The 144,179-nt window shown below is 41.6% G+C and overlaps 1 protein-coding gene and 2 non-coding genes across 3 annotated transcripts; all 3 read right to left on the reverse strand.

Annotated features, from left to right (window-relative positions):
• Positions 1-441: 441 nt before the first annotated feature.
• Positions 442-76,301, reverse strand: MAOA (monoamine oxidase A). Its single transcript, XM_060001670.1, has 15 exons — positions 76,213-76,301; positions 57,980-58,074; positions 48,164-48,301; positions 28,919-29,023; positions 28,135-28,226; positions 20,323-20,464; positions 17,203-17,352; positions 16,615-16,774; positions 15,656-15,752; positions 11,977-12,030; positions 8,119-8,176; positions 6,522-6,619; positions 4,017-4,128; positions 3,749-3,811; positions 442-3,562 (listed from the first exon to the last, which is right to left on the reverse strand). Exons 1-15 carry the CDS (start codon positions 76,283-76,285, stop codon positions 3,416-3,418), a joined length of 1,584 nt encoding a protein of 527 aa, XP_059857653.1. The 5' UTR covers positions 76,286-76,301; the 3' UTR covers positions 442-3,415.
• On the reverse strand, positions 34,356-34,432 carry TRNAK-CUU (transfer RNA lysine (anticodon CUU)). Its single transcript has one exon. It is a non-coding gene; the product is annotated as a tRNA-Lys (tRNA).
• Positions 76,302-142,456: 66,155 nt separating the features above from the next.
• Positions 142,457-142,529, reverse strand: TRNAA-UGC (transfer RNA alanine (anticodon UGC)). Its single transcript has one exon. It is a non-coding gene; the product is annotated as a tRNA-Ala (tRNA).
• Between the last annotated feature and the right edge of the window lie 1,650 nt (positions 142,530-144,179).

Below are 144,179 nucleotides of genomic sequence, written 5' to 3' on the forward strand. Positions count from 1 at the left end.
GCTGAGTGACTTGCCCCTGCCGTACTGATAGGCAAAGATAGATAGAATTCTGGCAACAAATGCATAAATCACATAATGTTGCTGTGAAAAGAATCCTTGGAAGCTATCAAAGGCAATCCACCCTTTTCCAGACAGGGAGACTGAGGCAGAGAACCAAAGCATTTGTTCAAGGAATCATAAGCTAATTAGGTGAGAAAGCTCTGATCAAACTCCACATTTTCTGTGGCCCAGTCAGGCAGACAATATTCTAGCATTTAATCAGCTCCCAGGAAACCTTGAAAAAAATAAAAGTCAAACTGAACTTTGAGAATTTGGAGTCAATACCAGGTGGCTTTTTAAGCCCATCCTCCACGGACAACGTCTTATTGTGACCTCCTGCTATATGAAGCCATTTAACCTTCAAACCATCACCTAAATAGAGGAGCCAGGTCTGAATCAGAAGTGATAGTGTACTTTATTAACAAACAAAACAGTACCACACAGGCAAAATCGTACTTCAATGGCAACACATACACACATGTGTACTCCCACGTGTAGCACTGGGGCACGTTTCAGACAGAACATTAGGCGCCAAGTTCACAAACTAAACACAGTTCACAATCGTTCGATATTTTGTCTTCAGGCTAATATAAGTCCTTATTTAACAGCTGTGACAAAAAGGTTAGCTTTTCAAATCTCATTCTCAACCTTACTATGGAGTGAGGCTGACTCAGCCTTCAGAACTGTGAAGCGGCTGACTTAACAGGGCCAGGTTCGATCAGCTGCTTAAACTGACTTGAGTATCTCTGGGTGGAAGAGAAGACCTATGGCATCTTGGTGCTGGACCACCTCATGTATGTTGGGAGTCCTCAGCTCCAATTTCATGCCTAGGCACACCTGGGCTGGCCTTTATTTTTGATAATCTGTAGTTTAATGGGGCTGATCTAATTAGGATGAATTAATTGATTTGCTAAAAAGTTTGAGGAGAGGGTAAATCACATACTCTGGAGTCCTTCAACATTTGAGACTTAGATATGTTAACAAGCTGATGACTGTTAAAACCATTGCCAGTTAAGTTGAAGTCAGCATTTCCCAAAAGGTGTGTCAGAACCGAGTTATTCAGTAAGCAAACAGAAACAACTGAAATAGATCAGGGATGTGATTTCTCAAAGCAGTTTGGTATAAAATGCAGCAAGTCCTTATGTATTGGAGCATATCCAAGACAATACCATAACTCCCAAGTTAGCTAAAACACTTTTCAATTGCAAGGTAAAGAGTGGCAGAAAAATCCTGCTCTTTGCTTTGAGGATGTAATATTGGATTTACAATAAGATTAATTATGTAATAAACTTGGGTTGGCTCCTCTGGCAATGTTTAATTCCCATTCGATAAAAAATAGACAGCGGATTAGATTGCGTTATGGGGAGATAATGGAGATAAAAAGGATATGAAACGAAATACTGAATATGGGAGAAGGTAGAGGCAGCAGACTCACCAGCTATAAAACAACTGGGTGACATTTAGTACAGGGGCAAAGACAAGGGTATCACTATTAAAAATGTCATCATTCTACTATAAACGGTATACTCTGATAAAAGTATAAAATAATCCAGATGCAGAATGATTTACCTGATTAATTTTAAAAAAGGAATTTAATCTAGCTTATATAATAAATGTGTGGAAGTAGGTCCATCAAAATTTTAATTGATTTAAAAATTTTGGCACATAAAGAATAAGCTTCAGCTAGCTAGAAACTTCATTTAAAATGAAAGGCCTCATTCATCAATGATGCAGGATAAGGTATTACTGGGTATCTACCACCTGGGTAGCTGAGTCCACAGAATCTTCTCAACGGCTTTATTTGATCACATCTGTGTTGATTTTTCCCAGATATTTATATTAAAAAAAAGATACTTTATGGCTGAAACCTTTGGAAGGGGTTTTTAAAAATCTGACAGTCTTTTTTTTTTTGGCTGTACCTCAGGGCTTGCGGGATCTTAGTTCCCTGACCAGGGATCGAACCCAGGGCCCCCGGCAGTGAAAGCACCGAGTCCTAAGCACGGGACTGCCAGGGAACTCCCCTGACAGTTTTTAAAATGGGAGAGATAAGAGGTGAGCACTGTTCTGAGCCCACATTTCTCCTAAGACAGAGAACTTAGTCTTCATTTATAAAATCACTCAATTTCATGTCTTTTATAAATCTTAATAACTAAGGCAAGTGGGGTTATAGTAAGAGCCCTCATTTCCTTTCAGTATTTGATAGTCTTGAGAAATAACACTCTCAGCGCCCCCTTGATGCTCTTAGCTGAGTGTCCCACGGAGCCCAAAGCATTTACTTGGAAAAAATTAGTGTTCAAAGCAGGCCCCCCCCCAAAAAAGAAAGAAAGAAATAACAATCAGAAATTTGTCATGTATTTCAGTACTTATTTGAGAGAAATTGGCATGATGGTATTTACTCAAAGGTAACCATGTTGAAGACATGTTTAAGTTAACAAATCTGCCTAATTTTACTATGGCTGTAGAAAAAAAAATATGCCACTAGGGCAGAAGGCCTACCTGAAAAAAGGAAACTACAGTTTCCCTGGAATTGGCAGAGAATGTTATGGACAACAAGCCAAGTCTAGCCACCTTCCAGGAGGACGAGAAGAAGCCTATTGCAGTCGGTCTCATGCAGAGCGAGTCAGGGAGGCCTCCTGGGGGACACTCTTGCCACTATCTGAGTCTGCTCACCTGGGGAGCTACAGACAAGTCACAGCAAGTCAATTTATGCATTCTACCTTGGTAAACACTGTCCTCTTTAAGAAGAAGAAGAGGACAAATACAAACAAACCAGCACGAAGCCTAGATGTCTAGAAACTTCATAGGAATTAGAAGTGGTCAGGAGATTCCTGAGGCAGCTGCCCACAAGATGTTGTCCCCTCACTGGTCTGAGGGCCTGAATCCTACCTCCACTGCTTTCCCTCATCCAAAGTGGGAGCTGCTCACCTCAGGAAGCTGTGAGTCTCTGGGGTCTGGGCCTACACTTCACCCTTTGTTAAGGACTTCAAAGGACAGTCACAGGCTGGGCCTTAACCTACTCGGCCTCTACAGGGAGAAAGTTAAATGCTTCACTTCTGCGTTCATCAGACGTTTTGTGTTAAAGGGGAGAAAAACAGGACACAGAAATTGTTTCTTATGAGCATGTCAACTTTAACTTCTTGAAATTAAGAAATTGATCACAAGGTTATCTTCTACCAATCAATATGAGCTGGTCTATAGACAAATCACAAGATGGAGTTTGATCTTACGGAAATTAAGGAGGTGATACACTGAGATTAAACTGAGGGGTTAAATCAGTGCGCTTAAAAATGATCCGATGACACAGCCTTTCAATTTGTCAACATTTTGCTTTTGACGATGCTGGGAAAGAGTAAGCAGAAAGCATGAAGCTGAAACTTCAGCATCGGGTCAGCAGCCTGAATTTGCACGCCGCAAACCACAGGGCAGTTATCGATGTGGAAAATCCGACGATCTTCAGCAGGCCTGTCACGGAAGGCAGGTTCCTCTCCCAGAAGGTGTGGGTGATTTCTACAGCTGGAACATCCTGGATGAATGAACATAGATCTTTAGCAGAAAACTCTTACATGGACAAGGAGGGGCAAAACATATCTGTAAAATCAGTGCATGGATCTGCCCTGGAGAGTGGCATCTACAATGACATCAGAGGCTAGAAGATGAGAGATTTTTACGTGCAATTCCTGGTCTATGCAGACGGAGCTGCCAAACTTACCTCTGATTCAGGTTCTTGGACCCATATGTCTTTCTTTGCCACCTTCCCCAAAGCGTTCAAGACCTGAAAGAAAGTGGCCATGGTATTATGAAATGAGGTTCTGTAGCTTCGACAGATTCAAGGCCCTGGTGGCCACAGATGAGCCTCGTGCGTGGAGTGAGGGGCAGAGAAGTGGACATATAGACCATCAGTGGTAAGATCTGGAAAGACCAGATGCCAACTATGTTGCTGGACTCGGGAGGGAGGGTGACTAGGTTTCCTGTCTTACCTCTCTAGCTGCCCGTTCTCCGGCCTCTACTGCTCCTTCCATGTAACCGCTCCACTGTGTGGCCGTCTCCGTGCCAGCAAAGTAAATCCTGCCCACGGGCTGGCGGATCACCCTTCAAGGGAACAGAGAGGTCACACAGAGTTACCTGGGAAGGTGCTGAGGATCAATGAGCCAATCACTGCCCTCATCTACCCCGCAGAAGACAAGGAAACTCTCAGATTGTTTCCAAAACTCTCATGCAACTCAGCCAAAGGTAAAAGGTTCCTCCTTGTTTCCTGGGCCTGCACCGAAGGATCTGAACTTTCAAGCCAGAGACAATCAGGCCGTCAGTTCGTCAATCACTAAAGGTGATGATGACCTTTTTCTAGCCAGCCAGAATTAGAAATATAAGAATGTGCATTAAGATCACACTCAGATCTATGTGCTGCATGTTTCCTGTTTGCAGCCCGTTCTGCTACCTACAGTAAGGGGTGAGTTCTTCATGAGATCACATCTGACTGCAGACCCCAGCCATGCAGATACTCCCAGGGTGCCGGGAGGAACCATGGTGGTGAGTGGGAAGACAGGGAGAGAAACTGATTTCTAGCAAAGGAAAGACCCGAAGGATTATATGTCTATCTCCTTAAAAAACAACCTCTAGTGGGCTTCCCTGGTGGCGCAGTGGTTGAGAGTCCGCCTGCCAATGCAGGGGACACGGGTTCGTGCCCCGGTCCGGGAAGATCCCACATGCCGCGGAGCGGCTGGGCCCGTGGGCCATGGCCGCTGAGCCTGCGCGTCCGGAGCCTGTGCTCTGCAACGGGAGAGGCCACAGAAGTGAGAGGCCCGCGCACCACAAAAAAAAAAGAAAAAGAAAAAAAAAAGAACAACCTCTGGGAGTTTGGGGTTAGTAGATACAAACTATTACATATAGAATGGATGGACAACAAGGTCCTACTGTATAGCACAGGGAACAACAGTATATTCAATGTCCTGGGATAAATCATAATGGAAAAGAATATAAAAAAGAATGCATATAAGTGCATAACTGAGTCACTTTGCTATACAGCAGAAATTAACACAACACTGTAAATCAACTATACTTCAATTAAAAAAAAAAACTTCTGTACAGTTAGTTTCTATGGATCTATCTAGAGACTGCCTGAGAGTAGCAAAATGGGCCTTCTCTTATGAAGAGGTCCTAGTGAAGAGACCCACGGAAAGGTTGGGCTGAATGAGCAACTGTCACCTCCTACCTTGTCAGCTTTGACTCCTGCCACGTCTGCAGCCACTTTCATGAAACCTCCTAAACCGTTACCTCCGCCCCAAAGGCCTTCACCTCAACCCACTGTCACGCCTTTTTCCAACTCAGAAATCCTTAGCTTCAGCTATTCATGATCCTCATCCCATCTTCTAGACTCCAGAAGCACTCCAGTTCATCAATACAGTTATCCCTAACAAAGGCTATTCATTCTCAGCTTGAGATCTGACACAAATAGCCAATACTAACTGTCCTTTGGAAAAGGAATCGTAAAAAGCACCCAAGACCTAAGTAGATTTTCCCATGAATCATTTAATCTTTCATCAGATATTGATGACTTTCACTGAAATACTGCACAAGTCTAAAATGATTGATTCTGGCATAAACCTAAAATTGAACTAAAATCATTGCTTATTTAATAATTCAATCAAGAAAAAACAAACAAAAAGTTCATGTAAGGTAAGGGTTAACAAACCCTTCTTCCTTCTCTGTGGACACACGTGACCTTGAGTTAACCTTCTAGTTCTGTTCCTCTAGAAACCTGATGAAGGTATAATGCCATATATGTTGCCAGGCAGCACTGCCTGTGGTAAAAATGGCTCTCTTGCATCCCCACATTGGTAAATTGTATCTGGGATGGGAAACTGTCATGAATTGTAAAGATCTGGGACGAGTCTATAACTTTGGGCTTTCTTGAGTGTGGTACATCTTGTAACTGGGCATGTCCCTTGCGGGGACCCTGGACACTGCCTATGAGGCTGTTATAAGAGACCATGGCTCCTGTGACGCATGGGGCTTCTAAGCTAAGGTGAACTCTCCCATCTTGCACGCGTGTCAACTCCCCGTGAGCGAGGATGCTTCCCCGTGAAGAGGAATGTCTGATGCTGCTCTGCCGGCAAGACATGTTTAGCCCATGTCCTTCTATGTAGACTGCTGTCCAGGAGCCTAGAGTACCTGTGCGAGACTAAATGTTCAGTTGAGCTCGAGAAGGCCCCTTGGAGGACACTGCAGCTTGCAGAATTCTCACACGTAGCGCCAACATCTGAAATCCTCACCAGTGCTCTATGATTATTTTATGTGCTGTCAGCTACTGTCCTATGTACGGACATACTTCTTTTCCTATGGACATCCAGAAATATACAAACTATCTGGGACATTAGAAATAAGAATGCTGATTGCTATTTTTTTAAATTCCCATTGAGCTCTGCTTCTCTATTTCTAAGTTTGGCTCACGCCTTGTATCAACCGGTATAGCGTCTGGGTAGTACCTTCCGTACTGAGTCATGATACCCGGGGGGAAGTAGGCCGTGTAGCAGCCCCCGGAGTACTGCTCCTCACACCAGTTCTTCTCTTCATAGTGCACCGGCTGCAGTTAAATGGGGAGAAAATTTCAAAGGGAAGACAAAGCTGAAAGGCCACCAGTCAACAATAAAGGCTCTTATGTACTTTGCTTTAACAGAAAGTTTACATGAAAAAAAAAGCAGCACTGCTCCTGGGCTCTGCGACCACGTGTACTAGAATATTTAGTCGCCTTCTCACGGCCACCTCTTCCTGTCTCTCATTTACAGATTCAAGGCATGTGTATGTCTCCTTGTTAGAATCTGCACTGCTTAGGAATCTTGAGAGATGAATCTTCTCTACCTCCAGAAAGAGGGACTTTAAATGTGGGAAGTTAATAAAATATAAGGAAAGTATTCAAAGATGTTGGATAGCTACAGATGATTAAAATCCATGAGGATGAAGATTTTAAGTGTTCTGTGAGAAATAAAATTATAGTCTGTACCAAAAAAAAAACAGCACCGTTTTTCTAACTTAAGGGGAAACACGACAGTACCAAGTAATGGCCTTTTGTGAGGTACCAACTGACAAAACGTGTATACTTTGACTTTCTCAACCTCTTGCCCAGGAGAGACGTGAAGTATTCCAATATCTGGAAGACAGGGCATCTCCATGCAGATTCTGAAGTCTTTAGAACCCCATCAACAATCAGGTTCTGGAAAGGTCTGCTCCAATCTCCGCATTCTCTAAATAGCAGACTTTACTTCCCCATCTACCAAGGCATTACTGCCGGAAAAAAAGGGTGGGAGGGAGAAGGTAGAAGAAAAGCACAGTGTCTAAGAAAAAGGCTTTTTTCAGAACCCCTTCTTCAGCTGGAAACGTGAATGATGGGAATCCTGCTAAAAAGGGAACAATTAAAGATGAAAAATGTTTCCCAAGGGACATGAGAGAACCTTCTCTGATTTCTCTAACACATTCTGCAAGTTTATTCTTTGAACAGTTCAGAGATAATCCCCTGAAAGAGCCCCCAGCTATCTGGTAGGGCCTTTAAAAAGAATTTCCTTCTCATAATTGCTTTCAGTGGTGGATTGAAAGCACTGAAATTTCTAAATGAAGTGTGAATAGAGTCTTCAGATAGAAAAACAAATTAGTATGACTTTGACCTGGGCAGAGAGTCCAGATTCAGTCTATCTTATCAAGTATACACTACTGTGTCTTCACCAACAAATGACGATACAGCTGGGATTTTATTTTGCAGCAGTCATTTGACATTGAAAAGAGGGCAGGGCCTCTGCTCTGGGAACTGATCTCAATCACCCTGGAGATAATACCTGTAGCTCCCGCCTCTCATTACAACTGGCTGCCAGTTATCCAGTGAACATTTAAACAGCCCAGGAAACTGCTGCATCAGAAATTGCATGCACTGACAGCAGCTTTTAATGGTGTTTTGTGATTGCTGAAGTTAAACCTCCAGTAAGCATATTCCTTCTCTTCATAACACTGTCAGGAAACCAGAATCCGCTTTGCTTTACCACTTAGAGCAAACAGAGCAGAACCTGCTAGGGATTAAAGCTGGGGATTTCTTACTTGTAAAGCTTCTTGGGATCCTAGTACTTTGGCGTACAGCTCACAGATTTTCCTCTTCCTATAAAAAAGAACCAAAAAATGTTAAGGAAGTAATGACTGATGAGTACAGAATAAACACAATGAGTTCCAGGGCTCTTGCCAATGAACTAGATTTATTAAGGGAAAAATGAAAATCAATGGCCTTCTTTATGAACAGTTCCATAAATCTCTGCACTCAGATTAACTCTTTTCCTGAATACAGTCATGTGCTTTGAAGATGCAACAGAATTTTTCTTCTCTTTTACATTTTTGCCTCTTTCACTACCTAATACCATATCTATTCAGTTAAAATGGGGAAAATGAGATGAAATTCAGTTTTAGGAGTTGATTCTAAGTCACTTTTCTGGAATATGTAAAATTCTAAAATAATCTCTTTTACAAGTCTATAGTAAGTATGATGGTGTCTTTTAACTATCCTATATTTATGTTTTAAAGATCTATGAACATATAAAGCTCATTTTTTTTTTTTTTTTTTGCGGCACCGCATGGCATGTGGGATCTTAGTTCCCCAACCAGGGATCGAACTGCACCCCCTGCCGTGGAAGTGCAGAGTCTTAACCACTGGACTGCCAGGGAAGTCCCCATTTAATCTTTTTTTTTTTTTTTTTTTTTTTTTGTGGTACGTGGGTCTCTCACTGTTGTGGCCTCTCCCGTTGCCGAGCACAGGCTCCGGACGCGCAGGCCCAGCGGCCATGGCTCACGGGCCTAGCTGCTCCGCGGCATGTGGGATCTTCCCGGACCAGGGCACGAACCTGTGTCCCCTGCATCGGCTGGCAGACTCTCAACCACTGTGCCACCAGGGAAGCCCCCAATAAAACTTTTTAAAATAGTGCTCCAAAATATTTTTTACAGGCTAATAAGCAACTGTAAAAAAATATGGCAAAGGGTTTAATTCAAATCTGTAAGACAAGCATTAGAAGCTAAAGAGACAAAAGGCAAAACAATGTTGAGCTGGGAAGAAAGGGGGGAAGGGAAGGTTATAGTTATTAGTAATAAACAGATTTTAAAAGACGCCAATTTTGGAATTCCCTGGAGGTCCAGTGGTTAGGACTCTGCACTTTCACTGCAGGGGGCCCGGGTTTGATCCCTGGTCGGGGAACTAAGATCCCGCAAGCCGTGCAGCACATCCAAAAAAAAAGATGCCAATTTAACGTTGCCAAGTTATATTAGAAAATATTTTTTAAATGTGTCCCCAATCTCTCTGAATAATGTGAGACAAAATGTAACTTTATAAATTTATCCAAATGCTCACACTTACACCATTTATACAGCTCCTTCAAGGAGCTGTTCATACTACAGATCAATAATGATAAAGGAAAGGCAGAACTGGAAGAAGTCTCAAGACTACTGTCCACCTGACTGTCTCTCTCTGTCTAATCCAAGCCCCTCATTTCAGACATGAGGAGGCTGAGGCTCAGTGCACGGAAGAGACTGGCTCAACATCACTCAGCTAATTAATGGCAGGTCGAGGGTCTACTCTCCTGAGCATCCCTCCTATAGTAAGTGCTCAATAAAAACTTACTGAATCAAAATCCATCTTCAGCCAAGTATGGTACCATCTTTCCTATGCTATGATAAGATAGGTGACTGATTCTTACCTACTTCACATGAGTGTTACAAGAAATAATTCTGACATTTTGAGTCAGTTAGAAAAGAAAAGTATTGACAATCATTATTCTGAAAAACTTAATAATGCTTCACTTATTTTCAGTATATAAAAAATAATAAAATCTTTGTTAAAACAGAGTGAACCTTAAAATCTAATCAACCTACTTCGTAGGCAATTTTTCATTCATGAACAATAAACTAGTAATAATAGAAATATAAGTCATTATTTACTATACTTCACATTATTAAATGAGTCAAGGATTAGCTCATACAAACACATCAGGAAATTATCTTCTCCATCCCTTCCTCCCATTAATATAAAAATTTTTTAGAAAAGTTATATAAGATAAGGATGTTGGAGCAATGCACTGATTGATTAGCTGGACTCTAAAAATAACACAACATACGTTACTATTTTTTTTAAATTAATTAATTAATTAATTAATTATTGGCTGCGTTGGGTCTTCATTGCTGCGCGAGGGCTTTCTCTAGTCGCAGAGAGCGGGGGCTACTCTTTGTTGCAGTGCACGGGCTTCTCATTGCGGTGGCTTCTCTTGTCGCAGAGCACAGGCTCCAGGCGCACAGGCTTCAGTAGTTGCAGCACGTGGGCTCAGTAGCTGTGACTTGTGGGCTCTAGAGCGCAGGCTCAGTAGTTGTGGCGCACGGGCTTAGTTGCTCCGCGGCGTGTGGGATCTTCCCAGACCAGGGCTTGAACCCGTGTCCCCTGCATTGGCAGGCACATTCTTAACCACTGCGCCACCAGGGAAGTCCCAACAGAGCGTACTTTAAATGATGGCCAAAAGAGGTCATTGTGCAAGTTGAATTTACCCACTGGTTTCTAAATCTGGCTGCTCATCATAATCACTGAAAAAGCTTGTTACAAAATACAAGTACTCGGGCCCCACCCCTAACCTACCAAATCATAATCTACCAGCCTCAGAAAAATTTTCCAAACATTCTTTGGGAAATGTTGATGCGGTTGGTCCTGAGAACCATTACTTTAGTCAATGACATTCGGAGTTCTAAGGGTTTTTGCCTTATAAAAATTTTGAGAAGTTTAGCCACTATGTGGAATCATAACCAAATGTCTACATCCAGGCTGGTATTTATTTTACTATTAATAAGGAGGGAATGCAGGAAATCCAAAAGAAAATGTCAAGCTTAGTGTGACGTAATGAAAAAAGCACACATTCGATGCTATTTTTGACTTTGTCAGAAGCTAGCGGTGGAGCCTTGAACAAATCATTCCCCATCACTGGACCCCCAAATTCTTCCTCTATTGAGTGAGTAGGCGAACAACAAAAGGGTTCCCCCTTCCTGACATCACATCTCACGGCTGCTCAAATAAACAAATCCGTGTGCAAACGTGGGAACTTCTGCGGCCTTTCTCTGACTTGCAAAGTCATCAAAGTAGCTCTCAAAGCAAGGGCTGCTAGTGGATTTGCTGCTTAATTTTTAAATCAAATGCAGAGAGAAGTATACATTTGCCTGCGTATTGGCCTTCTTCAAAAGCTAACAAAGGATTTAGGGTTACCCTAAAGAAGGGAAGCCCAGAAATGTCCAGAGGCAGCCCCCCAACAGCCTAATGAGTGTTTCCAGGTAAGAGTTCCAGGTAAGATTTTACTTGAACAAAGGATTCCAGTGCAAAACAAAGCAAAACGAATACAACAAAACAGAAAGAGAGAAAGGGAGAAAAAAAGAAAAAAGCCATTGTCCTAAAATAATTGTTTTCTACTGGGAAGCTCTTGGGAGAAGGGAACATCAGAGCTGTACCCCAGATAATCAAAGGAGCATACTTTTATGTATACAAGTTGGAATAGGTTGGAAGACCTATGTATAGATTTGCTTTTCAGAAAAAGTACATGTCAGAGAAACTTGGAGAAAGACTAATGGTCTGGCAAGGTGATTGGGACTTGTCCTTTTAAGCTTTATTCACAGCTAACTTTTTAAAATGATTTTTCTCCATCCATTTACTGGGAAAGCCTACCTCTCAACCACTGTAAAATGAACACAAAGATGTGACACTAAATTGATACAGGCATATGGGCAAGGACTGAGTCAAGGGGGCGTAGTGAAATACAAAAAGGTTGATTTGTTGAGATTTTGAGATTAATGAATTATTGCATTTTTCGTAATGCTGTTATCCTGTTGTTAGTGCAACAAGCACAATATAAAGCTAACCTTTTATACGTTTCAGGTGTAAATACTTACCTTAGTTCTTTATGGACTTTAGCAAGGCGGTCAGCTTTTCGAGCAAGGATGAAGCTGGAGAGAGAGGTTACATTTGAACGATTAGGCGACAGTGGTTTATCTTAAGAGTTGTCTCTTTAAAGTGTTCTTGCCTCCACCTACTCAGCATTAATAAACTCTCCCACACCCTCCCATTATTTCCCTCTACTAGAGCAAATGCCAGACTGTCTTCATCTGCCTCTCTGTCCTCCCTGCTAGGCTGTGGGATCCTAAACAACAGGTCACCTCCTACTCAATATTTTACCCCCAAAGTTTAGCACAGTCCTTGGCATACAGTAGGAAATGAACTGTCAGATGAATTAATGTTGCTTTAAATGATTATCCTGGTAATGACTGTTGCTGTCTGCCAAGTACTTGATAAAAGCTGGAAAAACAAATATCAATAAGTGCTTGTTGGGAATTCCCTGGCAGTCCAGTGGTGAGGACTCTGTGCCTCCACTGCAGGGGGCATGGGTTCGATCCTTGGTCGGGGAGCAATGAGATCCCGTATGCCACGAGGTGTGGCCAAAAAAAAAAAAGTGCCTGTAGTGGCTGCCATGGTGGGCCACCCAGATCCCTCTTCAGGACCAAATGCTCATTACCCTCAGCTCACAACCAAACCCCTCCCTAGCAATTGCACTCTGTAGCAGAGAACTGCCTGGTGCAAGGTCCCATCCCTTCCCAGAATGACTGGCTCCGGAGTGTGGTGGGTACCAAAGCCCACCCCCTCGTCTCAGTGCAGACACCTCTGGAGGGCCATCCCCGCTCCAGAGTTTCCCAAGGGATGGCTTTGGCCTCTGTTGGGGCAACACCGGAGCCCAGCCTCTCCCTCTGCTCAATCCTGATTCCTGCCCTTCCCCCCAGGTAGCGGTCCCCATAGCAGTTCCTGAAGAACCTCCTGCACCCAAATCTCCATCTCGGAGTTGGCTTCCTGGAAAACTGGCCTAGCACAGTCCTCAAATTCAGTGGCTCAGTAAAACTCAGTTATAATCTCTCTGCTTCCCTTTAATCAAATAGATTCTATTTATTATACTGATATTACTAATTGCATGTATATTTTAAAGAATTGAATTGTGACAAGAAATCCTTAGTTATGCTATTATTAGAAAGCTTTCAAAAAATCCAAATGAGCTAAAGGACAATGAAATTATTTCTCCATTTAAAAAAAGTTTTAAAATTGTATTTTTTTGTTCTAGACCGAAAAGACAAGTAGATCAAGACTGAAAATGTGAGGGCTGAAAACAGGCATTTCATCCTCTCCCTCAAGCCCCCCTCCCAATTAAACTGTTCTTCAATTTGATTGGCAATTCCTTTAGAGTTGTTATTCGAGATCATTCTGCGAAGCAAAGATACAAAGCTGTGGACTGTTTAAGAAATTTGAACCATTGAACTTCTGGGGACATAGTCATGATTTTGGTTGATTTAACTAACACTTTATGTTGTGGCTTGCTGGTAACGATTTTAGTTAAATTTTAGGTTTCTGCAAGAATCAATCATTTTAGACTTATGCAGTATTTCAGTGAAAATCACCAACATCTGATAAAAGATTAAATGATTTATCTGAAAACCCTTTTAGATCTTGGGTGCTTTTTACAATTCCCTTTTCTAGTGGGAAGCAGCCGCATAGCACAGGGAGATCAGCTCAGTGCTTTGTGACCACCTGGAGGGGTGGGATAGGGAGGGTGGGAGGGAGGGAGACACAAGAGGGAAGAGATATGGGAAAATATGTATATGTATAACTGATTCACATTGTTATAAAGCAGAAACTAACACACCATTGTAAAGCAATTATACCCCAATAAAGATGTTAAAAAAAAATAAAGGGCAGTTAGGTTTGGCTATATCTGTCAAATCTCAAGTCATGAATGAAATAACCTCTTTGATCTAATTGTAACAACGGACAACTATCATTGAACTTCCTTTGGTGTTTTATTGGAGAAATTAAACATCCTGGCTTTGGGTTGGGAACATTTCACAGCTCTAAAGTACAAGGTCCTTTCTAGTTTCCAAAAGGCACTAGTTATCACAAACAGTGCTGGGCAATTATACCACCCCTTGTCTTCAAGGCTTTCATTGCCTAGAGCAAAGAGCAGGGTAGAGGCAATATAGCTTCAAGGCAAGAACAGGGTGGAAGCGATTGTCCAGATAAAACAGATCAGAGTATCACTTTCTAGGAGCTGCCTAAATAAGCCCATTACCATCTAGAAGGCTTCTGCAATACGTGTCCTTGTTAAAAAACGTAAAGAAATGCCGGAAGAGCAGATGCCGCAATATTTAATACCCAGGGCAAGAAGAACATCAATATTCTTTCATCTACAGTTGGATTGATCTTGACCGACAAGTCTCCTGAAACCTCTACCTCAACCTCCTGCATTTTTTTGGCACAAAGAAGGCGACGGCAAACTGCCCAAACAACCTATGTATTTTCTTGCCCAGGGGGGTCAGAGATGAACAGGGTGCAATGTTCCTATAGTCTTTACATTGTGAGCACCTGCCCTTACCAGGGAGGCTGGTGCCATTTCTTATATTTTACAGCCAGAGAAGTGGTTATAAAATGTCTTGTTGGCAGTCCAGTAGCATAGCCTTTTCTAAGTCCCTAGGGTCATGGGTCTGCTCCTTTTGATTTTGTAATTTCCCTTCGGTGATGCAATGCACATGAGCTCAACTCTCCTCGGGGTGAAGGGGAAAACCACTGGTTTCTAAAGTCACTGACTGCTATAGAAGCTGTGCTCTTTTATTGCAATGTGGTAGAATAAATAGCCCTTTTGTTTGTATTGCTTTGAGGAGGACTAAAAGACATGGCAACTGGGAGGCTACGGCACTCCTTAGAAATCTCTTTGTGGGAGCTCCGATTCCCTCTCTGGACCCCTAGTCTCCAGAGGGCAGAGCAGCTGTGTGAGGGGATGGTAGGAGAGAAAAAGAGCTCTCCTCTTCCAGACACAGAACCTTGCCCTGGACCATCCCTGGCGAAGTAGCCATAGAGTGACCTACTGGAAAAAGTGCCCTACGCTCAAGGCCTGGTTCTCCTTTGAACTGCACTTCCTCATTAGTCATCCATCTTATCTCCCAGGGTAATAATTAACATATTTTTCTTCACTTTCTTTTTTTTTTTTCTTTGGGCTGTGCCACACAGCTTGTGGGATCTTAGTTCCTCGACCAGGGATCGAATCCGGGCCCTCGGCGGCAAAAGCGCGGAGTCCTAACCACTGGACCACCAGGGAATTCCAACAATTAACATATTGACACTTGCTAGGTAGTGATGTCTAGAATGGAGAAAGGAATAAAGCCCAGAAAACATAACTTTGGAAGGTTTTACAGGATAAAACAGTTCTCATTCCAGAATGGTTGTCAACATCCTGTAGGCAAGGTGGTCTACCATCCCGCCTGTCTAGCTGCGTTTTTTTCTCTGTCCTCCACATGTAAGTTTATGGGGGAAAGAAACATATGGGCACAAGTTCAAAGTGGTGTTAATTTTAGTAAAGTTTCTCAGTGTTCTTGTGCCACATACTCTAATATTTTCATACATGGAAACATGACATAAATTGTCTGTAGGGTTATTTAGCATTGCTTGAGCTCTAGTGCAAAACAACATGTTCTGCCAGCACACACACCGATACATCAACAGAGCTTGAAAAATGCAGAACACCCAGCTCTAACTTACCCCATGATGGCGGGCAGCGATCCATCTGGCTTGGTGTCATCCAGGGTTATTGAAATCGGAGCTTCCTCGTCTTCGATGATCATACAGCCACAGTAATCTTAACCAGAAGAAAATCAATAGGAGATTGAGTAACCTCACCAGAGATTTAAGAGGGATATATATATATATATAACTCTTTTGCTAAGAGGAAGGCAAATCTTAAACTATTGGTCTTTGCCCCAACTCTAGAAGTTATTTACTATTAAATACACACACTGACTATACAAGGATGTTTGGTTGGTCACCCAGACACATTAGAAAATGACCCATCTCGGTGACCTTTCCATAAAGGTCAGGTATGATCAGTGCATGAGTAAAATGAAGATGGCCCTGGAGTCCTGGAATACATGGGAAAGAGGGGGGTGTGTTAGAGGGAATCACCCCTGTGAAACCATGGAAGAAGTGGCAGGAAGGAATCCTTTGAGTGTGAGCTGAAGGCTTAGCAACGACACCATATCTGCCCAGACTCTGCCTCATTTTATCCTCACAACACCCCAACAGCAGGTCTCATTACCATTTTACACAGAGGCTGAGGCTGAGAGAGGTGAAGTGTCATTTGAGGCCTCACAGCTAGTAAGCAAGTGGAGCCCAGGGATGTGTAACTTCAAAGGAGTGCTGTTTCCGTGGTGCTCCTTTGTCTCTGCTCGTGAAGAGTAAGTGGTGAGACATATGCCAGGGGTCTGGGCAATGTGGTCCCGCGACCAGAGGGACCTCTTCCTTCCCCCCACTGCCAGCAAGCGCTCTTGCGGTCATTTTGTGTTGCCCGGGGCTCTGAGGAGTGGACAGACTGAGATTTCTGATCCTTTCTCTACCAGCTGGAAACACTTATCTTTTTTTCTGTTCAGTGTGTAGCATAAAATGTTCCTAAAAGAGCATGGTCTTTGCTTAATACAATTTAAGCATGAATAAGTGCAACCTACCCTTTTTCTTCCAAAAGGCCTCCTTGTAATACATCATGCACTTAATGATAGCCCCCATTGGAAGACGCTGAATTAACTGGTTTCTCTCTGAAGGAAGCTCTGGTCTGAAGTGTATCTTGGCAGTCAAAGTTGGAGGGATGGCACTAATTACGTATCGGCACTAAAACACACAGACGCAAGATACCATCTCAAACCTGAGTCGCAGTCTTTGCAGGGAGCGTGAAACATCACATTTACCATTTCGAATGACAGTAAGCGGTAACAATGTACAGTATGAGGCCACTGTGAGGCAACAAAACAGAATAAGGCAGTCGACCAAGTCTGGTAATTTGGAAGACCGAGTCAGAAATACGCCAGCATTAATTACGCCACTGCTTGGATTATATTTAGTTAGAAGCTACAGAAGACAGGAGACCTATTTAATATAAGTTTCTCTTTTTTTTCGGCCTTGATGTGCGGCATGCAGGATCTTAGTTCCCCCACCAGGGATCGAACCTGTGCCCCCTGCTGTGCAAGCGGGGAGTCCTAACTAATGGACCACCAGGGAAGTCCCATAATATACGCTCTTTTTTGACGAAACTGAATTACCTCATAAAGTTGATGATTCAATGTCTCTATCATGATGTTGTCACCTGACTGGTCAACATAGGTGACAGGACACCTCAGTTTCACTCTGTCCCCGAGGAGGTGCATTATCCGCTCGCTTACTTGACCAGATCCACCTACAAACTTCCGTTCCTACAGGAGAAGGCAGGCAGGAAAGGAAATGTTATAAAAGCCCAAGGAAGGAAGATCATATTTACCACTGATCAGAAACCTCCAGAAAGTCACAGGCCATACCTCCACCCTCTGCACCCTTAACTATTGGAAGAACTCATTAGGACAGAGGCAGTCTACCAAGATACCTCAACCATCATGCTCTACACAGCGTCTGGTGACGAAAAGCTGTTACCAGCTTATAAAATCACAGAATGGTGGGGGAGGGATAAATTGGGAGATAGGGATTGACACATACACACTACTATATAAAAAATAGATAACTAATAAGGGCCTACTGTATAGCACAGGGAACTCTACTCAATACTCTGTAATGGCCTATGTGGGAAAAGAACCTAAAAAAGAGTGGACATATGCATATGTATAACTGATTCACTTTGCTGTACACCTGAAACTAACACAACATTGCAAGTCAACTATACCCCAATAAAAATTTAAAATAAAATCACAGAATCAGAAGGAAGGTTCCCCTATACCACTGGCACCTTGACCGAATGCAAATAACAGCAAGTGCGTGGGCTTCAAGTGCCCAAGAGTGCAGTGCATGGAGGGAACCCTGGGACCGGGAGGATGCTGCACTTCTCCCAGGGGATGCGGTTTCTTTCTTTCTTTTTTTTTTAATGATATTTTAAATAATTTAATAGTGAAAAAGTAAAATATATAAACCACTTATATGGTATAATCTTAATGAGGAAATACATTAAAATGTTAACAGTAGACGGGGTGAGATTATGTGTGAAGCTTTTGTCTTTACTCTTTATGTTCCAAGTATAAACACAAACTATAATGACCTTCTCTTTGCTAAAAACTGTTCAACTCAAGACAAGAACCCTTCATTGATCTCCTTCAATGGGCAAGGCCCTGGCATTAGGCTCATTAGAAGACACAAACAATATAGCAGACATGAAGTTGCGTGATTTTTGGAACCAAAAAGGCCCACATGTGACCCAGCAGCCGATGGGTAGGGGGGCCTTGGCTTCATAGCCTGTATGGGAATCTAAACTTTCAGAAGATTTCTTTTTTTTTAATTAATTATTTTTTTCTAGTTTCACTGAGATGGGGATGCGGTTTCTAACTCCCCTCGGTTTCTTAAAGTCCCAGCCCAGGGTTGTCTAGGCAGAACAGGCTCATGGTGCTCTCAAGGATCACCTGGTCATCACCCAATGATGTTCTAAGAATCCAAACCTCAGCTCTTGAGAAATTTTTGCCAAAATGCCTGGAAGTTTCACTGCGGGGGCCGAAGGGTGAAGACTAAGCATCTGCCTATTCCTCCAGACATTGTGAAATAGTTCCCCTGAGCAGCTCTGTAAGACCACAAGTGCTCTGCCCTACTGCCATCTGCTACACTCACCATGGTCATGCTTCCAGCTTAATCTAAGGTCAGTCCTTAATACAGTGCATTTTGTAAGAACCAGGGGGAATGTTTTTAGCCTGCTGTAGAAGATTCTTTGAATGGTTACAAATACATGTAGGTAGACTGGAGAACAGCCCAACATTTGACAATCACCTTCCAGAAAGCCTGTGTCAGCAGCCACAGAATGATTCTTACACTTGAATAACTGGCTATTGTTCTAATGACACGACCACAGTTCTTTATAAAAATATTCCCAAAGCAGTTTAGCCCTAAATTCATGATCCATCCTTCCTCACAAAACTGGGACCATTTAATTTATAATGTGACTTCTGTTTTCCAAGAGTTACTTTGAATGTTAGTATAGTGGAAAGACCATGAACTATTTCCATTTGTGTTCACTATCCACTCCTTCGCGTCTAGTATTTCTGGAACTAAACTATTAAAGGATAAGTCTAAGTTCTTTGTAAAGATACTGTGATAATGGTCTGAGATTCATAATGTGAACTGTGCCCTCCAAAAGGTCATGTGGAGTTTGCCTAGAAGTATCTTGGCTCCCCTGAATGAGGGATGTAAATATACAATACGAGCCACGATATCTCAGAAAGTAAAATATAGGTTAAAAAGAGTAATGTGGGATTTCTAAGCGTAAAGACACTTAAAAAAATGCAACTGCCTTAAGTTTGCTAAAGCTAAGGGTCAAATGGGCAATAACTCTTGGGACCACAAGAACAACTTGGGGACTTCTGGAGATCTCCCAAGGAGAGGAACATTTCACTCAGTTGACAAGGACTCTACACCTCACACTATGAAACAGAACATAAGTTAGAAGTAAACTGATCCTAATTAAACCTTAGCCCATCGAGGCATAACATTCCTAGAAAAGAGATATCCATTTTCTTCCGATAAAGGATAGCCTTGAAACAAAGAATCTCAGAATCTGGAAAATCAGGGAATTAAGATTCTGGTTTCACCACTGGTTTGCTGTGTGTCCAGCCAGTGAGTCAAATGAGTTCATTCATCAGTAATGGAAGTAGTATGGAAGCTGGGCAAATGCTAGTGGGCAGCAAAAATTTAGAAGCCAAAATGTAGAATTTACTATTGAAAGAGTAACCAATAAATCACTTGAATTAGAAGAAAGAATAGTCACTTCCATTCTATAACAGTTAACATAAAATAATAACTCCGAGACACAGAATGGGACAAAAAAGCCTCATGTCTGGAACAGAGATGACTTGAAGTACAATTTTACAAGTACTAGAAATTTTTGGAAATAAGTTGATTTTAGTAATTTAGCTCCTCCTACAGAAATAGTCTAATTTTACCTACTTCCAAAAGAAAGGAACTGAATTCCTCAAACCTAATTCAAAATGAAACATTCTTTAGTTGTGAACTTATTTTCAGGAACAAGAAAAGGAAATGAGAAATTTTGTTTTCAGAAAAGTTTTTTGGAGATCGTTTCAAAAATCCATGTTTCAAATTCACTCATGTTTCAAAATATAGAAGCAAGTATTAAGGTACTGCACTCGATGAGGGCAAAATCACAAATGAAGTTTAGTGTGAGAATGGACACTCCATACCTGGCCCCCATTGGTAATGGAGAATATCCGAGTGGTGCCTCCACACTGCTTCACATACCACAAGAACCACAGGGCGGACACCTCGTGGGGTTCAGAGGTCACATTGATATTCACAAAGAGAGATGCAAACTGCCTAGCAGTCCTGGTCACAGAACAAGAGCGGAAGTCAGGAGTAAATACGTACATGCTTCACAGGACACTACCTTTTTAAAACACAATTTAGCATGGCTGGAAAACAGTTCTATTGCTTTTGAAAAAAACAACTCATGGACTCAATTTCTGAAGGAATGCAGATTTTAACTCTTGGGGAAAATAAACTTTTCCCTTACTTTTAGGAAATTATGGGTTAGTCCAAACATGCTAATCCCAATGCAATCTAAAGGGTTAATATGCTTGTCAGAGTTCATTAAGGATATTGTCTGCATTTATTTGAACAAACTTTCTCTCCTTAACACCTCCCCTGCTCCCACCCTGGTCCAGGCTACCACTGTCCCTCACCTGGCTTAAAACAATGGCGGCTGCTCCTGGGCCCTCATGATCCTTCTCTACATTACAGCCAATTAAGTCTTTTAACAGTCCAAAACTTAAAAAACAAACAAACAAATAAAACCCCACTCTGCTTAAAATCCTTCAGTGACATTCACAGCAAAAGTCAAAAGTCTTGAATATGGCCAATATATCTTGCACCATCAGCCTGTCAACGAGTTCTCCAAACTCTCATTCCATCACTTCCTCATGGCATCTTTATGATCCAGGTATACTCTCCATTCATTGCTAAAACGTGTCAATCTCCCCATCTCAGGGCCTTCAGAAGCTGTTCCCTGTTCCCTATACTGGGGTGGGGGAGCATTTCCCACACTATCCAACCTTCACATTTCCCGCCATTATCTGTGGCTAATAACTGGAAAATACCATGCCTCAACCATTTATCCTTCCATCCATCCCATCATTCAGGATTCATTCCTGAAAGAAACCATCCCTCCCCTTCCTTATTTTTCCCCATCTACTAAGGCTCGCTACTGGAACATCATCCCCGCCAGTAACCCTATCTCCTGTCTCCTCCATCCACTATGGCTTATTCCTGAAAGATACCATTCACTACATCATCCATCTTTCCTGTCTTCCCCCATCACTGTGGCTCACCCCTGTGAGACACCAACACCCCACACCATCTATTGGTCCTGTTTTATCCAATTCATTATGACTCATTTCTGGAACATATATCCTCCCCATACCCACATGTCTGATCTCCACTCATCCACTGTGCTCATTTGTGGAAGATATATGATCCCCCAACACCATCCATCCTTCAGTCCTGTATCCCTCATCAATTGGCTCATTCCTTTAAGATACCATTCACTCTTCCTGTCTCTCTCAATAACTGATACATCATTGGAGGAAAGCATCCCCCTCACCATTTATCCTTCCTGACAGTCCCCCACCATTAATTGCAGGTCATTCCTGGAAGATACCATCCTCCTACATCATCCATCTTTCCTGTATCCCCCATACACTGTGATTCATTCCTGGAAGATACCATTCTTCACACCCAGCATGCACCAACCTGTCCCCCACCCCCATCCACAGTGGCTCATTCCTGAAAGATACCATCCCCCACATCACTCATCTATCATGTGTACAGCCCACCCAGTATGGCTCATCCCTTCCTGATACCTCGCACCCAGAACATTCACCCTACCTGTCTCCTCTCACAATCACTGTGGTTCATGCCTCATGATACCACCCTTTCACACCATCCACTCTTCCTGTAGCATTCCCCCACCAAGCGCTGTGGTTCCTTACTGGAAGATGCCATCACTCCAATGGCTTCCTGTCTCCTCCTAACCACTGTATCTCATCTTGGAAGATACCAGTTCCCTCACTATATTACTCCTGCTATATCCCCCATCATTGTGGCTCATTCCTGGAAGATACCATCTCCTCACACAACCATACCATCTAATCTTCCTGTAGACACCCCCCCACACACATAACATGCATTCCTGGAAGATGCCACCCTTCCCCCACAAACACACACCACTCGTCATTCCTGTCTCCCCTCATGCACTGTGGTTAATTCCTGGGAGATACCATATCCTCACTCCATCCACTATTCCTGTCTCTCCCATCAACTAGCTCATTCTTGAAAGATATCATCTCAACATATAATCAACCCTTCTGTTTCCCCCCATTTTACTATGGTTCATTCCTGGACCACACCATCTCGTCACACCATCACTCTTCCAGTCTCCCCCCCACATACTATGGTTCATTCCAGGCACATACCATCCAAACATCATCCATCTTTCCTGTCTTCCCCATCTACAGTCACTGATTCCTGGGAGATACCATCCCCCCATGCCATCCACTCTTCCTATCCTTTCCATACACTATGGTTTAATCCTAGGCATACCATCCCCCCACATCATCCATCCTTCCCCTCTTCCCCTACCCACTGTGGCTCATTCCTGGAAGATGTGGTGAATGGTATCTTCCTGGAGTGAGCCACAGTGATGGGGGGGGGGGGAAGGAAGAGGGGATGGTGTGGTCCAGGAATGAATCACAGTAGAAAGGGGGGAGACAGGAGCGTTCATTGTATGTTAGTATGGTATCTTCCAGGAATGAGCCAGTTGATGGGGGAGAAAGGAATAGTGGATGGTGTGAGGACGGAATGAGCCAGTTGATGGGGGAGAAAGGAACAGTGGATGGTGTGAGGATGTGGTATCTTCCTGGAATTAGTCACAGCAGGTAGGGGGAGACAGAAAGGTGGATGGGTGGGGGGAATGGTATCTTCCAGGAATGAGCCATAGTAGATGGGGGAAGACAGGAAGAGTATGAGGAGATGGTATCATCCAGGAATGAGCTACAGTGACTGTGAGGGGAGACAAGCAGGGTGGAAGATGTGGGGACATGGTATCTTGCCCCCCCATCACTGTGGCTCTCTCCTAGAAGATACCAACATCCTATACCATCCATTCTTCCTCTTTCACCCCATACACTGTAACTCATTCCTGGAACATATAATTCACCCCACAACTACATGTCCTGTCTCCACCCATCAACTGGCTCATTCCAGTAGATACCATCTACTCTGCCTCTCCCAACAGTGGTTTATCACTGGCAGAAAACATTCACCTCACCATCCATCCTTCCTGACTCCCTCCGATTAACCGATATTCCTGGAAGATACCATTCCCCCACACCATCCATCTTTCCTGTCTCCCCGTCCACAGTGACTCATTCCTGGAAGATACTATCACATCCTGTAACCACACCATCTAACTTTCCTGTTGACACTCTCACTTTCCCATTACCCTGATTCATTCTTGGAAGATACCATTCTCCCCACCCACCATGCACCCACCTGTCTACCGTCAATCACTGCAGTTCATTCCTGGATGGTACCTGGTTCATTCCTAGAAGATACCATCCCCCCACCCATCCACCCTTCCCATCTCACCCTACCTACTTGGTGCATTCGAGGAAAATATCATTCCCTTATTATATTTACTCTTCCTATCCCCATCAACTGCTGTTGATATCCCCATCAACTGCTGTATTCCTGCAAGATAATATTCCCATCTTTCCTGTTTCCCCCATCCACAGTAGCTCATACCTGGAAGATACCATATTTCCACATCATCCACCCTTTTTGTCTCCTCCCTACAACTATGGTTGACTCCTAGAACATACCATTCCCCTATACCATGCACCCTTCCTGTATCCCTCCCCCCCAATCCACCATGGCTCATTCCTGGAAATTCCGATCCAACCACACACATCCTATCTCCCCCACTCACTGTGGTTCATTCCTGGAAGATACTATCCTCCCACACCATGCACTTTTTCCTGTCTACTGCCATCTACTGTGACTCATTCCTGGAAGATGGCATCTCACACCATCCATCATTCCTGTCTTCCCCCATCACCTGTCTCATTCCTGGAAGATACCATGCTCCCACATCATCCACCCTTCCTCTCCCCCGACCCCAGTCACTGTCGCTTATTCCTGGATGACACCATCCACTTACAGCATTCACTTTTCCTGTCTTTCCCATTCACAATGGCTCATACCTGGAAGATACCATGTTCTCACACCATCCACCTTTTTGTGCCCCCCATCAACTATGGCTGACTCCTGGAACATACCATCCTCCCACACCATCCATCTTTTCTGTTTCCCACAACCACAGTCGGACATTCCTGGTAGATACCATCTTCCCACACCATCCATCCTTCCTGTAACCCACCATCCACTATGGTTTAATCCTGGCATATACCATCTCCTCACACCATCTACCCCCTTACTGTCTTCCCCTATCCACTGTCGTTCATTCCTGGAAGATACCATCCTCCCACACCATATATTTTCCCATAGAACCACAATCCACTGTGGCTCATTCTTGGAAGGTGGAGTCTCTCACACCACGCCTCATTCCTATCTCCCCCAATACTTGTCTCAGTTCTAGAAGATACCTTGCCCCCACCTCATCCACCCTTCCTGTTTCCCCCTACAGTCACTGTAGCTCATTCCTGAAAGATACCCCCCCCCAAACCATCTAGCTTTCCTGTCGGCCCCTGCCCCCACCCCTCCCAACTCACTCTCCTTCATTGCTAGAAGATACCATGGAAACTTCTAGTCTCTCCCCAAAACTGACTCATTACTGGAAGACAACATCTTCCCACACCATCTACCCTTGCTGTCTGCTCCCATTAATTGCATCTCATTCCAGGAACATAAATCCCCCTATCTCATCCATCCTTACCATCTCCCCCTACACTCTGTGGCTCATTCCTGGAATATACCATTCCTCCACACCATGCACCCTTCCTCCCCAACCCCCATCCTCTATGTCTCACTCCTAGAACAACCATCCTCCCACACCATCCATCTTTTCTGTCTCCCACATCCACAGTGGCTCATTCTTGATAGATACCATACACTCATCCTGTCCCCACCATCAACTATGGGTTAATCCTGGAATGTAATGTAACAGGGTAGAGCTAAATCGGACTCTACGTTGGACCTGTTTCGTTGACTTTAACCTTTGCTTTTCGTTGCTTTTGTTATTCTAATCATACATAATGGCCTGCCTCAGGGAACCCTGCCCCTTTGCTGTTCAGCTCACAGGGAGGCCATCTGACCCCGCCCACCTGTGAATGGCTGCAAGAAAGAAGAAACTAACACATCCCCTCACAGAGGCTGGTCATTCCAGGAGATGTTTTGCAAGACTGATGGCCCTTTTACTTTACTTCCTCACCGCCTCTCCCTCCCTGATTCTATAAAAGAAACTGGCATCTAGGCTCTGAGAAGATGGTTTTTCAGAGACACTAGTCTGCCATCTTCTCGGTCTGCCGGCTTTCTGAATAAAGTCATATTCCTTGCCTCAACATCTCGTCTGCGATTCATTGGCCTGTCGTGTGGCAAGCAAAGAGAGCTTGGACTTGGTATCAATAACATCCCCCACAGGATCCATCCTTCCTGTCTCTCCCCTTGCACTATGGCTCTTTCCTGGAAGGTATCATTCCACCAAACCATCCATCTTTCATGTCTCCCTCCATGCACTGTGGCTTATTCCTGGAAGACACCATCCTCTCACACCACCCACTCCTCCTTTCTCTCCCATCAACTGGCTCATTCCTGGAAGATACCATACCACCACACTGTCCATCCTTTCCCTTTCCCCCATGCACTGTGGTTCATTCCTGGTGACACCATCCCACCAAATAAACCATCCTTACTGTCTCCCTTATGCACTATGGCTTATTTCTGGAAGATACCATCCTGTCACATCATCCACCTTTCTCCATCTATGCCCATCCACTGTGGCTCATTCCAGAAAGATATCATCATTCACATCATCCATCCTTACTTTCTCCACCATCCACTGTTGCTCATTCCTTGATGATACCATCCCCTCACACCATACTCTTCCTGTCTCACCCATCAGCTGACTTTATTCGTGGAAGATATCATCTCCCCACAGCATCCACTCTTCCTGTCTCCTCCATCAACTGACTTATTCTTGGAAGATACCATCTACACATACCATCCCTCTTTCCTCTCTCCCCCCATCCTCTGTGACTCATTCCTGAAAGATACCATCATCTCACATAATATATCTCTTATATCCTCCACCAACTGGTACATTCCCCAAAGATACTATCCCCACACCACACACCCTCCCCCATCTACTGTGGCTTATCCTGGAAGACACCATCCCACCACACCATCTATCCTTCCTGTCTCTACCCATGCACTATGGCTCATTCCTGGCACATACCATCTTCCCACACCATCCATCTTTCCTGTTTCCCCTGTCAACAGTGGCTCACTCTCAGAAGAAACCATTCTGCCACATCATCCACTGTTCCTGACACCTGCATACAATATGGTTTATTCCTGAATGTACCAACCCCACACACTATCCACCCTTCCTGTCCCCCTCCATGGTTAATGGCTCATTCCTGGAAGATATCATCCTACTGCACTATACATCCTTTCTGTCTCCCCTCATGCACTATAGCTCATTCCTGGAAGATACAATCCGACCCGTCTACCCTCCTATCTCCCCATCCACTGTTGCTCATTCCTGAAGATTCCATCACCTCACACCATCCACTCTTCCTTTCTTTCCCATCAACTGGCTCATTCTTGGAAGATACCATTTGCACACACCATCCATCTTTCCTGTCTCCTTCCATCCACTGTGGCTCATTCCTGAAAGATACCATCCCCTCACAACATCCATTTTCTTGTTTCCCTCAACTACTAGATCATTCCTGGCATATACCACCTCTGCACACTATCCACTCTTCCTAACTCCCCCATCCACTGTTACTCATCCTGCAAGATAACACTTCCCCACACTAAACACCCTTCCTGTCTTCCCCCATCCACTATGGCACCTGCCATGAAGATTCTTAATTCCCATAGCATCCACCCTTCCTGTCTCCCCCCATCTATTATGGCTCATTCATGGAAGATACCATCCTCTCACACCATCTATCTTTCCTGTTTTCCACATCCATTAGGGCGCATTCCTGGAAGATTCCTTGCCCTGACACCATCCATCCTTCCCTGTCCCTTCCCATCCTCTGTGGCTCATTCTTAGTTGATGTGCTAACTCCTTGGTTTCTGTTTAAAGATTGCTTCAACAAGGAATCTCTCCTTTGCCATCAGACAGGTCAGGTTCCCAGTTTCAGTCTCTCCTAGAATTATGTAATATGTGTATAATGACAGTCTCTCCTGCTAAAAGTATATCAACTCCGTGAGGTTAGGGGCCATGCCTAACAAGTTCACCACCATTCCTCAGTGATTCATACTGTGCTTTCACATAGCAGCCCCAAAATGCTGGCTGAATGATCCGTAAGTAACTCAGCTAATAACACAGATTCTCAGTGAAAACATATCGTTTATATTTTTCATTAATATAGACTAGCTTCCCTCCAGTTCTTCTATATTTATATTAAATTACTTTAATATCTTTCCAAATTGCTTCTGTAGCTGACCTCTATATTATCTGAAAACACAATTACTTCTTTTATTGCAAAGCACACAACCGTTTCATTAAAAAAAAAAAAGTTCAGCTTCCTTCACCTACTTTTCTTCTTATGTTTTAGATTCATTTTATGTTCAATCCTGCTCTGAGTGTCTAAAGGGCCCCCAAAGTTGCTACTGATGGAAAGGTCATTAAGTTTCCTCTTAACTTTTTTCCTGTAACTTATGAAGAAAAACACTGCAGTTCAAGATAGGATAGGAACGATCTGAAGGGAAGATTAAAAAGAACTGTTTTAAATAGTCAAGGTTACTTTGTCCAGCAGATTTTTTCGATGAGATCTTTCATGGTCATCTTATCCCATTCCTCTGCATGTGGTGCCTCCCACGGTGCATCAGCTGGAATCTGCAGAGAAAGAAGGGCCCATATTTAGGTCTGATGGTTACTGCCCACTGCCCTGCCAAGAGGCCCTCAGGAAAACCTCTGAAAACTGGTTTCTCTGTCTATGTTGGACTGTGTGATTGGCATAGAATTCTATGTATAGATAGTGGTGGGTTTGGGATGGATAGCTCTTTGGATTCTATACCTTAATGCTGTTGCCAGAATAATAATAATAATACATATATATATATGTATAAATTAATATGTAATTATGATGGTCAACATCATAATTATTATTGAAAGCTAACACCCATTTTAAAACTTTGGGGAAACGAATCCTTCTCTCCTTTACTATCTCAAGTGGCATAACATATGGATAAGATCACTATAAGTAGGACTCCCGGCAAAAATATGTCACATAAATTCCCAGTGGCATAGGTTGAAAACACAGGCACACACATTAGTATCAGAGACATGTGGGTTTGAATCCTGTCCCTTGTTGTGTGGTCTTGGGGAAATTATGTAACCCCTTGGCACTGATTTTCTTCATTTGTAAAGCAGAAATACTACCAGCTTGGCAGAGTTGTTGGGTACACTGGAAACGATATGCATCACCGTCCAGAGCAATGTTCCCTGCACTGCGGAAGGATGGATACTAAACATTTGCTGTTGATATTTCAGTAACAGGTCATGTGCAAGCTGCACACACACTTTACCTCCTTTCCCATGTTATCCATTGTCCGCCACAGATTGTTGTAATCCAGATAGGCAATGGGATTCCACACTGGAGGGAAGGCACCCCGAAATGGATAAGTTCTCCCCTGTAACATTTAAAAGCAAAGGATAATACCTTAAATTAGGATGACATTCAAAAAATCCCAAACCAACCAGCCTACGAGCCATTTTCAAGGAAACAGGATCCTCTACTGTGTCAAAAACATCACCTTTGACGGACAGTAAATATATTTGACCTATACAGGCCCCAAATTTCAATTAGATTAGCAAGATTTCCCTGGTGTTATATTACCCGTTTTTAACTTACAGGAAATAATAGCCTTGAACTTGTTTCTACTTACATAGAATAAACAAACAAACAAACAAATAAATAAATAAAGGTAGCTCATCCCGGTATCTCACATTGATGCCACAATATTCTCAGCTCCTGAGTTCCTATCTAATCTCTTTGAAAGGATGTTCCCACTCAGATGAGAGCAGGATGATGACATGGAGGACTGTCTTTGGACCACATACAGGACTGGAATAACAAAGTGAAATATCTCAAACTATGTCTTAAGGTTCACACAGGCTAAATAAAGACTGACTAGACTATGGACCATGCCCAAAGTCAAGAATCAAAATATTAGAAATGTGGAATAATGGGCATTTGCCATTTTGGGTTGTCCAGCATCTGTTCCCCTTTCCTAGTAAGCACTTTGGTTTCTTCTTGGGAAACTGAATCTTCTCCTCTGTGAATAGATGTGTAGAAAGGACAGTCCTGGGTACCATCTCCCATTCCAGAAGGCGATGGATTAGATTCTTTCTATCGCCTCGGCCAGGCTGTGGGTCTGTGATATGAGTTTGGCCAATCACACACTCTCAGAGGACTCTGACCCTTCAGTGGGTCACCCAAGCACAGAAGAAAGTTGACTCTGGGTTCTCCTTCCCCATGGCAGCACGCTGAGCAGATAGATGCTTCCTGCTCTAAAGACCATGGTTGTGGTTCCTGCCCCTAAATTGCTAGAGTTTCCCTGGTCTCTGCCCATTCTCAAGTGTGGCCCTTTAGCCTCCCATTGATTTTGTGGGCCCTCTGATATCCTTTCAGTAAATCCTCTCTCGTGAGCCTGAGTTGGTTTCTATTGCTTGGTACCAAAACCTCCAACACAAAGACAGCTAATTATTAGCTGCCATTTACTTCATTTCAGTTGTGTGACAGGCACTGTGCTACTGTGAGGGGAGGGTGAATCCTTAGGAAAAGAGAGCATGTCTAGATAGTTTCTAAGACTTTATTTCCTTTTTTTTGTTTTTGGTCGCACTGCACAGCTTGCAGGATCTTAGCTCTCCGACCAGGGAATGAACCTGTGCCCTCTGCAGTGGAAGCACAGAGTCCTAACCACTGGACTGCTAGGGAATTCCCTTTATTTCCTAATTTAATTCCTTTTTCTTTAAAACATCTTGTAAACCTTCATAAGGTGAAAACATTGTCTATTAATACAATTTTGCACAAGATTTTGACTTTATCAAATAGAAACATATTCAATATTTGTAGAAAGGCTATTGTGTGCACTGAACAATATTAAGAGCTGGATTTTAAGAAAAGGGCTAAAACAAAACTCCTGACCATCAAGGCAGGGACACGAGACATAAGAGCATTTGCATTCATGTGCGCACATTCATACACACACACTCCAACTGAGTAAGGATATATGGCAGATATTAAGTGACAAAGAAGTAATTTTCCCTTCCACAGTAGCAAATTCAAATAACCTTGGCAGATTATGTGACCTGATTTCTTATCTGAAAATGCTATGCTGCAGTGCTCCAATATAACTTTTTAAGACTCCAAATCCTTTATCATCATCACTACCACCATCACCGCCATTATTACTAACATTTATTGAGATCTTTTTCTATGCCTGCTACTGGCCTAAGCTCTTCATGTGCGTTATCTCATGTAATGCTCACCCCAACCCTCTGGAGGCAAGAGCTATTAATATTCCCATTTTATAAATGAGGAAACTAAAGCCCAGGGATATTAGCTAGAAAACAGTAGGACAGAAATTTCCTGCTCCCAAAACCCTTGTTTATAAATCTTGAGATTTCTAGCTTCCTATATGGTTGATGGAATGTTGAGATAGTTTTGTCCTAGAGACATCTTAAACTTCCTGATTAAAAGAAAGAGAACTTTGAAATATGAAACTTATCAGCCTTCCACACATCTTTTATGTTTCTAAGGAATAAACAAGGAAACTAAGAAGCTCTGGGGTAACAGGGTCAACTTTGGAAAATGCAGAAGTATGTTCTGAGAGAAACAGGCAGACACAAAAATAACTATGGAGAGGAGAGAGACTGGGTTAAGCAATAGATCACGGGCAGCCTTCAGAACAGTTGGTTCTTGTTATAATTCTTCCCTTAATCGAAATGGGGAAAAATCTTTATGTTCAAGTAATAGTCTCATACCAAACTGATCTTTGCTTTGAAAAAATTTGTTTAAAAAAACCCTTCAATATGCTTAATCATCTGGGGACATTAAGTACTATAAATAAAATTCAACAAAATGTGTCCCACATTCCCAATGAACTTCTTCACGGGATGATACCAACCAGAATATGATTTCACACAAGGTCCTAAAGACCCCATGATCTGAGCTTTGATAAACAAAGAGAGGTGGCAGGAGAGGTGAAGAGTTCAGGGAAAGAGAAGGTCTAGACTGGCAATCTTTTATAGAAATGGGAGCCATGGAATATTTTAAAAGAAGATCATAAAGGCCCACCATGACGTTAATTTTTATCCTGTTGACAGAGGCACCAAGTTGATAAAAGGACTTCATGAGTGTTTCACTCTTAGCAGTTTTTGGTTTTTCTACTCTTTTTTTTGGGCTACGTTGGGTCTTTGTTGCTGCGTGGGCTTTCTCTAGTTGCGGCGAGCGGGGGCTACTCTTCGTTGAGGTGCGTGGGCTTCTCACTTTGGTGGCTTCTCTTGTTGAGGAGCACGGGCTCTAGGCGAACCAGCTCAGTAGTTGTGGCTTGCAGGCTCTAGAGCGCAGGCTCAGTAGTTGTGGCGCACGGGCTTAGCTGCTCCGCGGCATGTGGGATCTTCCCGGAACAGGGCTCAAGCCCGTGTACCCTGCATTGGCAGGCAGATTCTTAACCACTGCACTACCAGGGAAGCCCTGGCTTCTCTACTTTTATTCCACAGAAAAATCTAAATTTGCTAAAGAAATGCATGTATGTGGGAACAGGCACGTACCTCTTCCTTTCTCACAAGCCCCTGGAAGGCTTATTTCCTCCATGCCCTGCGTCTAAACTAAACAACTCAAGACTACTTTTTGCATGTGTAAATCTCTAAAGTAGGGCAATGGGAGGGCCCGGAGACGGCTCTTGGTTGGGTGAGAACTGCTTCCAAACAGACCTTCTCAGTATCTTAAATGTGATTCTATAGTTTTGTCACAGAAGTGTCAGCTGTTTTGCAATCCTAAACCACTTCTCAGCAAGAAATGCCTTTAAGACCTAAGAGTGTGAGGCAGGATCTCCTGGAATACTTCTACATGGCTACTGCTCTTTAAAAATAAAAATTAAAAAAAATCTTGGGTAAAAGTCAAGTTCCATTTTGTGCCTATACTATGAAACCTTCCTACCCTTACTAAGCGGCCTTTAATCTCTAAAATGTCTTTGACACAGCAGAAGTTGATGTCGAGTAGAATACAGTGTCCCTGGAATTGTGCCCCAAATACTTAAGTTCCTTTGAGAAACCACACCTTCAATCTACCAGTGTTCATAATAAAGGGAGACTATTGCCAGGAGAGGACAGTTTTTTTTTTTAATTTAATTTTTTTTATTTCTTGGATGCCCGCCCAATTAGGGCAGGGGGAGGGCGTTCTTAACACACTGATGCTACTGAGCAAGCTATTTTATGTTATTAACATTTTATTATAAAATATGCCATATATGATAAAAATAGACAGCTTAAAGAGGAATAATAGAAATGAACAACCATGTGCACACCATCCAATTTGAGAAGCGTGATATCACCAAAAATTTAGAAGTACACCATGTACTTCTCCCCATCACGTCCAGCTCCCTCTGCACAAGAGGGAGCCACTGTAGTGAATTTTGTGTTTACCATTCCTTTCCTTTTCTTCCATCTGCCCTGTATACATACGTAGATGATACACTGTTTTGTTTTGCCTATTTTTGAGCTTTATATAAACGGACTAAGACACACACTAATGTCCATTATGGAGCGGTGAAAATGAATAAACTGTGAACAACACCAATCAACATGGATGTATTGATATGTTTAAAATATGTTGGTGCGGGAATTCCCTGGCAGTCCAGTGGTTAGGACTCAGTGCTGTCACTACCGGGGCCCCGGGTTCAATCCCTGGTTGGGGACTAAGATCCCACAAGCTGTGCAGCGTGGCAAAAAAAAAAAAATGTTGGTGAAAGAAGCAAGTCAAAGGATACATGTAGTATGAGTCCATTTATATAAAGCTCAAAAATAAAGAGAGGACAGTTTGTGGCTCCCACATCATTCTTTATTGTTGGTCCTATAAGATAAGCCAGCAAGTAGCATTCACCGATTGGCATGTTGGAGAATTTCAGCTCTCTGTACTTTTATAGTTTAGTTAAATGAAAGGAAATGAGTGTTGGGACTTCCCTGGTGGAGCAGTGGTTAATAATCCACCTGCCAATGCAGGGGGCACAGGTTCGAGCCCTGGTCCGGGAAGACCCCACATGCCGCGGAGCAACGAAGCCCATGCGCCACAGCTACTGAGCCTGCACTCTAGAGCCTGCGAGCCACAACTACTGAAGCCCGTGCGCCTAGAACCCGTGCTCCACAACAAGAGAAGCCACCGCAATGAGAAGACCGAGCACCGCAACGAAAAGTAGCCCCCGCTCGCCGCAACTAGAAAAAGCCCGCGTCCAGCAACGAAGATCCAACGCAGCCAAAAATAAATAAATAAATTTATTAAAAAAAAAAAGGAAATGAGTGGTATTAAAGAATATCATAGGCCACGGAGGAAAGCTGCCAAATATTTTTCTTTAATCATCTTGAAAATAAACAGTTATGTTCTGCATTGATTTAGGAACATGTCTGCCCAACCCATACGAATCCCTTGGCACCCTTCTAGTCCCACTGTTTTGTGACAGGCCTGTAAGAGAAATCTTTTGGTGGCTTATTTTCTATAGTTCATAACAACGCTTTAAATAAAGAAATCATCCAAAAAGAGACCCATTAAATAATATCGTATTGTATTAGTAGTTAAAAAAATCATCTTCTTCCTCTTTCTCTATGCAGGTAGACAAACTCTTTTCAAACATTATACATAGTGCTACTTTACCCAGAAAAAGCCATCATAATCGACATGGAAACATCTATCCTACCTTTTTTTCTTTTTTTTTTGGCCATGTCACGAGGCTTGTGGGATCTTAGTTCCCCAGGGACCAGGGATTGAACCTGGGCCCTCCACAGTAAGAGTGCCGGAGTCCTAACCACTGGACTACCAGGGAATTCCCATATCCTATCTTAATGTATTGGTTCTCCCAAGTGGCCGTCTGGTTCCTCTGCTCTTCTTTGCAAGACCCTTTCTTCTCTCATCTACTGACTCCCCTGGGGTCTGATCCTCAGCCTTCCTTGGCCCATCCATTTCCCTGGGGAACTCATCCATCGTCTGGATTTATTATTATTATATTTGCACAGTCTCATGGTTTGCATTTTTCATGCCTCTGCTCCCTCTACCTCTCACACAACTTCAAGGGCTAGCAGCACATTCCTAAGTTCATGACCTGATTTTCATCTTATGCTCAGTCCCCTCTCTTAGGACTTGTACAGCTAAAACAATGGGCACTTGAGTTGTGCAATCTCATCCCTGGAAAAAGAGAGTCATTACACTCAGGTGTAAATAATGCCATAACATCAAGAATAAAAGGTTTCAAATGCATTGTTATGCCATCTTTCCCAAGGGACTCTAGGTATATATGGACATTACAAACCAACCATTTAATAGAGAAATAATATGAGTTCTTCTGGATGCTCTTGGGTAAGTAAAGATAACTGAGAGGGCATTGAAAAAAAATATTTTTCCTCTTTCACAAATGCCATTAACTCAGGAGAACTAGGCAGTTAGAAAAAAGATGAAAATATTACACTGTGAGGATGAGCGGCTGTTTTTCTTTAACAGCTTTATTAAGATATCATTCACATACTCTATAATCCATCCATTTGAAGTGTACAATGCAATGCTTTTTAGTATATTCACAGAGTTGTGAAACCATCACCACAGCTAATTTTAGAACATTTTCATCACCCCAAGAAGGAACCCTTACTCGTTAAAAGTCACTCTCCATTCTCTCCTACCCCATTTTGAAGAACTGCCAAACTATTTTGCAAAGCAGCTGCCACCCTTTTACATTCCCACCAGCAATGTATGAAGGTTCCAATATCTCCATATCCTTGTCGATTCCAGTCATCCTGGTGGATGCAAAGTGGTATATAATTGTGGTTTGGACTTGCATTTCCCTGATGACTAATGATAGCCAAAAGTCAAATCTGGCTTGGTGAGTGGAAGGTCCTATTGTTGAGCCCATACATTGTCTCCGTCCTTGATGCCATGGCCACTTTGTATGTGGGCCCACTGAGCAAGTGATAGTGGAAACAGATGGTGTGATGGCTTTGTACTGTGTCAACTTGTTCAGGCTGAACTGGATTTCCCAGAGTTTTCTTTCCTATATATTTCTGGTTAGGGTCACAAGAGAGATTCTTATGGGAAATTTAGAGAGTAAAAGTGAAGGAGCCACTCATTTTGTAGTTCACACACATTATTGCTGATTTTCATGGCATGAGATAGCGTCTGGGCCTGCAACTACTCCACCCTTCTGGGATCCTCCTTCAGCTTCTACAACTTCTAGGCCTGGTATATGTATTTAGCACTATGATGAAGGGTCCTGGCTTCTGCAAGACATCCACAGTGTCAAGATCAGAGGCAACAAAGACTGACCTGGACTCCAGCTCACGCTTGTGGGTTGCAGGTTGTTCTTGCTTTCCTCCATCATACATCTATCTTCCCTTCCTGACTGCCTGCCCTTCAAGCTCCAGCATCAGATGCAAAGACAAGAGCCTTACAAAGCCTCCCACAATTAGGTAAGGCCAAATCCCTATAATAAATCCTTTAATAGTTTTGCTTATCTCACTGGACTTTGATTATCCTAAGGATGGATCATCTCGCACCTGATTATTAAAGCTTACTCTGCAGCAGATGCCCAACGGTCAGCATTCAACATGGGACACAAGGGCAATCCCAGCCAGTGAGGGACAAGGATAAATTATCTCAGCTTCTCTGTTCTTCATGGGGCAATTCTTTGGCACATTCCACACAGTTCCTCAGGGAGAACTAGGGGGAATTGAGCCTCAGTTGCCCACAGCTGTAACAACTCATTAACCCTTTATTGGCATTTATTCCCTTCCCTCCTATAACACTGTCTTCAGGCTCCATATCTGGAGGTTGGTAAAGTGCTATATTGAGATCCCTTGGATATTCTGAGTGATATACACTCCTATAGAGAGTCTGGGGGGAAATATGTCTTATACCGAAGTCTACATAAGTTGGTATTGGTGTTTGATGTGTATAGTACTTGAGTGGAATAGCTGAGACATTAGAGCGTAGGTGGACAGACCATTTTGAGAACTTTTTCTTTGGGGACCTAGAGTTTTTAGGGAAAGGTACTCTTCACTGTTACCAGATTTGATCTAGAAAGATCAGTATCACTCTCTAGTGAGAATGAAGGGGCTTTGGTCCCGGTAGAGTAGTGGTTCTCAACCAGGAGTGATTTTGCGCCCCAGGTTATATTTGGCAATGTCTGGAGAAAGTTTGCGTTGTCACAACTGGGTGAGGGATGCTGCTAGATATCCTACAATGCACAGGACAGTCCCATTACAACAAAGAATTGTCCAGTTCCAAAAGTCAATAGTGCCCTGGTTGAGAAACCCTGCTGTAGAGTAACATATAAATGTGAGTGAGTATCACTAACTTTTCTGGAATCCTACCCTTTCCATTTGCAAGATTCCTGGATTTGTAGCAGAAGTTGCCTCAAAATAACTCAGGGTGCAGGGTATGGGGATCCTGCCGTCAGGCCTACTAAATTAGGGGTGTGTGGCCAGGCTATCTATGTTTTTAACAAATCCCAGGTAATCCTAATGTTCACTAAAGCTTGGGTCTTATCACATTATAGTGTTTGTATAAAATTCCTCTTATTCATTTAGCTATGCATGTTGTCAAATTATTTGAATGAAGAAAAGTAAAAATAAAAATACCTACACCATTTCTTTTTAGTCCTTATCTCTATTAAACTTCAAAAAAGACTAAAGGAAATGGGGACTTCCCTGACAGTCCAGTGGTTAAGACACTGCACTCCCAATGCAGGGGGCCCGGGTTCAGTCCCTGGTCAGGGAACTACAGTCTGCATGCTGCAACTAACAGAGCCCACATGCCGCAACTAAAGGAGCCCACATGCCGCAACTAAGACACAGCGCAGCCAAATAAATAAATAAAATTTTTTTTAAAACTTAAAAAAAAAGACTAAAGGAAATGATGATTTCTGTTATGGTTGTCCATTTTCTTCATTAATATTTATTTCCTCTTAAATCTTTTTCTTAAAAAATCTTTTAGTTACTTTACTCTTCTTCCTTACATTTTTGATTTTACTATGTCTGGATTCCATGTCTGATTTCTCTTGCTTTTCACTGCTCCAAGGTAAAATCTTGTGATCATAATAAGTGAGATGCATCACAGGGCGGTACATTTGGACAGCTTTTGATAAATTTAGCAAGTTCACTATGTCTTTGAAGATATTCAGAGGTCCACATTATATATGTATTAAGTTTTTAATATATATGTAGATGTACAGTAGGCATATCTTTGTTTTATTATGCTTCACTTCACTGCACTTCACAGATGCTGTGTATTTTTTTTTTTTTTTACAAATTGAAGGTTTATGGCAATCCTGTGTTGTCAGATGATGGTTAGCACTTTTTAGCAAAAAAAATTTTTAAATTAAAGTACGTACTTTTTTTTATACATAATGCTCTTGCACACTTAATAGACTACAGTATAGTGTAAACATAACTCTCATATGCACTGGGAAACAAATTTGTGTGGCTCACTTTATTGTGATATTCACTTTATTGCAGTGGTCTAGAACCGAACCCGCAATATCTCCGAGGTATGCCTGTGTGTGTGTGTGTGTGTGTGTGTGTGTGTGTGTGTGTGTGTGTAATTTGTTTAAACCCAGCTGGTACCTGGCAGAGGCAGAGTTCATGTCTCCATGCTTTTGGTTCAGGCTCCCCCGGCCCCTACCTCTGTGCCTCAGTCTCCATGTTAGAAAGATTGGACCTGCAATGCCACTGAGCTGGATCCTCCATCGAGAGCCTATTAGGATGTGCTTCTAGGCCTGGAGGTTGTAGGCATGAGTGAATATTGATATGAGAGAGACATGGTCCCAAAGATCTCACCTAGCTGCCTAGGTCGGAAACCACTTCAGCTTCCTCTGATGCACTAGAGCACTTTGTTCATTGCCCATGGCACTTTGCCATTTTCTACAATGTATTAAACGAAATTAAGTACATGTCTTACCTTCTGGACTAGTCTCAACACACCTGAGAAGGACTATGCCTCATTTCCTACATTGCCTTGTAAATACCAAGGTTCTAAGAAACGCTTATTAAATGAAGGAATAAAAAGAAGGGTGGAATTCTTGCTTTTTTATAGCCCATCTCATATCACATCTAGTTCCCCCAGGCCCCAGAAAGGGTCCGCTCTCTTTCTACACAAATGACCCCCTCTTTTCCCGCCTCAGACAAGACCTTCGAATGAATGCCAATTTTGCACTGATTTTTCCATATCAATTCACAGGCATACCTTTTCTAAAATAGTCATAATCAATATTACCATCAAATTTACTAGAATGCACTATGTGTAAGGTGTGAAGGGAAGAGAAAGATGGGAGACTCACTTTCTTAGGGAACCTAAATCCCTAAAACCATTTTCTATGTTTGCATTTCTCACTCTGATCTTTCTGGGTGCTATATGAAGATGAGTTCCATGGTCATAAATCTGGGGAATCCTGGTTTATAGTTCAACAGCTTTTGTTTTTTAAATTGCTGGTCCTCATAAGACTCCTAATTTGCTAATGGACATCTTGGCTCTCAAAGATAGGATTAGAATATGGAGCACTTCCAAAATTTATCTGACCAACAAACCTCCTCTTTCGCAAAGCACTTTTGGGATTAATATTGCTTGGAAAATATTCCCTTAGGCATGCTTTCTTCATATTCTGGCTAGCACTGGTAGGGGCCTGAGAGAACACAGGAAAACATAGGCTAGAAAGAAGACCTACAATAACCAGAATATTTTCCAAATGCTACAAATGGGAATAAATTCTCACACATACCTCTCCTGCACAAAAGGGTACATCATCCCACAATACTGAGTCAAATAGGAGAAATCAAATGAAGTTGTTAGGGGAACCATTGACCGAAACCGCCTGCCCTGGCCAGGCACCATAGTAACCACTTGCTTGAGTTATCTTACAGCAGGAGGTCCTAGTAAGGAAGGCAGAACTAACAAGCTACCACCAACTAGAAGAATTCGGGAAAGGTCAAAAGGAGAGAGGAAATGCCAGTCCACATGGCCTACCATCTTCCCAGAATTCTTCTCGCTGGAATCCATCTTGGCTGAGCGATGCACGCGCCACCAGGAAGGACCCTGAGTCAGAATGAGTGGCCAGAGACAACCGGAAACTAACCCCATCACCATAAAACCCCAGACTGCGAGCCACGTGACAGAGCAGTTCTTCTGGGTTCCATTACCCTGCTGCTCTCCACCCAGGCACCCCTTCCCAATAAAGTCTCTTGCTTTGCCAGCATGTGTGTCTCCTTGGACAATTCATTTCCGAGTGTTAGACAAGAGCTCACTCTCGGGCCCTGGAAGGAGTCCCCCTTCCTGCAACAAAATCACTTGTACATCTAGCTAAAACTGCAAGTGCTTTGTGCTGAGTCTCAGGTCTGGGCTCTGCCCCCTTGGAACAGGGCAGTATAGAGGAAAAATACATCAGAGCAGGTGGAGAGGGTCCAGGGCAAAGCAAACTTCTTGCCAGAGAGGCTGTTAACTGAGAGTATTCACTTTGTGTATCCCAGTGACTGGGTAGATGCAGCCCTGCCCCTCTACTGGATGGAGTTACCTCAGTGATGGCTCATGTGATCACAATAGTAGAGATGTGATAAGGGCTTGCACCGGGAGAGAGGGTGGACCAGCAGCCATAAGATTCTTAGCACAATCTTCCCAACATTTGGACATCAGAAAAGTATTTTTTAATACACTACAGATTGGGGGAAAGTCACAGATACTCAGGACTTCTTGGGTGTGTGCCCAAATAATTATGTAGATTAGCAAGTGACTGCACCCATGTCTGTGTCTCAGGGTTTCCTTTTATCACCTGCTGCTGGTCAGGAAGTGTGAGCCAGTAGTGATTGCCTCCCACGTCTCTAAAGCCTGACGCTTTTTTCAGAGACATTTATCTGTTGGGTATGGCTATGGAAACTAGGACACTGGGTACTTTGGCAAACACACAAAATTAAATCTCAGCCTGAGGTTCACTGTGTATCGTTTGAGTCTGACAAATTACATGAGAGCTATGGGAATGAAAGCAAATGGACTAATAGTTCGGTAATTATTTTCTTTGTGTGAAAAACCTGATATGAGTAAAGTCTTTTAAATGAAAAGGACCCAGTTCAGCAGCTTTTGGGATCAAAGTGTTGATTACATTTAACTATAATTAACACTCAAATTTTCTGTGATTCCACCTAGAATTTTCTTCTTCTAGTTGCACTAAACCCAAGCACAAGGCAAAAAAAAAAAATGAAGTGCTATGAAAACAATACTGCGCTGTTCAGATATAAAGTATCAACATTATTTCCATTATTTGTCTCTCTTCAGTTCCAAGTTCTGTGTCTGCTAAGGTTAATTATCAACTAGGCTTTCACATCTGTCTGTCGTCTGTCTGTCTGTCTCTGTCTCTTTCTCACTCACTTCTGTAGGACCTTGAACCAAATACTTGCATTCTTACAACTTTCTCCTATCTCTAAAGTAAGAATAACTGTCCCTAAAACTCTGAGATCCACTAGGTTTTCAAAAGGTATTCGTTCATTGAATTTGACACAAGTGAAAAAGCTTGGAGTCCACACCTGAGACAGAAGGCTATATAGTAGCATCGATCTTGTGAAGTGGCAGGACAGGGCAATGACAGGAAAGACTTTCTGGCAGGGTCAGTGGGACAAGACAACTTCCCTTCTTCAGGAGGCCCAGAATGGACAAGATATGGGATTTGAAACTGAGTAGGACCCTGTGGGGGTCCTCCCTGTAACAAATCCTTTCCATGGCCCCATTTCTACTTCGTAGGAAATAGGCTTCATTCAGCCTCCTAGACCTTCCCTAAGTTCCAAAGGGCAGATTCAAAGAGTTGCTAATTAGGGGAGGAAGGGGGATGCAGAAACAAAGGAGGAGCAGTCAAGAAACAATAGTGCATACTGAGCCTGCGCTCTAGAGCCCAAGAGCCACAACTACTGAGCCTGTGTGCCACAACTACTGAAGCCTGTGCACCTAGAGCCCATGCTCTGCAACAAGAGAAGCCACCACAATGAGAAGACTGCACACCACAACGAAGAGTAGCCCCTGCATGCTGCAACTAGAGAAAGCCCGCATGCAGCAACAAAGACCCAGCACAGCCAAAAATAAAATAAATGAATAAATAAATTATATATATGTTAAAAAAAAGAAACAATAGTGCAGCGATGAAAGCAGGGTCCTGGTTCCTGCTCAAGGAATATACACAACAATATCTTTGAGTGCTTCTGCAGGAACTAAGGTCCCCACCCAGGTGGAGGATGGTAACTTCAGGCTGAGCACAGAGATTCCTGGAGCACCGCCCTGTTACCTCACCACCCACCAATCAGCAGAAAGTCACACACCCTGCAGCCCTCACTCTAAATTTTGCCTATAAAAGCTTCTATCCGAAAACCACTGGGGAGTTCAGGATTTTTGAGAATGAGCCACCATTCTCCTTCTTTGGCCCTGCCATCAATCTTTCTCTGCCCCAAACTCCGACGTTTCAGTTTGTTTGGCCTCACTGTGCATTGGGCCCTGGAACTTGCGTTTGGTAACAGATTCATAGGGCATTAGGGGTTTTTTAAAGGTTTCAACTATTAGAAGGCTACTCTGCAAAAGTTTATGATTAAGGCTTTTGGTTGGGGTATTTGGGTGTGTGCTCTGAGGTGGGAATAGGGGCTACAGAGGGAGGAAGTAGAAAGCAAGGATGGGGGAGCCTGGGGGCGATATGAACCTCAAACTGGCAACTACATTCTAATCTGAAAGGTCAGAACCTCTAGGAGTTGCGTAATCACAGAGACTAGAGCAGTTTCTCTTGAGGAAGCTGCTTTTATGTTTCATTCTATTCACAGGGTTCTTTTTGCCATTAACCAAAATGCCAGGGCCCCACTTGAGGAGGTGATCGAAAAGTTCCACAGCCTCAGTGAGAGAAATGCTTTGTGTCTGACCTAATCCCCTTTCTATGCTGCCAGTGAAGGCCACTCCAAGGCAGGAGGGTGACTTTAGACTAGTCCTCAATGAATGGCTAGAAAATGCCTTCTGTAGTGAATTACTTCCTATTAAAAATGAATGAAAGGAAGATGAAAAGCATTCTGTGGATGGTAGCACAACAATATGAATGTACTTAATGTCGCTGAATTGTCCACTAAGTATGGTTAAGATGGTAACTTTTATGTCTATTTTATCACAATTTAAAAAAAAATAAATGAAAGGGGAAAATTGAATCATTAACCTGACTTTGCTATATAGTGGGCTGTCACTTCAACTGAGTAGAAACTTCATTCTCTAGAAACTAAATCTGAGATTTACTCCTGAAAGTTTAGAGGAAAAAGAAAGGAGCCTTTGAGAGAAAATGGCTAATGCCGACCTAGCTTTCTAAACAGTACAAGGCTTTAAGAGTAATTTCTGTCATTAAGCTTTCCTATGATCCACAGGAAGTAAATGAAGTCTTTTAAAAATGGAGAGAAAAAAAGAATGGAAGTTACTAGCAACTGTTTTTTACAAGCTATGTCTATATATCTTTATACTGAATACTTGATAGATTAGAGTGAAAATATATAAACATTTTGAGTCTCTCTGCTTTTAAAATCCTACGTATAATTATAGTTTAGAGAAAAAAAATCCCTTTTGTATTACTTCATTTCTATGATCAACAAAGAATTTTTTATCATGAACACAGGCCCATTACCACTTGGCTGTCCTTACCTAATTGTCTTTCTTCATCTTCTACTCTGACTTATACAAATTACTTTAAATCCTCTTTTTTTCTTTTTTAAACCAGGCAGAGTATAATGGCATAAAGTAAAATACTCTTATCTAGATCATACTTTGATTATTAAGTTTACATAAGTCACTTATGAAAAAGAATATACAGCCAACAATTCCAAGCCATGCCCCAGACCTCTAGCCTTAGTATTTAAACACAATAATAGAATCCGTCTTCTTCAGCCTGCTGAGCCTAACTGGGCTGGCCTCAGGGTTTCTCAGGAGTCAAGCGCTCACTGAAGGCCAGAGGGGGACCAGATCTATGGCTCAGGATACAAGAGAAGAGGCCACACTAGTGAACAGTACCACGTATGACTCCTAGGCACACCCACTCCCCTCCAACCGCTGGAGTCCACAGGAGCCCTTACAGCTAAAGTAGCATCTTAGGACTCCAAAGCCTGTTGGGGTAAGGTGATTTTTGTCATATCTTGGAGCAGTTTATTAAAGGGGTTCACAAGTCAACTCTGCTCACAGAATAAGGAACGATGTGATATAACTCACAGAAACTGGGCTCAAGAGATGGAAAGCCTCACTTTGGCTCCTAATCTCTCTGAGCCTCAGTTTTCTCATTTGTAAGATGGGAGAAATAATGCTTATTACCTCAAAGGATCATTGGGAAGCTCAAATGTAACACAGGTATAGGCACATTACAGATGGAAGGCAACACCAATGCACAAAGCCAGGAGGGATGGATCTAGGTGATTAAAAGAAAGACACGAGGGCTTCCCTGGTGGCGCAGTGGTTGAGAGTCCACCTGCTTGATGCAGGGGACACGGGATCGTGCCCCGGTTCGGGAAGATCCCACATGCCGTGGAGCGGCTGGGCCCGTGAGCCATGGCCGCTGAGCCTGCGCATCCGGAGCCTGTGCTCCGCAACCGGAGAGGCCACAACAGTGAGAGGCCCGCGTACCGCAAAAAAAAAAAAAAAAAAAGACACGACAATCAACATCCCTACAAGAGCCTAACACCTTTGGCTTCTTGAGTTTCCTACTGAGAGGGGTTGAAAGTGAAAGTATAATTTTCTTTGACAAAAGAAAAGAGTTCTATGAGTTGGTATGGAAAGGTGTTAAAAGCAGCTTAAAAATATATCGTCCCGAATCCAAAGGAAACACCCTATTAGAAGCAAGAGGTCAAAGACGCAGTTATATCTGGAAGCATTAAGACAAACTGATAAAAAGTACATCCTCTGCTTTCAATACAGCCTACTGGCTAAAACAAAGTTCACCTCTTAGCAACAACAAAAAAAATTACTTAGTATTCCAGAACACGCACGTTCTGAAAAGCCTGTGATTTCAGTCGTTGGCATAGAAACATGGAGTAAATGGCTGTGGGAAGAACAGAACGAATACTCGGAAAAATTGCTTGCTGAGCTGTTACTATCAGGAAAGCCTATGTTGTTTTAAATAAATCTTTATCACACCATTCTCTAAAAACAAATGTGTGGTCTATATTTATAGTCTTGATTTTTATTTAGAGAGGATGTGAAAAGCAGGGAGAAAGTGAGAATGCATGAAAATGTCAATGTCTCCTTTAAAGTAGTTCCTGCAAAATGCCTTGCTCCATCTCTGGCAGTGTTCTCCCTCTTGACACCCTACCTGCATTATTATGATCTGGAGGAACCCATGGAAAGAAAGAAAAAAAAGAGGAATCAAGTATTTCTTTCTTCTTCTCCAAGACCTGGCACTGCTAAACTTAAGTCTCCACAACTCAATGAAACTAACTCATAAAACGATCGTAATGATGGTGCATCTTCTTTACTAATGCAAGTAATCAATCAATCGATGCAAGAGGCATTCAAGTCCACCTGCTTCCTTTTTTTTTTTTCTGGTAATTATTATACCTGCTTCCTTTACACCTTCCAAAAGAAAAGAATCCATAGAGAACACTTTAAACATATCTAGCTGACACCACTTCAAAGCCACCTTTTAGGTTAAAGACATGATTAATTTATATTAACTTCACAAATCAGATGTAGTCTCCGAAATAAAGCCATATTGAATTCACAACATTCATAAAACCTGCTCACTGTAGGAACCAGTCAAGAACCCTATTACATGAGAATCAGGATCTACTAAACCAGAATTAGAATAGAGATTCTATTCACAAGATCCATGAAGGATAAAGGCAGAAATGTTAGCGAATATTATTTATTTACTGATCTCCTCCCTTGAGATGGCAAGCTCCATGTGAGCAGAAACTTGGATCATGTATCCACCACTGTATTTCCAGCCTACAACAATATCTGGTACAGAGTTGATGGTCCAGTAACGACTTACTGAAACAGTGAATGAATTTAGCACAACCATATGAACCTTCTAAGAATGAAGCAGATAGACTTAGTCTCTGGGGGAAGGGACAGGTTGGAAAACACCACCTAACATCGGTCCCCAGTGCTTCTGAGGCTCAGGCTTGGAACGTCACATAGTCATGTCAAAACTTGCACTGTAAACACGATCTAGCAAAGGTCAAGAATAGTTCTCTGGTGAACACTAAAAATCATCCTAGAGTAGGTTGAAACTGGATGCACTACAGCCTGCTGACAGAAGAAACAATGGAAGCATTCTTTAAGGCTGCACATCAGGAAAATTTAAGACCTGAAGCAATCTGGATCATAAAGAATATGGCTTGGTTTAACTAGACAGTGGCAATCTTCCAGTGATTCACCCACTTCATTTCAGTGTTATTTACAGAAAAGAATACACTGTATTAGATTACAGAAGCTGGGGTTGTCACGAGAGCTGATGCAGAAAGTGTCACAAAAACAATTTGCACTATTAACCCAATCCACTATCATGCCAGGGGGAAAATGCCTTTTCTTCCCTAGAAGCGAACAGAACAGTGAGAGTTGAGATATTCTTAAGTAAGTGGAATTATTTTTTGCTATATAGTTTATCATCAGTCTTACCTGGAATAGTTAGATGAATATCTTTCTGCTTTTTCCCTAATCTGGCCTCCTCACTTTCTAGTTTCCTGGTCATTATAAAAACATCCACTACCCTGAGTATTTCTCATTGCAGAAATGATATGATTTATTAGAAACACTAAAAGAAAGGCACTTATTCAGATAAAATAAATTAATCTCTAACTGATGCACTAGTTTTTTACCTTAACTTTGCTGTCTACCTTGGGTGAAAATATGTGTTCCTTGGCAGGGTAAAGTATGTGAGAGGACGGTTTAATGGTAAGTATTTATTTATTTGCTGCACTGCGCGGCTTGCGGGATCTTACTTCTGCAACCAGGGATCAAACCTGGGCCACGGCAGTGAAACCACCAAGTCCTAACCACTGGACCGCCAGGGAATTCCCTAAAAGTATTTCTATTCTTCATCTTTTTATTAGATGAGATTGTCTTAAATGAAAAGAACAGTGTTTAGCATCTTAAATATGTGTGCTTATTTGTAAGTAAATCCTAAAATTCATGAAGAGCGTATGCTCAGGGGGTAGGCAGACCATTACTAGTTTTATACCTTTGTTCAAGTCACTTTACCTCACTGAACCTCAGTTTTCTCCTCTGTAAAGTAGAGCATAAGTTTGCTCAGATTCCAGGATAATCATCAGACTCATATGCTTCCCAGTTGGACTAGACAGTGAATTTATATGACTGTTTAATTAGCAGTTGAGTGCAAAGGATTTGGTTTCTCTCCCTACATTAAATATGATAATACAGGTAAAAGTGCTCCATAAAGGTTAGTTGCTATTACTCTTACCTTCGTTATCACTTACTAGTCTGGGTAAACAACATGCCGTGCAGAGATGACAAAGTGGGGAAGCAAAGGAGTTTTTCCTTTTTGATCATGGCCTGTTGAAGCCAGCATTCATAAACACTTTGTATAATTCTTTTGTAGTTTCTTCTTTTCTCCCTTGACCTCTGAACCTAGTTTTTCTAAAGGCTATTGGTTTGTTTTTTCATGTGTCTCACTGCCAGACTTTCCCAAGCATCCCAAACCAACCCAGATCAGCTATCAGAGTTTCCCAAGATTCCTGATCTCCCTGATTGCACATCGGTGTGCATATACTTCAAGTATCTTTCACTCCCTGCTCTGAAAGGCCCTGAAGATGCCAGACCCACATGATTGCTGCGGTGGAGTGGAGGCTTAAATGTGTCTGTTGAGAAGTGATGTGGTTACTGGTGTGGGAATCCTGGCATTAGAATGAGTAAATAAGCCCTGTCCTGATGACTCTAGTTCCAGGAAATGGGCTACAATGTCAGATCGGAAACTTGATTTCTCAAGGCACATTTCCAGACTCCAGCTGCTCCATGTTTGGCTTCAGTAAGAAAGAATAACATGGGCAACAGCTGCTGTTTCTTGAGTGGATATCAGCACTTAGAGTTTAAACAATCTCTTGTTTAAACAGTAGGAAACTGCATAACTGAGCTAGACTTCCCAAGAGTCATGGCTAGGTGCAGAGAAAATGATCAAAGTGTGCAAAGAAATGTCAGGTAAGGATGAGGATGAATGACCCATTCAAAGTCTTAGGTGCCTCAGGGGCTGCCTGGGCTCTGTGTGTGTGTGTGTGTGTGTGGTCTATTTCTGGTGTCTCCCCCACCTCCAGAGGGAGGGGAAGGAAGGAGTGTAGCCTTCAAGGGCCACAGTGGGTGAGGTGGAGGAGAACCAAGCTGAAGCATGACCACTTGCAGTGATTCCAGGAGTCCGCAGGGATTTTTTAAAAAGAAGAAGAAAAGAAAGGCAGAGTACTACTTTAAAGCTGAGAACCCACTTTTATGATTACTTTGAGAAAAAACAACTAAAAGCAAAACCAAATGCTTCCCCAAATAAAATGCTCCCCTATTGGTCAGTTGAGTAAAACATCAGGCTTACCTTGACATATTGAACAAGACGCTCATTTACGTTCACTTTGTAAGTTTCTAAACCCAGTTCCTTAGATAACCGTAAGATCCTGTTCTGGGTTGGTCCCACATAAGCCCCGCCAACGTCTACGTAATCAACATGTTGGTTCTGTAGAAACAGAAAAAGTGTCCAGAAGACTTCAGTTAGAACTCTAAAACATGTTTCTATGCCTTATAAAAAATAACCCTGTTTACTTTTTACAATTTAAATGTGCCTTACATCTCTCTTATAAAGTGCCACTGAAAATAGCAAATCTTTCTACTCTACTCCAACCCTATAGTACAATCATCATTAAGCAATCCCATTTGTTGAGTTATTGGTGAGGCTGATTCAGCAATAACACGCATAAACAATAAAGAACACTGTAGTACGCCCTGCCGATCTAGATCCTTTTCAAAGCATTTAGCTTTATTTTCTATGCTTTTCTTTGGGGTTGTTGCTGGAGGGGTCACCCAGAGTTTTATTAGACCTAATTCTCTGATTTCCAGCAGATGAAATCTTCAATCAGCCCACACTGGTGGGCTCCTGATTCTATTTTAAAACACTTGCAGGGAAGAATGCATCATAGGAAAAGAGTACCAAAAAGTATGAAAAGATTCATACACCTATAAAATATTTTATAAATATGCAAACCTTCCTCCATAAACCAAAATTTACTTTCCTCTTCTTAAGTGCACTTTTCCATTTTCCCCAGCTTTTTTAGTAACACATTTCCCCATGGTTTAATCAATAAATTGTAAAAAAATTAATAAATAAAATAAAATTGTGCATTGGTGAGTAATAATTCCTCCATGTGTTTGTAATAACTTCTTATGGGTCTGTTTCTATTTTGTTGTTTATACCAGTTCTAATTCGCGTTGCCGTTTCTCCTTGTTTGCCTGATTATTTTTTATTGTGTCCCACTGACTGAATTTGAGAAAATATAGAAATTATCTGAATCCTGGGAGGATTATATCTTTCTCAGAGAGGATTTATGTCTGCTTCTGCCCAGCATCTGGGGACACTAACAATACTAGATAACTTTATTGCATTTTGTGTGCCTGAGACAATTTGAAGGCAGGTTGAAATGCAACGTGGCCTAGTCCTTTTGCTGTTCACCCTTAGTGCTAGGACGCAGTCCAACCCAAAGCACAAGGAGTTTACCAACACATCCCTCCATATACACATACTTTGGTGGGCTCTGGACTTGACCTTCAGTTGCCCTAGCTTTGTAAGACTTTTGAAAAGTACTTCTCAGTCTCTCACTTGCTTCTTCAGTGGTCAGCAAACTCTCACCTCTCCACCCCCAGGGGAAAAAGCAAGTCAATGTTTTCTGGACGTTGGTCTAGTGATTCTTCACTATCTTGTTAGCTCTCTGATGCTTTGAAGGTGTGTGTGTGTGTGTGTGTGTGTGTGTGTGTGTGTGTGTGTGTACACAGTGCAATTTGTCTAGTCTCCTTATATGTAGTGGAAGGGTTGGGATAATTTACCTAATCTGTTATTTCCAGAAAATCGATTGTCTAGAATTATGCAACCTTGCCTTCCTGGGGTAATATAACCTGATATTATCTTTCCATTGCAAGATATGCTTTGCTAACATTTTGTTTCGAATTTTTATATCTGTGTTTATAAGTGAGACTGAGATTGCCCCATGATTCTCCTTTCTTCTCCAGCCCTTGTCTGTTTTCTTGTATTACAGTACTGTTAATCTCATGAGTTAGAAATCATACTTCCTTCTATTCTCTAGAAGGCGTTAGTATATAAATAGAATAATCTCTTCTTTGAACATTAGGTAGAACACACCTGTAGAGCTATCTAGGCTTAGTGTTTTCATTGTGGGAAAAATTTAAATTACAGGTTCAATTTATTTTGTGGTTAAAGCACTACTCACGTTTTCTATTTCTTAAATTTCTTTCTATTCTTAAATTATATTTTCTCATCATATATACCTTTCATATGTTTCAAAACTATTGCTTTAAAGTTCATGACCTCTTCTTTTCATTTATTTATTGTTTATTGTATCAGTAGTTATATCTTCATTTTCATCCCTTTTATTGTTTAGAGATGTCTCTTTTTCCTTTTCCTTGAAAAATCTTATCAGACACTTGTCTAGTTTTAATAGGACTCTTCAAAGAATCAACCTTTGTTTCATTGATCATCTTTATTGAGTATTTTCTATACCATTGATTTATGCTCTTTTTTCCTCTTTTTTGGATTTTTTATACTCTTAATTTTCTAATTCCTTGCATGCTTAGCTTATTCATATTGAGCCTTTTGTTCTTTTCTAATACAAAAATTTAGGCTATAAATCTTCCTCTAATATGGTTTTAGCTACATCCACAACTTTATTTTAGTATTTCCATTATTGTGCAGTTTTAAGTATTTTCAAATTTCCATTACAATTTCTGTCTAGATCCATGTTTCTAAAAGTTTTGTCATGTTTTAATTTCTACAACTGGAATTTCTTTAGTTATCTTTCTGTCATAACTGCATTGTGGTCAAAGAATATGGATTATATGATATCAATCCTTGAGGCTTACTTTATGACCTAGCACATGGTCGATTTTCAAAGATTTTCCATTTCTGCATGAAAAGAACATAGTCTTCTGTTAAGTAATATGCATGTTTTATACATGTCCATTAGAAAAAGATTAATTGTGCTCAGCCTTTGTTTGCTTCATTTATTATTGACTTAGAAAAGTATGTTAAAAATCCCCTACACTGTTGGGCATTTATCTTTGATTCCTGTCAATTTTTGCTTTATATTTTGAGGCTACATTATTCAGTATATACAAGTTTAGAATTGTTTGGTCTTCTGGGTCTTTTATCACTATGTATTGAAACTTAATTCAATGAAACATTTTTTTTGTTTAAACCTTATTTTGTCTGATATTAATATAGGTAAAATAGCTTAGATTAGTATTTGTATACTATCTCTTTTTCTATCCTTCGGTTAGAGTTTTCTTTATTCTGACATTTCCCCCCTTTTAACTGAGAAGTTTAGCCCATTTATATTATTATTTCTTTTAAAATGTCTTAACTTTACTTATTTTATTATGGCTTTCCATTTGTCCCACTTTAACAGTTTTATGCCTGATTTCTTCTTTTGGATTAAGGGTTTTCTTCCTTTTGTTTTAAGTTTTTCTTCTACTTGTTTGGAAGTTATACTGTCAGGCCTATTTTTTTTCTAGCTATATTAACATGCATACTTAATATATTCTAAAGTTTATCAATATATTATCTTTCTATTGAAAAATACAAAACCTTCATGCATCAACTGTGATCAACCTTCTTCTAATCTGTAAACCATAAAAGTACCTTACTTCAGGTTTATTTGTCTCCCAACAAATTTGACGTTATTTTGTTTTATTCTGTTGATGTTGCTGAATTTTATTTAAATATTTACCAGTATCTTTGCTCATTGTCTCCTCTTAAATTTCACACCTTTAATTTGTTATCATTTTCCTTCTTCTTAAAACACAGCCTTTATAATTTCCTCTAATCTGGGTCCTAAACTCTCTATTTTTGTCAGTCTGATAAAAAGATAGTTCTAGCAAGTAACAAATTCTGGTTATTTTCTCTTTCACTCTCAGAACAGTGAAGATATTGTTTATCTTCTGGCATCTATTTTTGCTGTTGATGGGTCACTCAACAGCAATCAATAAGTCTAATTATTGATTTTTTTCAGAGTATGCGTAATTTGTCTTTCTCTTTTTTTAAAAAAATTACTTTTAGACTTAAAGGAATTTTTTTAAGATCTCTTTTCTTTGGTATACTGCAGCTTCTGTGTGCGGGTGAGAATTTCTTTTCCTTTTTCATGCTGTGGACTTGTTAGGTTTCCTGGTATCTTCCAACAATGCTGGAAAATCCTCAGCCATTGTTTTTTCATACCATCATAACACTATCTTTCATGTCTTAGTTGCTCCTGCCCTTGCCCCACATAACGTATGTTCCAATCTTTATCTCTGAACTGCATTATAGATAATTCCTTCTGATCTAGTTCACTCATTCACTTCAGCTATGTCTAATACACTGTTTAATCTGTCCCTGAGTTTTTTCATTTTAATCAGTACATTTTCATTTCTAGAAACTATTTTTAAACTACTTGATCTTTTTTTTAAGTTTCTTTTCCCTGCTGCTAATTTTAAGCACGTCTTTTCTTTAAAACATGCTACAGTAATTTTTTATTCTGTGTATACTTCAACTATTGCAAAATCTTTCTGGATCATTTTTTCTATTTATTCTCCTTTAGTGCCTTGTTTCCTTGTATGCTGTCACTTTTGACTATGAGTTGCTGATTTTCCTTAGAACTTTTTCTGTGTAAGTTATTTGAGGCCTGGGTGGAAATGATTTAAGTCTATTTCTGCCAGCCACCTTGGCACTTTAAATATTCTGTCCAAGGTTTTTCACACCATATAGGTAGTGTAAATTTAGATTGAAGCCATGGATGAAGGCAAGCTTTATTTTCCTCCCTTTTAGAAGGGTAAGGTTTATTTCTCTTTCACTTTCATGTACAGAGTATAGCACAGGGGATTCCAATTTGGAGTGTTTCCTATTAAATTCCCAGGTTCTGGATTTTATTTCCTGTTCCCTGCATGCCATACAGCCATCACAGTGGAATTGCAGAGTCTTCAGGGTTCAGCAGACATTCAAGGTGAAAGTCAAATTTTGAGCTCATTTAATCCCTAGGCTTCATGTTTTTACTTTGCTTTGGGGATTCATTAGTTCATTCAACAACTATATCTTGAGTGCCTACAAGGTGCCAGGTACTGTTCAAGAAACTTCTGTTACATCAGTGAACAAAATAAAAATCCCTGCTCTCAAGGGGTTTTCGTTTAGTAGGAAGAGACAGAAAATGAACCACAAACATAATAAATAAGTATCTTAGAAGTTGATAACAACAGTGAAAAAGAAAAAAAAACAACTAGAGAAGGACAGGGCAGATTGAAACTGCAGAGGAGAGAAGGAAAGATTTCAGCTTCAAATACAAGGGACATGTAGGCCTCTGAGAAAAGGTGATATTCGCGTAAAAGACTTGAAGGAGGTGTGGGAGTTATCCATGTGCATATTTGGGACAAGAGCGTTTCTGGCAGAAGAAAGAGCCACTGCAAAGATTCTAAGGGAGAAATCTGCCTGGTGTGTTCAAAGAACACAGGCCAATGTGTCTGGAACAGAGTGAGCAGGGAAAAGAGAACTGGAGATGAGAGTAGAGAAGTTGCAGGGCGGGGGTGGGGGGGGAAGGAGGAAGATCATGGTACGTGTCACAAGACATTGAAAGGACACTGGCTTTTACTCTGAGTGAGAAGGGCAGCCTTTGAAAGGTTTTGAGCACAGAAGTGCCAAGATCTGACTTAAGTTTGAAAGGCTCATTCTGGCTGTCGCACTAAGGCTAGATTATAAGGGACAAGGGTAAAAAGCAGGGAAATTATTTAAGAGGTTGTTGCAATAATCTGCCCTAGAGATCATGGTGGCTCCCACAGCTGGGCGCCACGGAAGTGGAGGGAAGGGTTGAATTCTGGGTATATTTTGAAGGCAGAGCCAAAAGAATTTCCTGACAGAATGAATGTGGGGTCTCACAGTGTTGAACATGACTCCGAGTTTTTTTGGGAGTTGCCATCCTCCTTTACCGGGAAGGCTGCTGGAATAGTGTTCTTTTTTTTTTTTAATCAGTTTATTGGATTTGTTTGTTTCTTTTTTTAAATATAAATTTATTTGTTTATTTTTGGCTGTGTTGGGTCTTCTTTGCTGCACACGGGCTTTCTCTAGTTGCGGTGGGAGGGGGCTACTCTTCGTTGTGGTGCACGGGCTTCTCACTGTGGTGGCTTCTCTTGTTGCAGAACACAGGCTCTAGGCACGCAGGCTCAGTAGTTGTGGCTCGTGGGCTCTAGAGCGCAGGCTCAGTAGTTGTGGCACACAGGCATAGTTGCTCTGCACGGCATGTGGGATCTTCCTGGGCCAGGGCTCGAACCCATGTTCCCTGCATTGGCAGGCAGATTCTTAACCACTGCGCCACCAGGGAAGCCCCTGTTTCTTTTGTTTTATTTTGCTATTGAGTTGTATGAGTTCCTTATAATTTGTTATTAACCCCTTATCAGATAGATGGTTTCCAAATATTATCTACCATACTGGTTGGCTGCCTTTCATTTTGTTCATGGTTTCTTGTGTGGGGGATAAGCTTTTAATTTTAATTTAATTTAATTTATTTATTTAGGCCATGCCACACGGCATGTGGGATCTTAGTTCCCCTACCAGGGATCAAACCCGTGCCCCCTGCAGTGGAAGTGCAGAGTCTTAACCACGGGACCACCAGGGAAGTCCCTAGAATAGTGTTCTTGATGAAGAAGAAAAGAAATTCAGTTTGGATGTGTGAAGTTTGAGATGTCTGTTCAACATCCAGGAGATCTGCAAACTTCTAACTTCAGGGCAGCACAGTATATTTTATTCAGCATTTTATTTTAAGAGGGAGAGTCAATCAGGCTTCCACTCTGCCATAATACCAGAAGTGACCTGTTCCTTTGACTTCTTTCATCTGTCCCTCATATAATCCTAACTTTCCCTTTTACTAACTATTGGTGTTGTGCTCTAAACCTTCTCTAGTCTCCAACATCCTTTTTAAGACAGGAAGCGCAAAACTGAAGTCAGTATTCCAATAAAATTTAACAAAGACAGTAACCGAATTCTTGGGAGTTTCCAAAAAAGATGTCTTTAGAACACAGACACTATTTAAAGTAAATAATCCTAAGTGAAGTAGTAAAAAGCATGAGGCGTTTTACAGAATGCTTCTTTACAAAGTCGAAACATTTGAAAGGAGGTGCCCCAGATTCAGCATGAAGATACTGGAACTGTAATACCATATTCTGCTATGTTGCCCCTCAGTCTTTAGGATCTTGCATTTGATCTCATTATTCAGCCTTTGAAGAGGCCACAAACACGCAACTATATTAGGAAACAAATACACCAACCCTGTGGTAGCCTTGCAGGCATTTCAACTTAATTAATTTGGTCCTGAAAAATTATGGGGGAATCACACTAGGAAAAACTGGGAAGTTCTGAACAAATAGAAGATCTATCTGAACAGTTGCCAGGTGACAATATCAAATTTGGCATTTTGATACTTAAAGATCCAGAGTAATTTTTATGGCATCTCCTCCCTAAATCCTAATTGATTGTGCTAGTAGAAGCAACTGTAAGAATATTAAATTCAGTTTCTGATTAAATACCATTTCTGTCCCTGCTTTGTAAAGCCCCCCCTTTTTCCCTTCTATTTATTTGAAATCTTATAGATGTCAAGTCCTACCTTCTAAGCATTTCAGAGTTCCTCTCTCACATACCTAAAGGGAATTTTAATATGATGCCTAATACGCAATAGTTCCTGTATGGTGCTGACATATATAAATGATGTAGCATGAAAAAGCAGCCTGGGACAATAACATAGATGGGGATAAGCATGTTGGAATTCTCATTTCCCTTGTACAAAGAAACTTGTTCTTAACTGAAAAATCCGTAACACGACAGATGCTCCTATTTAATAACCAAAAGGTTTTAGAGATAAGAAAAGTAGGGCAAAGGGACAACTTAATACCTATCTCCAAAATAAAGGAATGTTTTTCAGAAAATGACAGGAGAATCATATGTAACAAGCTGGTACAGGCAGAATATGCAATCTTTCTTTTGCTCTACAACACATTGCCTTCAATTAGAACTTGAAGTTGGAGGGAGCTTCAAGTACATTTAGATTATATCTCACTGCCCAGATGAGAAAAGTGACATGTAAAGTGCTAATAGTACTTACCCAAGGTATGACAGTGTGTCGGGCCAGTACAGGGGCCAGAATCCCAGTCTCCTCACTCCCAGACCAATAACCTCTCAGAGGACTATATCTGAGGAGGTACTCAAATTCTCCAAATGCAATTAATCTGGATTCACATTAATTTAAAGCAAGCGAGCATACACCAAAGAGCAGCACTTCTGTAGCAACCCCTACGGATCTTATCAAAATGCAGAGTCAGATTCAGCAGGTCTGGGACAGGACCTGAGATTCTGCATTTCTATCAAGTTCCAGGGTGATTCCGAGGCTGCTGGCCCACAGGTTACTTTGAGTAGCAAGGCTGTAGGGTACTCTTAGAGCTGAGCAAGGTAAAAATAGGCTTATGATACATCCCTGTACATCTAAAAAGGCAGAAAGTGAATGACAGAAGGGGAGCTTGGCTTGGTGTGACTGAAACGGCTGGTACAATATCCTAGTTCAGATGTTGGTTGGCTATTTCATATCCATTTATATTCCCCCTTTCCCATGCCTGCTTCTATTATGCAGCCTGGAAATGTTAAAGACTTGCTTTCCCAGGCTCCCTAGCAGCTCAGGGTAGCTGTGTGCCCCGAACCTAGCCAATGAGACTATAAAGCAAATGTCTGCTGGGGTCTTCTGGTAAAGGAAAGGCTTTGTTGCAGATAAGACTGGGGCCGCCTCTTCACGCTCTTTCCTGCCTTGAATGAGAACTTGATGCTGACAGATGCTGCAGCCATCTGGTTACCATTAGGCAATAAGCCAACAGGAAAAGAATGGCTGAGCAGAAAGACAGAAAGAGCCTAAAGATTCGATGACAAAGCTGAACCCCGGCCCCAGGCTGGACTACCTACCACCAGACTTCTTCTTATGTAAAATAACTGAATGTTTGTATTGCTTAACCCATTGTTATTATCACTGCATAAGCCATTCTGTTATAAATCTGACACATCTCCTAATTAGATAGAGGCTTCCTCTCCTTCCAGTCACTTCAACAGTCTGGTTTTGTCCTTACTGCCAATCTCCAGCCTTTAGCGCTCTGTTTCTGTGCTCTAGCAAGGGGGCTCATTAGTGACCTTCTAAATGCCAAACACAAGGGCCCCTACTCAGCCTTCATCCTGTGTCAAATGCGCCTGGCATCTGATTCGATGTATCACCCCTTCTCTTTCCTCTGCTGATTTTCATGGCACTGCCCTAATCTGGTCTTCCTCCCCAGCCTCCACTGCTTCTCTCTGGCTCCTCTGCCTCTGCACCCCCTTTAAATCTGCATGTTTCCAAAACTTCCATCTTTGTCCGTACTTCCTTTCTACCTTACCTCCTTCCCTGTGTACTTTCATCAGTTCCAGATTTCAACATCCTGCAACCATTTCTTCAAATAGTAGTAAACACCAGTTGGCATGCATTTTTCCAAAACGGTGATGTAAGCCCAAGTATAAAAAGGCAGTGATGTAGCAAGAACTGGGCTTCCTTATGTCTAGCTGACCCCACCGGAGCAGCACACCTCTTAGGGAACAAGGACTAAGGAAAAAGCAACACAGAAATATGCTACATTTGCCTCTGCTTACTGTGGTCACACTTCTTTTAAGTTGTGTATTCTTGGATAAATAAATAAGGAACCTATACTGTGTGTGTATGTCTGTGTGTGTGTGTGTGTGTGTGTGTGTGTGTGTGTGTGTGTGTATGGTGAACGTACAGTCACTTCAAGTCCAGCCCAACCGTAACCTCACCTGAGACGCTATATACTCTAGGTCTCTAGTATGCAAATGATGACGCTGTATTGAAGTTATTTGTTCACGTTTGTTTTCTTCACTAGAATGTAAGCTACTGAAGGTCAGAAGCTGTCACTCTTTGGTGGGTGCTTGTTGAAAAGAACAGATACTTATTTAATGCAGTAGTTTAGGGTTATGGAGGACCAACGGCTTAACTGCATAAACTCTTGAGATTTCCTCCAGCTCTGTGACTTCCAGTGACCCCCATCTCTAGTTTGTGTGAGATTTTATACGTTAAGTATTAAAATCATTTACCCTCACTGTGTATGTTCTTCCTCCAACTCTGTCCCGGGCTTCTAAAACCAAAACATTAACTTCATGTTCTGCTAAGAGTTTGGCGGCAGATAATCCTAAAAGGAAAAAAAAGGAAAACAAAGTCGAGGAACATATTAACACCTACACGTGAAACATTCAACATTTAAACAGGTCTACATATAATATAAATGCAGGTATCAGACACAATTCATTGACTGTGCTATCTAATAAATTCTGAGCACACTGTGATGAACTGAGCCACCAATTTTATAATCTAGCATATATTACATTATCTATCATAAGCTAATTTTATTATCTATCATAAGGTTGGTTGAAAAAATGTAATAATTTAAAATATATATTTTGGGGGTTTTGGTGATAATCATATGTAAGGGAATTTGTTGAACCCCTAAATCAACCCTTATCACGCCACTCTTCTAGAAATCCTGATTGTATAAACAGAAGTATGTTTTCCTGGAAATTCCCCCTGGCTTACACCAGTCCCCAGTATCTCTGTGCTTTTCTCAATTTAAACCCCCCCTATAATGACCTCCTATCATTTATACCTGGGTTACATGCTTGCTGTATCATGTTTTCCCCGCTAGATTAAAAGTTACCAAAGGCAGGAACCATGTTTCATACTTTATTTATTGGCTCAAAGCTGAGTACAGGCTTTCACTCATAAACAAAAACCTTCATAAAAGATAGATTTTTAAACCCAGTATAGTAAGGGAATCCCCTGGCAGTCCAGTGGTTAGGACTTGGTTCTTTCACTGCCGTGGCCCTGGTTCAATCCCTGGTCAGGGAACTAAGATCCCGCAAGCCACACAGTACAGCCCAAAAAAGGCAAAACACAAGCAAACAAAAGTATAGTAATACCAGAAAAGTAGAGGAAAGTGTTGTGGATTAACATTATATCAAGGGTGCATGCTATCAACATGACTTATCACTGATGTTAATCTTGTTCGCCTGGCTAAGGTAATGTTTGCCAGGTTTCTCCACTGTAAAGTTATTCTTTTTTTCCCCTTCCATGCTATACTCTTTGGAAGGAAGTCTATGTACAGCCTGCGCTTAAGAAGTAGGGAGGTATGTCCTACTTCCTTGAGGGTAGAGTATTGACATAAATGATTTGAAATTCATCTGCACAGGAGATTTGCCTCTTCTCTCCCATTTATTTATTTACTTAACCACTGACATATTCTTATGGAGTCATACATAGTTGTTTTATACTTTGGGTTATAGTCCAATACTATGTTATTTATTTTGTTGCTCAAATTGTTTCGGCTTTGGTCACTGGGAAGCTCTTGTGTCCCTCGGATGTACTTGCATCATTATGTGTGTATGCGTGTGTTTGAGCACTTCCTTACTTTCTGGCATTAAGAGATGTTCCAGGCTCATCTTGTCTTTCTCTGCCCAGCCCTACAATCAGCTATTTCTTCAGTGAGCCTTGGTTCCTTTTATTGGAGAACAGTATTAGAAATCAAGATCTGGGCTCTAGGTGTGCCCATCACTACTGGGCTATCATTGCTTCTGGGACTTCTCAGCTCACAGAGTAAGGAAATAAATGTCTGTATACACATTTTTAAATCTATCAATACATTTTTGCACTTCAAATGCTATCTTATACCTAGTTATCTTTATCCTCCTATTACAAAAAATACGAAGCAGACTACACAGATAAACATACTTCAAGGAGAAAAAAAATGTTAGAATATTAGGGTGAAAGAGAAATAAGAATGACACCAGGGATAAGTTTAGTAAAATGATACAAATGATACCTAAATATGTATACCAGTGGTTGAGGAGAGGAACTATTCTTAGTGATTTTAAAACTCAGTAACTTGACAGCTCTAATGGTATATATCCTAAAGACAAAAAAGAGCTGCAAACATTTTGTTCAGTAATCATTTTGTGGGTGCTAGGATTAGAACTATTATTTTGAGGCCATTATGTATGTAATGTAGAATAAAGCAAATGAGTAATCAGGCTGCTGTCACTGAGATCCAGGGTTTTGGGCCAGGAGATCAGGAAATTTAGATGAAAGAACAATGAAATTAAGTGCAAATTTAGGGCAGGAAATGTACAAGATGGGTCTGGAACCTCAAGTCACCAGAAAGCAAGGAGGCTAACAGAGACCACGAGGAGTGTGACAAAAAGGCTCAGAAACCTACCTAGGTGAACTCCCACTGGCTAGAGATGGAACAATTTGAGTATCAAGTAAAAGTAACAGGGACTTCCCTGGTGGCACAGTGGTTAAGAATCCACCTACCAATGCAGGGGACTCGGGTTTGAGCCCTGGTCCGGGAAGATCCCACATGTCGCGGAGCAACTAAGCCTGTGTGCCACAACTACTGAGCCTGCACTCTAGAGCCCGTGAGCCACAACTACAGAGCCCGCGTGCCACAGCTACTGAAGCCCGTGTGCCTAGAGTCCGTGCTCCGCAACAAGAGAAGCCACCGCAATGAGAATCCCACGCACCGCAACAAAGAGTAGCCCCCACTGGCTGCAACTAGAGAAAGCCCACGTGCAGCAAGGAAGAGCAAACACATAAAAATAAATAATAACAAAGGCAATGGCTTAAATCCACTCATAATAATACTAAACAAACAAACAAAACCTCTCATTGGTCACCTTTGGAGAATGCTAAGGAACAAACTTATCATTTAAAAAAACAAAAAAGGGTTTTCCCTGGTGGCGCAGTGGTTGAGAGTCCACCTGCCATGCAGGGGACGCTGGTTCGTGTCCCGGGCCGGAAGGATCCCACATGCCGTGGAGCGGCTGGGCCCGTGAGCCATGGCCGCTGAGCCTGCGCGTCCAGAGCCTCTGCTCCGCAACGGGAGAGGCCACAACAGTGAGAGGCCCGCGTACTGCAAAAGAACAAAAAAACCCCCCAAAACAAAAAGGAATTTGGCATTCATTCTACCCTCCTTATTTGCACCAAACCTCAAGGCAACCAAATAGCTAACAAAGGGAGGTTTCGCTGTATAAAAGCATGCTAGCTAATAAGTGAAGACAGGAATAATTAGAACATCAGCATTTTGCAACCCCTAATGAATTAATAGATCTGGTGCAATGATTGTCAACAGCTGCTAACATGACAAAAAAAAAGAGATAACCAGATGTTACTTGCCTCTTAATGGAAGCACATACCACCATGTATGAAGTAGTTAGAAAGAAGGAAGGAAGGAAGGAAGGGAGGGAGGGTGGGGAGAAAGGGAAGGAGCAAACAATCTAAATTCTAATGTGATCCAGCCTCTAGATCTGATACTTAGGGGCCAGAAAAACATGTTAAATAATACCACTGGGATGCAATCAACAAAATCTAGATTATAGGATTTATACAGGAGTACCCTGGGTTTTTCTGTTTATTTGTTTTTTAAAACAACTCGCCCCCTCCTGCTCTCTTTCTCCTTTCTTCACCAGTTTTTCCTACAATAAACCTCTTACATGGCTAGTTATGTCTTGATGTCTGCTCTCAGAGAAGCCAGACTGACAACAGTAGTTTGTTCATACACAGAATGGTATGAAATATACATAGCCAGAGTCAAGGATGAGTTTGGGTCTGTAAGATCTAAAATGCAGGGAGGCTAAACCGTAATATCCAGCACTGCTGTCTGCTAATGTTTGTATGTATTTTTGACTCCTTCAAGTACAGTGTACCCTTACACTGCTGACATCCACCCAAGATTTAGGTGTGCAACGAATATTTGGAATCTGCTCACAAAGAAAGGCACCCCGTGACAGTTTAAATAAATGCAAACTAATGTCCCCAAGCCTTGGTGCAATGTGCTTTCTGGGACACTGCCAAAGGCTTCTTCTGCTGACCATCACAAAAAAAAGGATGAAGGTGTAATGAAAAACATGTTTATGCATAAATCTTTGTTGTTATATCTGACTATTTCTGTAGGATTAAGTCTTAGAACAGAGATTACTAGGTCAAAAGATTTTAATAATTTTTAGGCTCAAAGCACCACTCTGTATTTAAAAGCAGAGAAACTCAAGATGCAAAAAGTTGAATTTCTTCCCCGTTCCCCTTAGTCAATCTAATCATAAACCAATTAGATAGATAAAAACACCCTTGGGTTTGCTAGAATTACTCGAGTAGCTCCTCTTCTAAAGAGAAGCAGAGGTGGCTCTGAATTCCAGCAGCAGTGGGACCTGCAGCTGTCCAGCCCCCAGAGGCAGCCTGGCAGTTGGTTTAGCACTTTACATCCTACAGATCAATTTCAGGTGCCTTTCCTGTTGCCTCTCACAACCATTCTTCAGAATAGATTTCATTACCCCATATTCCAGATAAGGATACCAAGTGCTTGATATGCCCACAACAAAGTCTCCTGAAAAGTGAAAATTTTTACTTCTTACACCCTCACTTATAAGGCTGAAGCCTTAATAAAATTGAATCTAGTGTGTAATTCTCAACAAGTTTGGTGAGTGGGGTTCAGTGCCAATAGTAAATAAACACTACTCCAGAGGCTAAAGGAGGGGAGGGAAGCAGGGCTAGCTGAGCCAGGACAAATGAGCACACCAGTGACAAAGGTCGTTTCGCACTTTGGCATTTAAGGATATAAACAAAATTTAAAAGGTGGATGGACCTAGAGTCTGTCATACAGAGTGAAGTAAGTCAGAAAGAGAAAAACAAATACTGTATGCTAACATATATATATGGATTCTAAAAAAAAAAAAATGGTTCTGAAGAACCTAGGGGCAGGACAGGAGTAAAAACGCAGACGTTTTAGAGAATGGACTTGAGGACATGGGGAGGGGGAAGGGTAAGCTGGGATGAAGTGAGAGAGTGGCATGGACATATATACACTACCAAATGTAAAATAGCTAGCTAGTGGGAATCAGCCACATAGCACAGGGAGATCAGCTTGGTGCTTTGTGACCACCTCGAGGGGTGGGATAGGGAGGGTGGGAGGGAGGAAGACGCAAGAGGGAAGAGATATGGGGACATATGTATATGTATAACTGATTCACTTTGTTATACAGCAGAAACTAACACACCATGTAAAGCAATTATACTCCAATAAAGATGTTTTAAAAAATTCCCAAAATAACAAACAAACAAACAAAAAGCTGAAAAAAAAATGGTTGCTCTGCATTACAGGAAAATGATTGGCCCTATCCTGGCAAGGAAAGTTTAAGCTCTTAGTTTGAGAAATAAGGAACATGTTTAAAACATTTAAAAGGGATTCCAGAAAAATGGTTTCCAAAAGGTCTTGGAATGTGAAGGGGGAAGATTTAAGTCATTCAGAAAAATATTTTTTTAAGATGTTGAATAAATTGGGGGGGGTACCGTTTCAGTTTGCATGTTTATTGTGAAGAAGACTCTGATAAGGAACCTCCGTGGTAATTTAAAGCTAGAAAATACAGAATATGGAAATACAATCAAGATGCCATTAGAAAAAGTTATTTTTGAATAATAACTAATAACTAATTTTGAATAAATAACTCAGTAAGTCATAAATAAAGCACAGGCAAACACTTGCAGTCCAGAAAGGCTTTTTCCAATATATTGACTGTGGCTGTCTGTTGATTCGAATGGAAAAAAAAAAAACCTAAGATAATGTCTGCTTATATCTTGAATCAGGCATCTTGAATTATATTCCTTAATTCTTTTTTGTTATTATTCTGTGTATCACTATGCATCCTACCCTCCCCTCACTACAAAATTCAGTAATCACTTATAGAAAAAAAATCGTATGTCAACTCCGCAGATTAGTTTAAGGGCTTTTGACATAAACTTCAAAATAAATAAATAAAAGCCTGTCTCTTTTTTTTTTTTGGTAAATGGGATAAAATTGTTAGAAAAGAAAAGGTTTGTTTTGTTTTGTTTTGTTCTTTTAAGAAAAGGTTTTTAAGTCTGAAGGTAAGTCACCAAATACAATGTAGCTACTAAAAAACAGATTTGATAATCAAATATTTTTTTTACTTTCAAATCAAATATTTGTTATGAAAAGAGAAAATCTCATATTAAACCTATTTCATCTTGTTCCAAAGAAATATAGATTAGCCAAAGCTGAGAGCATTGTGCATTACAGCTCTTCCTGTCACTCATTTTCTATCATTTAATGGCCACATAGAATCTAGGACAATAGAAGAAGCCTGCTTCCCACCCACCTCTCTTGGCACCCCTCCCCATCTCCAAGACAGGGAAAGGGTTTAGCACAGGGGCTTGCTGGTAAATGGTTAACAACCGTCCCTGGCCTCAGGGGATGGAGGGGACTCCTGATTTGCAGCATTTGGGTTTCCATGGTGTATATACACTCTCCACATGGCTGATTCAAAATCACCAGTGTGATTACTACCAATGTGATATCATTGACCGTGAAACTGGGAAGAGAAGTGTTCAATCAGGATCAGTCCTTTCATGACAGTAGAAGCTGGCTCCAACACACACTGTCAGACCTATAGACTCCTGGCCTCAGGTCAAGTCTCAAGTCTGGGAGAGAGTCTATTAGATCGGCAAGTGTATGAGATTCATTGGTGTCCTAGACTCTCAAGTGTCCTAGTGTCTAGCCTGTGAATCTCCCATGGGTGTGTTTGAAGGAAGAGGTCTAAGCGGGCACTGGCAAAATATCCCTGCCGCTGCACCAAGAGCTCTTCCTCTCCCAAATCATGGCAAACTGAGCCCATTAGGAGGAAAAGAACCCCAAACTCCCAAATGTCCTGTGGTTTTCTGTGACAGCAGAGAGCCTGGAGAAGCTAAAGGCACAGAGTTTGTTAAAGCCCTATTATGTACATAAGGATCTGATCACTTTCAAAATGCAAAAACCTGAAAAAGGGAAAATAGCAGATTATGGCACAAGAGAAACTTTAATCACTTTGCAATTAAGTATTTTAAATAGGGATAATGAGTTTAAAACATGGGCTTCCCTGGTGGCGCAGTGGTTGTGAGTCCGCCTGCCGATGCAGGGGACACGGGTTCGTGCCCCGGTCTGGGAAGATCCCGCATGCTGCGGAGCAGCTGGGCCCGTGAGCCATGGCCGCTGAGCCTGCGCGTCCAGAGCCTGTGCTCCGCAACAGGAGAGGCCACAACAGTGAGAGGCCCGCGTACCGCAAAAAAACAAAACAAAACAAAACAAAACAATATGGGCTTCCCTGGTGGTGCAGTGGTTAAGAATCTGCTTGCCGGTGCAGGGGACACGGGTTCGAGCCCTGGTCCGGGAAGATCCCACGTGCCACGGAGCAACTAATCCCGTGCGCCACAACTACTGAGCCTGCGCTCTAGATACCGTGAGCCACAACTACTGAAGCCCGCGCCTAGAGCCTGTGCTCCGCAACAAGAGAAGCCACCACAATGAGAAGCCCGCACACCGCAACGAAGAGTAGCCCCCGCTCTCTGCAACTAGGGAAAGCCCGCACCCAGCAAAGAAGACCTAATGCAGCCAAAAATAAATAAATAAAATAAATAAATTTATTTTAAAAACCCTAACAATATAATTCCTCTTCTGGTTTCTCTCTATTAAACCATTTGGGTTTTAGAGAAACCAACATAAAATAGGTCAATGGATTTATTAGAGAGGCTTAAAAAAAAAAAACACCAAGTCTGCTAAAAGCACACCTCATATGAGAGTTCAGGCAATTGTTAATCCTGGTTATTAGATCAGGAGAGAGCCTGGGTGAGATGATGTATCCAGCCAGCAGTGCTGTTGCCATGGCAACCTCAAACCAAGCTCCAGCTTCTTAAAGCCACTGCCCATGGAAACTGTTTCCACAGATTCTGCAGTGCTTCCAATGTCCTGAGATGGTTACATCCCCACAGAAATGGGATAGGAAACGATTTAAGCCACACAGCACACCTGGAGAAGGAATTAATATCAGCAACAAAGTCTTTGAGGAAATGGTCCTTTGCTTCCTGGGCTATAAATCTGTACCCCTGCCTTCTCTACCTCACCAAGGGCTCTTTCCTTTACTTCTTCAAGTACACTCACATTACGAAAAAAGAGAAATTTGTCCATTTGACTCATGCTACACTTTCCAGTTCAATTACTGATTTTCCTTCTACAACAAATGATTAGAACAAACCTTGAAATGTAGCATATTCCTCATGAAAAATGTCCAGTGACCCCACTTTCAATACGGACAAGTGATATAATCATCTGTCACAAGCTGCTGTATTTTTCTTCTTAGCACACATCACCACCTGGCACTCTATATACATCTGCTGCTTCCAACCACTGCAATCTTAGCCACTCTTGTCCAAACCATTGTGGCCTTTTGCCCTTGTCCAAGGCAACATGACCTCTTGCCCAGAGATCTGCCTCTTAACTAGTGTGGTATATGTGTTAGACACCTTTGCATCCCTAGAATAGAGCCTACCGTGTTGCAGGTGCTCAAACACTCATTGCAATGAACAGAGGAACCACATACCAAGAAAAGAAAACCATGCTCACCTGGATGAGGGCAATGGCGAAGTTTCTAATGCTACTTAGATTATATTTATCTCAAGCAACTAAGAAAGACTGACAAGGACAGGGTGTCTGGTCATTTAAACCTTTATGCCCAAGTAAATTCGCAGATTCTTAATACTACTAGTACATTTTCTGGTCTTTGAACCAGTATTACGCTTTTTTTAGCAAAAGAGAATGGAGAATATCAATGTGCACACAAACTTGTCCCCGATACATACATACATACAATACAGCCATTCTTATTATCTATCATCTATCTATCTACCTACCTATATCTATATCCATCTGTATTTTGTGCTTCCTTTCAGACAAATAATTACCTGCTTTTGAAAATGCCAAATCTTCTGATCCCTTTGATAAGCTAAAAAGACAGAACTGTCTCAAATGATAGATAGATAAAAGCTAACAATTAACTTCAATTTGCCCTGAATTCAACAGACTTGTTGTCTAGACAGTCCTAATTTATTTGATTATTGTTCAGCATTCATCTTCACTTTAGATAAATGGATCTCACACGACTTAGGGAATGCAATTACTCCTTAATTCATTATTTGCCCCATTCTTGCACTGAAACTGAAAATACACCAAGGGCACTCCACACTGCTATCCTCAGATGCTGCACACTAGGATGCACTGTGGTTAGGAAGCAATTTCCAAAATGTTTTATGGAATACTAGTCCTCAAGATGCTCTGGGGAAAAGTATCAATGTTCATGGAAGTTGGGACATATGCTGTTTCTCCTTCTGGGAAGTGTATGGTGCACACTGGCATATTAAAGGCTCTGATAAGTCCTGCAGTGAAGAGATTCGTTTAACTTAGCATTTCTCCACCTTTTGCCTTAAAAAAAATTACATCTCAAAACATACACTTTGGGAAAGCTGGTTTCGGCTCTTAAAATACTGTCAAATATTTACAGTAATAAACTCACCTGGGCAGAGTCCCAAGTGAACAACGCCCAGAGCACAAGCTAAGTGTTGAAGCAAAGCTTTAGTGTAGCTATGGCTTATGTTCTGCTGGCTCTCCTAGTTCTTCCTGTTTATTTCTTAAAGTGGTATTTTTTATTTGTTTTTTTTTTTTTTTTTTTTGCGGTACGCGGGCCTCTCACTGTTGTGGCCTTTCCCGTTGCGGAGCACAGGCTCCGGACGCGCAGGCCCAGCGGCCATGGCTCACGGGCCGAGCCGCTCCGCGACACGTGGGATCCTCCCGGACCGGGGCACGAACCCGCGTCCCCTGCATCGGCAGGCGGACTCTCAACCACTGCGCCACCAGGGAAGCCCTAAAGTGGTATTTTTCTTCAACTTTGACGTTCATCACCACCTATGAATGTGTACAGTGTACATCACATATTAAATACTTTAAGTTAATTTTCTATTATTCAGTTAAGTGATCTCTGACCAACAGAATTCTTACATAACTGCACATTTGGACTCTTGGACTGAATACTCCGAGGAAAATAAAATGTACAGTCAAACAACAGTTCATACTAAAGTTTTAGAAGCAATGTTCCCAAAGAAGGAAAAAAGCAAAACCCATAAATTTTGCTCATATCACATAGTGAGTGCTCGATCAATATTTATTGAATGAATAAATAAATGAATGAATGAAGAATACATGCAGACATGCAAGAAAATGGTCTTTCACTTAAGCCACAGCCCACAGCTAACTCATTTAATCTGAAAAAAAAAAGTCACCTGAAAGGTCATCCTTGTTACATTTCAGAATTTATCCAAAATCCACAGCACTTCTGTCAAGCATTATTTTCTCCATGAAACCCTTTCCTGTCTGTCATTTCCTTCTCCCTTTTTGTGCCACCACTGAAGCCCTGAACCAACCTCAAACACCAAGGGCACTTCAGGTTCATGGTTGTAACCCCTGCTACATAGAGGGGTCCCATGCCTCACACGGTCACTGGAGAGACAAATAGACTAACATAAATTAAGAGAACTTAACTCCTCCATTTGGGTCTGAATTTTGTCAGATGCCTTAAATGACCAATGTCCTTTATAAAGTAATTACAAATGCATAGTAAATTGAAATGTGTATTTAATATCGATGGCTTCAATTCAATACGTAAAATCCGTAAACACCAATCTTAGAAAACTATTTAAAACTCACATCAACCACCACAGCCTTCCATTTTCTTCACGAATATTGTCTCCCCAAATTCTTTCTTTTCAAAACATGGCAGGTTCACTGTTATATTTATCATGGTCTTAAGGTAGGAAATGGAGGTGCCTTATTTTTCAGCCTAGATGTCTTGACTGTTTTTATTATTGTCTATTTACATATTCATTACTGGTAACTGTCTAATGACCTAATAAATCCTTTGAATTCTTATTTTTCACCACTCTGTGAGTCTCAGTATCAGCCCCAAATCTTTATATTATAGGGACAGTGACAATGAAGAGGTTTCCAGAATATCAGATGTTGGCCTGGTGCAGGGAAAAAAAAGTCTATGCATAAAAATATGTTTTTATTTTTGGTGAAAAGGTCCAATAGCTTTCATCAGATATTCAAAGGGACATTTGCTCCAAAAGGTTAAGAACCACTGATCTAAACTATTAAAATAATTGCTATACATTGTCATAAAACCACCAGGAATGGACTTTTCAAAAAGGAAATAAATTCTTCATATAAAAGTCATCCATCCTAATAGGGTGCCTAATATTTTTAAATTTAAATGTTCATGAAGCAGGGGAATTTCCTGGTGGTCCAGTGGTTAGGACTCCGTGCTTCCACTGCAGGGTCACAGGTTCGATCCCTAGTCGGGGAACTAAGGTTCTGCAAGCCGGGCGGTCAAAAAAAAAAAAAGTTCATGAAGCAGTAACATGTGATGTAATATAGTCTAAAATATGAATTACTGTGAAACAACAGCCACTAGTTTTTAGAGCATCAAGTCTCAAAGTAAAACAATAATAAAAGTTTACTGCAGTTCTGTGAATGAGCCTATAAAGCAAGCCTAAGTGAGGTGGGGTATATTCCAAGGCCAAGTTATGCCACTAAGAATACTGTGGCATTTGGTAATTCATTTGACCCTCCTGAGCCTCCGTTTTGGTCCCTTTGAGCTATTATAGGCTGCAATTCTGTGACCCTTGAACATGGCGAATATGTAATTAACTCAACTCTCCAAGCTTATCACCTGGTTTTTATGTTCTTATTGACAGTCCTACCTAATAAATCAACTGAATATTGCTGTAAAGTGGGATTTCTTTCCTTTGGCCTGGCAACAATTAGAAAAGGGCTTTTAAACTAAGGCTCAGAGGAGCCATGGAAAAGGTGTGAATGAGCACCTGTAAGGCAGACCCAGATCCTGATTTAAGTTAGTGTAGGATGTCAGTATGATGGATGATGAAAACCATTTCCAGAATGCAACATGGAAGGAAAAAGTGTTGGGGAGAGGGTCCAAAAGAGAAAGCTGAAGACATAGACCTTTAGGAAGCCAACTATACTGAAAAAGATACTGGAAGATATATCATACATAACTTAATCCAACCTCTAATTTTATAGCTGACAGAACTGTGGTTCAAAGATTTGAAGCTGCCTTAATTCATAAGACTAGATGACAACATAATAAAGAACAGATTATCCAAAGGAGAACACAAATTGCTGGTAAAGCTGTAAAACATTTTTCAAATAAAAGGAGAAAGCAGTCCTAACAATCAACTTGTCTCAAACACTTACAACATTTAAAAATGTAACTGACGTCTTTTGATTCATTTTGTGCAGTTCTAATCACTCAAATTTAAAATGAAAAGTAACTGTCACTATGAAATCTATCTCATACATGCAAATGTAGTCTTCAAACCAGTGCTCATTGGATGTCTACACTCCTGCAAACCCCTGTATGTGACATGAAACTACAATATTACCTCAGTCTTTCTGGGTATACCTGCAACCAAATACTGGCAAGATTTATCATATGTAAAATATGTGTATGTCACACCTGTACAAAGATCGTATGACCCAATATTTGCCAATAACAGACTCCCACATTTCCTTTTCTTAATTATTGGTCTCTATGATCCAATTATACTATAGTTATACTATATTTATACAATTATACTATACTTAGATCTATTGGGTTTTGTTTTGTTTACCTTTTTGGGCTGCACCACGTGGCCTGCGGGATCTTAGTTCCCTGACCAGGGATAGAACCCATGCCCCCTGCAGTGGAAGCATGGAGTCTTAACTGCTGGACTGCCAGAGAAGTCCCTAGATCTATTGTTAAATATATTTTTCACATTAGCTGAGTATTATGTATAGATTCATATCAATTAGTATTGGCCAAATGCTAAAACTGCCCATTAAATGTCAGATAAACCCCAAAGCTCATTCAACTATGAAGATATCAAAGAATCAGAACCCAAATAAATGTAATTCTTGTATTCTTTCTTCAACATTAAAAGTTAATAAAGTAAAAGAATCCTCGCTTATTTATTTTTTTTTTTTTTGCGGTACGCGGGCCTCTCACTGTTGTGGCCTCTCCCGTTGCAGAGCACAGGCTCCGGACGCACAGACTCAGCGGCCATGGCTCATGGGCCCGGCCGCTCCACGGCATGTGGGATCCTCCCAGACCAGGGCACGAACCCGTGTCCCCTGCATCGGCAGGCAGACTCTCAACCACTGCGCCACCAGGGAAGCCCCCCTCGCTTATTTTTGAGAAAACAAAATTAGGGCCAAGAAGTGTTCTGAAAGGCAGAAAATTCATGCTTAGCTGGCAGTGAACCTCAGAGTACCTAAATAACCAAGGCACTGAAACTAAGTGGCATATTTTTTAATGTAAGCTTTCCTTAATCACTACAAAACTGTACGGTATGTATTGCCAAGTTCTGAGTTAAAATGCCTAAATCACTCCTAGCAGAAATGATTCTTCAGGGTGATGTATTTCAGCAAAAAGGGAAACTGGGGTATGTTGTGGACTCGCTGGCAGGATTCAGAACATTAGTCAATCTTCTTGCGAAATGGCTTTTCTGTCTCCGATGATGAGAAAGATTCCATCCCAGCTGCTCTTACACAGCACAGTGTCCCGGGCGGCTATGCTCTCAGTTCTTTTAGTGGAGCTCAGCTCGTGGATACAAATATAGGGAGGTTCTATTGCTTAGTCACTATTTGGAAAAAGCTCTCTCTCCAAGACACTTGGAATTTAATTTCAAAAAAACATGGAAAAATTCTAATCACCCAGGGCTATCCGGTGTTATGATGAAAGCGTTTTCACTGTGCCCTGGCTAAATGTGGGGCAGAGGTGGCACACTGGGGTAATCTCAGCAACTACCAGGATCACATCGCTAGAGGCACAGTAGGCAACTGTTTTCCTCCAGTAGAACTCTTGTCATGGGTTTAAGTTAAACACTACTCATGTATGGCTTAGGGCCTCCTGACTCCATATCTGTGCTCACCCATACTCTCTTGTTTGGTGTGTCTTTTTTCCATCCTCTTATCTCTACCTGTTAAAATCATACTTATCTCTCAAGGTCCTGGCATTTTCTTCAGATTCATAATATTAATATTTCTCTCATTCTATGCATGTCAATTATTTTCTCACTTGATTACTTCTTGCAAGAGGATGGGGCACCTTGTGGGCAAGGACACTTCTTACCCCTCATTATATACCTCTTGCCCCATGATCTAGCTACTGCCTGGCATACGGTAGAGGCTCCCAAAATGCTTGAACGAGTCCAGGCCCCAGGGCCACCCCTACCCATAATGAGCTGCTTTGAGGGGTACAGAATTCCCTTTCCCTAGATGTGTTCAAAGTTACAGCCAGATAATTACTAAGGAGATGCCGTCGAGAGGATTAAAATCTTACGTGATTGGACTACACTGCCTTTTAAAAACTCCTTTGGCCCAAAGACTCTGCAGTATGCACTGTCCCCCAGAGGTGGGCGTTTTCCACCCCTCTTTCCTTTTATTCTCTCTCCCTAAAGAGAGCTAATTCAGAAATTCTCAGTTAGGAGCAGATTTTAAAATCTTATACCACTGGGTTTCTGTCACTTGTTGTATCTGTGTCAGCTTATGAGTAAGAAGTAGCATGTAAAGTCAGTGACTCAACTGCTATATTTAAAATAACATCAGGAAAGGGAACATAAAATAAGTTCAAATGGTCAGATATAGATTACAAGCTCCATAAGAGGAGAGAAAAATCCAGAGAACCAGAACAATCAAGGAAAACAGCGTTAATTGGGTATTGAAGAACGGATAGGATGTAAATGTTCAGAGAGAAGCACTTCCGTGTTAGGAAAAAAACAAAAACAGGGAAGGAATGGAGGGACAAAATGAACATGGTGTAGCACTGGAGACAAGAGAGCAGTGTGTTTGAAGGGATGGTGGGAAATGCTACTGGTCAAACAAGGTGGGACTAGATATGTGGAGGGGTGGGTGGAGCTTGAAAGGCTGGCAATATACTACTGAACATCCTGAGCAGAACAAGGTGATGAAAGAAGTGTTTAAAAAAAATCAAGTCTGGGATGGACATGAAGGGAGAGCCCAAAGTGTGGCCACCGGGAAGATGGTCATAACCTGGTGAGTTGAAGGGGTTAAGGTTCTGTCCGGGGGATGGAGGAGACACAAGAGAGGAAACAGCCCGAAGGAGGAGTTAGAAGGATCTGTTGACTGGGTGTAAGAGATAAAACAGAAGGATGTGTCAAAAATGATGGAAAGGATGGTGGTACCAAGAACAGAGTCAAGGAAGTGAGGAAGAGAAGCTAGGTTGGAGGGCAAGGAGGCTTTTGAACATGTTGAATATGAAGTAAGAATAAGACAATCAAGTGTGAAATACCCAAGAGCAGATAAGCTATGGGACAGGAGTTGGGAGAAAGTAAAGGATTCAAACTAGAAACTTAAGAGCTTCCTATAGATAAAGGGAAAGGTGAGGCCCTAGAATGAAAAAGAGAGGGAGTGCATAAGAGCCCCAAAGTGATGAATAGCTGAACCTCGAGGCCGTTTCAAAAGTAGAAGTTCGCAAGAATATGGGCACAATGAAAGGAACAGAAAAGGAGCAAACAGTGTGGGATAAAAATTCAGGATCCAATAGTGTCACAGAAGGCATGAAAGAAGTTTCAAAAAGGACTTGGTGATAGATGATGGATAAGGGCCAGAGCATGTTGAAGTTACCATTATACTACTTACAAATGAGTGCGGGGTGGGGGCTTCCCTTCTCAATTACTAATAGAGTACATAAAATTACTTAATTGGTGAGTGGGAGGAAAAAGGGATTTTGTGGCTGTAAGACGTGCTGTTACATGATTTTTAATGACAAAAGGGAGATACATTAAGATGCTGCTATTCTTTGTGCAGAGATAGTTATGAAGAAATGAAAGATAATTCTGTTCATATGGACTGCTTTTGAGGAATTGAGGATTTGTACGCTTCTGGGAGCTATTTTGTTATATAATAGGAATAACACTGCATATGCAAAGTATTGGCCATATATTATAAGTGTGTGGATAACATATTAAAATGTGCCAGTTCTGACAGAAGAAATATCCAAACGCATTTAAAACTGGTATGGGGACTATTAAGGAATTCATGGGATACTGCTAAGCACACACAAAGATGAGGTGTTTCTGAGCTCAAGAACCCTTGAGAAGTAATGCCTCTCACCTGCTCGTGAAACACCCAGTCTGTGCGCAGGGCTTATCCTAAGCCAGACTTGCATCTACTTTCATTTTAGTTGTGAACCATCTGGCAAGACACCACAGCCAGGAAGCAATGTTTCTGGTCAGTTTGGGTGTTAAAATCAAATCTGACTGATAAGAGATGATATTAAAGGAATCCCGGTGCCTGTTCCACTGTCACTGATGAAGTGGAAGTTGGGTTCTGGAATAGGAGTGTGAACTACTGTGCAAGAAATGCTCCCTTCTTCCCCCAAGTGGAAATGAACAAATTAATAATTAATAGTGACCACAGAAAGATCCAGGTTTTGAGGAGGCTGAAGCTTATATAATTTGGGTGCCCTCTTCAAGAAAAAAAAGAAAAGAATGCAAAAAGAAAATACAAGATTCAGCATGAAACTGGTTATTTATTTAGAATGAGAACCAGAAGGGACCTGCAGTTGTAAGGCCATAGAGCATTAGCACGATCAGCTACATGGTAAATCCAATTCTGCTCACGACCAACTACTTGGAGTGAAGTGTGGAAAGGGAGAGAGAGCCAGTCATCAGGCAGAGAAAAAGTAACCGACAAAATGCTCCTTAAGGAATACTGGAACACAGAACAAGAAAAAGACAAGAATAAAATCCCAGAAAGAACCCTGAATTGTGAAGTATGAATGGTATAGAGATGGGAATAGAGACAGAACTCCTTATCAATTTACACAACACATTATCATCATATTTATTTTCCAGTGATGAACAATCACATTGCTTCTAGGAGGCTCGCATACGAGAACTAGGCTTTTAGAAACACCAGTCCACTTCATTGCAGGCAGTCAACAAGTGTTTGTTGAATGAATAAATAAGCTAATACATGAATGAAGGGAAACAAGAGAAGTACTTCTTTTTCGTACTCTCCACCAGGATCTGCTTTCCTGATGCTCCAACATACATGCATGTTTTTATTGGCACTGGCTGGAGTTGTCAAAGCAACAGCTCATACCAATCTCTTCTCTGGTGATTAAGACTGTTATCCGAAACAGGCCAAGTCAAAACCTATCTTCACCCAAAAGAGTCTCCTCAAAAGGATTATACATAAAAATGGCTACTTTGGGGCACTCTACTTACTCCCTCCCACCTTATTTTTCCCTCTTTCTAAATTAGATCCTGCAGGTATATTTCAGAAATGATTAACATTCTCCCAGGTTGTGGACAGACTAGTGTGGGACTCTAGCTAGAGCTGAAACACAATTCCTAAATTTCAGACATTTTACCAATTATGACAACATAAGTGACAAATTTAATATATCAATCATGATGAGGTTTCCAGGAAGATATGGGAAAGCCTTATGCATCACTCAGCTGGTCAGCTACAAACCCAAGCCAGGACCAGAGGAACCCAGGCTTGCCAGCTGTCTCATCACAGGGCAAGATTCAGGCAGTGGGGAAAGACACAAACAGGACATTCCCTCATCTGCCCTCAGCCCCTGCTTCACAAGAAGATTCCCTTTGGATAATAAATGCCCTACACTTTCTGCAAGTTCTAAAAGAAACGGCTGGAGTAGGTTAAAACTAAGAGCCCACCTCTCTCCCCCCACCCCCACCTTTTTTTCTTTTTTTAAAAAAAAAAAACCTTTTCCTAAAAGATTCTTCCTCCTTCCTCTCCAGTTACCAAATTTTCTAAGGAAAAGCGCTTTGAGAAGAGCAGGACTGAAATAACACTCAATACTACCAAAATCCGTATACTGATGTTCTGTTTAGGGCAAAGGGCGTGAAATCAGTAAGGCAAAGCAGCTACCTCAGGAATTAGGAGTGAGGGTCTTAAATGGGAGAAAATCATCGCCACTTCCCCGGTTAGGTGATTTGACATCTGCAGAGTTACCTCCGTTTCTAGGTTTTGTAAAATAGGGACGAATAAAGTACCCACCTTACAGGACAGCTGAGGATTGAGAAAATCCACGTAAACTGCTAAATATAACTGCACGGCAAGAGCTAATTAAATGTTAGTATTTCATAGTAGTAGTAAAATTATTGTGCCTGCCTCCCCCAGTTCACACCACCAGCAAACCCGGCTCAACCCCACCCCCCTCCTCGCAGAATCCGGGGCCCGGCCACTGTTGCACTCTCGCATGCACAAGGGAGACCCCCACCAAACGCCACCTTGCGGCTGCAAGTCCCTCACCCCAGGCCGGCCAGGGTCGCTCAGGCTAGCGCTACGGTCCACACTGACCTGAGATGCCGCCTCCTATCACGACTACGTCGAACATGCGTCCCGCTCTATTCGCCTTCTCCTGACTCTCCATGCTCTGGTCAAGGCTCTCCCGGGTCGTGGGTAGAGGAGTGGGGCCGGCCAAGGGCGGAGCGGACTTTTCTACCGACTCTCGGGGGGAGCCCGAGGGCGGAGCCGATTCCTCCACCGATACCCGGGCGGAGCCCGGTGCTGAGGGCGGAGCGGACCCTGGTACTGGTACTCCCGGGGACCCCGGGGGCGGAGCCGATTCTTCCACCGATGTTCGGGGGTAACCTAGCTCTGAGAGCTGGGTGGACTCTTGTGTTGACACTCGGGAGGAGTCCGAAAGTGGGATAGATCCTCGTACCGACCTCTCGGGGTGGGGGCTGAGAACCGAGGTCGGGGCAGACCCTTGTACCCATTCTCGGGAAGAGTCCAAGAGCGGGGCAGATCTTGGTGCAGATAGCCGGGGGTAGTCGGGCATGGAGACCTGGCTGGACTCTTGTACTGACAGTTGGGGGGAGCTACTGGGTGTAGGAGGTCCTCGTACCGAACCCCAAGGGAAGCCGGGTACTGAGGGCGGGGTGAACCCAAGTAGTGACACTTGGGGAGTGTTACTGGGTTGTGGAGGTGCTGGTACCCATATTTTGAGGAAGCTGGGCATCGAGGGCGAGATGGATTCTTGTACCGACCCTTGGAGGGAGTTCTTGGTTGTAGAAGTTCCTGGTATTGATACCCGGGTGGAGTCGGGTACTGAGGGTGGGGCGGACCGACGTCGGGACAATCGGGGGGATACTGAGGGCGGGACAGATCCTTGTATAGATGCCCGGGGGTTGCTGGTGTCCGAGTTAGCGGCTGGGGCGGCTCCGTCCGAGGTGGTCGAGCGGGTCGCAGGCGTAGGGATCCGGTCGGTCTGGAGGCGGGCGCCAAAGCCCCAGAGGCCAACCTTGGTGTCTGTGTCAGTTCTTAGGCCAGGAGCGTGGCTGAGTTGGGAGGGCGCGCTGTGTCTCCGGGAGCACCCCGCGTCCGCTGCGGACGCGTTCGACAGGGGTTTGGAAAACTGACGGGAGACGGTCCGCCCCTCTGAATGGATGCTCCACATGGGCGTAGAGGACGAGGCCGCGCACAAGGCGGAGGCCGGGTTCGAGATCTGCGCAGCGGGGTCCCCGACTCTGGGAGCGCGCTGTGCCTCGCGCCCGCTCTCGCCGCCGCCACCTCCGCCGCAGCTGAAGGAGGCCGCTGAGTTGTGTGCGCTCATTGTTCTGGAGCGCGCGCGGGGGGCGGGCCTGGGGGGGCGATGTTCTGCTCTCCTCCGCCCCTCCCTCACGGGCGCGCGTCTCTCCCGCCCAAGCTGGCCTGGATCCGCACCCTCGGAGACCCGCCCCGAGAGCTGGGCCCACTGCGGGGTGGGGAGACGAGGCGCTGAAGCGGCCTAGCTCCGCTTTCCCCGCCTGTACGCGGCGCGCGCGCGCGCGCCCGCGCGCGCGGGGAACCCTCCCGCCAGGTGTGGCCTGGCTACGCCACCGAAATAGGGGGTGTGGCCTGGCGAGAGTGTGGGCGTGGCCACATGGGGGTTCAACCTGGTGATTTTACGCTTTAACTAAAAGGGGAGGACTGAGGGGGGGTAGGGGGTGGGCTCAGGGAAGCGGGTACTGAAGGAAGCGGACCTAGAAGAAGTGGTCGCAGGGCCGCCCCCCCACCTGGTTTGGCTCTTTTGTGACGTCACCAGGAGCCTGTGAGGTCTGCGCAGTCGCACTCCCTCCCTCGGGAGGGGGGTTGGGGTGGGAACTACCCCCAGGGGGAGACTTTGCAGTTATTGGTTCTCACTGGGGTTTTTCAAGCTGAAGTTCTTAACCAAAATCGAAGCGAGTAGGCGAGAAAATTAAGAACTCAGCTATCACAGACTAAGTGGGACCTGCAGTTTAAAAGCGAAGGTCAATGGATGACTAAGGTGCAGAACCAAATTAACACGTGTTTCCCCATCCTACTGAAAAGAGGACTATTTAGTGCGTATATTTTATTGTGCAGTCAGCCTCTTGTCTTGCTAGTTTTATCCCTTCCTTAAATTTCCACCTTATCCTCCTAGAGCTGAATTTGTCATCACTAGAGCCCTCAAAAAGACGTAATTTTCACACGAATTCAGAGTAAGTGTTGAGAACTCTAGGAAGTTAACTAGTATCCATTCCCACTTACAAACATTTCTCTTGCTCACCTGCCCATCTCCCCCCTCCATTTGTATCAAATAGTATCTTGTTGAAGAAACTGTAAAGAAATACAGATTTGGTTTTTTCTTTATACAGTTTTAATAGCTTTTACTTTCTAGCAAAGGGGTTGAGACTTATGACTAAATAGTCTTAGACTTTGAAGCAAAGAAAGAGGAAATAATAAAGAATTCAGCCCTTTCTAATGTGATTCTGTCCAACTTTCTCATTTGTCCCATTGCTTTATTTTCATTCAAATATTTGATTTCATATTACGTGCTAGGCACAGGGCACGGTACTTGGGATACACGTGTGACACAAGACAGCTGGAGACCTTCAGTGACATACAGCCTACTAGAGGAGCTGCAGAGGAAATAAGCCACATGCTTGGTATGTCAATTCAAACTCTGATAAATATTATTTTGGAAAGGTCCATAGTGATAAAGTGTTCGGGCGTCTAGACCATTCTGGAAGTTAACTTTGGGAGGGGGGGTATGTAAAAATGTCCTAGAAAGAGAGAACAATGTGGATGGAGGCCCTGTGGTAGAAAGAAACATAGTTCATTGGAGTAGCTGAAAGGCAACCCATGGAGCTATGGCAAGGGGCCAAGTGCGGGAGGCAAAGTTGCTGAGATCAGCTGGGCCAAAGTGAGATCCTTAGTCTGTATTCTAAAGCAGTAGGAGTTCAGCTAGAGATAAAAATGTGGGAATCTTATTAAATAAATAATGGATGGAATAGATGGGCAGAAATATGAGTATTTTCTCTCTTTATTTTACTTGTTTGTATTGTATATTTTATCTTTTGTAATAAAAACAGTACAAGTTATTTTAAGATAGATATATAAATAATTGTGACATATTCTACAAGTATTATTTCCTCCCTTTGAGGCCTTGGGCAAATTACTTAACTTCTCTGTGCCTATCTCCTCAACTGTAGAATCTCTTAAGTTGTTGTATCAAGGTTCCAGCAGAAAATGGCACACCTCATTTGAAGAGAATAGCACAGAGGAAGTATTTTAAAAGATGTGGGAAGGGAATTCCCTTGCCGTCCAGTGGTTAGGACTCCGAGATTTCACTGCTGAGGGCCCGGGTTCAATCCCTGGTTGGGGAACTAAGATCCCACAAGTGGCACAGTGTGGCCAAAAAATAAATAAATAAAAATAAAAAGATGTGGGAAGATGGAGAGAAACCACAAGGAATCGTGCAGTACTCACAGGCTGGTGACAGCGAGAAGGCATGACTATAAAGGGGTAGGGGGAGAGAGCAGTAATCAGAACCTGGTGGCAGAGGTGTTTAGAAAGGGCTACCTGACACTAGCTGTGGCCTTTAGTTCAGAAAGGCAGTCAGTCCACAGGAAACCCAGAGAGAGGGAGCCAGGACATATAAACACCCAACCTCCCTCTCCTCCCTCCCTCCAACAATCTCCTGCTGGTCCTCTCCATTGACCCAAGCCAATCAGAAGTTAGAAGGCAAGGAAGCCTGTTGATGCAGTCCATACAGGTCAGCCTTCAGGGAACATAACAGGTTAGAGAAAAGTGGTGGGTACACCTGGAAGGGCCAAGAGAATCTCTGTAGTGAGGTTTCAATGAGCAAATGAATATAAAATACTTGGATAATTACTCAATACTTGCCCACATTTTAATTTCTAAAAACTACACTATATTCATGTCACGGACTGTTATTTACTTAACCATTATCCTCTTACATTAAGCATTTAGTACTTTCCATTTTTTATATAATATATAACATGGGGTTGAACATTTTTGTGACTAAAGTATTGTACATGTTTCTTAGAATTTCCTTGAGATAGAATCCTAAAAGTAGAATTACGGGTAAGAGAGTGGTGGCATCTGTAAAGCTCTTTGATTGAAATTACCAAATTTCTTGCCCAAGAGATTGTCCAGATTTATACCTCATCAGCAATGTCAGAGAATGGCTGTCTTCTTACCACCTCAACTCCAACATTAAGCAAGTTAACTTTTTAACCTCTAACTTGAAAGTTGAAAGTCAACATGGTATTGCTATTCTAATCAGTGTTTCTTTGGTTATTAATAAAACACTTTCTTCACATACTTAATAGCCATTTCAATTTCTTCTGTAGTAGGTGATCAACTCCTGTCTTTCTGTAGTTGATTTCTGTAAGTGCTTTATACAATAACGTATTAACCACTTGCTTGGTATTTTCACTGCAGATAGCTTTTACAACTTATATTTTAGTATTGTTTATGGCATTTTACATATGCAAAAATTTTAAATGTATGTGAGTCTATTCTTTAGTGACTTCTTCCGTTGCTTTTAAACAAATTTTATTTATTTGTTTGTTTGTTTGTTTGTTTGTTTACGGCCACACCACTGGCTTGCAGGATCTCAGTTCCCTGACCCGGAATTGAGCCCCGGCCATGACAGTGAAAGTGCCGAATGCTAACCGCTAGACCACCAGGGAACTCCCTTCCGTTGCTTTTAAACTTAGAGAGCTGAAGGGATAAAATCTATGTTTTCTTTGTTTTTTTGATGGTGATATTTTAAAACTGAATTATTTAATCCTAATCTATTGGTGTGTATTTTGTTATGTGCTGTAAGGTGAGGTTCTAAATAACACCCCTCCCCCCCAAACACACAAATAGTTAATCAATCATAATAAAACTATCTGTTGAAGAATCCTTGCATTCTCCACTGAGTTGTTTTACCTCATATAACACATATACTGAGATCTGATTTTGAACTCTTTCTTTTGTTATATTGACTTGCTTATTTTGCCACATTGCCATCAATGCCACATTGATTTACTTATTGTTGCTTTATAGTAGGTTTTACCAGAAGAAAGGATTAATCCCTTCCCAATGCTCTTCCTTACAAATTATTTACTATATTCTTATATATTCTTTCTATTAATATATTCTTATATATTTAAATGAATTTTAGAATCGTTTCATCAATTAAAAACTCTTTGGGTGGGACTTCCCTGGTGGCACAGGGGTTGAGACTCCGTGCTCCCAGTGCAGGGGGCCTGGGTTGAATCCCTTGTCAGGGAACTAGATCCCACATGCATGCCGCAACTAAGAGTTTGCATGCCACAACTAAGGAGCCCACCTGCTGCAACTAAGACCTGGTGCAACCAAATAAATAAATAAATACTAAAAAAAAAAACTCTTTTGGTTAATTTAATTAGGATGATGATTATTCCTAAATGTGGATCTAGGAAATTTATATTTGGTAGTCTCTTTTAACATCTTTTTTTTTTTTTTTTTTTTTTTTTTTTTGCTGTATGCGGGCCTCTCACTGTTGTGGCCTCTCCCGTTGTGAAGCACAGGCTCCGGACGCGCAGGGTCAGCGGCCATGGCTCACGGGCCCAGCCGCTCCGCAGCATGTGGGATCTTCCCGGACCGGGGCACGAACCTGTGTCCCCTGCATCGGCAGGCGGACTCTCAACCACCGCGCCACCAGGGAAGCCCCTCTTTTAACATCTTTTTAAAAGATGTCTTTATTTTCATAATACTTATAGGAAATTGTCTTATTTATCTCTGAAATTAAACAATTTTGTGAGAATAATATGAGTCTGAGTGTGTGAGTGTGTGTGCGCATGTGTGGTATCATAAATATTTTCAATCTGTGGATTTTTAATTTTGGGTTTTTATTAATCCTCATGATAGGACAGTTATTCTTGTACTCTAACTTGGATTACAAAATCTGTTTTAAGTGGTTTCTTCCTGAGAAACATCTGTAATTATGTTATTAGAGCATCCTTCTATGTCCTTTATCATTATTGTCATCTCTTTGTCCGTTTCCTCTGAATGCTGAGAGAGCTAATCATGTGTATCCTTCATATTACTCATTTAATTTTCTGAAGTTCTAATTCATTCTTTACTGTTTCTACTGTAGATTTTGACTATGCCATTTCAGTTAGGATTTTTTTAAAAAAATTTAAATTCTTCTTTCATCCAGCTCACTTTCTATTTGCCATGTATATCTCAGTATAGTTTTTTTCTTTTGACTTCCTAATTTTGTTTCACAGAGATCTAGTTTTATGCATTCAGCATCAACTCTTTTTGAAAAGGCTCTTCTCTGTCTGCAGATATGGATTGCACTCTCATACACTGCTAGTTCAAGTGCAGAATGGTACAACCCTTGTAGAGAAGAATTTGGTAATATCTAACAAAATCACTTATGCATTCACCCTTTGAACCATCAGTCCTAAATCTAGGTATTTACCATAATGATACACTTCCACAAATAGGAAAAAACATAATTTATTGTGGAATTACTTTTAACAGCAAAATATTCGAAACAATTTACATGCCCGTATGTAGGAAACTGGTTGCATAAACTTTGATATGTCTACACAACGAAACACTATGCAGCCATTTAAAAAAAGAATGAAGGTGGTCTCTAGGAACTGATATGAGTGATTTTCAGAATATAAGTGATAAAATCAAAGTATGAAAAAATACATATCTTTATGTGTATATATATATATGTGTGTGTGTATGTGTGTATTTGTACTTCATGTAAGAAAAACATTAACTTATATTTGCAAAAAGAAACACAGGAAGGATAAGTCATAAATGGAGAAATGTATGACAGTGCAGTGGAGGGGGTAGGGATGGAGTAAGATTTCTCTGAGTATTCTTTTTTAGTGCAACTTCCATTAGGGGTCTTCACGTGTTCAACTAAAACTTCAGACTCACAAAACTACCATGGGCCAAATTTGGCACCTCATACCTAACTTTTGAGAGAGTGGATTGGTACTCGGAACAACTATACACGCAACAATAAGGAAATGCATAGTAATATGTCACAAATATGCCAGTGGAGATCATGCAGTCTTCAAACATTATGCTTACAGGGAACTTTTTCACGGCATATGAAAATTATTATGATATTACATTGAGTGAGAAAAGCATGATAAAAATGTAAATGGCATGTGGTCTCAATTGTATAAAGCAAAATGTATAGGGTGGAGAATCACTGAAACATTAAGCTAAAAATTTTAGTTTTATTTTGAAATAATTATAGACTCACAGGAAGTTGCAAAAATAGTGCAGAGGTCCAGTCTACCCTTTTTTCAACTTCCCCCAATGGTAACGTCTTATGTAACCATAGTACATTATCAAAACAAGGAAATGCATTTACAAAGGTTGGTACATGCTCACAGGCAGCACTGAAGTTATTTCTGAATGATAGTACTCGTAAGCCCTTAGCAATAATACTTGATTTATATACATATCACTATTGAAGTGCTAACAAACACTTTAATTTTTAAAATTATTTATTTATTTATTTGGCTGCGCTGGGTCTTCTTTGCTGCACTCAGGATCTTCCTTGCAGCATGCGGGATCTTTAGTTGTGGCATGCAAACTCTTAGTTGTGGCATGTGGGATCTAGTTCCCTGACCAGGGATCAAACCCCGGGCCCCCTGCATTGGGAGCGTGGAGTCTTAGCCACTGGACCACTAGGGGAGTCTCTAACACTTTAATTTTAAAAATACTGTTATTAGGTAAAGTCTGAGTAAGATATGTAGTCTAGTTAATTGTATTGTCAATGTCAATTTCCTGGTTTGGCCCTCCACTCTCCCTCCCCATCCCCAGTTCCCAGCACACACACACACATTCTATGCACCAGCAAGAGCAGCACAATGATTCATAATTTTTTTTTTTTTTTACTGTGCTGCTTCTTGGGCTTCATTCTCCCTCTATATGAATTTTTGCCTGGATATTCTCTATCCATTCTTCTAGACCAAATCCCAAATGAGGCTGCCACAGGTTGTGTTCTCTGAGAAGCAAAACTTAGTTGGAGCTAGGAATGCAAAAGGTTTATTAGAAAAGGAAAAGGGCAGAAGCAGGTTAGGGCAGGAGCCAGCAGGCAGTAGTGCAGCTCTAACAGTCTCTGCCGGCTTAGCGGGAGCTCCAAGCAAAGGGTGCCCAGTAGAGGAGCCCCACATTGGGTGGGAATGGCCAGTCCGGAGTACCAGTGCCTTGCTCAGTCATTACTGGGAGTTGCCCTAAGAAGACTGCTTTTCCTTAATTATTGGCTTGTGCTTCCCCAAGAATATTGTCAAGGAGGCTGTAAAGTTGAGGCAGATCTTGAAGAAAATCACACCTAGAGCCCATTAGCTAACCACACTCCTCACTTCTGGGCAGAGGGTCCTTTCTTTTCGTTTTCTTTCTGTCAATTAAAAAAAAATTTTTTTATTGAGGTACAGTTAATTTATAATGTGTCAGTTTCAATTGTACAGCCAGGTGATTCTATTATACATATATATTCTTTTTCAGATTCTTTTCCATTATAGGTTATTACAAGATATTGAGTATAGTTCCCTGTGCTATACAGTAGGACCTTGTTATTTATAGAGGGCCCTTTCTTGAAGGGGAAAATGAGTGGCACACGTCTGCCACAGCACCCAGGGCTGGCTTCCTAGGCATGTGACCTGGTCAGTCCCACATTCAGAAGGGCCCTGCCATTGTTTTAACGTCCTGCTGTCACTGTCTTGAAACTTAATAATTTTATCTTTGAACTTGTGTTTTGTAAATGAAGTCCAAGGAGACAATGGCGCATGCACGTGAACTGAGGAGATAAGCACAAAATGCATGTTCTCTGTTCTTTATCGCCACATTTGCATGTAGCATTCGTGATGCCCTTTTTGAACAAGAGGCTTTGCATTTTCGTTTTGCACTGGGCCATGCGAATTATGAAACTAGCTCTGACAACAGCCCTCCCTGACCAGCCTCCAATCTTGAATAAATGTCTATCTTCTGATCCTACTGTGAGTATTACATCTTCTACTGCATGTAGTATAAATGTATTAAAATATATATCTGTTGCCACATTATGGGTTCTGATTTTTTTTTTAGTGTACTCCACTCTTAAAAAGAATAAATGCCAAGAATTTATGCATTGTTTCTGTTATTTTATCTGTTTCTCCCTCTAATTTTCTACCCATCTCTTATTCCATTGTAAATTGTTACAAAACAAAATTCAACTGAGTAAATTTTTAAAATCTTATTGGCTTTATTCAATGATTCATGAATCAGGCAGCAACCAATCTAGCAAATAGAAAGGATCTCCAAGGCGCTGTAGAAAATTAAAGATTTTTTTAGGCAGAAGGGAACAGGAAAAAGAAAGTTATTCTAGGCAAAAAAACGTAATGGTGATTGCAAGGTTACTTTTCCTTAGGGGATGACAGGGGTCTATCTGCCTAACCTAACTAGTGCTTATCAGGCAATTTCTGATTGACTAGTTTAAGATTCCATTTCTAGGATAGCTGAAATTGTAATTAAGTCTCAGTATGATGATGTGGGGCTTAGCATAAGTGATCCCATTTGGGACTTGTTGTCTTGTTCTTAACAAAATGAAAGAAGATCACTGTGATTATCTTTGTGGAAGAGACAGTTATCCCCCAATATCTGTTTTCCATTTCTTCCTTAGGAATAGAACCCACAGTTTTTGCTGCCCAGAATAAAGACTATAATTTCCCAGCCTCCCTTGTAGCTAAGTGTGACTAAGTTCTGGCAAATAGATATAATTGGAAATATCATGTGAAACTCCCAGGACGTTTTCTTAAAGGGAGGAATTGTCCCCTCATCTTTCCTTCCTGTTACCTGGAATATAGACATGAAGGCTGGAATTCACATTGTTATCTGGGACCATGAGATAAAAGGAGGCTGGCAGAGTAGTAAGATGTAAGGAGTATGTACATTTCTAGACTTGTTTAAAATATAAATGTACTTTATTTATGTTTGGCTGCATTGGGTCTTCGTTGCTGCACATGGGCTTTCTCTAGTTGCGGTGAGCGGGGGCTACTTTTCATTGTGGTGCACGGGCTTCTCATGGCAGTGGCTTCTCTTGTTGTGGAGCATGGGCTCTAGGCGCGTGGGCTGCAGTAGATGTGGCAGGTGGGCTCAGTAGTTGTGGCTTGTGGGCTCTAGAGCGCAGGCTCAGTAGTTGCGGTGCAAGGGCTTAGTTGCTCCACGGCATGTGGGATCTTCCTGGACCAGGGCTCGAACCCGTGTCCCCTTCATTGGCAGGAGGATTCTTAACCACTGTGCCACCAGGGAAGTCCCTTCCAGACTTCTTTACATGAGAGATACACTTCTTTTTGTTTAAGCCATTATTATTTAGAGTTTTCAATCACGAGCAGCTGAGTTTAATCCTTCTGATATAGTTCTTTAACTGAATGCGGAACAGTAAATATGTGTCTACTGTTGCCCTGCTCAAAAAGGATACTCCCAACTGTTTCTGTTTAGGTCCACCTTCCCAGGGGCAAAGATTCTCCTTTCTTGCCTCCCATCCCCACCTTTTGATCAAGGATGGGGTGGAAAAGGAAACTTATAAACATCCAATATTGTTGAAAATTGTTTGTCCGGAGGTTATCAGTTGGCAAGGTGAGGGGGAGGGGGATCCCTTTTACTCAGCACTCTGGTTATTGTGGCAGAAAATTCATTCCTCCCATTCTTCAGTCCTTCTTCCATTTGAGCCTCTACTTTACCGTCTCTTTCCACTTTGCCTAAACTCTGTCTCATCTAATCTCTGGGAGAAGAAAAGCTGGCACACACATTTCTGAGACTCTTCATTGACACAAAAGTTAGAAGTTTCTTTGAATATTTTTAAAAATATTTTATTTATTTATTTATTTTTGGCTGCATCGGGTCTTAGTTGTGTCACTCGGGATCTTCTTTTGGCAGGCAGGCTCTTCGTTGAGGTGTGTGGGCTCCAGAACGTGTGGGCTCTGTTGTTTGTGGCACGCGGGCTTAGTTGCCCCAAGGTATGTGGAATCTTAGTTCCCCGACCAGGGATCAAACCCATGTCCCCTGCATTGGAAGGCGGATTCTTAACCACTGGACCACCAGGGAAGTTCCGAATATTTTTAGTGTATCTTTTTGTTTTGTTTTGTTTTTTGTTTTGTTTATTTATTTGGCTGTGTTGGGTCTTAGTTGCGGCACGAGGGATCTTGGTTGCATCTTCATTGCAGCATGCGAGCTTCTCCCTAGTTGTGGTGCGCGGGCTCCAGAGCACGTGGGCTCTGTAGTTTGTGGCACACGGCTCTCTTGTTGAGGCACGTGGGCTTCATTGCCCCGTGGCATGTGGGACTTTAGTTCCCTGACCAGGGATCGAACCCGCGTCCCCTGCATTTGTAGGTGGATTCTATACCACTGGACCACCAGGGAAGTCCCTTAATATATCCTTATTTCATCTACAGTGTAGACTGGAGGAGTGAAATTGGCCCTGAGTGTATCAGTGAGAGCAGAGGGGGCAGGGAAAATCATGGAACACAATCAGAATAATACTTTGAGATATAGCCCCATTGTGGGAAGGAACCACACTGATTATCATGGTAATAACCAGAGATGGTATCACTGAGATAGGACATATGTGGGCCGAATGAAATTCTCAGAAGAGTGTACCACATACAAGAAGAAATAGAAACGTTTGTGGTTGAGTTTCTTAATAAGTGACAGGTGACTTAAGTTCAGAGTGGGGCACTGAATGTAGAGCCGTGAGATAGGAACTAACTATGTCATCTCAGCTGGTCAAGGGCTGAAATTAAGTTTCTATACTCAGACCACAAGAGCTGCTGGCCCCTTTAAAGAGGTTCTTGTGTGCAGTGACAGAGGATCAGGGAAAGGTAAGTCTTTCCAAGCACATCAACATCAGTTCTTTCCCAGACTTCTGGTCAGCAATGATATTGAATCAAGCCCTTTGGATAATTTTTTTAATGCCGTCTCTGGCTGTCTGCATCAATAGCCCCTAGAGGGGCTGTGTCTGACATTTATAAACGTGTTTACTCTTCCCTTCACCTAAATAGACGAAGAGTCGGAGAACCCTCTGAATCACGTGGCTCTAGGCAATTTGAAGTCCAGCCTCTTTAAATCATTCCTTTAACTTTCAATATTTCAAGACAGCATTTGAACAAGATGATTAAAACAACAACAACAACAAACAGGCAGTGCTCTCCTTTGAGCGGATAAACAATTAAGCTCAAATCAGCCTCACTTAACAGATGCAGCTCCAGGCATTCCCACTGACTGGGACCAGGAAGGCAATGTAAAATGGTAAGGTAAACAAACAATTATCTCTACAATTTGATCAATATGGAAGTGGAACGACAGGCAAACAAGACGTCCCTTAGAAGCATCATCTTAAGAGGGACTTGAATTATAAACCATATAACTGCTTTCAATTTCCTCAACTTGTTCTTTTGTATAAATACTGTTCGAAAAAGCTGAGGCCATGTGCTGGTTATTCTCCATTTCTCCCTTCTCCACTGTGATTTTCCACCCTTCTCTGCCCTGCTCTGATTCCCATGGAATACGTGGCCTGGGCACCCCTGCCTTTTAGCTTCTGGTTGGGTTGGGCCATAGGAGTGGGGGTTACCAAGAGAGTGAAGGGCAGGAGAGAAAGTTCAGGGTGTTTATTCCATCAACATCAACATCTCTGCCCACCCCCCACCCCCCGCAAGTTGTGTGAGGTCATGGCCATGGTTGCCTCCCTCTAACTCCTTCTGTCCTGCCATCTTTCACAGCTCCAGCTCTCAGCTGGGATCCCTTAACACTGTTTCTTCCCCATGCCCATTCAGGCCAAGCAATGGCTCTCCATCATTGCTAGTCCCTGCATGCTTTAGCATCACTTGTTGGTTCCCTTAATCCAGCTCATACTTTTGTAAATGCTCCCTTCTTAAAAAGTCTATTCAAAAATCCCATCTGAGCTTGTCATGTGTTTCTGATCAGGATCCTGATTAATAGTCAACTGCATCAATGACCCTCTGATAAGCGAGACTTTGGAGCTATGTTTACTTCTATGTTCTATTTGTGAACGAGTACCTTAAAATATTTCAAAACTGAGGTTGTAATCCCAGTGTATATGCATGGTGAGTATACCATTCTAAATTTACTGAGCTGGAAAAGAATGTTTAAAAAGCGAAGGTGTGACCTGATATCTGTTATCAGTCACCATGATCCTATGCGTGGAGGTGAAAGTTCTTTAGAACGGTTTGGATTGATAAGTATGAGCATGAGTCAGCCTCATTATTTTCAATAGCTTCATGTTCCAAATTAAAAAAAAAAACTGGAGTTAACAGCTCTTGCTACAAGTACGGAGCACCTGTGTCCCCAGAAATCCTTTCAATTTACATCTGTGATACATTAAGATAAATTTTTTAAAAATTTCCTGAGGGAACTAAAATCTGAAATGGTGATTATTATAATAATTTTTTTTAAATGATGAGAGTCACATAGGGCCATCAGAGACAGGGCAAGGTGAGAGAGTTATGGATAAAAAGTTGTCAACAGAAACTATGCAAATAGCGGAGTTACGAGACACTGCACAGTCTTCGGACCACTTCTCTATGATTTGAAGAGAGGAGGGGTCTAGGAAGCCTTGGGTATTGTCTCTAAGCATGTAGTTTGGTACATAATGGGGATTTTTCTCAGTACACACTAGCAGACCCAGTGTAGGGAGCGTACAAGAAGACCACAGATTTTTAGGACAGGGGTTCTTAACTGAGGGTCAACTAATAGAATTCAGGAAGATCTGTAATCTTGAGAAGGGAAACTCTTACATCTTCACTTTTGTTGCCGAAAAGTCGGCCTCTGTACACCAGCGCCACATTGAATCTTGGAGACAGAGTTTTGGATGAAGTAGACAAGAATAGCTTTATTTCTTTGCCAGGCAAAGGGGGACACAGTGGGTTCTTGCCCTCGAAAATGTGTGTCCCAACCCGGGAGGATTTGATGAGGAGTTTTATAGCAATGGTTCAAGGATGGAGTTGCTGTTAAGGATCAGGGTATGTGCAGGGCCTGCACTCCTTTAATCTGGCCTCAGGTAGTCTCTTTTTTGTTTTATTTTATTTAATGTATTTATTTTTGGCTGCACTGGGTCTTGGTTGCTGCGCGCGGGCTTTCTCTAGTTGCGGAGAGCGGGGGCTACTCTTCATTGCGATGTGTGGGCTTCTCATTGTGGTGGCTTCTCTTGTTGTGGAGCACGGCTCTAGGCACACGGGCTTCAGTAGTTGCGGCACGCAGGCTTAGTAGTTGTGGATACGGGCTTAGTTGCTCCAAGGCATGTGGGATCTTCCTGGACCAGGGCTCGAACCCGTGTCCCCTGCTTTGGCAGGTGGATTCTTAACCACTGTGCCACCAGGGAAGCCCTCAGGTAGTCCCTTGATGAGCTTCTCTGGTTCCTTTAATCAGGCCTCAGGAAGATGCTAACATCTTCCATTTGTTGGGGGTTTTAGTTCTGTAAAGAGCTCAAAGATATAGTTATGTGTATCACTTGAGGCGGAACCATGACTTTGACCCAATGCTGCACTATTTGCTTTTTCTTTTCTTTTCTTTTCTTTTCTTTTTTTTTTGGCCACATCATGTGGCATGTGGGATCTTGGTTCCCTGACCAGGGATGGAACCCCTGCCCCCTGCATTGGGAGCATGGAGTCTTAACCACTGGACTGCCAGGGAATTCCCAAGGCTGCACTATTTTCTTGGCTACTCCTCAGTTGTCTCTGCATCCCCTCCCTTCCTTGATTTTCAACTGTTTGAAAGGCTTAGATGCCCAGGAGCCCCAGAGGGTCCTGCTCGGTTTCACTTTCACTAACCTCTAACTGAAATTAGCATTTTTTTCAATTTTGAATGTGGGTAACAAACAATAGAAGTATTAGCAATACCTGTGACTTTGTCACCAACAAGAATCACAGGCATTGCTATATCATATAGTAGTTCTTGCAGCTATCTTGTAAATCCTTTATATTAATTACAATACATCAAAGTTAGTCACAAAGTCCACTGCTAGGCCTTGCTATTTAATGCACTAATAAAGAATTGCCCGTATTATTGTATTATAAAAATTTTAATACTTTGATAACTGTGTTTTGATGTAATTGGTTTCCTTTGTAATCTTAGATCTTTTACTTTATTAAGTTAGAAAGATTATTATCCAGACTGCCAAAAGGTCCATGACACAAAACTCTTTAAGATCATCTGCCTTAGTCAATAGCTCTGACTTAGGAGTCATTGAAAGTTTTCTAGTGTCTATTGATTTTTAGGTCCCAACGACCATTTCAGTCATTACCTTTTTTTAAAAAAATAAATTTATTTATTTTTGGCTGCGTTAGGTCTTTGTTGCTGTGCGCAGGCTTTCTCTAGTTGCGGCGAGTGGGGGCTACTCTTTGTTGCTGTGCTCGGGCTTCTCATGGCGGTGGCTTCTCTTGTTGCGGAGCATGGGCTCTAGAGCGCAGGCTCAGTAGTTGTGCTGCGCAGGCTCAGTAGTTGTGCTGCATGGGCTTAGTTGCTCCGTGGCCTGTGGGATCCTCCCAGACTAGGGATTGAACCCGTGTCCCCTGCATTGGCAGGTGGATTCTTAACCACTGCGCCACCAGGGAAGTCCCTCAGTCATTACTTTTTGAATGATCAGAACAGATGTTTGGCTTCTGCTGAGTCTAGGAGGGAGTAAATTCCATGGATAATGCTCCCAGGAACACTGTCCCTGGGGACAGAGAAATCCATTCTCTATTACTTTTCCTGTTCCCATAGAAGGGTAACAGAATATGCCACACCAAAATGTCACTTTGGCATAAAGATTATTTTGATCTGGAGGCAAATGGGAATCAACAGAAGCAAAATGAAGCCTTCTAGAGCTTTCCCTATCTAAATAAAAGCAGACGCTTCTGAGAAATGAGGACTGCCATAAATCCCCTCTCCCAGGAGAGTTTTATGGCCATGAAGAAGATGGAAAGTCAGCACCGAAACTGACCCCCCACAAATAACCCTTACCTTCCATTAGTTTCTGCCCTGTATTTACCTTCCAACAGTTTGCTACCCTGGGAAGCCTAAAACCCTGTTTCTTTGTCTTGTCAAATCTCTGCAAATTTATTGTTCTGTTCTTAAGGGACTATATAAGCCCAAGTTTTAACCACTCCTTGAGTTTCTCATTGCTGAGTGCTCCCATGTGCATGCACGATGCACATGTTAATAAATTCTGCTTGTTTTTTCTTATTCATCTGTCTTAGTCTATTTTATAGGGCCTCATCTGGAGGACCCAAGATGGGTAGAGGAAAAAGAGTCTTTTCTTCCCCTACACCATTTTGGAAACCTCACTTGCCTGCAATCGAGGAGCAAAGGACAAAACTACCAAGTTTGATAGGTCAAAGTCATGGTTTGCTTATAAATACCTGATGTCCCAGCAGAAACAGCAAGCAGCCCTTTGAACACTTTAGACTAAAATTTTTTTCTGCCCTGTTATCTTTGGGCTACATGGAGTTACCACTGCAGGCAAGTTTCCAGTTGTTCCAACAGGACTGCTTCCACCTTGAACTCTTATCAACAACTTAGATTGTGTATTCATTTCTATTTGCATTGTTCAGCTTCCCAAGGGGATTGCATACTTCCATATGACAGGAGCTGTCTGAGTTTCATGCCAGTAATTATACTTACATAGGATGGCAGATACTCACCATCATCACTGAAGTTATTTCTGAATGATAGTCCACACAAGCCATTAGCAATCATCCTTGACTTATATACATATCACTATTGAAATGTTAACACTTCAATTTTTAAAATACTGGTATTTGGTGAATTCCAAGCAAGATCAGTAGTCTAGTTAATCATATTGCCAATGTCAATTTCCTGTTTGGCCTTCCACTCACCTGCCCCACTCTCCACCTCCTACACATACATTCTATGTACCAGCAAGAGCAGCACAATGTTTCATAATGTCATCCCTTTGTTTGTGCTGCATCCTGGGCTCCATTATTCCTCTGTATAAATTTCTGCCTGGATGATCTCATTTGTTCTTTTAGGCCAAATTAATCATTATCTCCTCATGAAGCTGTATCTCTCAGTAAATGTTGTAGAGTCCCATTTGCTTCAAGGGTCTGCCTTTCTAGGCAATCCAGCTTCCTTTCTTTTCCTCCACCTCCAAATAATCAAACTTAGGGTTTTTCTTCCCTTCCTCTCATTTCTTTTTGTATTGTTTGTCTTTCTCATCCTCTTCTTGCCTGTTTCACACTTGCCACTGTCCATGTCAGAACTTTGAGGTGTGAACCTATTCTTCCTGTTTTGTCATTATAAACAAGATCCAAAGTTCATTCTCATCATATTATCTCAAAGCCATTTGCCAAAAGGATCCAGAGAATACTTAGGGTGAAACAACGGTTCCAAAGCAGCCTCAGAGGGAAGATATATTCAGTAGGATTAATCCCTTGCTTCGAGGAAGAAGACAGATCCAATATTCCTAACTTGTTTAGGATATCTGCTTCCTTGGCTGGCACATTAAATCAGGGATAGCAGACCCCCAGGCTTCTGGCCTTTCTTTGCTATCACTGTCTCTCTCTCATTCTTTCTCTCTCTCTACTTAGCTCTTACCCAAGTGAAATGTAAAATCTTTCAATTGGGTTTAAGTTTTAAATACTAATGGATGCTTGGGGAAATTGGCCATGGGTGGAGTTTTATGAAAAGAAGAGATTCTGCAGGATGATATGTGTGCTCACATTCACTTCCCAGCCACCTTTCCTTGCCTACAGAATAGGTTGCAATTTGTTAGGTGAGTGCCTGCTGTGTATTCTAGGGGCCTTTGAATTTTTTATATCTCTCTCTCTTGGATGGAGGAAGTTTAGATTATATTGGAGCCAGGATTTTATTTGCTCAGTATCCTACTTTGCTCTCCCCAGATCTCTGAGGGAGAGATTGTTATGGTTGATATTTTAATAGAATATCTCTCTCTCTCCCAGGGGTATTATTACATAGCTGATGACCCAGTGACTAGAAAGTCACTAAGTAATTGTCCCTTCCATAAGATTCTTCCAGCTCTGCTGCTAGTCCTTATGTAGCTTTCCAAGCAATTCTTTAAAAGGCACAATGTATAAATTTTATATCCCTTTTTAAAGAAATTCAGTCATCATATCTTTTTTTTTTTTTTTTTTTGCGGTACGCAGGCCTCACACTGTTGTGGCCTCTCCCGTTGCGGAGCACAGGCTCCGGACGCGCAGGCTCAGCGGCCATGGCTCACGGGCCCAGCTGCTCCGCGGCATGTGGGATCTTCCCGGACCGGGGCACGAACCCGTGTCCCCCTGCATCGGCAGGCGGACTCTCAACCACTGTGCCACCAGGGAAGCCCAGTCATCATATCTTATTGTTTTTTTACAATCTTTGTTCTACTGACTATTATTCCTTTTATTACTTATTTATTTTTATTTGTTTTTGGCTGCACTGTCCTGCTTGCAGGATCTGGGGCCACGTCAGTGAAAGCACCAAGCCCTAACCACTGGACCACCAGGGAACTCCCAATTTTTAAGGGCTTTATGGAGGTATTATTGACATACAACAAACTGCACGGATTTAAAGAGTATAATTTCATACGTTTTCACATATGTATACACACCTGAAACCATCACCACACTTAAGAAAATGAACATATCCATCAGCCCCCAAAGTTTCCTTGAGCCACTTTGCCATCCTTCTCTCCTGCCCCTGCCAACTCCTAATTCCTAGGCAGCCATCGATCTGCCTTCTGTCACTGTAGATTAGTTTGCATTTTCTAGAATGTTGGATACACGGACTCAAAATAGAATGTATTCTTTTTTATCTGGCTTCATTCAGCATATTATTTTGAAATTCATCCATGTTATTATGTGTATCAATAGTTCATTCTTTATCGCTGATATGGGGTATCTGTAGATATTGGACAATTGTAGATATACCACAATTTCCTTATCCACTCACCTCCTGATGGACATTTGGGTTGATTCTAGTTTTTGGTTATTACAGATGGAGCTGCTACGAACATTCATGTGCAAGACTGCATAGTTTTATACTTTCATTTCTCTTGGATAAAATCTTCAGGTGGAATGGCTGTGTTGTACAGTGGGAATATGTTCAACCTTTTAAGAAACTGTCAAACAGTTTTCCAAGTGGTTGTACTATTTAACATCCCTACCAGCAGTGTACAAGAGTTCCAGTTCCCGCACATCTTTGCTATATTCTGTTGAATACTGAGTGCTGTCTTGACAACATGGACTTGCTCTAATTATACCTAAGGAGAAAGTCGGGTTTTTTTTTGGCTGTGCTGCGCACCTTGTGGGATCCCACCTCCCCGACCAGGGACTGAACCCAGACCCTCCTTGGCAATGAAAGTGGAGAGTCCTAACCACTGGACCACTAGGGAATTCCCTTTGTTTTCGTTTTTGGTATAGGAGTGCATGTAAATCTGTGGTTGAGACAAATAATCATACTGTTATAACAAATGTTATCTGCTCTTAAAATCCAGGTTCCTATTACCTTCTTATAGAAAATCATATCCCGCTGAGAAGAAATAAGACAATAAAATTCAAGTACTAAAAAATAAGAAAACCATTGACTTCATATTTCATAGCCAAGGTATTTTAACACATATTAGGAATAAGTTTGGCAAATTTATATGGCAGGAGGAGAGATGATACATTTCTCATCACATTTTTTGGGTTTGAAATGTAAAATTAAACAGTCAGATTGTTTGATGATGAACGCTTTTTTTTTTTTTTTTGATAATACATAAGTGATTTGCCAAGTACTGCTCTGGTAAAGGAATAGACTGATACGTATTAAACCCATCCAGGGCAGTGATGCTAAGGAATTAAGTCACAGACCAAGCTATCTGATGAGCGTTTCCTCCCTCAAGAATTATTGTTTGAAAAATGCAGAGAAATGCAATAGAAGTTTGTCTGTGTTTCTAGTCCCTCACTGTAGATTTTGCTCTGGAACGTTTGTACAAAACACAAAGAGCCATTACTATCACTTCTGGCTGTACACCACTCAAATAACACAGGGACCAACTAGTTAATGATGAATCAACTCTTCCTGCCAGAGCTAACACCAGCAGGATGCAGTCTCGCTGCTAGAAAGTCCTTGGGCTCTACTGTTGATGGCTTTATGGGTTGAGTCACCTTGAGGCAAATTCCCTTTGGTAGTTCAGTAAATAAAATCTTTTCACTGCATTTGCTAGAGCAAATACAGTTAGAGCAATGATCCAGGGTTTTGGACTATTTAAAAACCCTAAAATTCTTGAAGTCATCCCACAGTGGTACAGTGTTTTAACCTTCTGTTGTACTGTGTTCCAATCGAAGTTTCAGTGAACCATTCTGTCTGATAGAGACGACAGATGTGAATGAAGCCATGTCCAAGACAACAGGGATCATCTTAAAATTAAGTAAAACTGAGATACACAATATCTTTTCAGTATCTTAAATTGTTGAGAAAAAAAGTATTTTAAATGAGGGATATAATTGTTCAAAAGCGATATCAGGTGGAAGAGAAATTTTCCACTCAAGAGCAGAGAGGAAATACAGAATGTATGTATCTTTTAAAATTTCACTTAGCATTAAGTTATGGGCGTTTTCTGAATTTGTATGAACTCTTTGTAATCATTTATGATTGCATAACAGCCCATCAAATGTATATATAGACTTAATGTCTCACATTTGTTTTCATGTTTTTGCAAATTGAATTAATGCTGTGATAAAAAAATAGGTAGAACACAGCTTTTTCCATATTTGGAAATGTTTCTTGAGGATAGAGTCCAAGAAATGGAATTACTTTAACAAAGGACATTAATCTCTTAGTTTTACTATCAAACGTTAAAGCACTTCCCAAAAAGATTGTGCCAATTTGCACCCCACTGGCAGTAAGAACTTGTTTCATTGAAACCTCACCAGGGTTAGGCGTTTTATAATTTTTTAATATATGCTAATTTAATAGAGAAAATATTGCTTTGTTTTAATTGCATTTTAAATTACTAGAGATTGTTCTTAATATTTGCTTGCTTCTGAGTTATCTACTCATACCATTAAACATTTATATCTTTTGAAGTATCCATGCTTTTATTTATTGATGTATATGAGCTTCTTAGACATTAAAAATATCAACCCTTGGTCTATCCATGCACAACTTACCACAAACGAAAAATCGGCACTTCTACCTGGGTCTCCAGTTCTAAAATAGCTGTAGGTTGAAACATCCCTAAAACCAAAACTAAGTCTAAGCTAAATCTTTTTTTTTTAATTGTAGTTTTGTTACCGACCCTCCAGAGTTGGTCCCCAACAAGGGTCCTTCTGCCTGGCGTCCTTGGAGCCAATGGAAGGAGACAGAGCTCAGTTCAGAAGCAAAAGGAAGCTTTTATTCTTTTTTTTTTAAACATCTTTGTTGGAGTATAATTACTTTACAATGGTGTGTTAGTTTCTGCTTTATAACGAAGTGAATCAGTTATACATATACATAGTTCCCATATCTCTTCCCTCTTGCGTCTCCCTCCCGAAGCTTTTATTCTTGAACAAAGACGGGGAGGAGGTGCTCGCACATTCTCTCCGCTACCGGCCAAGCTGTGGGCGGGGCTGCTTTGTGGAGATCTGTATAGCGGGAGGGGGGTGGAGTTCTCGCGAGACGATGCCGGCGCACACCATCTCTGCGCACGGCCCGCCACCGCCATCTTGAATCCCCGTGTAGGTGCTGCTGGCTGTTTCGCGCTAGGAGCCTCGGTCTTCAGTGCTGGGTGCAAGGACTCTGCACGCGACACCCTCTGAGCAAGCGGAACTAGACAAAGCACAAAGGAAAAGAAAAAGGTTAGACTTTATTACCCAGGTTCTATTTGTATTTCCCTGGCATTGTTTTGTTTTGTTTTTTCAGTATGCGGGCCTCTCACTGTTGTGGCCTCTCCCGTTGCTCCGGACGCGCAGGCTCAGCGGCCATGGCTCACGGGCCCAGCCACTCCGCAGCATGTGGGAGCTTCCCGGACTGGGGCGCGAACCCGTGTCCCCTGCACCGCCAGGCGGACTCTCAACCACTGCGCCACCAGGGAAGCCCTCCCCGGCATTGTTAATGGGCTTTGCCGGTGACGGTTTAACGTTGACCTCCTTTCATAGTGTCTCAGTTTACCGCTGCCAAAACAATATTCCAAGGAAGATATTTTCCACTGCGTTCGTATTTTAGCTATTTGCACTCATGGTTTTTCTGTTTCCCAAACTTATAATACCTTCTGTATTTTGTAACAGTTTGTTTGAACCCTGTTCCCAGAAAACTGACTGAGCCAGAGCTTAGTGTATAGCTTATTGTATAGGAAGTAAATTCAGGATCATTGTCAGGATCACAGTGTGCGGGGAAGTGAAGGAAGCAGGACCAGGTGGGGGTATACTGTGCTGCAGACACAGCAAAGGTCTCAGCTGATTTCCCAGGGAGCTCTGAAGCTGGGATGGCCCTTCAGAGTTGTTATCTTGCCCTGAGATAATGGGACTAGGCTTTCCACCCCAACCTTAACTGGTCATTGGATGAAGTTTGCTCCTAGAGAGGGAGTGTGACCTTGTGGCAGTTGGCTGTTTTTTTGGCTTTTGGTAGTTCCTGGACAGGGACTCAGCTAAGAACTATCAGCCGCCAACATTCTTGGCCACGGGGATAATGAATGTCTCAGTTCTCAAGGTGGAATTTGGGCTGATGGATCACAGCATCTGCTACAGGGTTGAAAACACTGGCAAGACTTGCAGTTCTTTGGGTCGACTGACTTCTTCTCTGACATATCTGGTCTTCTATAGGCCTGAGAAGTTGAGTATGGCTTTGTTAAACCTAATCTGGTCTCAAGTCCAATCAATTCTGGGTCTTATCTAGTACTTTATCTTAGAACTTTGGATCAAGTTCATGCTCTTGCTGGGACATAGAACTGCCATTTCTGTGTGGCTATGTAGGTTTTATCAGAATTACACATACTCACCTTATTGGCCCAAGGAGAGGCCTGCACCAAGCCCTCCAGATCTGATAGGATTCTGGGAAAACTGGACTCCCTGAGACCATTATATACCAAAGTGGGTCTCACTTCTTCCTTCTCCTCTAATGTCCCACATTCTCATTCAATGTGGACTTGATAGTTCTTGATTGGTTCATAAATCAATCAGTCTTGAACTTAGATGTTGACAGAGTGGTTACCCAGGCATTGGCTTGAATGCTTAAATCAGCTTTGAGATGAAATTTGTAGGCCCCAACAGAGGATATTCATTTTGCAGGGTCATTTCTCTTTAAATATATATTACTATCTACAACTAGGGAACAGATGTGCAGAGGCCCCTAGAAATAAAAGATGGCTGTGCTCAGAACCTAGCTATATCTATGGTAAGGCACGGTGAATGCCTAATGAAGAATCATAGTTTCATTGCTCAAAAAAATGCCAGTGCCACTCAAAGCAGGTAAGGAGGAGTCAAGGGAGATGTTAAGGGGAGTCTTGAAGATTGGCAGCACTCACAGACCATCTTCTTATCAGACCCTTCTCCCTGAGATGGCCCAACCCCTTTGGCTCTGCCTCTTCTCTTCCAGATTACCATGTACTCATACAAAGAGTAGTGAGAAGCATAATTTACTGCTCCTGGAGTCAGAGGAACTTGACTCTAGGCTTTCTGCATGTGCGACTATTAAGAAATTAGGTAACTACCCTGATCCTCAGTGTTCTCCTCTGTAAAATCGGGGCAATAGTCCTGGCCTGGTTCTCGCGGTTGTTCTAATGGCATTAATGTATTAATACTTTATTTCTTGAGCATCATGGAAGTACAAGGTGTTCCACTTAAGTCAATTTTTTCAGACAATAGACCCAACTCAGTGGCATAATATTACCTATTTTTACCAGAAATCTTTTAAAAACTATGTTATACACTTGAAGTTTTGGAAAGTAGTTCACAATAAACATAACTTAATCTTTTTGATCAGTTAGGCCACCATTATGAACATCAGTTGTACCTTGATGTCATATGGTCCATATAAGCTATGTTTTTCCTCAATTTTAACTTTTAAAAAAAAATATAGTATACATCCAGAAAAGTGCACAAACTGAACACAGCTGGGTAATTAGCACTCAAATAAAGAAACAGAACCTGCACCCCTCCAAGAGAAAGCGTCATCCTGACTCCTAGTAGCATAGATTAGTTTTGCCTTAAACACTATCTCACTGTAATTATATTTATTTAACAAGGAGAATTTATCATCTCTTCTTATATGCTCTCACAAATTTTATCTTATGTATAATTCAGTATACTTTCATTCTGCCTTGTTTATTGGTTAGTTTTTGAGCAGTTCATTTATTCAGGCTACGTTTTTGAATATTTGCTATATGCCAGGCACTGTTCTAGGAATTGGGGACAAGACATACATAGTCCCTGCCCTCATGGAATTTACATTCTATTGGGAAATACAAACAACAAAAGTAAACACATAAAATTACTACAGATTGTCTTTAGTGTTCTGTTGGGAATCGTTAAAGTGCTATGATAGGTGGTAAAGTGAAACACTTTTAGTGAAATTATCAAGGAAGGTCTTTTTCAGGAGTGATGCTGAGGTTGAGTAAGAGTCAGTCATGCAAAAGCCAGGGGAAGCGTGCTCTAGGCAGAGGAACAGCAAGTTCAAAGCCCCCAAGTTGAAAAAGAATTTAGCATATTCTAGGAACTAAGATGGGGCCTATGTCCCTGTCCCTGTGTGGAGGAGGTGGTTTTTTTTTTTTTTTTAAGGTTATGATAACTTCTTTTTTTTGGAGGAGGTGTTTTGAATGAGGGAAGTGTGGAAAGGTAGTCAGGAAAACATGTAAGGTCTTTCAGGGCATGGTGACAATTTTGGATTTGATTTTCCGAGCAGTTGGAAACCATTAGAAGGTTTTACATAGGCGAGTATAATGATCTGATCTACGTTCTAGCTGCTGGATATCGGGAGGAGACAAGTTAGATGGTGTTAAAGACTAGACAGAAGGCTCAAAATGGAGTCGCTTATGCTAAGCCCCACATTACCAAACTGAAATGTAATTTAATTACAGTTTCGCCTCTCCCAGTAATGGAATCTTAAACCAGCCAATCAGTAATCTCCTGATCAGCACTAGTTAGGTAATCTGACTGATAAACCCCTGCCATCCCCTAAAGGAAAGTCATCTTGCAATAATCAATCTGCTTTTTTGCTTAGTCCAACTTCCTGGTTTATGCTTCCTTCTGTCTATAAAATCGTTTACCTTGCATGACCTCTCAGAGCTCCTTTCTATCCTGCTGGATTGGATGCTGCCCAATTCATGAATTGCTGAATAAAGCCAATAAGATTTTAAAAATTTACTCAGTTAAAGTTTTATTCTTTAATAGAGGCTACTGCAGTAGTCTAGCTGAAAGATGCTAGTGGTCTGGATCAAGATTGAGGCAGTGGAGATGGAAATACCAGTCAAATTCCAGATCTGTTTTGGAAATAGAATTGACACGGCTTCCCAGTGAGTTGGATATGGGATTTGTGTGTGTCTGTGTGTGTGTGTGTGTGTGTGTGTGTGTGTGTGTGTGTGTGTGTGCGTGCATGCGCGGAGGGTAGGTGAAGGAAAGGAAGGAGTTCATGTTGACTCCTGGGTTTCTCCTCCAAGCGACTAGATGAATGCTGGAAGGTGGGGTCACTATTTACTGAGGGGGGAAGCTTGTTTTTTTTCACCGATTCATAAAATTAAGACAATGTTTTTTTATCAAAGTATTCTCGTAAAACCTACTATAGTACTAGGTGAATGTTTGTTAAATAAATGAATTGAATATCCTTTAAGATCAACTGTTTCTTTTATAATGGTCAATGTACTTGCCCCTAATAAGTCCACACCTTTTAATTTCTTATTTTTAATCTTATGCGGCCTGGAAACCACATAAGAATAAAATCCTCTCAACTTTCTGCAATTACATCTACAAACCTTTCTCAGCATTTGCACCAGTCTTTTCCTCATTCCTTCCAGTTGCAGTAGAAACTGTGCTCTGAATTCTCTCTCCTTAGTATTCTCCTTATTTCTGGCCATTGTCATTCCTTCTCTTCCTCTTCATCTCCATCTTCCTCCTCCACTTTTATTTTTAACCCTTTCTTTTCTACACTCTCTTTCCCATCAAAATGTAAATCTGCAAATATCTCCCATTCAAAAGACAAAGGGAAAAAAGCTCTCTCTTTTTAAAAATTGAAGTATAGTTGATTTACAATACTGTGTTAGTTTCACAGACATAGAAAACAACTTATGTTTACCAAAGGGGAGAGAGAGGGGGGAAAGACAGAAGTTTCTTTTTGTCTCATCTGCTTCACCTATTGCTTATTCAATCCATTCTCACTTTCTTGCCCACTCACTGTCCAAGCTCTCTCAACTCCCTTGCACAACCAAACTTCTAGAGTGAATTGTCTATACTCGATGTTTCTCCTAATTCAGCTCCCACTCTAGCAATCTGTATTCTGTCTCTACCATTCTGCTCAAACTGGTTTTGCCAAGTTTATCAGTAAGTGTTTTGTCAGTAATCTAATTAACGTTCCCCAGTTGTCATTTTATTTGGCACTCAACGTTCCTTCCCTCCCTGAGGCACTCTTTTCCCTTTCCTCCTGGAGCAGTGCACTCTTGGATTTCTATTTACTTTTCTGGTAGCTCTCTCTCCGACTCTTTTTCTTCTCCCTCTTTCTGGATGTTTTTGCCTTTCATTATATTGCCCTAGGCATCCTCTCTTCCATTCCATGTCCTCTGACTGGGTAGCTCATTTACCCCTGTGGCTTCCTTTACCAGCCATATGGTGGAGACTCCCAAGTCAGACGTCTCTTGTGAGGTCCAGACAAGGTTCATCCAACTGCCGCTAAAATATCATAACTTGTGTGTAGGCACCATAAGCTCACTCAACAGGCCTAGAATAAAATTCTTCATTTCCCCTGCCATCACTACTCTCCCTCCTCTATTATCTTAATGAATGACATCATCTTTTACCTGGCTGGAAAGTCAGCCTTCCCTGATTGCCTTCACTAGTTTAGGTCTCCCTGCCACGTTTTCCCTTAATTCTCCTCCAATAATGACACTACATTTTAAAATTGGTTTTATAATACTACATATTTTATTAGAATCATTTGTTCAATGCAATATTCATGAGGGCAGGAACTGTTTCTATTTTGTTGTCATAATCCCAACAATTAGCATAAGGAGCTGACCTGTAGTAGGTGTTCAGTATTTGTTTAATGAATGAATGAAATATGTTAGAATTGTGAATTAACTCAGAATGATAGTTTGGGGCTGTCTAGTATGAATAAGTTACACGGGATTTAGTGCATGAGCTTTCTTTTAGGTGATTAAAGGGAAGGTGAGGAAAAGGCATAGATGTTTCCTGTGTATTGTTAGACATTTCTTCAGCACTCTTCCTCTGATACTCATTAAAAATATGTTCCAGGCCTGAAGTGAAGTAAATGCTATCCTGGTTTAAACCATCACTGCCTACCAAAGTAGTTAAGCATTAAATAGACAACCTAAATTTCGTGGAAAAATACGCTTTTCTTTTAATAAGCAATTCTGCTAATTGTTCTAGCCAGTCCTTCCATTTTCAAAACCTAGTCTCGTAATCAAAAGTGAATTTGACAGTCCTCCTGTGTTTAGAGAGTTTTAAGTTATTAAAGTCAGTTTTTATTACGATGTTTTCCTATAGTTGTTTACATGTATTTTTATTTGCTTCTGTCTCTTAGTGTGAAGTAATAGAAAAAATATATATTGGCCTCTGCCCCCGGTTCCTGGCACAGAGCTCTTAAAACCCTTGTAATTTCCTAAGTGATAAGAGTACTAAGAGCATCTTTTGTTCTAATGAAACAATGCTTGGTGGGCTCCTGGATAGGGACTGGTCACCAGAAAGACCAAGCTATGACTAGGAGCTTGGAACGTTCAGGCTCATCCCCCATCTTCCAGGAAGGGGAGGTGGGATGGAAATTGAGTTAATGATGAATCTTGCCTAAATAATGAAGCCTCCATAAAAATTCCAGTGGTATGGGGCTCAGGGAGCTTCTAGGTTGATGAACACATGGAGGTGCTGGGAGAGGTCCTGGAAGCTCTATGCCCTTTCTTACATACCTTGCTCTATGCATCTCTTCTGTCTGGATGCTCATCTGTACCCTTTATCTTATCCTTTTTATAAAAAACTGGTAAGTAGTGTTTCCCTGAGTTCTGTGTCATTCTAGCAGATTATCCAACCCAAGGAGGGGGTTGTGGGAACTCAATTTATAGCCGGTGGGTCAGAAGTACAGGTGATAACCTGGGACTTGTAATTGGCATCTGAAGTGGGGGTGGGGCAGTCTTGTGGGACTGAACTCTGACCTTGTAGGATCTGATGCTAACTCTAGGTAGATAATGTCAAAATTAAATTGGATTGAATTATAGGACACCCAGCTAGTGTCTCAGAGAATTGCTTGGTGGGGGAACCCCCCCCCCCATTTGGTGGCTGGAAGTGAAGTGTTCTGTGTGAGTAATAAAGAAGAGACACACAAGACAAGTGAGTTTTTCTTACTCACTTAGCAAGTCATAGAGTTGAAGTGAGAAAATAAATACTAAAAAAATCAGTACTAAGTGAGCATTGCATAGTATTGGTGGACTATCACATGAGGAGCGTTGTAATCTAAGACTACTAATTCCTTTAGAGCTCAACAATGTAGGCTTCATTTCATCTTCTTCATTTTCTATATTTTTAAAATCCTTAAACATGTATGAAAGATTCATTGCAATATGAAATCTCTGTTTAAAAACTACAAAAGCAGCTCTTATGTAACACACATTTTTTTCATACAGAAATCCTTGCACCATTATCTAAATACCACAGCTCTCACTGCTTTCATGGAATATATTTCCTAAATATAGAACAATTATTAATCACATGATGGGTGCACATACTGTGCAAATGTCTGGAAGAGGAAAATGAGACTGACATACATATTTGACATTATAAATATATCACAACTTGGCATATTGACATAGTCCCTTAAAAACATAGAGCAAGAAAAGAATCTCAGGTTTAAGACTAATCCTGAAATTACATAACCTTGGCCTTTCTCAGTGATTTGTAACTTATAGTAAGGCAGTTCTGCATACACACATGCATAACACAACCTTAATAATTGCACATTTCATCTAGGGTTAGGTATCTTGGTATATCAGGATTTGAGTTATTCACTTATGAAAACTTCCCAGGAAAGCCTAATCACTGACAAACAAATGCATCTTTTGTTTTCCTTAGACTTCAGGATTCTCAGATTTGCCAAATTCTGGAGTTAGTCCTAGACCCATGGAAACCTGTCTTTCTCTTCTGAGAACGTCTTGTTCACTGCCAAGTTTACTCCATGGTACTGTTAGTCAGGGAGAGAGACTAGAACAAAGTTTACACCATTTATTATACTCCCAAACTGTAATGCTTTCCACCTAACCTGAACATGATTGAATTAGGATATGTCTGTAATAAGTGCTTATGCTTTACTTACAACAGATCTGAATACAGATCACCTACCAGTAGTATATTAGTTATGTAATGCTGCATTACAAATCACCCCAAAAGTTACCAGCTGAAAGCAACAAACATTTATGACCTCCCAGTTTCTGTGGGTCAGGAATCTGGGTTCTCCTCAGCTGGGTCTTCTGGCTCAGGGCCTCTCACGAGACTGCAATCAAGGCCTTGGCTGGGGCCACAGTCATCTCAAGGCTCAGCTGGAGGAGGACCCACTTCCCACCTCATTCATGTGGTTGTTGGCAGGATTCAGTTCCTTGTGGGCTGTTTGGACTGGGACCCTCAGTTCCTCCCTGGCTGTTGGCTGGAGGCCATTCTCAGTTTCCTGTCACGCGAGCCTCTCCTTAGGGCAGCTCAAAACATGACAGCTGTCTTCATCAGGGCAAGCAAGCAAGAAAAGCCAGAGAGAAAGTGAGCAAGGCAGAAGTCACAATCTTTTTGCTCTCATTTCTGGGAGATTTCCTCATCTATATTTTCCAAACCATCTATTGAATTTTAAAATTTTTGCTATCTTGTTTTTGAGTTATAATAACTTCTTTTGATTGTTTTCTTTTTTTTTTACATCTTTATTGGAGTATAATTGCTTTACAATGGTGTGTTCGTTTCTGCTTTATAACAAAGTGAATCAGTTATACATATACATATGTTCCCATATCTCTCCCCTCTTGCATCTCCCTCCCTCCCACCCTCCCTATCCCACCCTTCTAGTTGGTCACAAAGCACCGAGCTGATCTCCCTGTGCTATGCAGCTGCTTCCCACTAGCTATCTATTTTACATTTGGTAGTGTATATATGTCATTTCCACTCTCTCACTTTGTCACAGCTCACCCTTCCCCCTCCTCATATCCTGAAGTCCATTTTCTAGTAGCTCTGTGTCTTTATTCCCATCTTGCCCCTAGGTTCTTCATGACCGTTTTTTATTTTTCCCTTAGATTCCATATATATGTGTTAGCATACGGTATTTGTTTTTCTCTTTCTGACTTACTTCACTCTGTATGACAGACTGTAGGTCCATCCACCTCACTACAGATAACTCAGTTTCAATCGTTTTTATGGCTGAGTAATATTCCATTGTATATATGTGCCACATCTTCTTTATCCATTCATCTGTTGATGGACACTTAGGTTGCTTCCATATCCTGGCTATTGTAAATAGGGCTGCAATGAACATTTTGGCACATGACTCTTTTTTTTTTTTTTTTCCTTTTTTGTGGTACGTGGGCCTCTCACTGTTGTGGCCTCTCCTGTTGCGGAGCACAGGCTCCGGACGCACAGGCTCACCGGCCATGGCTCATGGGCCCAGCCGCTCCGTGACATGTGGGATCTTCCCGGACCGGGGCACGAACCCGTGTGCCCTGCATCGGCAGGCGGACTCTAAACCGCTCCGCCACCAGGGAAGCCCAAGTCTTCTCCCTTTTTTTTCTTGATGAGTCTGGCTAATGGTTTATCAATTTTGTTTATCTTCTCAAAGAACCAGCGTTTAATTTTATTGATCTTTGCTATCGTTTCCTTCTTTTTCATTTATTTCTGATCTGATCTTTATGATTTCTTTCCTTCTGCTAACTTTGGAGTTCTTTTGTTCTTCTTTCTCTAATTGCTTTAGTTGAAAGGTTTGGTTGTTTATTTGAGATGTTTCTTGTTTCTTAAGGTAGGATTGTATTGCTATAAGCTTCCCTCTTAGAAATGCTTTTGCTGCATCCCATAGGTTTTGGGTCGTCGTGTTTTCATTGTCATTTGTTTCTAGGTATTTTTTGATTTCCTCTTTGATTTCTTCAGTGATCTCTTGGTTATTAAGTAGTGTGTTGTTTAGCCTCCATGTGTTTGTATTTCTTACAGATTTTTTCCTGTAATTGATATCTAGTCTCACAGCGTTGTGGTCGGAAAAGATGCTTGATACGATTTCAATTTTATGAAATTTACCGAGGCTTGATTTGTGACCCAAGATATGGTCTACCTGGAGAATGTTCCATGAGCACTTGAGAGGAATGTGTATTCTGTTGCTTTTGGATGGAATGTCCTATAAATACCAATTAAGTCCATCTTGTTTAATGTGTCATTTAAAGCTTGTGTTTCCTTATTTATTTTCATTTTGGATGATCTGTCCATTGGTGTAAGTGAGGTGTTAAAGTCTCCCACTAGTATTGTGTTACTTTCGATTTCCTGTTTTAAAGCTGTTAGCAGTTGCCTTATGTATTGTGGTGCTCCTATGTTGGGTGTATGTATATTTATAATTGTTATATCTTCTTCTTGGATTGATCCCTTGATCATTATGTAGTGTCCTTCCTTGTCTCTTGTAACATTCTTTATTTTAAAGTCTATTTTATCTTCACCCCACTTCCCACTCCTGTCTCCGCCCATGAAGGGGCTTCCTAGCGTGTGGAAACCTTTCCTCCTTCACAGCTCCCTCCCACTGGTGCAGGTCCTGTCCCTATTCTTTTGTCTCTGTTTATTCTTTTTTCTTTTGCCCTACCCAGGTACGTAGGGAGTTTCTTGCCTTTTTGGAAGTCTGAGGTCTCTGCCAGCATTCAGTAGGTGTTCTGTAGGAGTTGTTCCACATGTAGATGTATTTCTGATGTATTTGTGCGGAGGAAGGTGATCTCCACGTCTTACTCTTCCGCCATCTTGAAGCTCCTCTCTGTTTGTTTTCTGAATGTTCTTTTGTTATAGTATCCTAGTGTTTTTTCACAGATGCCATATTTTCTCTTAACTCCCTGGGGACATTAATGATTAAAAATTTATATTCATTACTGTTCAGCTAGAGAGGCAGAGCCACGAGGATGTGTGTGTGTGTGTGTGTAAATCTTTGTGTCTGATGCTAGCATGTGAAGCCCACAGGGCAGGCAGTCAGGAAGGAAAGATGGCTGTAAAGTGAGGAAGAGAAAAGGCAGGCTAGAACCCCACAAGGACAGACTGAAATCCATGTTAGTTTTTGTTGCCCCTGCCCTTAGTGGGTGTGGCTGTGATGTTTCCTCGAAGTGTAAAACACACACACACCTGCCTCAGGAATTGGAGCTGCTGTAGGAGAATCCGGGGAAAGGTAGAACAGTTGCAGGTCCCTGCTGCCTCACACCAATGAGTGAGTCAGCAGATCAGCAACAATATGTATGAGCTACAAAATGCCTGCTGCTTCCCTGCTGTGCTCCAAAGTTCTCAAGACTCTCCCCTGTCGCTGACCCTAACTGGAAACATACAAGAAAGGGAATTCTGGAAAATGTAGTTCAGCCTAGCCAAGCTGACACATTGTAAAGCCACCACAATTACCAAGCCATTTGTATAGTTTGCTAGCTAATCAATTATACCACAACGCTTGAAAATGCATCTCATAGAGGTTTACTTAGTCATCCAACATTTATTGAATCTCAGTAGGTACAGTCCCTGCTTTCAAGGAATTCACAGTTCAATGGGAAAAACAGAAAAATCAATGGAGAGCAAGAGTTCAGAGGGAGTTCCAGAACTCTACATTCTCTGGTTACAATAATCTATTCCTCAGTCTCCATATCACCATTGACAGGAATGAAAAGAAGACCAGAGCTCTGCACGTTTCTGGCAAAACCTCCATGTCCAAGCCCTCTTCCCCCTTCACTATCTGCCTTGAGAGCACCAGGAATGATCTCACAGTGACGTGAAGCCCATGACAGCTCCCATCTCAGCTCCCATTTGTCTTCCTTGCTTTGTTTTTCTTTGTAGCACTTACAGCATTTTGACCCACGATTCATCTGACTGAACTATTTGTTTGTCTACCTTTATCCATTAGAATGTAAGCTTCAAATGGGCAGAGAATTCTTCTGTATGATCACTGTTACGTCTTCAGAAGAAACTGCCTCACACTTAATATATGTTCAATACATATTTGGAAATAAATCATCTACTCATCTCAAGGAGGCAACCCATGATACCTATCATGGTTTTATTAAACTGAGAAAGAGATGGAATGAATAAAAGGTATTCAGATGCCATATTTATCTGTCAGTTTAGATGGCATGAATGGTCTGGAAAAATTCTCTTTATTCATATATTTAGAAGAAATGCTCCACAGAAACAGCCTCGATGAGCTACCTAATCTTATCTTCTGAGGAAGAGTGTAGAAGAATGCTTATCTTGCTCCTTGGTGTTTTTGACAGACCACCAGTCCTCTATTGATTCTGGTTTTCTTAAAATTGTGAAGATTTTTTCTAAAATCTTATTTGACCCTGAGCATATTTATATAGTTTTTCCTACTCATCATTTTTAATACCCCAGCAGTTTCAAGGTTTATAGATAAGCTAAGGCAGTAGCCCCTAGATGCCAATTGGTCTCAAAAGTATAATTTAATGTCTTCTTCCCAAAAGCAGTTGTTTGGCGTTGCTGGTGTGCAGTGTCAAATCTGGGATTATTTAAGCCAGATGAAAGTAAGAGTAACTGAGAAGTGGGGTTTAAGGGTCATTAGGATTTTCTGCAGAACCAAACTGCCATCTGTTGCTCATTACATAAGAGGCAATGCTATGTGCTCACCAAATGCCATTTCATTTTCTACTGTCTGGATACACAGGAAGGTTACAATTCCCAAATTCCATTGCCTTGAGGTTGTAGCCGTGGCACTGGATTCTGGATAATGAGTTGGCATGTAGAAGTGGGTGGAGAACATGTTTTCTAAAGGGCATAGCTTCAAGATGGTGGAGCTTCTATACCTTGGGTGACTGAGTGTATAGCACAGTCTCCCATTGACTGTACTGATTGTATAATGTGAGTGAGAAGTAACCTTTTGTTGGGTTAAGCCACTGAGCTTTTACGGTTTGTTATTGTTTCCTGACTAATTACCCACCTTTGATAGGAACCTGTGACTGAACTGGAAAATTCAGAATTTAGATTAGAATTATATTCTGGTTCCTAGGCACACATCTCAGAAAAAGCTACTTTACTCCACAAGGTCGGAAGTTTCTAAGTAAACTAGGAGTTTGCTGGGATCCCTCCCTTCTTTCTTAAGAGGTGTTATCTGCTTATCTGTAACCATGCCCAAAAGGTATGGTCTTATTTTCTGCATATGCTCTCTCCAGAACATTCTCTTAGGGGCTTGGTGCTTTCTGCTACCTTAGGCTTAACTGCGGGAAACTTTCCAGGGCCGGAAATCACCACAGTGTTCTCTCTCAGAGATATGGGGGATTCCTTCTGGCTACCCTGTCCCTAAAGGGATAAAGTGTTTTTAGAAAAGAGGAACAGAGAGTAGAGATATAAATCAAAGTTCTTGTTTCATTTGAGTTTCTTTTCCATCTCCCAAGGGATGCACCCAGAGACATAGGTCTTCCCTTGGAGAAGGCCACCCTTCGCCAGCTCCCCCTAATTCCTAATTGGTTTTTCTCTCCTTAGTTTTGGCCTCTGCTTCCCAAGGATACTATCTTTCAAATCTTTCAGTCTGAATAGTCTCTCCTCCCTATCAGGAGAACCACATCCCATCCCACAGAAGAAGATTGGTGTGGCTCGGTATTCAACACAGAGCTGCACCACCCAGTTCTTTCTTCAAGGAAGGCTTTGCCTTCAGGGTCTGCCTCATCTGCAGAAAGAATCCTTGTGGGAGCTCATGCCCTTCCAGGGCAGCCCATATCCAGTGACTAAGAGCGGCAGTGGTATAAAGGCCCTGCTGTTTTGTCCTGATAGGAGACAACTCTGATGAACAATCCTATCTTCAGAGATCCTCACTGGATTGAACTGGGCTGTATTGGGCCTGCACTGTAGCTCAGCTTCTCCCTCTGCTCCCCTTTCTTTTAAACATATTGATCTCTAATAAGCATCTTGTACCCCAGACTCTATCACAGCATCTGCTTCCAGAGAACTCAACCTGCAAGAGGTTCTCTGGATCCTGTCCGGTTCCTGAAGTCATCACTAAATTTCTTGCGTTTTGCCTGATAGACCTTGATGTCTGTCACCAGTTGTTCTGCAGGCAGTGGTGGGGGAAGGGTGTGTGTATGGGTAGAGATCTACTACTGACCAGCAGAGCTGTCAGCTATGCAGCTCCAGAACTCAGTGACCTACTCACATCTTTTAAATGCTATCACTCATTTCTTTTAGAGATCATATAATCCAAATACATATTGAGAAAAAATATTCCCTCAATTAGCAAAGAGCTGTTTCTGCTTTTAGATACAGTGTAATATGTCTCTTTTTTGGTATTATTTTGAGAATAATACAACTGCTATCATTGATATTTCTGCTATAACTCAATAATTCAATTCTGCTATGGAAAAGAAAATTAAATGGGACAGATGAAAGCCACGAGAAGTGTTAAGCATAAATAGTAATAAGTTAGAAGCTCATAAGATATATGCAAAATTCACAGGATCTGTTAAGTATAGATAATGAGTAAGCATGTAGCTTGTGAGACAGGCAGAACATATAAGAGGTTTTAAATTTAGACAGTAAGTTAGTAACCTAAAAGATATGTTAAAAGATAGATAGAATAAATGGAGTATAGAATAGAATAAACGGGAGTGTTCTTATGGATAGAAAGTAATGGAAAAAGCAAGACCAAATCATGATGATGCTACTTCTGGTTGACAGTTATGTCACCCCTAAACTGGCCACCTATTGGTGGCATCCTGTAGGGTACAATTATGGCTTCACACGTGCTCTTCCCAAACAAAAGAAATGAATCTCATAGCTGTTCTGCAGGCTTATTGACAGGCTACATCTGTGTCTAGGAGTGCCTTTCTCTGGAACCCACAATACATAGTTTTCTAACTGCATCATCAGCGGGCAAAGGCTGAGGGTGCAGGGAAGGAGAGAGAGAGAGAGGACATTCTGAAGATTCAGGTGTGTGGTTCTTCCACCCTGCTTGTCTTGTCTTAAGTGTATTAAGCTATCCCATCTTTTCCTTCTTGCTTCTTATTGTGTTTCAAATAGATTTAATAAACTGTATGTTTATTATTTGCTTCATAATTTGATCTGAGAACCTTTGTGTTCTGTAACCTCTGGGATTCTGGAATAGCTTGCCTGATATCGATGATGGCTACCATTGTATCAAAATGATTTCCCACATGATACAGTAGGTCACCATTATTTTGTTTTCTTACTAAGAAACTCATCGCTCTTAACAGGCAATCACAACAAAGCACCACTAATATTTAATAGCAACTTTTTCTGTTTCATGGGGAAGCACATTAGTTTTTTACTTCAATGATTATGGTGGTTTTAAAATAAGTTCACAGATTCTTTGATGTTTCTCCTTTCGAGACAAGATGTGGAGTTTAATTTCCTTCTCTTTAAGTGTGCACTAGATTTAAGAGACTCACTTCTAATGAATAGCATATGGCAAAAGTGGTGCTATATAATTTCCAAGACTAAGTCATAATCGCACTGTGGCTTCCTCCTTGCTTTACTCTGTCTTGGATCATTTCCTCTTAGGGAAACCAACTGCCATGTTTTGAGGACACTCAAGCAGCCCTACGGTATGACCAGTCTGGTGAGGAGCTAAGGCCTCTGGCGAACAGCCATATGAGTGAGCTTGGAGTTGGATCCCCCCCAGCCCCAGGCTTTCCTTCTCTTTGAGTGTAGGATGACTTCGGTCCTGGCCAACATTTTGATTATGACCTCACAGCAGACCCTGAATCAGAACCACCCACTAAGCCACTCAAATTTTCGACCCACAGAAAGTGTTTGATAAATACTTGTTGTTTTAGGCAAATTTTGGGGTAAGTTGTTACTCAGCCATAGGTAACTAATGCAATAACCCACTGTGATGGGTAGCTGAGGGTGAGGGCTTCTTACATATGAATATTCATGGGAAAAGTGTCTTTTATTTCCTTCCAAAATTTTGACTTTATCTTGTGACACACAGAGAGCAGTGAAACCAGCAATCTATAGAGAATGAAAAACAACATCTCTAGGTTTTGTGGAAAGAATTGCAGGAAACTCTGCATTTAAAATTGTTTAATTTTCAAGAGTCTGTGCCACCTTCATGATATTAAAAACTTGGAATAATTTTCTTTGCCCTTTCTGTGTTTGAGTGATGAATGATCTCTCTAAGGGAGTCAACGCCTCGTCAGAGGCAAAAACCTCATGTGGATTTCATGCCTTATCATTGCTCCTCAAATTTGTATTTAACCTAAAGTTGTATTTAACGTGTCAAAACCCAAACCTACCCCCTGGAAAAAATATGTTTACTTAATTTAGTATTAGGCTTAAGTTAAACTTCAGGGAACCTCGAAGATTCAGTACTTGCAGCAAAACTGATTTGCAGTCCTGCAGCAGATTTACTTCACAACACAATCGAGTTTATGCACTTCTTGTTACCATGGCCTGTCTATCTTGTGGTCATGCCAAAGTCTTATTGTTTTCTGGTGGACTTGATAAATGGTCCAAAATGTTGGGAGACAGAAATAGTTTGGCTTTTAGCAGCTCTTTTACAGTCCTACCTTTCCATCAAGGATTAGCAGGAAAATCTTGAGAGACGACTGTATGCCTTGATTTTCTGTACCAGTACACCCACACAATTGGAATTGTTTGAGAAATTTGTTTCTACATTTTATAGTACTTATAAAACTTTGTGGCATAAATATACATATACATTTTTGTCCTAAGCTTCGAATGCCCTCACTGGTTTGTAAATTCCTTGTGGGCTGTGTGGAACAAAGAAGAAAGCACAGACAGGCTTTAGAACCAGACAGATGTGGGCCTAAATTCTGGCTCTGCTGCTTACTAGCAGCATGACTCAGGCACGGTACATAATGTCCTTGAGCTTTGGTTTCCTCCTCACTAAAATGAACACGAGGATTTTAGTCTCACAGTGGTCTTGTAAGGGCTCAGTGAAGTAATGTATGCTAACAATCTGTCACATGGTAGACACTCTTCGCTTTTCCACCTTTATTCGTCACTCTGAGCCATCCATCACCCATGCCTTCCACCCATGCATGCTCTAGAATATTTCATGGTGCCTACTGCAGTGTTTCTCAGGGGATATTTATTGGATTTAGGTATTATTATTTTATTATATCAATAATACTTCCTTTCCTCAGCCCATACATCTAATCCACGGGAGAGTCTAGTACTTTCTTCAAGATATATCCTGCATCTGCCCTCTTTTGTCACTCACCCTTGGCACCATCCTAGTCCAGGTATGGAGCACTGCAGCAGCCTCGAACTGGTTTTCCTTTTCCACTCTTGATCTGCTTTAGTGCCTCCTTCCAAGTAGCAGCAAGAGTAATCTTCTTAAAGTCTGAAACCAGTCATGTCACCCCATAGCTCAGAGCTCTTCCTTGGCTTCTCTCTGTACCTGGAACAAAAGCAGACCTCCATCCCATGACCTACAAGGCCCTGCATCACTTGTCCCTGCTCATTTCTCCAAGCCAGTCGTAGACCACTTGCCCCTGCTTGATGTGCTGCAGCCCCACTCATTTTCACTTGCTCCCACATGCCCAGCTTTCCCACCCCAGGGATTTACATAAGCTCCTGCCATGCTCTTCGCCTCTGATCTTTGATCTTTGTGGAGCTGCTTCCTTCTTACTATAGGTCTCAGCTCCGATGCCGTCTTCCCAGAGAAGCCTCCCCAACAGTCCATTCCAAAGTAGATTTCCCTTTCCTTCTACCTTCTTCTCTATATCAGCCCCTTATTTCTCTCCTGCACAATATCTATGATGACATTTTACTGATGTCTATGTTTAATTAATTTTTATCTCTTTCCCCTGCAACCATGTAAGCTGCATGAAGGCAGGGTGCTTGTCTCATTCATCATTATTTTCCCAGTGCTCCTTGTATCTTATGGTGAATAATACAAAACATTAGCTTGTCCCTCCTTTTTTACTGTTCAATAATCTTCACATTACCTTCCTTCCATCTATAGCTGATGGATAAAGAATAATATAAAGTTTTGGATAAATTGAGAACAAACAGTTGATTGATTTAGTCTGTGTGATTTGCCTTTTCAGTAAAAAGCTTTTACTGAGTCTCCTGGACCACTCAGTAATGGAGCTTGCAAACAAATACAGCTTAACCAAGAGGCTTTAAAACTCCTTTAAATATTAAGAAAGGCTACAGGATATATTGAGGAAGGGAGCAGAGAATGTTAGCTTTAATACATCCCAAACTTGAGTCAAGAACCCTATGGCAGAGAGAGGGTAAATAATCTTTCTTAAAGAAGTAATTAGCTAAAAAATCATCTAGCACATAATACCCCTACCTGGTAAAATACCCAGTAAGGTCTTTTTAAAAATTAAAAAAAAAATTAAAAATTTTTGGTCACACTGCACGGCATGCGGGATCCTAGTTCCCCGACCAGGTATCGAACCTGTGCCCCCTGGAGTGGAAGCATGGAGTCTTTCCTGCCTCCTGGACTGCCAGGGAAGTCCCACCACTAAGGTCTTTTACAGGGTTCATCTCATTAGATTATTATCATGAATCCTTAGCAGGAGTGTGTCAATACAAAGGTGCTGAGGATATTGCTAAGCATCCCCTAGGTCTGCCTGAGCAGAAACTCCAGTCAGCAAAACAGGCTGCCAACGTGTGTCAGTGGAGAGCTCTGCCTGCAGATCAACCTGGCAGCGTGTGTCCCACATGCCAGTGGAGTAGCAGATGAGCTTTCCTTCAAGGAGCATCTGTAAGAGGAGAGAAAGTGGTAACAGTCTGTTCTGTAGTAAAGGTTTCTGTGACAGTCACATTCCTTCTGAGACCCTCTAGATAACTCCGGAATCCAGTTGATGCTGGAGGGGGGCGGGGGTGAGACAGGCAGTGATGAGTCTCAGAATTCTTTGTTCCCTCCTACTGTGGACAGAACTCTGCTCCTAGAAATATCCCTCCTCCTCATCAGAGGAGTCAGTTTCCAAAGCACAAGTGCAGGGTGGATTGGATGTTCCCTTATATTCCTGAATTGTAGAGGCTGTACAGTTGACAGAGTAAGGGCATATCCACCTGTTGGCAGTGCCAACCACAGCCTTGTGGAGCACAGTGCTGGCACACAGAAGGCTTTTTTGGTTAATATTTTTTTAAATTTTGAAATTATTTAATTTAATTAATTTATTTATTTTGCGGTACGCGGGCCTCTCACTGTTGTGGCCTCTCCCGTTGTGGAGCACAGGCTCCGGACGCGCAGGCTCAGCGGCCATGGCTCATGGTCCCAGCCGCTCTGCGGCATATGGGATCCTCCCAGACCAGGGCACGAACCCGCGTCCCCTGCATCGGCAGGCGGACTCTCAACCACTGCGCCACCAGGGAAGCCCTTGAAATAATTTTAGATTTGGAGAAGAGTTGGAAGATAATACAGAGAGTCCCTGTATTCTCTTTGCCTCGCTACCCCTAATGTTAACATCTTACATAACCTTGTATAGTTACCAAAACTAAGAAATCAACATTGGCATAATACTAGTAACTAAAGACTTTATTAGGATTTCATCAGTTTTTCCCACAATAGGCTACTGATGGCTATGATTTCCTAACAGGAATACCTTTGAGTCAAAAGATAAAAGGGGGGCTTCCCTGGTGGCACAGTGGTTAGGAATCCGCCTGCCACAGGGGACACGGGTTCGAGCCCTGGTCCAGGAAGATCCCACATGCCATGGAGCAACTAAGCCCGTGAGCCACAACTGCTGAAACCGTGCACCACAACTACTGAGCCTGCACTCTAGAGCCTGCAAGCCACAACTACTGAAGCCCGCGCGCCTAGAGCCGGTGCTCCGCAATAATAGAAGCCACCACAATGAGAAGCCCGCGCACCACAACGAAGAGTAGCCCCGGCTCGCTGCAACTTGAGAAAGCCCACATGCAGCAACGAAGACCCAATACAGCCAAAAATAAATAAATAAATTTATTTTTTAAAAAAGGTGAAAGGGAGTACATGTTTGATAAAGTCAAAAATGAGACTCAGGTGTCAGTATTCAACTAGCGGGTCAGGAAGCCAGTCTAGATAAAGAGAGCAGCCAAGCATCATTTAAGTTTTCTGAATGTTGTCAGGATACATACTTCTCCCTTCTGAATTATGTTGGTCTTTTCTTTAGGCACTATAGCTCTTTCTCTAGTTAGCTCTCTCTGCTGTTTTCTTCTCCTGTCAATCTCTGGTCTTTGGTAATTAGTGGTCCAAGTGAGTAACAAAGTGGTTTGTTAACAGCGAATTAGAGCAGAGGGCCAATTTTACTTTGTCCTAAATTAAGATGAAACATGTAAATTTCTAAGTGCAGCCATCTGTGGGAATTGTAGCAAACAAGTGAAAGTGCGTGCTAATAGAATGATTTAATAGAGACAGCACTTAATCCAGGCACTTTTGATTTTTTTTCCAGCTCTAAACTTCTTATTCTTAAATGAAATTAAGTTTCTACATTTAAATCTGGTGTCTGCCATTAAGTTCTAAACTAGAAAGTTTGGCCTGATACTTCATTGCTTGGGACAGATAAGAAACCAGACATTAAAATTTGATTCGAGGTCATTTGTTTTTTAGAGACCATCACTGCATGGGACAACCATAGATCAGTGATTTGAGACACTTTTTAGATTCTTGTTCATCTCTCTTTTTTGTTTCTGCACATGTAAATTCTCTTCCGAATACAAGTAACTTTCAGTGCTGGAGCTGTGAGTTTAAACAAGAGGATTTCTCAGAAAACCCTCCAACAAATTCTAAAACCGATTTATTACTATGTGTGGATTATCCCTGTCGTGGTAGGACTTATCTTGAAATTGGCACTACCAGACTTCCTTCTTGGCATTAAGACTTGCCTCAAATGAATCAGGGTCTTGGCCCATGGATGCAATAATAACTTTACACTGTGCAGTGCTCTACAGCTCACAGCGCTTTTCTACTTTTGTTCTCATTTTCTCTTTAGGCATCTCAGTGGCATCTGTACTTCATAACTCAAACAACTGAAGCTTTGGATGTGTAGTTGCCCAAGGATCCAGAGTTAGTAAGTGACTGAGTTGGGATGAGACTCTAGGTGTATTTCTTTTTCCTCGCCAAGCAAATGCTTGGTCTTAACTCCAAACAAACCGTAGACACTGTAGTGCTGCCCTCCATGCTGCAGGAGTCTTTGTGTGCTTGTTCTTCTCTCACAGTAGAAGTGGCCTCAAATTTCAATAATGTTCAAATGTCAGTGACTTTCAAATGTAATTTGTCTTTGGCTCTGAAATCAGTTGGCCAAAACTAATCTAATAACATGGAGCTTTCTTTGTTTAATCAAGTCATAAGAGAGGCAATAATAAAGGGCTTTCTCAAATTGTCAGCAGGGGTTATCTCTTTTTATTACTTTAGCTGTTTCCAGTGGAAGTTTTTGCTGCTATAGAATAACTAGAAAATCTAGTTCTGTTCTAGTGTTACTGACCTTGCCTTTTCTAGACTCTTGCCTTGATGACTCTCCCCTGGTCTAACTTTTGTTCATGTATGAGTTTGCCTTTCTAATATTGTTAGGACTCAAGAGAAAGCTTTTTTATCTTGGGTTTCCTCATTTGCAAAGCACTATGACCTCAGCTTTTCCTGCTCTTAATACCATTAGAACTTTTAAGACCTAATCAGAGTTGGACAAAGACTTAATTTCATGAAAACACTTGGCAGACAAATCATGGGAGATGGATAGGCCCTGCTTGGATATGATACAGTAAAAATTAGCATAGATTGAGAAGGGAAAAATCTGCCTTGCCATTCATCAAGTTGAGATAACAGATTAAGTAAGTTGTAAATTATCAGGAAACATTTCTCTCCAGGTCATCACAGCTGTAAAGTATCATAAGAACATGCTATTTTTTCTTAAAGCAAAACATGGACATTGCTCCAGTTTATTTTATGACAGTACCATTAATATGAAAACCTGATGATGATAATATGAAAAGAAGGAAGGAAAGAAGGGAGAGCGGGAGGGAGAAAAGAGGGAGAAATAAAGCTATAGAACAATATCACAACTGAAAATAGGCTCCAGCAACATATCAAAAGAAAGATACAGTATGACTAAGGGACCAGTGTGGCTTGAGATCAGGAAATCTATCAACCCAATCTATTAGAGCAGCAAATTAAAGGAAAAATAACCATATGATTATAACAACATGTACTAAAAAGGCATTTGATCAAATATAGCCCAAACCTCCTTCTTTGACGACTTCTTTCTTACTCAATGAGAAACTTTGTTCTGTAAAATCACAGACTATCAGAAACTTAACTTTTTGAAATTAGATCAATAAGATGAAACTCCCCACTCTTGCCTGGAATGTCTGAGTTTCTACGACAGAGCGAAGCAGTCTGGATTTCCAACCCAGGTGCAGATAGGGGGTTTCAGGATACAACATTCCACATCTATATTAATTTTGTTATCCCTAAGGACACAGGAGCTTGGGACCACACAGCAGTGCAGACCTGATGTTGATGTGTTTACACACGGCCCTGCTTTCCTTTGGAGCCCATCATTTACCTAAGTTCCACTCCCCCGCTCCCCCAATCCTGCAAGAACTACCATTTCCTTTGGTGGGAGATGCCCCATGACTCCTCTATTGTTCATTCTTACTTATTGCAGTGAGTCAACAAACCTGACTCTGTCAGACTACAGGTTTGTCTATGGTCTTTTGAGGCTGATTGAACTAAAACAGACGGCCAGTGGGTGGTCGGTTTTCTAGGAAAAAATTGTTCGCTCAAAAAGCACCAGGGCAAGACTCTTTCTGAAGGAAAGGGAACTGAGCCTGTCAGATTTGGGCTGTTCGGGGTGGTTTTGTAAGTTGCTTATGGCCAAGATTTTGGCCAAAATGTAGCTTAGCAGGGCCTCAGTGTCATCTGCAAGCAGTATTACCCCTGGTGTGCAGCCAATCCCCCTCCCCTATTGCCCTTGCATGACCAGCTCAATCTTACAGTTGAGAATAAGGAAGAAATTCAGATAGCTTTATGCTGGCTTCTAGACAGCAGTTTCTCTTGGAGAATGGCATTCTTCAACAGACTTCTCAGTCTTTGCTACAGCCTGGTGAGAATCTTCAGTAACCAAATGAGTTCATCTTCGTAGGGACAACTTCACTTACGAAAAGCAGCGTGGCCTGACTTGAGACTAAACAATCTTTCCTTGGCCAGACATCACTTGCATCTCATTCCCGTGAATGTTAAAAAGCTAAAGTTAATGGCTGGCAATCCGTTCGGTTTTCTATCTCTGTTATACCTTATTTCTCATCTTAGGTCTGCAAGTGAGGGAAACAAACTAGAAAATTTAATTACTTATTCTCCATTAAGTCTCTGATGCAGACTTTACTTTTTACCCACAAGTGACTTCTTCCACATCTTAAACTCAGATATGTTATTCTAAAATACCTAAGCAGCTAGCTGTGGAGAAAAATTGAGCCTAAAGGCATTAAGTCAAGTCATATCCTTTAAGGCGTTAGGGGCTTGACTTGACCTACAAGGACCTTGACTCTGCCTCTAACTTTCTTTGTTTACCTTGAGCATGTCTATTTCCTTCTCAGTTTCCCAGTCTGTGAAAGGGTAGGTGGTTTCAGTCCACGTCCATGAACTCTGCTGGACTCAAGAATTTTGCAGAATTTCCTGTTTGGTTGCCAGAAGCCCCTAGGGCTCTGAGTCGGGTTTTGCTTTGCAGAGGTTTGCCCAGCTGCACCACTACTCCTTACCGTGTGAGGGCGCTGTGTGGCTGCAGTTGCCTTTGAATCTCTCTAGACATCACATAGACTACTCTTTCAGGCAACCACAGGTAACGTTTAACCTAACAGTAGTTCTACCTCAGGACAGAGGCTCAGCTCAGCTGTGGCCATGTTGTGATAGCCCTTGGGGAGTAAAACCATTGGGGGGAGCCCTAGGAAGAGAAGAGACCTATTGGGCAGAATAACAGTTGGGGGTGTGGACAGGCTGGTTGTATGTATATGGAGCTGAGGGTGGTCCCCACAAGGGGGCCACATGCTGTTTGGAAGCAGAGGGAGGGACCTGGACTAGTAAGCAGCAGTGCATCAGTCTGTGTCAAACATGGATGGAAGAAATCTTAAAGGCAAGTGGCCAGTTAAAAAGTCAGGTTGCCAAATCAGATAGAGGATAATCCATTCTGTTTACGAGGGTAACTAGTCCAAAAAAAAAAAAAAAACCCAGGAAGTCCTGAGCAACGGAGCCCATTGATGAGAGTAAGCTAAATGACTGGCGGCAGCTGGGGACTTCTAGGATACTGGGGAGGAGTGATGTACCGCAGGTATCGTCCATCTGATGAGCATTCAGTGACAGGTGCCAGAGGGATAGAAGCTGTAGTTTGTGTGGAATTGTTTTGGGGGTGAGAAATTGCTGGCTGAAGCAGAAGACGTGCAACATTCACGTTATGTGTGAGAAATGAAATGGCATATTTCACTGGGAGTGATGGGAGAGGAGCTGTAGGTGCACACTTGACGAGACTCGAGCTTATCCTCTAAATGTGGCTTGGGCTGAAAATCAAGTGGTTTAGTCCACACATTGTAAAGTTTTACTAAGCAAGGTGGTCATGGCTGGGGTAACTGTGGTACCTGTGTTAAGTCTGGAATAAGCCGTTTCTTTGAAGATGCCCTCTAGGGTAGTGCCACGACAGCCTTTGGGAGAATTCATACAAAATCCAGAGAAATTCAGAGCTTGGAAGAGTGCAAGATTTCAAGTTCCCATACCTTGTTCTAAGTCAAATTCGGGTGTCACAAAGAGTTTCTCAAAGGTTGCCTATTATGTCAGGTAAATCGCCAAGGATCTCTATGTTAAGAGTGTGACAGAAGGAAGAGGTGAACACAAGCCTCTTGGAGCTATTGACTCTACCTGAAGCAGTATCCCAAGGAGGCAATGCCCAGGTAAATTGCCCTAATTCCATTCATAGTCTTGGATTTTGTCCTTGCTGTAGGTGGCCATCCATCCATTGTCCATGCCAGATTGTTTTCTCCAGCTTCAGTAACAGCTAAAAGCCCTTCCTGAAGGCTGGCAAGACTGGGGGTATCCCAGAGGTATAGTTTAACACGGACCTGTGACCTTCATGTGTGAAGGAGCAAAAGCAATTAAAGGATGGGCTACACTCTGATCTTGGTGACATGGCAGAAGTTGAACTCTCCATTAGCCAAGCCCTGGAACAACTCCTGCTGGGAGTTAGCGTTAGCAAACTCAGTCTGTCTGGCTTCCAGAAGGGAGTCTTCTTTTGCAATGTGCTGGGTCCTGGGAACTAGGCCAGTTGAGCAGGTATGTTAAAACATAGAGGCAACTCCCTTGGCTCTGTGTTTGAACTATTTGTGGAGATGGAGCACTTAAAGTATGAATATGAGGAGCAGGGCATTGTGGGACACGTAGATAGGTCTGGTGGCACAGCCGAGATAAAAATGGCTGCATCTTGTGGTAATGCTGATGAGGCTAGTAGCTTAAAGACTCCTAGTGCCAAAGGCTCGGCAAAGTCAGTAAAGTAAGACAGAAGTCTGTTTCACAGGGTGGTTTTATGAGATAACTGCCCCATTCCTAGCAGAGGCTACCCATCAACAGGTGGCTTACATTTTCTGCTGGACTATTGGACCAAGGCTGGGTTCACAAATCTGCTGATTCTCTTTAATAGACCATCATGTTGCACTGGAGACAGGTTTATTCAGCCGCACTGCTCAGAAGGATGAAATGAGCATGGGGGATGGGAGATATAATGTAAGGTCCTGCTTGTCAATGTCTACTGCTGGGCCAGGGTGCTTCCTAGTAGAAGAGGCAAACACTTTCTGAGCCTGGGGCATCACACTATAGCAGCTCACCTGTAGGACATGCCTCCTCTGTGGAGGCTAGTGTGAACATGGCTGGCTTCAGGGCCCCATCTCCTGTTCAGTGGAGGTAAGCAGGAAATGTGTGTGGGAGGTGAATAGAGCTGATCTCCAGCCATTCTCAATTCTACTCACTTAGAGGCTGGGCAGCCCATTGGGCTGGATCATTGCCTCCTTCACCTCCATGTACCTCTTCCTGGGCTTAACAGTTGGGCCAGTGCCATTGATCATGCATGTATGTGCAGGGAGCACATGTCTTGTGATGAAAGGGCCATGACTTCTCTCTGGATTACCGAATTTCATGACTAGAGCTGTGGGTCTGCCCCATGTCGCCCCTCCTAGTAAGCTGAGACCTAAAGAATGTTGCTGTTCTGTTCCCTATGAATTTTGAATTTTGTAGTTCCATATTCAGTTATAGCTGAACAGAACAGCTGGACAAGTGGGTGAGCTTGATGGAATTAGTCTGGGATGGTAGCAACACGGGCACTGCAGCATCAGAGCAGTTACTACTTGAGATTATAGGGCTAGTATTTCTGACCCAGTGGCTTCTCTGTAGTCCTAGTCTTTTCAGAGACATCTGAGTTGCAGAGCCGCACGGTCTTCATGGGAGCCCTAGAATCTGAGAGGTTGGTTTAATCTGATCCAACTGATCAATGAATGGGTCCTGTAATGAGAGAGGAAACTCTGGTTCCAAAAGCTATAGGCTTCCCTCAGCTCTAATTTGCTCACCTACTAGATGACCCCAATTTGAAAAGGAACAGACACGCCAGTGTCCATCTCTAGAACAAATCTGTTCCTTTTCAAATCGGGGTCATCTAGTTTTGTTTCTTATTTGTCCAGGTCTCCCAGACGTCTGTTAGACTTTTGTCATATGTGAAAGACTTCCTAGTGCATTCATTATAACACCTATGTAATCATTTGCCTGATGAGGCCAGGGAGGGTAGCCTTTGCTCTACACACTCTCAGCCTTTTTTTTTTTTTTTTTTGCGGTACGCGGGCCTGTCACTGCTGCGGCCTCTCCCGCTGCGGAGCACAGGCTCCGGACGCGCAGGCTCAGTGGCCATGGCTCACGGGCCCAGCCTCTCCGCGGCATGTGGGATCTTCCCAGACCGGGGCACGAACCCATGTCCTCTGCATCGGCAGGCGGACTCTCAACCACTGCGCCACCAGGGAAGCCCTCAGCCCTTTATAGTTGTGTTGTATTAGAAGACTCTTGGGAACTTCAGCGGCACCCTAATACATTTGAGGTTACCGTTGGCAGGATCTACTGCTAGGACAGCAAATAGGCAAAGCTTGCATTGAGAAGGAGATGGTCATCTTTGTATGAGAAGCATCAGGTAAATGTCTGTTTATGTCTGATTCTGAGAACAGCGCATATAGGGAAAAAAGGAGCAAGTAAAGTGGAGAGGAAGATGTTTCAAGCTGAGTAAGGGAGGTAATTGAATACATTTAAGAAACAGAATAAGCCAATGTTCAAAACAGAAATCAAATAACTGTACTTAGAGGCAACTTTAGCTAACAGAAGGAACAGCCAGGAGTAGCTGTCACTAAGTCAGGCAGCCCAAAGACATGGCATACTACTTTATCCCCAGCGTCTCGAATGAGTACTAATGCTATTAGTGAGATGACACATGTATATCAAAATGTTTAGAACTAGGTGCCATAAAGACAAAACAGGGTGATGTGGTTGGGGTAACTACAGCAGGGGTGGCTCTTTTAGTTAAGGTTGTGAGGGAGGCCTCTTCAGTGTAGAGACCTGAATGGGAAGTAAACAGCAGAATGAATGCCTGGAGGGAGGGAGTTTCTTTTTACCAGAACCCTAAGTGCAAGAGGACAGAAATGTGACCAGGGTGGCTGAAGAGTTCTGAATAAAGAAGAAAGTGGAATGAAATAAGGCAGACAGGGACTGGATTATGTAGTCTTGTAGACCATGGTAAAGAGTTGGGATTTTTTGTAAAGTATATTGTCAACTTGGGAGGTTTTAAGCAGGGGCATGATACTTGACATATGTGGTCAATAGGTGATCCTGACCTGTGCAGGGGTTAGAATGGAGCAGGGCCAGTTAGGAGGATTTGGCAGTAGTCTAGCAAATGGTGGTGGCTCAGGTGGATGTGATGGAAGGTAGTGAGAAGTGGATCTAATTTTGAAAACTTTGAAGCTTTAACTTCCATGACTATTGACGAATTGGCTGTGGGATACGAGATGGATCAAGGGTAGCACAAAATTTTGTCCCAGACTACTGGGTAGATTGGCTGAGTTGAGTAAGACTGGGTGTGTGTGTTTTTGATCATTGAGATCAAGAACAGTCACTTATCTTTGTATCTCCAGGGTCTAGCCCCTGACACACAGCAGGTGCTAAAATGGTTGAAATGGATAGAAATATTGCCATTAAAAAATTATAGGGAATTCTCTGGTGGTCCAGTGGTTAGGACTCTGTGCTTCTGCTGTAGGGGACACGGGTTTGATCCCTGGTTGGGGAGCTAGGATCCTGCATGCCGCACAGCATGGCCAAAATATATGTATATATAATATTAGAATTAGAGAATTTAGCAGGGAACTCATCATTCTCTCAGTAGGAAGCCTCTCCTACTCCATCCGTTGTTTCCTGATTGTCTAGTTTTTCTAGTGTATAAGCTTTCATTCTCCACTGACTGGTTCTCTTTGTTTCTGAGACCGTGGAATTGGGACCCTGTTGATTAAATCACAGAGCCTTCTTGTCAGTGTACTGAAGTATTTATGTGTATCTTGTGTGTGAGTCCACGTTCTGGGTCTTCCTCAGATAACCTCCCTGTAACTCCTAGCTGCCTTAGGCACATTGCAAATGACCCCAGGGTTGTCATGCTTTGCTCTATAAGGTTTTTTACTGGGGCAGGAATGTTCAGTTAGATGCATTAGATCCCAGGGACTTTGGTTTATATTTCTACTATCTGACTTAGTCGGAAAAACTCATCTTTCTTACACCTGTAATATAGCAGCAAAGATTTACAAACTAGTATCAACTCTGCTACCCACAGTGAGAATGCTAAAGCTGAGAGGTTTTTCTAAAAAATCAAATGTAGCTGTGCAGACATTGCCATTTGGGGCTGATCTAAGAATCTGTTTTATAAATTTGCTTGTAATAATTGCAAACAAGCTATCTCAAAAATATCTATTTGCTTGCATCGTTTAAGGGTTAAAGGCTTTTCATATAGAAAAGTCAGAGGCTTCATCTTTCCCGTTGCTCCCAATCAAACTGACAGTATTGGCCATTTCAGTATGCAACATTAGAGTGAGGTAGAAAAAAGCCAGAGGCTCATTGTCACTAGCTATATTTCAGTATAGCATTTTTAAAAAATGCTGCAGTGATTTCTCCTGCCCTTTGGAAGGTGTGTTCTTCTCTGCAGTTGCAGCAGGGGTTCTGTGTCTTTTTCACATGGACTACTTAGACAGTTTGAAATCTGTCGGCAGTTCAGAATAATGCGTATAAAAGTCTAAAATAAAACACATGGGTTTTCAAATAAAATAATTTGAAAGGTATCAATTTTAAAGTAAACTTGTAATATAAAAATATGTACCTTAATGCATTAAATAACAAGACAATACATTTTAAATACAGGCAAGTTGAAGTTTAAAGACAGCAGTGTGAAGGCTGCTTAGCTTGAATCACAACATTGAATTGGGGTGGTCTTCGGGCAAGACAATATGCATGTCATACTGGACATCCAATCAGTTCTGATTCTCTTGTTTGGTTAATGGATACAAGGGTTGAAAAATCTCCATTTCACAAATGTATTGGTTCAAAAAAAGGTAAAGCTTCCCTAATTCACATTGTAGGCAAAAACACTTGACTTCTCCAAGGTTTTTTGAATTAAATTCCAGTTGTATTAAATCATTTGCACTAAGATCAATAAGCTATTTCACAACTCAACAATATAGAAATAACCCAATTAAAAATAGGCAAAGGATTTGAATATTTCTCTTAAGAAGAAATACAAATGGCTAATAAGCATATTAGTCATTAGAGACATTCACATCAGAACCACAGTGAGATACCGCTTCACACCCACTAGGATGGCTAAAGTAAAAAAGACAGATAGTAACAAGTGTTAGCAAGGATATGGAGAATTGGACCCTCCTGCATTGCTGCTGGGGATGTAAAATGGTGCCACTGCTGTGGAAAACAGTTTGTCAGTTTCTTAGAATGTTAAATATAGAATTATCACATGTCCCAGCAATTTTACTCCTAGGTATATATCCAAGTGAATTTAAAATATACATCGACACAAAAACTTGTACATAAACGTTTGTAGCAGCATTATTCATAAGAGCCAAAAGTGGAAACAACCCAAATGTCCATCAGCTGATGAACGGATAAACAAAATTTGTCATATCTGTACAATGGAATATTATTCAGCAATAAAAAGGATGAACCTTGAAAACAATATGCTAAATGAAAGAAGCCAGTCACAAAAGGCCACATATTATATGATTCTGTATATATGGAATGTCTAGAATAAACAAATCCATAAAAACAGAAAGTAGGTTAGTGCTTGCCAGGGGCTGGGAGGAAAGGGGATGGGGAAATGACTGCTAATAGGTATGGAATTTCTTTTTGAGATGATGAAATACTTGGAAATTAGATGGTGGTGGATGGTTGCACAACCTCCTGAATATACTAAAGAAACACTGAATTTAATACTTTAAATGGGTTAATTTTTTCATATGTTTATTATATCTCAAAACCACTATTTTAAAAAAGTCAATAGGTCATCTTTGGCTAAGCCAAATTCTTTGATACAGTTTTACATTTAAGAAGAGATTACAAACCCATGGTTCAATTTTACCATCAAGAAAATAGTTCTGCAGTGTTTCTAGGTGTTAACAGCTATCTTTTGTCAGTGAACTAGACAGAATTTTGAATTGCAGCTTCATCTTGGTAAAGAACTTCTTCCAGCATTCCACGTATGTGGCCTTCTGTGCCTTTCTAGAAAAAATGGTTTTCATGTGTAATTGGTTTTCTTGCAAAAATGATTTTTTAAATGTGGGGTGAGGTATTTTCACAGAATGGTGTATGAATACCCCTTGTAAAATACCTTGTATCACCCTTGTGCATGTCTTCACTTCCTAACCATGTACCAAAGGAGTATAAGGAGAAAAACATCTGTTACTCATCACATTTACACTGTGCATGACTTACAACATTGCACAATCTGTTAGTAATAACTGTTTAAATGTCTTATTTAAAGTTACTTCAACTCAGATGTGTTTGAACTTGCCTGGCCCACCCTTGTAGTCCATGTACTGTCTGTTACAAAAGTCAGGCTGCTTTATGGAGAGCTGTGTTCTCATTTGAGTGGGCTAGTTTTGCAAAAACTTAACAAGAATATCTCACAACCTTCCATGTATAGATTGAAAACTAACTGTAGACAGGGAGTACAGGAAAGCACCATGGCTTTCCTGGTCGCCTATGAAATAACTTTCTACTTCATTCCTCAGTAGCTGAATGTCTACCTGACCCAGAATTGGGCAACTGACTTGTCCAGATATCTGTAGACACAAAGACAGTGATCATGTGACAACTGGTGGCTACTCTACCACCGTAATTTTGAGGTAGTGATAAACATAAATTTGAGATCTGCATCAAGGTAATGTGGAATGAAAAGAACTGATTTCTGTTGTGACAAATTCATAGATTCTGCTAATGGTGAATGTATTAGCTGAAGAAGTACTAAATTTAAGTTAGAGGTTAGTAAAAATAAAGATGAATGCTTTCCCAATCAAATTAATATTCCATGGATATTATAATACTTTGGATCCCTAACTTAAGAACCCCTAGTGTAAAAGATAGATTGCTTATTTTGGCCTGCAGCACATGGGTCACGGTCATCCCTACTGTGGCAGCATATTTTATAAGGCTCCTTACTCAGATAAGTTATTCCGTGAGGCCAGGGATCCAGCTGCAAGTTTTCAAAGGATCTCTGACCTTGAGAAAGATCTCTGACGCTCCTTTACCTCATTTAAACAACAACAAAAAGTTTTATTTTGAGGTAATTATAGATTCACGGTAATTTGCAAAAATAGTACAGAGAGTCCCGTGTACCCTTCACCATCTTCCTTTAGTGGTAGTATCTTACATAACTCTAGTACAGTGTCAAAACCAACAAACTGACATTGGTACAATTTTTTTCATGTTTAAATTAGGATATTGAGCTGCCTTGATTTAAGGAAATTAATCACTTAAGTTGATAAACATCCACTGTTTAACCCAAAGTGCATTTTGACAGTTCTCAGTCTGGAGTACTTGGGGTTTGCTAGCGAGGGTCAAATCTCTACCACATGACAAGAAACAGGATTCCAAATTTGGGGATGTTATGAGTTATGTGTTATACCACTTCTCAGGAGCCACCCTATATCCATGCGCTATAGCCTTGGGTTTGCCCAATCTTTTGGGCAGAACTTCATCTTCACCAAGTGGCTTTCACTTTTTCCCTGCAAGTAGTTGTGCTCCAAAAAGAGCCCCATGGGGCCTTGAGAAAACCTGCCTCATGCTTTCAAGATGTAAGATGAAAACTGACCATTTAAATTTCCAGCTTTTCTGACTTTTCTAGTTCTGGTGATAGCTTGAGCAGCTATCTTTTTGAGCATGAATAGCCCAGTGAGACCTCTTCAAGATATACTAGGTAATACCTGAGAGCCTATCTAGCCATTTGGTTTTGTTTAAGGCGTGATAGACCTCAAGTGCCATTACAAGTACCCTCTGCTTCATGCAGCACCATCAAACGTTTGCTTTGTATTGTCTCAGGTCTTGATATGCCAACACTTAAAATTCAATATAATAAAGTCTGTCTCAGCAACTAGACATAATATCTCTTAAGAGGCAGGGGACCGTCTTAGTCATCTCTCTCCCTAGCACATGAAAGCTATATGAGGTCTGTGGAATGAGGAAATGTATATTAGTAGAAAGCCAGACTAGCATTTTGTGCATCTCTAACACATTCCTGCTCAACTGCTTAAAGTATCTTCTATGGCTGTTGGACCATATTTGCGAGATACTCTCCACCACCCAGGCTGGGGCCACATCTATGCTGTCGCACCCCCTTAGTGTGGATATGACTTTAAACGAGCTGGAGAAAGTTGAGTGTGGGCTTGAAGGGTGTTGGAGTGGTGGCCACCTAGTCACAACATTTGAAAACAGTTGTGTAGTTGTGCTATGATTGTTAAATGGCCCACCTGAGCCCACCTAGGACTAGTCCATCAAATGACCCCTAGAAGATGGCATTAGCCTTTGTGTGGGGGAGACTGCACTGAGTATACCTGCTTCCTGTTACACAGCTCTCTTGGTGTTCCGTTTGTGAACCAGCAGCCACCTTGCAAGGTGCCACATGTTACTTTCAGGGCTTCTGAGACTACGCTTTGAACCAAGGCTTTCCGTGTCTGTTCTTGTGACTTCTTTGACATCGCTGGAGGCTGACCCCTCTCGCTGTTTTCTTTGCTGCCTTTAATATTATCAGTTGGGCTGAAAGAGATGAGTTAACCACCAACACCAGGTCCTTGTTTCACTTTTGTGAGATCATAGGGCACTGTGGTAATGCTGTGATTGGAATGCCATGTCTGGAACATTGGTGAGTCTGACACAAGGTAAGCCAGCATTCTCACAGTGAAGAATGATGACCCTATTAGCTTTGTTCTACAAATAAACATTTTATATTATCATTCCTTATATCGACTTTGTTCCTATAAATTCTACGTAATTAAGGGTATTACGGATAGGATGAGCATCCTACCAGAATACTAGTTATTCTTTTTCTGTAGACAATAAAAATTACCACTACTTTTTAGCACTCTTCTGTCTCAAGTGAAGTTTGGTGTAAGTGCAAGAATTCAGTAACAAGGTCGTGGCAAATCATTGTAACCTATTTTTTTTTTAATACAAATAGCTCTAGGTTTCAAGATAGTGCTAGTCTAACTCATAATAGGATGGTAACCTAATTTGTCTATTGGTATATTTTTTATGACTCTCTCCTCAAGGAATTTAAAGGCTGGAGGGTAGATCAAATAGGTCTTACAAATTTCGCTTAAGTTGATGGAACAGGTACAGGTGGAAATTCGTACCCCTTTCACTTCATGCCGAGAACAAAGATAAGTTAAAATTTTAAAAAATTAAAAAAAAAATTTAATTATGGTTTATTGGAGTATAGTTGCTTTACAATGTTGTGTTAGTTTCTGCTGTACAGCAAAGTGAATGAGTTATATGTATACATACATCCCCTCTGTCTATTGATATTTTGAATGTATCAGATATACAGTAATGCTTTACAAATAACTAGTAATGAAAAGCAAGGCTTACCATACCCAAGTAAAAAATGTCTAGGCTGTAGGTAGCTCTAAAGTCTTGGAAGAATTAAAATACAAATTAGGAGTTGGAAAGAGGACTCTATAGACCTGATGTGGAAAACTTTGTACTAGACTGTGGCTTCAAGTCCATGCATCTCCCATTTCTGACTCAAATTTGTTCCTGAAAACATGCTGATAGCAAAATTTGGAAATGCAGGATTTTTACTTTAAATGGCAAAAATGTTTTATCATTCCATTCCCAAACCCTAATCCATTCCCCCCAATTCTACTAAGAAATAAATTCTTAAATACCTATAACAATTCATAAAGGATTTTTTGCATAATAGCATGTTAAACCATTATTTCTAGTTACTTAACAATTACTGAATTCATCAACTGGGTGTATTTGTTTTCAGGGTACAACACATGTGCATTGTTTTCTTTCTATATAGCAACAAACTCATCGGAGGAAGATAGGCAGGACCTGGACGTTATTTCTCATAGACTTCTTGCCCTACTTCTGCAGGCTGCATTCCCTTGGCTTCTGTGAAGGCTGACTTCTGGCTGCCTTTGGCCAATGGAGACATTGGGGAGAGGTCAAGGATTGGTGGGAGGGGAGAAGGAAGTTATTTCTCCCTCTCCTTCTCTGCCTCAGACGTTTCTTTGGCAGTGTCTCCATTTCTTCCTGAAACCTAACTCCTGCTGTAGTTTCAGAGAATTCTGCTTATTTAGCCTAGAGGGTCAAGAGAGTTTTCATTGGTTCCTGGCTGTGCTCATCTCTAGGTTGCTTCACCACTCTGTTTGCTTCTCATTTCCTCTATCCTTTGTGTGAACAATTCGTTGTTCACTTCCATCTGTTGTAAATACTTGAAGTAGCTTCTGTTTTCTTGTTTAGACTCTGATGCACTGTTCTGCTTGGTTGGTGCCAGTGAGAAAGTGTGAGCCTGTGAAGGAGTGAGTGAGATAATGAATGCCTGCAGTTCAGCCACATCCAGATCAGAGGAATTACTGAGCAGTCTTATCGTTTTTTTGGCGCTCAGGCACTGCAGGTAGAGAGGTGTAAACCCTGATTGAAACCATAAATAAAGCAATTGAAATTGGGCAGCTGTTTGTATTTCCTTTGCTTGCATTGGCACTGCTCCTGATAACAGGATTGAATTTATCATTGCATTTTGGAAGGTGTTGATTCTGTTTATGTCATGATTACATAGATATGATTGCTATTAAAAATAAATCTGAAAGATTTGACATCAGGTATCTATGCCTCTTCTTCCTTTAGTAAATGGAATTATGTTAAACCTTTTCTTCAAATTGCTTTTCCATTTATTCAGATGGTGTGTGGGTTGAATTATGTTACCCGGAAATATATACTGAAATCCTAACCCCTGATACCTGTGAATGAGATTTTGTTTGGAAATAGAGTCATTGACTAATCAAGCTAAGATGAGGTCATACTGGATTAGAGTGGGCACTCATCCAATATGACTGGTGCTCTTATAAGAAGAGGAAAACACACACACACACACACACACACACACACACACACACACACACAGAAATGAGAATGCCATGCGATGACAGAGGTAGAGATTGAAATGATGGGTCTACAAGCCAAGGAATACCAAGGATTTCAGGCAACACCAGAAGTTAGGAGGAAAGGCATGGACCAGATTCTTTCTTATCGCCTTCAGAGAGAGCGTGGCCCTACCAATACCTTGATTTCAGACTTTTAGCCTTCAGAATTATAAGAGAATAGATCTGTTGTTTAAAGCCACCCAATTTGTGATACTTTGTTATGGCAGACATAGGAAGCTAATACAGATGGTTTTATTTAACATGGGAAAGATAAGGACCATAGTGCAGACTGTGTTTAAATGGCATGATCAAGAGTCCCAATTCTATGCTGAGAACAGCTTCGGTATCATTGGAGCACACTCCCTACCACGCAAACCTGCACCCAGCTTCAATGTTTTCACTAGCACACACATTAACTATTAAAGATTTTCTGTTTGAATAATAAATTCAGGGCAATAACTTCTAAGTTATAATGAATATTTAGGTAGTGAGTTCAGATAGCGAGGGATACCTTTTATACCCACAATAGGCTGAAAGGAAAACAAACTCCTGTATCAATCACAGTCCTACCAGAGAAAGAGGACCAGTAGGATTGACTGTCTATCTCTCTATCTCTCTGTCTCTCTATCTATCTATCAAATATCAAGAGATTTATTTAAAGGAATTGGCTCATGAGATTGTGGAGGCTAGCAAGTCTCTAATATGTAGGTCAGGGTGGCAGGCTGGAAACCCTTGGGCAGAAATGGATACTGCCTGGCAGTCCACAGAGAGTATTTCTTCTTCCTCAGGGAAACCTCGGTTTTGCTCTTAAGGTCTTTTAACTGATTGCCTCGGCTTCACCCAGATTATCTAGGATAATCTCTTTTACTTAAAGCCATTTGATTATAGACATTAATCATATCTACAAAAAAACTTCACACCTATATTAGAGTTAAATTAAACTCTGGGCACCATAGCCTAGCCAAGTTGACACATAAAACTGACCATCACAGCTAATAAGCGTTGTACACATTTTCCTCATTATGAGTCATGTTTTCCTGCTTCCTTGCATGCCAGGTAATAATTAATTGGATGCCAGACATTGTGTATTTTACTGCATTGGGTGCTGGGTATTTTTGTATTGCTGTAAATGTTGAGGTTTGTTTTAGGGTATAGTTAATGTTACTTGGAAACAGTTTAACCTTTTCAGGTCTTGCTTTTATGATTTGTTAGGAGGTTCTCGAACACTGCTCAGTCTAATAATTCTCCACTACTGTGGCAAGATCTTTCTTTTTTTTTTTTAACATCTTTATTGGAGTATAATTGCTTTACAATGGTGTGTTAGTTTCTGCTTTATAACAAAGTGAATCAGCTATATGTATACATATATCCCCATATCCCCTCCCTCTTGCGTCTCCCGCCCACCCTCCCTATCCCACCCCTCTAGGTGGTCACAAAGCACCGAGCTGATCTCCCTGTACGATGCGATGCGGCTGCTTCCCACTAGCTATCTGTTTTACATTTGGTAGTGTATATATGTCCAGTGACAAGATCTTTCTGAGTATTCTTCCCAGTACCTTAGAAATTGTTACTTTTTCCAGCCCTGCTAGTGCAATCAGGCACTGTTTTTGGCCCTGTGTGAGAGCCAGGTACGGTTTCCTCTAATGCTTTCAGATGGTACGAATATCCAAGGGGGGACCCTCTGCATGTCTCCGTAGTTTTCTCTCCATGAAGCTCTCTCCTCTATGGTACTATGTCTACAAACTCTTGCTTCCTTGGTCTCCCTGGATTCTCAGCGTTATTTTCTCAACTCTGAGTCGGCTTGGCTCCAACTCAGTTCCCCCTCCCTGTACTGTGGCCTGGAAGCTCTCTCAGGGCAGTAAGATGGGTCAAATTGTAGGAATTGCCTTGTCTCTTGGGGATCACTGCCCTTCACTGTCTGATGTCCACTGTCTTAAAAACCATAGTTTTGTGTATTTTTTTTGCAGTACACGGGCCTCTCACTGTTGTGGCCTCTCCCATTGCGGAGCACAGGCTCCGGATGCACAGGCTCAGCGGCCATGGCTCACGGGCCCAGCCTCTCCGCAGCACATGGGATCTTCCCGGACTGGGGCACGAACCCGCGTCCCCTGCATCGGCAGGCGGACTCTCAACCACTGCGCCACCAGGGAAGCCCGGGTGTTTTTTTTGTTTGTTTTGTTTTTTGAGGTTGGAAGGTAAATATAGTCCTTGTTACCCCATTTTAACCAGAAGTGGAAATCTGGACCAAAGATTTTAAATATTCAAAAGACTAATCTCTCACATCATCTATAGGGTCCTAGCCAGTGGTTTTCTAGTTCCATGACATCGATTGTAGACCATTCTCACCCTGGCCTCCCAGTTGATGAATACTGCTGTAAACCTTTTCTACCTTCCTTTCCCAATTAATCAGATTAATAAACAGTGAAAATGTAAGCCACAGATGGTGAGAGAGTATTTCCCCCCCAAGAAACCAAATATATGGTGTCTTTTCCAACACCAGGTCTCCAGTTCTCCAACACCAACTGGGTGTCCAACAATTCAATTCAATTCTGGCACTGACTCCTGGAGTTAGGATCAGATCCCGCACATTAGGGGCTCAGTATAAGACTGCCTCCGCAGGCTTCCCTGGTGGCGCAGTGGATAGGAATACGCCTGCCAATGCAGGGGACACAGGTACGAGCCCTGGTCTGGGAAGATCCCGCATGCTGCTGAGCAACTAAGCCCGTGCGCCAAAACCACTGAGCCTGCTCTCTAGAGCCCACGAACCACAACGACTTAGCCCACGTGCCACAACTACTGAAGCCCGCGCGCCTAGAGCCCATGCTCCGCAACAAGAGAAGCCACTGCAATGAGAAGCCTGCGCACCGCAACAAAAGAGTAGGCCCTGCTTGCAGCAACTAGAGAAAGCCTATGCACAGCAATGAAGACCCAGTGCAGCCAAAAATAAACAAATATATAAATAAATAAAAACTTAAAAGCTTAAAAAAAAAAGACTGCCCCCACTTCAGACACCAGCTACAGATGGAGTGCCCAGCTACTCACATTTATGTCCTGCTGACTACAAATTCAGGGGTTCCCACGACCCGCATTTGGGTTTGATAATTTGCTAGAACTACTCACAAAACTTAGGAAAGTGCTTTACGTACTATTACTGGTTTATTGTAAAGGATAGAACTTAGGAACAGCCAAATAGAGCTGATGCATAGGGCAAGGTGTGGGGAGAGGGGCACAGAGCTTCCATGTTCTCTCTGGTCATGTCACCCTCCCAGCACTTCAGTATGTTTACCAGTCTAGAAGCTTCTGAACCCCACTGTTTAGGGGTTCTTATGGAGGTTTCATTATGTAGCTATAATTGACTAAATCATTGCCGTTGGTGGTTGGACTCAACCTCCAGCCCCTCTACCTTCCCTAGAGATCAGCAGGTGGGGCTGAAAGTTCCAACCCTCTAATCACCTGGTTGGTTCCCTTGGCAACCAGCCCTCCATCCTGAAGCTATCTAGGGGCCCACCAAGAGTAACCTCATTATCATAAACTCAGGTAGGGTTGAAAGAGACTCATGAATAACAGAAGACACTATGTCCTATCACTCACGACATTCCAAGAGTTTTAGGAGCTCTGTGTCAGGACCAGAGACAAAGGCCAAATATATATTTCTCCTTGTACCACAGAGGTACATGGACCATGGAGAAAGGCAGTCAAACAAAATGTGAATTCACAGGTAAAACGTAAACTGAGTAAAGGCAGAGATGGAGTACTTTGTTCCATGCTGTATCTCTGGCACTTAGAATGGTACTTGTTGAGTGTTGAACTATGAATCAGACACAGAGGCTCAGATCACTACCTACTGGTGTTGACATTTTACTACTTAAAGTGAAATGTAGAAAACTTACCTCTGTTTTTTTACCTTCCTTCTTTATAATTGTTTTCAATATATGAAAACCACATCAGATAATATAACTTTTGCTTAATTTTTACCCTTTCCATCATTCTTCATATTTTTCTAACTTTCATTCTTTTACCACTTCTTTTGTTTGAAGAACTTTCTTTAGCTATTCTTTTAAAATAGGTATCTGGTAACAAATACTTTTAGTTTTCTTTCACCTGAGAATATTATTTCACCTCATTCCTAAAGAATATTTTCATCGTGTATAGAATTCCTGGTGAACACGTTTTTCATTTATCACATTAAAAAATGTTGTTCCCATGTCTTCTGACCTCCAAGGTTTTCAAAGACAAATCCTGTCATTCAAATCATTATTGTACTATTGGTAATGTGTTATTTCTCTCTAGCTGTTTTTAACACTTATTTCTTTAGTGTTCAGATCACTACCTTACTACAGTCCCTGCTCCTGACTCAGTCTCTGCTGATGGGGGGGCAAACGGAGATTCACATTTTTTTCAGTGGTGTTTGACTGCAATACGGTGAATATTGTAAAAATGTCTCTGTCTTGTTAGACTACCTGTTATTGTTCTTTTGGCTAGCAATAGCACACTTCTTCTGAGGCCTTTTTGTCTTTCTCATTTCTGTCACCAGATTGTGGACTTCTCCTGAGCCCAGTCCATATATATTGGAGGCAAAAACAAAACCCAGGGAACTCACCTCCATGTCATCTCTCAAATCCTGAGGTCCCTAGATAGTCTGCCTTCTTCTCTTTATCATTCAGCACCTTTGAATGTTTATTTATGTATTATTTCCATGGTTTGTAGCTGTACTTTGTGTGAAGAATAAGGTTATCACACATCTTCCATCTTGTTCAGAATTAGAAGTCTACTTTTTTGTTAACATCCTGATGCCTAATCTTTGTCAAAGTATATATATTTTTTAAATGTTAAAAATATCACTTATATACAGTTGAACCTTGAGCAACATGGGTTTGAACTGTGCAGGTCCACTTATACATGGATGTTTTTCAATAAATACATACTAAAGTACTACACAATCCGTGGTTAGTTGACTCTGTGGATGCAGAACCTCAGATATAGAAAGACACGTATATAGAAGGATGACTGTAAAGTTATACTCAGATTTTCAACCGTGCAAGGGTTGGTGCCCCTAGCCCCCATGTTGTTCAGGATCAACTGTAAATGTTGCAAGTTCATGTCAAATATTTAATTATCAAGAGAACCAGCAAGTTGATAAAACTGGTTCACAGGATAAGTCAAGCGATTCAATGTATGTAGGCTCTGAAAGAATGCTGTCATACCATTGATAAATTAGATACAAAACTGGTTAACGGCCTATAGGGCAACAAAATACCCTTGGGATTATTTTTTCTACTGGAAAATAAAATCACTTGCCTCTCTATAGGACACAGGTCTACATGTTAATGTGTAACTACATAGTCTTGACCCAAAATAGTAGTGAATGGAATGGAATGATATATTTTCCTATATAATTAAATAATCCATGTATAGCTCTTTTAGCAAATACTCCAATACGACGTTGAAAAATACATGAATTCATTCTTTTGCATTATTTCTGAGTTTTGCATAACTTTTTCTCAACATCTTTGGACATGTATTCCTTTTGAATGTATCCTTAGAAGTGGAATTGCTAGACTGTATCTTCACTTTCACATGGTTCTTTTGCTCGTGGGGGCAGTTCTCCTGTAAGCCTAGAGGTGGGGGGCGTAAGATAGAAAGTATCGTTGACAATCTATTACTTTTCTCAATGGGCAAGGTTTGCCATTAAATCGTCCTTCTTTTAGTTGTTAACAATGTGGAATTAAAGTCATGGCTGTGGTTTCAGTCTGTTGGTAAGAAGACTTTTTGCTTAATATATGATTCTCAACATGTGTCCTTATCACATGCTGGACCCACATGTTAGGATTTGTCATCTGTCAACTCCCACAAAAGTACACCAGAAAAACCTATTGATTGAAGAAAGAGAAGTTTACTGGACATACTACAATGAAGGAGAGTACCACACTGACAGTCTAAATGGTGTTTCCAAATGGGAAACCAGGGTATTTCTTGGGCTAAAGGTGAATAATCAAACAAGAAACAGCACATGACCTATTTAGAGATGAAAAGAGGAAACAGAGAAAAGGAATGGAAATAACATGTGACAGACTAATCCTCACAAGAAAAATATTGAAAATAAGCACTTTGAAATATTTTACCCTAAACAAGAAAACTTAAGTAGTTGTCTCCATAAAAGAATAACACAGAGCAAATATGTAAGAGCACATGGAAAATGTACTGACATAGGAAAGATATCTTCTGAGCTGTGTCAAGTCATATTTAAAATGCAAAAACCCCCAAAATCTGTGGGGTTTAAGAGGGAATTTGAAAGAAGGTGGGTGCTACTAAAATCACAGCAAGCCTTTGTAATGAAATGAAAAAGTAGAGCACAATTATGTATGTGTTGGACTCCCTTGACTATCTCTTTTCTCACTCATCCTTTTAAATTCTTTTTTTCCATTTATTTGCTCTGGGCCATTGCTTCAGTACTTTAATGGTTTCAAATCAAACATTAACAGTTTTATGTTTTGTTTCTCTTTCTCTTATGAATGATAGTCTTTTGCCTGGCTGTCCAAAGATTCATTTTGATTTTGGACACAAAATGGTCATCACTGAAATCTAATAACTTTACTAAGATTGTGTCTTTCCTCCTGGGTTGTGGTGTGGTATTTTAATTTAAAAGCTTTCTAGAAAGAAGACTGCTTTTAATTTTCAATATTCACTACCTATTAAAGAGTGGTTGCCGCATATAGAGTTCTTTGGTCATGCTTTATTTCCTTAAGCACTTTGCTTGCCCTTATTTGAACAGAAGTTTGGAGAAATGCCTGCAAATATCTTTGGATGAACATTCTAGATCTCAGGGAATGAGCCATTTCCTTAGAAGAACATGAAACTCAATCAGATAAGATTACTGGAAAAAAAAAGATGGTAAAAGAACTCATGAAAATATACTTAAATATATGATTGGCTAAAATACTTTTGGACATTCACATTCTGTTTTATAACTAATTGAAATGGAAGGGAAAGAGGAGATATGGTGGGAAGCAATATCGTTTCTACATTGTTAGAGTTTATAACTGCTCAGATTTCCTCATCTTTTATAGCTGGGAGGTTACATTGTTTGATGTGCTGTTGGATTAGTTTTACTAGGATTTTGTTGAAGATATTTTGCATCTATATTCATAAGAGATATTAGTCTGTAATTTTCTTGTGTTGTCTTTATCTGCCTTTGGTATCAAGTTAATGTTAAAACTAAGAAGAACAAGATAATCAATAAAAATCAGATTGTTGGGGGAAAGGAAGGGGAAGAGGAAGGAACGGTAAATATACTAATTTGAGAAGTAAAATGTTAAATCGTTTGTATTTCAAAATACAAATTTAAATTAAAACTGTTAATGTTACTGGGTAAGTGTTCGCAAAGCCTAAGAGAAAAAAGTAGTTAGATTTACGCTTAAACATGTTGGAGTGGAAGTGTTTGCCTTTAGGGATTAATACTTTTTAAGGAATTCTTGCTCTTATTTTATTTTATTTTATTTTATTTTATTTTTTTGTGTGGTACGCGGGCCTCTCACTGCTGTGGCCTCTCCCGTTTCGGAGCACAGGCTCTGGATGCGCAGGCTCAGCGGCCATGGCTCACGGGCCCAGCCGCTCCGCGGCATGTGGGATCTTCCCGGACCGGGGCACAAACCCATGTCCCCTGCATTGGCAGGCGGACTCTCAACCACTGCGCCACCAGGGAAGCCCCTTGCTCTTATTTTAATTTGGTTCTTTAAAGAAGCAGCGATAAAGAAGATGGGAGAAGAGACAACCGTGGAGACATATAAACACATCTTTGGCAGCTAGGAAGTTACCAGCTGGCAGAGGGGATGCCACGAAAAGTATTCTGATTCAGGCTGCTGACAACGAAATGCTCATCACAAAATACTGTACCTCAGAAGGGGAGCTGAGGCTTGGAGCTGAAAATGAGGAAGTTGTTTTAAAAGTCTGCACAATGAACGGTTAGGCCCTGAGCTCCCTTTCCCTCTCCTCCTATGAATCCAGGAGACCGCCCCTCCCAGACTGCACTGGAAACTAAAGGCTTATTCTAAAGATATGTTGTACCAGAGAAGCTCTTAATTCCAGGACAACAGGCATATTGAAAAGATTGATGAAAGTTTTCCTAAGTGAACGAAGAGACTCACAATCCCTTCTCATGCTCACTCTTAATAATGCTGGCCATTGAACTTGACCCTTCCATCCCACACTGGAGATTGGGACTGTTGAATTTTCTCCAAAGACAAAATTTCTAGAGAAAGCCTGTTGATATGACACTTGGTGGGACTTCAACAAACTTTCAGGAGCTTACCAGATCAATGTCCACTGAAACTGTAGGAGGAAAACAGAGGGCTCCAGGAGAGGTAGCTCCAAGAAGTCAAAAGATGATTTTGACTAGAAAAAAGTATTCATAGGGGTTAACAGTTCGATTGTAGAACATAAAGAACTAGTGTTAAGGAAATGAGAAATGAAGAAAACGAAAAAAGTAAAAAAGGCAAAAAGACATTTGTGGGTGAGTTCCCCAAGCTGGGACAGCTAGAGTTTTCAAGGTCTCTACAGGTGGTTTCTACCTCAACCCCCCACAGCTGACGCCCATGTTGGCATCTCTGGACAACACTGCCCCCTGCTGGACACCTGGATACTGAGCAGTGCTGCCGCTGCCTCCATCCTTACCACCTCTACCAGGGTAGAGCATTTCTCAGAGGTTCAGTGCCTTCTTGATGCCTAGCCTCTTCCTGAGGCACTGTCCCTTGCAGCACCTAGTGCTCTCCATGTTTCACTGCCTTCCTGGGATTTTCACTTTTCATCTGGAGGGTTGTAATACTTCCACTGCTGAGTTAAAAGTTTCAAGAGACTGTCCCCAGTACTACAATATTGAAAACATATTTTTTGTGTGTGAAAAATAAGATACAAATTTGAATGACTTTAATCTCTTTTCCAGTAGGAAACAGATGAAAAAAGAGAAAGAAATGTATTTTATAGTATTTTAATATTTTGTGATTCCTGCGATCATGGCTTCAGAAGTCAAGATAAGTATGACAGGCATATATCTGAATATGCAAACGTTGATTGTCCTTTTAGTGTATGTGAAAAGATTGTCCCATTCTTTGAGAAAATTATGCATGCTTCTGCTCAAAGAAGGTCAAGTTAGAAGATTGCAAAACGGAGGGAAGAAGGAAGAGAAAACCATACATAACTCAAGCCAATCTTTTTTATTTCTGGCCACGCCGAGCGGCTTGTGGGATCTTTAGTTCCCCGACCAGGGATCAAACCTGTGGCCCCTGCAGTGCAAGTGCAGAGCCCTAACCACTGGACCACCAGGGAATTCCCTCAGGTCAATCTTGGAGGGAGTAAAAAGTAGAAGAAAGGAGCGGTATGGTTGCCACAGTGTGGCCTGAAGAAGGGGACGTCCGGACATTTGCAAACGGCAAAGATGAAAAGTTGTGGAAAAAAAGATCCCAAATGGAAAAATGATTGTGTTGAAAGTAAAGCAGGGACTGGGTCAGACAATTGCTAGTATGGTTCAAAAATGGAAGGTCTGGGCCTCCCTGATGGCGAAGTGGTTGAGAGTCCACCTGGCGATGCAGGGGACGCCGGTTCGTGCCCCGGTCTGGGAAGATCCCACATGCCGCGGAGCAGCTGGGCCCGTGAGCCATGGCCGCTGAGCCTGCGCGTCCGGAGCCTGTGCTCCGCGATGGGAGAGGCCACAACAGTGAGAGGCCTGTGTACCGAAAAAAAAAATAAATTGAAGGTCTGCTTGAGGTAAATGCTCACGAAGATGTACCAAATGGCCCAAATGGCCTCAGGCCCCCTTAGCGTTCTGGCACTCGGGTTCTGAGTCTGTTAACAAGGAAAATCCAGAAAACATGGATACATCCCAGAAAGTATTACCCTATGCTCAGTAACGAGAAGGTATGGCAGACTTTCAGATTTGGAGAGCCAGAGAAACTGACATCTCCACTTAGGTGCTCAGGACTATTGCTAAGAACATTCATATTAGTCTCGATGGGAAAGTGAATGTAAGAAATCTCTCGGAAGGCAAAGGAGAAATGTTGAAAATGATAAATGCCCAAGCAAGGAAAAAAAGGGCTTGCTGCCCTTTTCTGTGTCCCTTCTTCCTTCTCTTCCTTCTTGTTAGCGAAGAGCGCACCATCAATATCTCCTGACGATATGTGTAGATTTGGACATTCAGCATAAGAAAAATGTTACTTTGCAGTCTGTGTGATACATCAAAGAATACTTTTTAGGACTTAATTGTGTGAAAAATTGAGAATGTACAGGAGTCTGTTTCAACACATAAAGCTGAAGCATATAATGGTAGTATCTTTTAGTCTGAAAAGGTTTTCCTCCACTAATGACTGATAACTAAATTGTAAGTCTTATGAGACATAGCAGATTTCCAAATTGTTTCTTTTGAACCTGTGCAAATACTTAACTGAAATAAAAGAAAAAACAAGGCAAATGAATTCCAGGTACGGGGTAGAAGAGCACCAAAAAGGAATCATAATCATATTTACCACTTAGCTTTTCAGGGAATCATAGTGATCTTAATAAGGAAAATAGTAAATACTGGTTTAACCAGAAATTGATATAATATTAGAGGTGAGGGAGGCTGGCATTATGTAAGAGTGCTGAATCCACCTTCTGTAGTCAATTTATGAAATATTAAAGTTTAGAAATATAGAGGAAAAACCTGTTTTATTGTAAGTCTTGTAGCCTATGTTTTGATCATGTAATACAAAAACCAGAACTTAAAATTCAGACAGTACCGCATGACACTTGTATATCATCTCAATTTAAGAAAAATAATGTACCTAAGAAAAATAAAAGAGGAAATCTAACAAATACATTTCAGTTGAGGAATTGTGGATGATTTTAATTTTTTTAGTGCTTACTTTTTGTGTGTTTTCCAAGTTTATAAAATATTTACTCCTATGTTTTCAAACAAAACCAATCAATTTGCCTTCTCCCAAG

This window comes from Delphinus delphis, chromosome X (genome assembly GCF_949987515.2).
Source record: "Delphinus delphis chromosome X, mDelDel1.2, whole genome shotgun sequence".
Taxonomy (NCBI): domain Eukaryota; kingdom Metazoa; phylum Chordata; class Mammalia; order Artiodactyla; family Delphinidae; genus Delphinus; species Delphinus delphis.

Excerpts from the sequence above, each read along its gene's own strand:
- MAOA (XM_060001670.1), bottom strand. The coding sequence starts at position 76,285 with ATGGAGAGTCAGGAGAAGGCGAATAGAGCGGGACGCATGTTCGACGTA. Across the intron at positions 20,465-28,134 it reads GAAAAAATCTGCTGGACAAA|GACTGCTAGGCAGTTTGCAT; the intron begins GTAACCTTGACT and ends TTCTGTGACCAG. Across the intron at positions 6,620-8,118 it reads GATCCCAAGAAGCTTTACAA|CCGGTGCACTATGAAGAGAA; the intron begins GTAAGAAATCCC and ends ATTTAACTGCAG.